At 32.9% G+C, this 141,791-nt stretch overlaps 15 protein-coding genes across 26 annotated transcripts; 10 read left to right on the forward strand and 5 right to left on the reverse strand.

The window, feature by feature from the left end:
* The first annotated feature begins 238 nt into the window (after window positions 1-238).
* On the forward strand, window positions 239-8,848 carry LOC118053857 (CBL-interacting serine/threonine-protein kinase 3). Of its 10 annotated transcripts, none has more exons than XM_035065255.2 (16): window positions 250-440; window positions 894-1,046; window positions 1,849-2,076; window positions 2,348-2,410; window positions 2,925-2,996; window positions 3,310-3,417; window positions 3,559-3,639; window positions 5,427-5,480; window positions 5,581-5,706; window positions 5,788-5,877; window positions 6,613-6,735; window positions 6,862-6,975; window positions 7,716-7,832; window positions 7,923-7,979; window positions 8,080-8,154; window positions 8,413-8,848. In XM_035065255.2, exons 3-16 carry the CDS (start codon window positions 1,906-1,908, stop codon window positions 8,485-8,487), a joined length of 1,326 nt encoding a protein of 441 aa, XP_034921146.1. In that variant the 5' UTR covers window positions 250-440; window positions 894-1,046; window positions 1,849-1,905; the 3' UTR covers window positions 8,488-8,848. The 10 variants fall into 10 exon arrangements, 7 of the variants coding, with proteins under 7 accessions (XP_073267589.1, XP_073267590.1, XP_073267588.1 ...); XM_073411485.1 differs by having other exon boundaries at window positions 894-991; window positions 1,847-2,076; XM_073411487.1 differs by lacking the exon at window positions 894-1,046 and having other exon boundaries at window positions 248-440; window positions 7,719-7,832.
* A 7,398-nt stretch (window positions 8,849-16,246) lies between these two features.
* LOC118053856 (vacuolar protein sorting-associated protein 26A) lies at window positions 16,247-23,770 on the forward strand. Of its 2 annotated transcripts, none has more exons than XM_035065251.2 (12): window positions 16,247-16,386; window positions 16,568-16,621; window positions 16,705-16,779; window positions 17,625-17,699; window positions 17,821-17,893; window positions 18,724-18,768; window positions 18,917-19,028; window positions 19,900-19,966; window positions 21,543-21,587; window positions 22,112-22,167; window positions 22,270-22,445; window positions 23,120-23,770. In XM_035065251.2, the coding sequence occupies exons 2-12, from the start codon at window positions 16,619-16,621 to the stop codon at window positions 23,296-23,298; spliced, it is 906 nt and encodes a 301-aa protein (XP_034921142.1). In that variant the 5' UTR covers window positions 16,247-16,386; window positions 16,568-16,618; the 3' UTR covers window positions 23,299-23,770. The 2 variants fall into 2 exon arrangements, with proteins under 2 accessions (XP_034921142.1, XP_034921143.1); XM_035065252.2 differs by having other exon boundaries at window positions 16,311-16,465.
* A 192-nt stretch (window positions 23,771-23,962) lies between these two features.
* Window positions 23,963-25,015, forward strand: LOC118053795 (probable protein phosphatase 2C 55). The gene has a single exon (XM_035065171.1). It carries the CDS (start codon window positions 23,963-23,965, stop codon window positions 25,013-25,015), a length of 1,053 nt encoding a protein of 350 aa, XP_034921062.1.
* Window positions 25,016-33,479: 8,464 nt separating this feature from the next.
* LOC118053855 (heat shock 22 kDa protein, mitochondrial) lies at window positions 33,480-34,528 on the forward strand. Its single transcript, XM_035065250.2, has 2 exons — window positions 33,480-33,804; window positions 33,897-34,528. The coding sequence occupies exons 1-2, from the start codon at window positions 33,552-33,554 to the stop codon at window positions 34,331-34,333; spliced, it is 690 nt and encodes a 229-aa protein (XP_034921141.1). The 5' UTR covers window positions 33,480-33,551; the 3' UTR covers window positions 34,334-34,528.
* Window positions 34,529-41,125: 6,597 nt separating this feature from the next.
* On the forward strand, window positions 41,126-42,975 carry LOC118053853 (calmodulin-7). The gene is made up of 2 exons (XM_035065249.2): window positions 41,126-41,353; window positions 42,275-42,975. Exons 1-2 carry the CDS (start codon window positions 41,278-41,280, stop codon window positions 42,646-42,648), a joined length of 450 nt encoding a protein of 149 aa, XP_034921140.1. The 5' UTR covers window positions 41,126-41,277; the 3' UTR covers window positions 42,649-42,975.
* A 3,155-nt stretch (window positions 42,976-46,130) lies between these two features.
* Window positions 46,131-48,991, reverse strand: LOC118053852 (SNF1-related protein kinase regulatory subunit beta-1). The gene is made up of 4 exons (XM_035065248.2): window positions 48,436-48,991; window positions 47,410-47,594; window positions 47,148-47,310; window positions 46,131-46,741 (listed from the first exon to the last, which is right to left on the reverse strand). The coding sequence occupies exons 1-4, from the start codon at window positions 48,643-48,645 to the stop codon at window positions 46,439-46,441; spliced, it is 861 nt and encodes a 286-aa protein (XP_034921139.1). The 5' UTR covers window positions 48,646-48,991; the 3' UTR covers window positions 46,131-46,438.
* Window positions 48,992-56,138: 7,147 nt separating this feature from the next.
* Window positions 56,139-63,242, reverse strand: LOC118053851 (probable peptide/nitrate transporter At3g43790). Its single transcript, XM_035065246.2, has 17 exons — window positions 62,869-63,242; window positions 62,024-62,064; window positions 61,737-61,797; window positions 61,522-61,624; window positions 61,298-61,400; window positions 61,092-61,145; window positions 60,946-61,008; window positions 59,986-60,035; window positions 59,799-59,874; window positions 59,047-59,259; window positions 58,385-58,472; window positions 57,942-58,027; window positions 57,751-57,858; window positions 57,496-57,540; window positions 57,284-57,372; window positions 57,064-57,107; window positions 56,139-56,542 (listed from the first exon to the last, which is right to left on the reverse strand). Exons 1-17 carry the CDS (start codon window positions 63,020-63,022, stop codon window positions 56,451-56,453), a joined length of 1,470 nt encoding a protein of 489 aa, XP_034921137.1. The 5' UTR covers window positions 63,023-63,242; the 3' UTR covers window positions 56,139-56,450.
* Window positions 63,243-63,406: 164 nt separating this feature from the next.
* LOC118053794 (uncharacterized) lies at window positions 63,407-64,419 on the forward strand. The gene is made up of 3 exons (XM_035065170.2): window positions 63,407-63,637; window positions 63,777-63,875; window positions 63,993-64,419. Exons 1-3 carry the CDS (start codon window positions 63,464-63,466, stop codon window positions 64,302-64,304), a joined length of 585 nt encoding a protein of 194 aa, XP_034921061.2. The 5' UTR covers window positions 63,407-63,463; the 3' UTR covers window positions 64,305-64,419.
* Window positions 64,420-77,472: 13,053 nt separating this feature from the next.
* On the forward strand, window positions 77,473-83,737 carry LOC118053850 (4-diphosphocytidyl-2-C-methyl-D-erythritol kinase, chloroplastic/chromoplastic). The gene is made up of 11 exons (XM_035065245.2): window positions 77,473-77,899; window positions 78,083-78,178; window positions 78,292-78,360; window positions 78,554-78,658; window positions 78,745-78,801; window positions 78,902-79,102; window positions 79,860-79,952; window positions 80,047-80,146; window positions 81,463-81,562; window positions 82,928-83,013; window positions 83,533-83,737. The coding sequence occupies exons 1-11, from the start codon at window positions 77,732-77,734 to the stop codon at window positions 83,634-83,636; spliced, it is 1,179 nt and encodes a 392-aa protein (XP_034921136.1). The 5' UTR covers window positions 77,473-77,731; the 3' UTR covers window positions 83,637-83,737.
* A 203-nt stretch (window positions 83,738-83,940) lies between these two features.
* On the reverse strand, window positions 83,941-88,740 carry LOC118053849 (uncharacterized). The gene is made up of 2 exons (XM_035065244.2): window positions 88,565-88,740; window positions 83,941-86,073 (listed from the first exon to the last, which is right to left on the reverse strand). Exon 2 carries the CDS (start codon window positions 86,042-86,044, stop codon window positions 84,074-84,076), a length of 1,971 nt encoding a protein of 656 aa, XP_034921135.1. The 5' UTR covers window positions 86,045-86,073; window positions 88,565-88,740; the 3' UTR covers window positions 83,941-84,073.
* Window positions 88,741-92,961: 4,221 nt separating this feature from the next.
* On the forward strand, window positions 92,962-96,624 carry LOC118053848 (uncharacterized). 2 transcript variants are annotated; one of them, XM_035065241.2, is made up of 6 exons: window positions 92,962-93,825; window positions 95,150-95,222; window positions 95,479-95,572; window positions 95,722-95,838; window positions 95,929-95,986; window positions 96,217-96,624. In XM_035065241.2, exons 1-6 carry the CDS (start codon window positions 93,793-93,795, stop codon window positions 96,622-96,624), a joined length of 783 nt encoding a protein of 260 aa, XP_034921132.1. In that variant the 5' UTR covers window positions 92,962-93,792. The 2 variants fall into 2 exon arrangements, with proteins under 2 accessions (XP_034921132.1, XP_034921134.1); XM_035065243.2 differs by lacking the exon at window positions 92,962-93,825 and adding an exon at window positions 94,460-94,952.
* LOC118053847 (protein DGS1, mitochondrial) lies at window positions 96,089-108,401 on the reverse strand. The gene is made up of 14 exons (XM_035065240.2): window positions 108,026-108,401; window positions 107,614-107,728; window positions 107,313-107,516; window positions 106,745-106,882; window positions 106,369-106,530; window positions 106,007-106,201; window positions 101,283-101,383; window positions 100,719-100,808; window positions 99,658-99,730; window positions 99,556-99,584; window positions 99,349-99,472; window positions 98,736-98,846; window positions 97,894-97,994; window positions 96,089-97,768 (listed from the first exon to the last, which is right to left on the reverse strand). The coding sequence occupies exons 1-14, from the start codon at window positions 108,298-108,300 to the stop codon at window positions 97,648-97,650; spliced, it is 1,839 nt and encodes a 612-aa protein (XP_034921131.1). The 5' UTR covers window positions 108,301-108,401; the 3' UTR covers window positions 96,089-97,647.
* Window positions 108,402-110,944: 2,543 nt separating this feature from the next.
* On the forward strand, window positions 110,945-113,393 carry LOC118053846 (cysteine proteinase inhibitor). The gene is made up of 3 exons (XM_035065239.2): window positions 110,945-111,114; window positions 111,208-111,415; window positions 113,203-113,393. The coding sequence occupies exons 1-2, from the start codon at window positions 111,013-111,015 to the stop codon at window positions 111,409-111,411; spliced, it is 306 nt and encodes a 101-aa protein (XP_034921130.1). The 5' UTR covers window positions 110,945-111,012; the 3' UTR covers window positions 111,412-111,415; window positions 113,203-113,393.
* Window positions 113,394-132,885: 19,492 nt separating this feature from the next.
* LOC118053845 (linoleate 13S-lipoxygenase 2-1, chloroplastic) lies at window positions 132,886-137,451 on the forward strand. The gene is made up of 9 exons (XM_035065237.2): window positions 132,886-133,234; window positions 133,344-133,612; window positions 133,846-134,083; window positions 134,177-134,497; window positions 134,575-134,660; window positions 134,749-134,859; window positions 134,956-135,260; window positions 135,412-135,678; window positions 135,790-137,451. Exons 1-9 carry the CDS (start codon window positions 132,886-132,888, stop codon window positions 136,547-136,549), a joined length of 2,706 nt encoding a protein of 901 aa, XP_034921128.1. The 3' UTR covers window positions 136,550-137,451.
* A 116-nt stretch (window positions 137,452-137,567) lies between these two features.
* Window positions 137,568-141,639, reverse strand: LOC118053844 (O-fucosyltransferase 20). The gene is made up of 6 exons (XM_035065236.2): window positions 140,731-141,639; window positions 140,410-140,578; window positions 139,343-139,432; window positions 138,899-139,182; window positions 138,509-138,767; window positions 137,568-138,274 (listed from the first exon to the last, which is right to left on the reverse strand). Exons 1-6 carry the CDS (start codon window positions 141,459-141,461, stop codon window positions 138,041-138,043), a joined length of 1,767 nt encoding a protein of 588 aa, XP_034921127.1. The 5' UTR covers window positions 141,462-141,639; the 3' UTR covers window positions 137,568-138,040.
* Window positions 141,640-141,791: the final 152 nt, after the last annotated feature.

Consider the following 141,791-nt stretch of genomic DNA (forward strand, 5'->3'; position numbering starts at 1 on the left):
GTAATTTAATAGAGTTATCCGTTCTCTCATTTAAAATTCTTCCATTTAAGTTATAAGAAAAATAAAATCCCTTCCATTCCAGAATCCAAGCAAAATTAAATTCTATGTTATTAAATTTATACTGATTTAGTTTTTATTTATTTATTTATTTTAACAGTTAAAATATTTGTACATCCAAGCAAAAATGTAGCTGTAACTTGTAAGAAAAATTATGGTGGTAGTAAAATTAAGACAAGAAACAGAGTAGTAGGCGAATATTTGTCTGTTTGCAGAGCAGGTGATCATAACAAAATTACTGTAATTCATCAAAAAGCTTTCACCCATTGCCATTTCCTTTGCTTTTCTCTGCACTTTTTTTCAGTCATCTCAAGAGAAAGAATTGCCAGCCTTTCTTGCTGATCTCTCTGTCTCTCAACCACCATATACAAAACCCTGCTCAAGTATATCCTCTCTCTGTCAATCCACTTTTAATCCTTGATTATTTTAATAATCATTTTATCCGTTGTGTAAGATATGTTTCCTATGTTGAATTTGCTTTGAACCTAGTCTTTGACTGTTTTGCTGACTCTCTCTCTCTCCCCCCCATCAAACCTAAAGCTTGCTTCTTTTTATTACTGCAAGTGACATTTTCTAGTCTAATTCTTTTTGTAAAAGATCCAATATTCGCTTTTTAATAGGCTGGTTTTTGTAAAATTTGATTTGGGTTTTTGTTTTTAGAGGTGGGATTTTGTGAAGTTGGCAAGAAATTCGAGTTCTATTGAGTTTCTTGAACTTCAGCTATAGTTCTTTTATTTTTTGTTTTCTTTTTTTAATATGGCGTTTGACAAAGATTCTTTTTTGTTTTTAAATTCAGTTTTTATTTGTTAATTATTAACTATAAAGTATGCATACAGGGGCTTATATAAGCAGTCATTGATTGACTACTGAGCTGTTTCTGGTCTAAATTCCACTTCTGTGGGCGTGTTGGTTGCTCTGGGAGCAGTTGGACCTGAGTTTAATTCACTTAAATTTTGATTGGGTTGTCGTTACTGTTTCTTTCGTAATTGGTGAGGACATTTTTATGTTCTTTGTTTTTCCACTTCAAATTTTCAACCGGATTCTTGTTTTTTGTTTCACCTCCTCTTTCTGGGTTTTATTTCTGGTCAGATATTGATTATGTTTTAGCAATCTGATCCATTCCTTGTAGTGGTAAATTGACTATTAGGAAGGGTGTTTTCTAGCTTCTCATTGGTTACTATCACTTTAGATTAGTTTGTTTGCTTTCTTATTAGGTTCTTGTCGTAGATCTTTTCTGCATAGTTTTGTTTTTTTTGTCTATCATGCAGTAAGTTTCTTGTGTTCACATTGCATGCCATTTTTATTTTTTGTTCTTTCTTTGTAACGGTTTTTTCGCTGTATTCAATCTCCCCCTTTTGATGAGGTCAATTTTAATTTGCAATTGAGCTATACTTTATGGAAGGGTTTTTGATTGGGATGGTAAAAAGTTTGCAGTCTTCCTATGCACGAGACTTCCGATGATAAAATAACTGGTCGTGGATTGTTAATCAATTACGAAAGTGCTTGAAGCTTGAAAAATACATAATCAGTTTTTGAAAGCAAGTTGTGGGAGTGATTATGTTATTTGTAATGTGCAGCAGCATAAAGACTAAGAAAAAAAGTTCATTTCAGTTTTTGATTGTTGTAGTTTCCAGAATATGTAATGCAAACCTTAAAATTATCCAGACCCTGCCAAGTGTTGACCAACTCAGATCACAAAGTTTGACCTGGGGATATGCTCAATAAATTCCATATTTGTTGAAATTTATGACTGTTATTGATCTCGCACTTACACTTTCTTGTGCATTTCAGGAAGAGTTAAAAGTTTGCAAATTTCAAGGATAAGAACATTGAACCCATAAACGAAGCATGAGTCAACCTAAAATTAAGCGTAGAGTGGGTAAGTATGAAATGGGAAGAACAATTGGTGAAGGAACATTTGCAAAAGTAAAGTTTGCAAGGAATTCTGAGACAGGGGAACCTGTGGCTCTGAAGATCCTCGATAAAGAGAAGGTTCTCAAACACAAAATGGCTGAACAGGTCTGGTTAGTCGATTCTATTTTTGTAAAATTGTTTGTTTCTCACTGCTTTACACGTCTCAAGAGAAACTGATACAATATGCATTCTCTATGTATGTTTTTCAATTACTTTCTCCTGCACTTCTGAAAGCTTTTGTCCTATTTCCCCCCTTTCGGGCCTAGGAAATTCTTTTATTATATACATGCTACCACCAGTAAAGGTGTTCCAATATTGTCAGAAGAGCTTTCAATGATCCCTTTAGATTTCTAAAATGTTGCTTGTGTTCTTACAGATCAAGCGGGAGGTAGCGACAATGAAGCGTATCAAGCATCCAAATGTTGTTCGATTATATGAGGTTTCTCTTTTAGTTTTCAGCATTACTATACTATGTATGTGTTTTGTAACGTGGTGCACCATGTTACCAAATGTACCCTACAAGCTGTTAGTAATATCTGTAAAATTAGTCCTCCTTTACATCCTTTTCTGCCAAAAGTGAGCAATGTCAGATTTTCTGGTTCTTTTCTTAAATGCTTTTGGCTAAAACTATAGAGTAATCTTTCTCAGTATCCTGTTATCCCTATTTTATCATATAAGTTTTAAGTTCTAGCATCACTATGAAGAATGGAGGAAGGATTGTCTATATAGAAATAGTGACCAAGTAGAGCATGTTTGTAAAAGTTATCTGAAATGACATTTAATTTGTGGAAAAGTAGTTTGGTTTGACCATGGAATCTTTTTGCATATTCTAGCCTCAATCTATTAAACTGTAGTTTAACAGTCAGTAGCAGTCTTAATTCTATGTTATTTTAAATACTATTTGATATAAATATTCGTCTAAGCTTTATAAGAAAAAAATTGCTGATTTTCAGGTGATGGGAAGCAAGACAAAGATATTTATTGTTTTGGAGTTTGTTACCGGGGGAGAGCTTTTTGACAAAATTGTAAGTTGTGTTATTGTTCATCAAACTTATAATGTTCTCTAGTTTATCCTTAGTAGAGTTTGGTAATTACATATTGGATGCTATTACAACTACTAGAAATTTATTACACACTTCCTGCATGTTGTCTCCTTATCATTGACAATTGCAATCTTAGTATAATTGCCAGTGCTTGTTTTGCTTGCAATAATGCAATCCTGTGGTGATTGGAGCTACAATTTGGAAGAACTGGAAGTTTCTTTTGCTTGTGTATGTTCTCATACCAATTATGGAGCATTTTTTTGCATGTAATAATTTCTGCTTTAATTCTACGAAGGTAAACCATGGACGAATGAGAGAAGATGAAGCTCGGGGATATTTCCACCAGCTTATCAATGCAGTCGATTATTGTCACAGTAGGGGGGTTTTTCACAGAGACCTTAAGGTACTACTTTAATCACCCTGTAAATTGTAAATGAGTGTTTTATGTATATATTTTGTTCATGACAGGAACCATAAGGGGATAAAGCTGTTGTTCTCAACTGATAAACTTCATTCTCTTCTTGCTTTTTATTGGGTGTCACAGCCAGAAAATTTGTTGTTGGATGCATACGGGAACCTCAAAGTTTCAGATTTTGGATTGAGTGCATTGTCCCAACAAGTCAGGGTAACTACCATCAAATCTTCATCGCAGTTCAAGTCTTCATAAACATTAAAGCCAGTTAAATCCCATTATGATTAGTGTCAATTTCATGGTTTCAAAATAATGTCCTTAATAAAAGCAGGTCAGGCTATAATAGACTTTTTTTTTTCTTTCAATCATACCCTTTTATAGCCTAGGTAGAAGAAATTAGGCTTGAAATTATGGTCAAAATACAAAATTTAAAGATAGAGAACTAACATGTAAAACACAAAGCAAATGCATGGCTAACCATGCATTAGCCATAATTTTCATTTTGGTCGAAAAGTACATTCTCTTCATTTTTCCTGAGCTAGAGATAGGAGAGAGAAACTCGCATGAAAATGGTGAGGAGAGATAAAGTGGTTGGTTGACACTGATTTTGGCCACTAAAAAGATTGATATTGATGTCAAAGGGTTTCATTTAATGGGATGAGTTCCATTGTGATGTTCTTTGGCCTTTACCTTGACTGAAATAGTAGATCTCGATTCTGAGCTTTGGAAGTTTTATCAATTCAGGTTGATTTTTAATTTTTCAACCCATTTTTAGGTTATTTGATGCATTAAACGAGTTTATTTATGTTTTTAGGGTGTTAGGTGTTTTTATGTAAAAAATAGTTGAAAATGGAATTTTAGGTCAAAAAATCATCTCCCTTGATTTTCCAGCCATATTCGTGATGGCTGGATTCTGGGAAGAAGACGACATATTGTCTATTGTTGCAGATAATCTGTCGTCTGTTTATTTTTATTTTAAAAAAAAAAATTAAGAAATTTTTTTTATTGGCCTAGGCACATGGGCCTGCCTCAAGCCTATGCACCCAGGATTTTTTGCAACAAGCTTAGCCAAGCTGGGCCAATCAGATCCGTGCATCATAGCTCTTTTTTTATTGGCCTTTTGGATTTATTTTTTTTCCCTTTATTTATTTTTCTTTTGATTTTTTTTATTTTTTTTCAATTCCATCTTTTTAATGTTGGGGTTTTTTTATTGATTTTTATCCTTTAGTATTAGATTGATGTTAAATTAGTTTTTGTATTTTTTATTATCTAATAAAATAAAAAATTAATTCAACACAGTGGAAGTCTAGAACTCGGATCGTGGATTTAACGGGTTGGCTAGGGTTAACTTGACCTGTTATTTTTTTTTTTTCATTTGATTTTTTTTTTCTTTGGAACACTCTATCAACAAGGTCATGTTGGGACAACCAGACAATTTAATTTGAAACGTAAATTAAATAAAGAGTCGGGTAGGGAGATTTTAAGTTTGACTCATTGTACTGAGTTTAATGACAATGCTAAAAATTTTCATATGATTTAGATATTATTTTTTTTATGTTTTAAAAAAATTGGTCTAAGCTGCAACGATAGTGCGTGAAATAACCTAGTAAGAACTATTGCCTTACAATTATGAATTTCAAAATGCATTTGTTTTTTCTGTTTATGGGCTTGTATCAACGTGGATTCTTTTTTTTTTTAATGGAAATAATATGTTTTTCATTTTTTTAAGGAACCGTTTGGGAATGCGGTTGAAACCGCGTTCCCAAAAATTCAATTTTTTTTTTTTACTAAAATTTAATATGGTTTGTATGTTTTGGATAGTTTTGATGTGCTGATGTTAAAAATAATTTTTTTAAAAATGAAGAAACATCATTGGCATGTATTTCGGCACGAAAAGTTATTTGAGAAGCAACCGCTACCACACTGTCAAACACACTCAAGTCCCTTTTGTGACTCTTGCGAGGAAAGCTTTGTTTCTTACTAACAAGTTTATTTGGTAGGATGATGGCTTGCTTCATACAACTTGTGGAACTCCAAATTATGTTGCTCCTGAGGTTTGGATGAATATTTATGCCATATTTCCTAATCATATATGTTACCTTTTAAGCCTTTGGCGCTTTTTTACCTCTAATTAATTTTGGTACTGCTCTTTAGGTTCTTAATGATAGAGGTTATGATGGGGCTACTGCAGATTTGTGGTCATGTGGAGTGATACTTTTTGTATTGCTAGCAGGGTACTTGCCTTTTGATGATTCTAATCTTATGAACCTGTATAAAAAAGTGAGCATTTTACAAATTTGATAGAACTGTTCTCTCCTTTCCCCTGTCCTCTGGTTTTCACTTTACTTCTGCCATATGCAGATTTCAGCAGCTGAATTTACTTGCCCCTCTTGGCTCTCTTTTGGTGCCATGAAATTGATAACTCGAATTTTGGATCCCAACCCTATGACTGTAAGTAGTTATGCTTTATTATCATTCCCTGCTTGGTTGCATTTCCTGCATCTTAGAACGGAGTAAAAAGAAAGGATTTCTACATTAACTAGCGGTGGACCACTCTTCTTTTTTAAAAGTAATCGAATCAAAATGAATCTCAGAAAATGATATATGATGAATCACTGCAAACAACGGCAAGTGCATTTTAAGTTATGTTTATTCGTTTTCATCACAGTTGGCACAAGGAATAGCTGCTCTGATGCTTTTGCCTCATTAGATCCCAATTCTGTCATAATATTGTTGTTGGACAATGGAGCCTATCCAGTTATCATGCTAATTTGTCTCATCTAACTTTAAATAGAACATCATGTAAAGGCTCCCCTCTGGGCATGTGAACGTTGTATAACTGAGATTGGATCTTCTAGAGATTTGGTCAGGCAGCAGAATCGGAACACTGAAAGATTGTTACCGCAGTGGATATCATTAGGATGCCTGGACAACTTCTCTAATCTGCAAGTGGTGTGTATAAAGTGCCATGATGTTTACATTACCTAGGTCAAATCTTGCTTCTTATTATATGTGTACTGCTGATGCATTTGAAGCTTATTCTGTTAGACCTGCTCTTATAACTATGCCAAACAAGTCTGGGCTTAAAATACTTATATTGGCAACCATACATCGAAAAATTAACATTAATCAAAACTTTATATTGTTTCATAATTTTCTCAATTTACTATTTGTTTTTAATGTCAGCGTATCACCGTATCTGAAATCCTGGTAGATGAATGGTTCAAGAAAGGTTACAAGACTCCTGTGTTTGAAGAGAAAGAGGACACCAACTTGGATGATGTTGAAGCTGTTTTTAAGGACTCAGAAGTGAGTTTAAGATGATTATTTTGTATTTGTGCCAGAAAAAAGAAGCACAATTTGAATAAACTGTAACAATTTATTGTACTTCTTGACAATATTGCTTCTTAATGCATACTGTTGTCTTTGAAACAGGAAAACCATGTAACAGAGAAAAAGGAAGAAGAGCAACCAACAGCTATGAATGCGTTTGAGTTAATTTCGATGTCTAGAGGGCTAAATCTTGGGAATTTGTTTGATGGAGAACAGGTTTGTTTGCTGAAAAGCCTTTCTTTTATGTTATATCTTTAAAGTCTGAATTGCTGGTATTCCTGTTGGATAATGCATGTCCTAATGATAGTACAAAAAAACATTAGCTTCCTGCTTCTGTGGAAGTAAGAGATGATGGTGACAAATTGTTGCATTCTTATCCTGATATGGTCTGTTAGTCAGGGAGAGTGTGTGTGTGTGTATCTTTGTTGTTGTGTCTGCTTGGTTGTGAAACTGTATGTTTTTCCTTATTTCCCTTGTCATTTGAATATTTCAGAGATTTATCAACTTGTAAAATCAATGAAGGAATCAATGATACATATGATACATGTTATCACCCATGAAGGGCTTATTCAATGTTTTAGAGTATTAAACAATCCAGGATCTCTTACTGCAATAAGACTCTAGTTCAGTCCATATGTTTATTATTCAAGGCGTAAACAAGAAAATGGTTCATTATATTATTCCTCGAAGCTCGTCGTGCACAATTAGAGATATCCAGCTTTGTTAATTACAGTGAGAGATGATATTGGACTATGAAATTAGAAGTCCCTGTTATGAAAACGGTATTTATTATGCATTATCAAAAAAGTCGCCTTGTCTACCTAACTGCATCTGTGGGGTTCAAATGAGGATGTCGTTTGTAGGTGATAGACCCACATGATAGGTTTATAATGTCACATTTGTTGGGATTTCATTAAATACTGAAACTTGTGTGATCGTGATTACGTGACTTGCAGCAGGAATTTAAGAGGGAAACTAGGTTCACGTCTAAATGCCCTGCCAATGAAATAATTCACAAGATCGAAGAAGCTGCAAAGCCCCTTGGTTTTGATGTCCACAAGAAAAACTACAAGGTAACAAATGCATGAAATATTCGTTATTCATTTGGCTAAAGTAAAAGGGCCTGAGGTGGTGATGCTTAAATTTATCCTTGTCTTTCTCAGATGAGGCTTGAGAATGTGAAGGCTGGGAGAAAGGGAAACCTTAATGTCGCTACCGAGGTCTGTGACAAACTTAAAATGAAACTCACTAATACTGCCGAAGTCAAGTTCATAGCCATTTTGTGGTTTTAATTCACTGTTTTGTACATTTTTCTATCAGATATTTCAAATGGCACCCTCGCTTCATATGGTTGAAGTGCGTAAAGCAAAAGGAGACACTTTGGAGTTCCATAAGGCACGGTTTCCTTCTCTTCCTTTTCATTCAATTCATGCATTTACATTTCACTCTTTTTAAATGAAATGCTACTCAACAACCAATTCATACATACATGATTTGTCACTATAATTATATAGATAAGATATTGGCATTGTCCTTAGATGATTCTCCTGCAATGGTAGCTGTTGCTTAACCAGAACAGTTGCTGTTTGTCATCTGATGTTCATGTTACATATGATTATATTTTCGTCTTTCTTGGTTCCTTTTCTTCTGCAGTTCTATAAAAAACTTTCAACCTGCCTTGACGATGTCGTCTGGAAAACTGAGGAGGACATGCAAGAACCGAAGTAAAAAGTTGTTCCAATTTTGACGTTTGGTAGCCATGCAAAAGTGCCATACTTGTTCTGCACCTTCATTCCCCTTGTTCTTTTACCGTTTTCCCGGAAATATTTTCTCAGTCCTTTAGAATTAGGCGGACATGGCTTCTCCAGTTGTTTCCTTGTTATTAATGTTGGGAAACACGGATGATCCTCGTAGTCTTGTTTATTTCTCTTCAATAGGATTTTCATGGGGTGGTTTGTTTTCCTCTTCGATAGGAAGATTTCTAGTAAATGAAAGCACTGTATGTGCTCTCTTTCCATTATTAATTCGCTTCTTTTTTTTTCAAAGATTATTCTCAGAAAAAAGGTTGTGTTTATGATTGTTTCCCTTCGCCATTTTTAGTTTCTTGATTCTCCAGTGCTGTTCCGAAGCTCTAAAGTGCAAGGTTTTACCTTCCAAAATTTCGAGCCATCGAGTTTCTATGTTTCAGAGCTAGCCGAAGGGCAGCATGTAAATTATCATTCATATTGTTGTGATTTTGTTCTCCTTTTATTTTGAGGGAAATGTGCAACTTTAATCAGTATTATCACTGGGATATGATTTTAAGTTAATTTCTAACGTATAAAAAAATGCCTGTGGATGTATTTTTTTAGTATAATGAAAAATTTTAATTGAAATTTAAAAAATTAATACGTGTGTTTAATAAAATAAAATAAAAATTTATATGAGCTAATAAATAATAAAGAGTTTTTAATGCTAAATAATGCATTATCTGTTTGCTATAAAATGCTTTTTTAGAAATTATTTTCTTGTGTTTGGTTACATTGTAAAAAGTTGGGTAACAAAAATTACTTTCTGGAAAAAATAAGTTTTAGATGGAGTAAAGTGTTTTTCAATTTAAAAGAGTGAAATACACTTTTCAAGAAGGATTAAAAAATTAAAGTGGTATTATATTTTATTATTTTTATATAGAAAAAAACAATAATATATATTAACAAAATACTTTAGAATATACTATTAGAAAATAATAAATTACTAATATATTATTATATAGGAAATAATATATTAGGGTATATTAATTTACAATATAAAAACATATTAATTTGTTATATTAGGTTATATTAATATACAATATAAAAAGTATATTAATATATAATATTTTAATTAATATAACACTGTATTATTGACACATGCTTCATTGCGGGTTAAGTTAGATTTTTTTTTGAATGAAAAAAAAAAGTTCAAATATTGCTAATGTTTTTTTTTTAGTAGAAAAAAATAAAATTATGTGGGGGTTCACTCAATGTATTCTAGTTAACTTTGTAGGTTCAAAAATAATATAAATGACTCATAAAAGTAAAGTTTGACTTCAAATTCTTTTCAAGATGATATATTTTTTTAATATTAAAATAATAATATAATGGATTGACTTGGATTAACTCAGGTTAACATGTTAAATATGTGACCCAGGTTATGAGATTATGATAACTGTATAAAAAGTAAATCAAAATAAATTATAAATTAGTCAACATAATATTGAAAGATGAAACTGGAAAAAAAATCAATTAAAGAAAAGGACCTAGAAAAGCAATTTAAGTTAATTAGTCAAATCAACAACCCGGTTTATAAGACTAAGATAATCCTATAGAAAACAAATCGAAAAAAAATACAAAATTTAATCCCCAATTAACCTAATATTGAAGGATGATATTGAAAAAAAAACATAAAAACAACCTGAGTCAATCCGCCAAGCTCATAACCCGAATCATGAGACTGAGATAACCTCATAGAAAAAAATAAAAAAAAAAAACCTGATTTTACTCGGATTAACGTATCAAATTAACGACTTTGATCATGAGATTGAGATCAAAATAAATTATAAAACTTAATTTTCAATCAACCTTGTTGGACCTAATGTTGAACAATGAAATTTATAAAAATTTTGATTAAAAAAATGACACAATAAATGAGCTAAATTAACCTGGATTAACTTATTAAGCATTATTTTTTAGTTATGATGCTGGAATAACATGATAAAAAACAAACTAAAATAAATTATGAAACTTAATTCTCAATCAAACACAATATTAAATGAAGAAATTAAAAAAAAATCAATTGAAAAAAAAAATCTAAGTCAATTGGGTTAACCTCTTAAACCCTCGACCTAAGTTATGAGACGAAGACAACCTAATAAAAAAAAAAATTCAGTGTTGAAGAACCCATAAACCAAATCATGAGACTAAGATAACCTTTTAGAAAGAAAAAATAACTTGATTTAATGAGGTTAAAATGTCAAAACTCGCAACCCTAATCATGAGACTAAAATACCCCCTTATAAAAAAGAATCAAAATAGATTATGAAATTCAATTCTCAACCAACTCAAAGTTGAATGATGAAATAAAAAAAAAATCAATTAAAAAAGAACATAAAAACAACTCAAGTCAACTCTAGTTAATTTGTTAAACACTATTCTTGGCTATTAATAACCTAATAAAAATCAAACAAAACAAATTATAAAGCTTAATTCCTAATCAATCCAATATTAAATGATAAAATTAAATGATGAATTTTTTTTTTAACCTAATAAAAAATAAATCTAATATTAAATGATGATTTTTTTTTAAAAGCATTGATTGAAATAAAAAATGAAAAAAAGAAAAGAAAAGAAAAGAAAAACAAAGGATTATTCCAATGAATAATTATTTGTGAGAAAGGGTACAATAAAAACTCCTCATTCTTTAGTTTTTTTGTTACTTATTAGAAAATATATTCAAATACAAAATATGTTATATCATATAAATTGTGTTGTAAAATTAGGATACTATATAAAAGAAATTTATTTTCAATATTCTCCAAATATCAAAAAATGTTTGATAAAAATAAATATTTTGCTATTTAAAAAATGTTAATAACTCAAAATATATTATTTTCCAACTTATTTTCTTTGGTTTGTCTAAAGACCAAAAAAATAATTTCCGACTAATTTTTCATTAAACATCAGAAAGTAATCTATTTTTTTGATAAAAAAAGTAAATCACTTTCTAGGAATCTACTTATCATGAAAATCACTTTTTAAAAAAAAAACTATTTTTCAGTAAACAAACGAGGTTTAAAGACTAAAATGAGAAGTTGAAAAATAGATATACATGAAAATTCTTGATCTCATGATATATGAATTGTTTTTTTGAATATTTATTTATTTAATTATATATAATTAAATAAAAAAAATAGTAAATGGCTCCCTATATCACAATGTTGGATATTTTATTCTATATTTATTTCTCCACTCCACAACTTAGTCTTTAATCAATATAAAGATATCTTTTTAATATTTATTTGCATATAAAACCCTTAGTCTATTCTATTAAACTTATGCATCAGATTTTAAGTTTATAATTAAAAAGTTCCCTACTATTAGCAATGTCTACACATTTCTTTTTACATTTAAAAAAACTTTCGGTCTCACTCGCAACAAGACATGAGTAAATTATATAGTATAAACTATTTTGTAACGTGGTTGTGCATTAAAAATATAAATTTATTTCAATCTAACAAATATGCTCTTACGCAAGTTTTGCTAATGTTGAACTTCAAAAGTGACATTTTTTTTCGAGTTTAACAAAAGGAAAAAGTAACTGAAAAAAATTGATTTTTTAAAAAAAATTAACATGTTTTTTTTTTTTTTTTAAATCAATTGGCAAAATAACACAATTTTAAAAAATTTGATAAAATAACATAGTTTATACATATTATGATTAAAAAACACAACATTCAAACTTATCTTCAATGTTATTAAAATCACAAATTAACTTGTAAAATTATATAATTTTATGAGTTAATTTATGCTTATAATATACTCTCAGTTTTTACTAGAGAACCATTAAAATCATACTAAAATAGTTTTGACTTGGTAAAATTATTTAAAATCGAGCAAAATCGTGATTTTTCTTCCGTGTTAACGTTTTCAATTGGAAAATGAAATTTGTCAATTTATCACCAATCAACTTTAATCACAGACACAAAGCATCCCTACCCTTTTTTTCTCTCCATTCTTCATCGTTCATCACTATTCATCAAGCCCTAATTTTGAAATGTTGACTTAAAACGTGATTAATTGATATCTAGCCAGTAGATAACATTTATTTTACTATTTTTTAACTTGATTTTGTAATTTTGCATTGTTTATCATTTTTTAATACAAAATATCATTTATTGTTGCTCACTATGACGAAAAGTCATATTTTGAAAAGGGTTACTGTTATGACTATATGACTTGTTCATATGCAAGTAAGTCTTTGAAGTAGAATAAAGGATGGCAAATGGAATAGAATATGTGACGATACATTAACGTTAAAAATATTGAATTTGCACAAAGGCCAAAAAAAGATTTATATATGTTGTTGTTGATCATCCTATTGCTCCTCTAACAATGAAAATGCCAGGGTGTTTCATATGCAAGTTTAATAACAATATGCCAACTATAATAAAATACTTCAAGGATGTTAATGCCAATAATAAAGTTATACTTGAATTTGATATAGATAATTTGAATTTTGATGGTGATTATGTTGCCATTAGCAACAATGTAGATGTTGATAATGTTGGTAGGATTGTAAATTTTAGCAATTTAGGCAATAAAAGGAGTGAAAGAGTTGATGTCAACAATTTAGGTATCGAAAGAAGTGTAGGGGTTGATGCGACTGGTGATGAATATGTAGACTATGAGGAAGAAGAAGAAGATGATGATTATACTTCTTATAATGAGGAATGATTTGAATTTGTTAACAAAACAGAAGGTGAATAGATTGATAGCTTAGAAGGTGATTTATGTTTTGATAAAATTTTGGATGGTTTGGAATCAAAGAATAAGTGGAAGATAAGTTCTGATAAGGATCATTTTGATATTAGAGGTAGTGTAAAATTAGATAGTAGTTGTGAGAAAGATGAAGATAAAAGTGGAAGGTTCGGGAAGAAAAAGAAGAAAAATCAGAAGGTTAATCCCACATTTGTTTTTTAATACAAGATATTTAAAGTGTGAGTTGATAGATCAATAAAGTTTGAGGAATATCAGATCTTTAGGAATGTCAATAAAGATAGATCCCACACTAAGTTGCATTGAATGAAGCATGTATAAGAACAATGTATGGCTATGATGAATTTTGTTTTGGGTTTTATTAGATACTGTGAACAATAATTATGGATCTTCTATTGATGTCATGGTAGGTCTAAACACTGGATTTTATTTTATGTTTAATACAACTCAAATAGGATTTGCTAATTTTATTCTTTTAATTTATTCATGATGAATTATATCGTTGTTAGGAATATTAACATTACACACTAAATTAGTTACCAGTAACAACTTTACACTTGCATAGCTAATCTCAACATTATGATTCATGACTCAAACTTTACATAATTCATTTTTAGTGTTTTCATTTCATCTAGTAATTGATCTATATCACTAGCACCTTCTCTCAACCTTGTAGCTAATTCAATATCTTTAATAAATTTGCATCAATTACTAAATTTATTGTCACATGACATGTCATCACATATGTAAAATAACTAATTTTTACTTGCATCTGATTCTGATATCTTGACAAATGCCCCTTTTTTTTTTTCATATTTTGTACACTTTTTATTCTTGAACTTTAGTCCATCCAAGCTATTACAAGTCATAGGCTACTCTTAGCATTTGATGAATATAAATAAATGTATTCAACTTTGAGTGGTGCAAATTTTGGGATATTATTGAATATGAAAGAGTTTTGGGTTTTGTTAATTGTAAATGAGATGAATTTCATGTTTATAGTGTGTGCAGTGGATTTTATGTGTTAGATTGGACTGATACAATGATGAGTTTTGTGTAATAATAATGTAGGATGACTTGCTTGAAATGGTGAAGATTTTTTAAGAAAATTTTTATTGGTGCTCTTTAATTTGATGTTTGTGTTTACTGAAAATTTTGAAGGATGATTGATATCATTTATTAATGGTTGACAATGATTATGCAATGGTGATTTTATTTAAAACATGGGCTTTTTAGTCATTAAATTGAGAATAATAGCAAACCTATAGATATTGTGACATTTTTCGTTGAATTTTTTTTAACACCAAAGCTGGAGGATGTAAAGTGTTATAAAGTTATTCAAATAAAGGAAGTAAAGTATAGTTTCTTATGATATGAAAGCAAAGCTAAAAAATGATCAAACTAAGGGAGGTTTGACATGATTTTTTTCTCTCTCCTTTTTTTTCATTGTAATTTGTGAAAAGAAAGGAGAGAGTGAAAAAAAGCCTGGAGACACACCGAAACTTAGAATATGACATCACTAGTACAATAAAAAAGATCTAAACAAAACAAATGCAACACATCAAGGAAGGTTATCAACGGTGAATGGAGAGAGCCACACTTGCCCCTGCAGGCAAGTTAGCCACTTGCTATCTTTGGACGACAAACATTACAAACTCAGGTTTTTATTGGTGACCTTTCTTGGTGTCATGGTATTCGTATCGTGGAGATCTTTTTTATAATACTAATATTGTTGTAACTGGAGCTTTGGTGTTCTCCAATATCTTTTTTTCTCTTTCATGTTTCCTCGTTGTAATTTGTGCAACTCATTTTACAATTTATTTAAAAATGACATGTTTCTGAATAATGACAAGTTTGAATGTCATGTTTTTAATTGTGATATATATACAAACTATATTATTTTACAATAAAAAAACTAAAGTTATATTATTTATTATTTCTTAAAAACATGCTAATAAGTAAACATACCCAAAACAAAGCAAAATAATGAATGTATGCTTGTTTAGTATTATAATTAAGGTTGTCAATTCCGTTTCGTTTTGTCTAGAATGATCGAAACATTTCATACCAATTCAAAAAATGAAACAACTTTCATGTCATTTCAAATCTCGTTTCGTTCCAGATTTTTCAGCTAAATTCCATCCGGAATGTTTTGGTTTCATTCCACATATTTCGTTCCGATCTTAAAAAACCATTGAATCAAATTGAACCTAGTTCAATTTAATTAATTAAACCATCCGAGTATAAAAAGCTTTTTTTCATTACTATTTTCAATAACAATGATATTAATAATAATATTGAAAATTATCATTACTATTTTCATTAAAAATGGTATTAATTTTTTAAAATTAGATTTATCACTAATATATATTGTTTATATCATGTTGTTTTTTTTCAAGTTTATAATTTGTAGGAATTTGAGTAAAATAAAGAATAATTTAGATCTCATTAGCCTTGATAACATTGATCTAATTTTATATTTAAATTACTTGTGTTAAAACATTTTAATTTCATAATATTTTGATATTTTGTTTAAGTTGAAATACTTTAAGGTAAAGATCTATTTAATTTTAACTATTTAGAAATATTTTAAATTTTAAAATTATATTTGTTTCATATTGTGTTTATATTGCATAATTTATAATTAATTTATCTTAAATTTAAATTATGTTTGTTGAATATATATATATATATATATATATATATATATATATATATAATTTCAAAACAACACGTTAAAACACTTTAAAAGTAAAATATTCTATTTCAATTGAAAAAATAAAATATTTATTGAAATTGAATTAACATTATAATAAAGTTTATTTTTTAAAATATTTTTTATTTAATATTGTTTTTAGCTCTACTCCACTTCCAAGCGGTACAGTTAGTCCTCCCTTTTTTTTTTTAATAACGCCCTCCTGTTACTGACGTGTAATATTTTGATTGAACAAAGCTAAGAGTGAAAAAAAAAAAAAAAAAAACCATCAGTTTGACATTGAAACAAAAAAACTATAAAAAAGAAAGGAGACAGGTAGCTGAACTGAGCGGAGCTGATTCTGCTGTCTTTATTTACTAATTTAAGATTTGAATATCAACCCATTTCAATATCGTCGAGGTAATATTTCGGTTCGATTTCAATTCCCTTAAAGCTTTCAACTTTAACTGATCACTGCAGTTTTTAAGGAGTTTCAAAGGTGGGTTTTTTTTTTTCAATGTTCTTTCTCTTCTGCTTCGGTAGAGATATATATAGATGTGATTCATTCATGGAATTAATCTATCTTCTCTTTCGTTTTAAGGGCTTTCATGCTTGACAAAGTACCAAACAGTACTAAGTTTGACTAAAGATCATGGTAAAGTATTCTTGATTCTAGTACTTTGTGTGAGTTCCATTGTTTTTTGAAAAAGTGATTACCATGTATTTTTGGTTCTTCAGAATTTCATAGTTGGAGCTTTTAAACCACCATGCAATGTTTCTATCAATCTTGCTGATGGAAGAACACGCAAGCAGGTACCTTGTTAATTTGTTAACATTGCTCAAGAGTTCTGCTTTTGCTGTATTATTATATTTGTCCAATATTTTGTTGTTCACAAAATCGAAGTAACTTTGTATGCAAATCTTTTACTTCAATGGTTATTATAACACATCGACTTCACTAATTGGGTTAATTTCTGGGTTGATATTCTAAGCCTCATTTATGGTCAGATTTCAGTTAAGCAATTGGATAACACCAGTGGGTCTTTGATCTTTGTATATTCTTTTTTATTCAATGTATTTGCATTCTTTTCTCCAGCCTACCAGCTGAACTCCTAGATTCATCCTCACTCGCTGTTCTTTCAATTGAAATTAAATGCCCTTAAGCTGAATTCCAATGTGTTGAAAGTTGAAAATTGCCCATGCAGTACTTTCTTTTGTGCCGTATCAACTTGCAAAGAGACCTATAAATATTTGTCTTTGTATTCACTATCTTCATCTTTCTATTATGCTCGTTTTCCGTTTCTTTTTGCTGTTACCGAGAGTTCTCTGCTTCTTTGCGTTCCTGTTTTCAATTTATTGAGTTGATTGCTTAAGAAAAAGGTTTTGTTCCTACGTTTCAACCTCATCTAAGTTGCTCCATCTTTCTCTCTCGCATCTCATCCTGCCTGTATTAGCAATGGGATGTAATCCACTTGAATAGTACCACTATGTTATCAGGTCTGGTAGATGGAATAAAAACACGGAGTTTGGTCCAATGAACTAATGAGTTTTTCCTAGATATGTTTGCACTGAAGTGATAGATTAAATCTTATTGAGAGACCTTTTAAAAATCATTTTAGTCAGAAGCATATAACTACTGCTTCTATGTGTTTCTATAGGTTCCTTTAAAGAAGGAAAATGGCCAAACAGTCATGGTTCCTCTCTTCCAAAGTCAAGAAAACATTGTTGGGGAGGTAATCACTGATATTGTTTTTGGTTGTTTTCTTAATCTTAAAAGTTACATAGAGATGTTCTTTTGGTAATGTTGTCATCGAGACTGAAATTGAATCTTATTATTTCTGTATTCAATTTCAGGTTGTCATACAACCAGTTCAAGGGAAGAAGGTCGAACACAATGGTGTTAAAATTGAGCTGCTTGGTCAAATAGGTGTGTTGAATTTGCTTCCAGTTCTTATATTTAGATCTTGTATTTTATATCTGGAAGATCATGTTCATGTTGTTATGGTTATTTTTTCATTTTTAAATTAAGTGGAAAATTAATATAAATGAGATAAGTGAAGAATAAGCTCTATAAGCAGGCAATGCTGGAATTCTCATTGCTATTCTATTTGGGAGTTGTGAGGCTTGTGTCTAATCTAGGATTTCAAAGCATTGTCAATGCACTTCATAGTTAGAATAGAAGTGAATAGAAAGCAGTGCTGAGAGCTTCTTCTTCTCGCATAAGTTGTCCAAGCCTATGATTGATCTCTATAGTTTACCATTGGTACTCACCATTTATGTTAACAGAGTCTTTTGGCATTGTACGAGAAATTTTCAGGTTGAATGCTCTCTTCACCAAGGGGTGGGAGCTTCAAGGGAAAAATGGTGGTTGTCTCTTATTGTCAGCTACAACATAGTAATGTTAAAGAAAGATTATTAATTTTTGTTCTGATAAGAATTTTGATTTGGACAAGAATATAAATGGATATATAAGAAAAGACTTGGAAAGAGAAATAGCAGACAAAAATATAGAAATAGAAAATGTCCATTATCCACTTATAATCTCTCTAAAGCAGATTAAAAAATGACATTATTGTTGTAGTAGAATTTTTTTCCCTTGCTTGTTTTCTTTGTAATTGATTGTTCCTCGTTGGAGTAGTTATTGGGTGGATTTTTCTTTCATGTGAGTTACATGAAATTCTAGGACTACATTTCATTGGCTTGTCTCATGAAAGAATCACATTTCAGAGAATGACATATTTCTTCCTCTCTTTGCAGAATTGTATTTTGAAAGAGGCAACTTTTATGACTTTAATTCTCTCGGTAAGCTCATCTAAGACACGGCAATCTATTACTTCAATTTTTTTTTAATCATAGCTTAAGTTTTGTGGGTGGCGTTGTTAATCAATCAGCGAAGGTAATTTTTTTTTTATCTTTTTATCATGATGAACTCTTATCTTGTCATGTGCAGTGCGTGAACTTGATGTACCTGGAGAGTTATATGAAAGAAAGGCATATCCCTTTGAATTTTCTACAGTGGAAATGCCATATGAGTCCTATAATGGAGTGAATGTGAGGCTTCGGTAGGGTATCCTTTTAAATTGCCCAGGTTTTATTATGTAACTGATATTAATTTGTAAGCATTTGGGGGTGGGAGGGGGGGGGGGTTGTTTCTCAACACTTCAATCCAGCCCTAATTTTTCATCAGAAGACAAATTTTCGAATTTGCACCTGCTATATTTTTGCCTGTGATACCAATTTGATAGGCTAGGTATGTAAACCCCTTGTTTCTTCATCTGTTTCCTATTCCTTTCATGTTTTTTCACCTTAACTGTACATAGATTCTGATATTTGCAAAATGTTATTTCTTCCTCTCTCCCTTTATCACTTCCTGTTATATATTCAATGTAAGAATTCTCATAGTTTGGCATTTGCTACTAAATGATTTTCGGTAGTTCTGAAAAAAGGGAACAGTTGCTGATTCTCTAGGCATTAACACACACACACATTAGACAACCATATTCTGGCTGGTTGGTTATACGCATAAAACATTGTTTAGCAAGATCAATCTTGCATGGTAAGTACAATTTAGTATGATTTGACTTCGTTTAATACTAGAGCTGGATCATTTATCTAAAGGTTTCTGTAGCTAGATTTTATTTTTGGAGGGTTTTGGTTAAACTAAAGAGACTGGGTGGAGGTGCTGGGAACCAATTATAATATATTAGGAGAAATTCTGAGCTTAGGGGAGGCATAAGGCCATTTTGATGTTTGTGCTCCTTGTGAGTTCAAAGTGATGTTCATAATTTCATTTTCTGTGCTCCTAGTTTAGACTGCAAACAGTATTAAAAATCATGATGACTTATGTTGTATGATTTTGAAATTTGAAACTAAAATCAGTTCATTTTTGTTTTAAAGCATGACAGCAAACTCAAGCTTTATCATTGTTTACAGGTATATATTGAAAGTGACAATCAGTCGGAACTATGTCAGCAACATTGTCGAGTACCAGGATTTTGTGGTAAATGAATAATTTCTCTATTGTAGTCATGCTTGTCATATTGAGTGGTGATACAACATACCATTCTTTTCCGGTTATTTCCTTTAGTGCTATATCTTGGTTTTGTCAATAAGACACAAAAGTTTGAAAGAAATCTGTGTGCTTTTTGTCTTTGGAGACCTCCCCATTATATAGGACTTCACAAGGCTGATTTACAGCAATTAGTGGGCTGATTTATTGAGCATTAATTTACCTAAACAAGGGCTGAGTTACATCAATTAGGAGGCTGATTTACAAGGCTGATTATTAGGAATTAACATCCCTAACTTTCTGCTATTAACACCCCCCCCCTCAAATTGATGCTTGTAAGTCAACCAACAATATTATGTCAACAAGAAATTGATGTCGTTATCTAGTCATTGATGTAGTTATCTGGTCATAGCTTTGATAAAGACATCAACAACCTGAAGATCAATAGAAGTATATGAAAGGGAGATCACCCAATGGTCAAATGCTTCTTGAATTGAGTGACATTCAACCTTGATGTGCTCAACAAGTTCATGGAAAACTGGATTGGTTTCAATCTGAGTAGTGTTAGTGTTATCAACATGTAGAGGAGTAGGATGGTTATGAGGAAAACCAAGTTCCATAAAAAGATCACACAACAAAACAATTCCAAAACAAGCAGCAGACATGGCACGATATGGAGCTTTGGTGGAAGATTTAGGAACATAATCTTGTTTCTTATATTTCCAAGAAATCAAAGCATCACCGAAGAACATATATCAACCTGCTGTAGACTGGTAAGTGTTAGGACACCCTGCCCAATCTGCATCACTATAAGCCGTAAATTGAAGGGAAGAACCGGCCGAAAAGAATAGCTTATAGGTATGAGAACTATGCTTGTAGTGGATAATGCGATGTACAGCAGCTAGATGATGCCGGGAAGAATTCATGAACTGGCTGACCGTATGAACTGCACACGATATGTTTGACCAAGTAATGGTCAAGTAGATAAGACTCCCAACAAGTTTCCAATAAAGAGTTGGATCAGAGAGGAGGTCCCATTCAGCCTTCCTATACTTGACATTCACCTCCAAAGGAATGTCGACTGAATTAGTCTCCTCCAAGCTAGCCAAGGTGATAAGACCTTGTACATATGATGGTTCATGAAAATCTCATTGAATAGAGAATATAACTCCAAGCTCAAAAATTAAGTGAGATGACCAAGATATTTCATATAAAAAGATTCATGCAACATCTTCTAAAGCTTAGTAATCAAAGAAATGTCAGTTCTAGTACCGATAATATGATCAACATAAACCAAGAGAAGAACCATTCCCATAGCTGTTTTGTGGAAGAAGAGTGAAGTGTCATCATGCTGACTTTGTTCAAAAGAGAAGTTAAGCAGTGTATTATGAAACTTCTCAAACCAGGCTTGGGGTGCCTGCTTCAACCCATATAAAGAAATTTAAGCATCATATAGATTTCTTCTATTGTTTTTTTTTTGGATTATCTAGTCAGTATAACATCCTTGAGAGTGTTGCATAAAATCCTCTTCTTTTTTTTTTTAGTTAACTTTAATACTCCTGTTCAGGTTCGCAACTACACTCCACTTCCATCAATCAATAACAGCATTAAGGTCAGGATTAGTATTATTTCTCTTCTGCGTGTTATTTTTATGTGGATACCTACATGTCAAAGCAGTTGCTCTTTTGCAAATGTTTGATTGCTTTTTATTTGTGCAGATTTCTTTTACTAATTCAATCTGGGAAAGCACATCTGTTCACATTTAAGTTTTTTGAATTGTTCACATGTTTATCTGGTCAATACAACTTTATCTCTTCTTCTGCAGCACATCCTATCCACCACCTTGACTGGCCTTAAGCAGCACGAATCATAGCCATAAGTCATGCATATTTTTTTTTCTAATTGTTGTTAGAGGACAGCCTTTGTCTCATTACATGTTGGACTAGAAAATTACTTGGATGCTTGACATATTGAGTTTACATGTTTGTGAAGGCGAGTCATGACATAAATGAACTATTCTTATGAAACTTAAATGAACTATTCTTATAAAACTTGGTGGTTGACTGTGAATTAGCTTTCAAATTCATTCAAAAAATTGATCCTGCTCCCCATGTGCTGTTTTTGTGGTGCTTGTAGATGGAAGTTGGAATTGAGGACTGTCTTCATATTGAATTTGAATACAGTAAAAGCAAGTAAGTCTAAATGACTGTTATTTTGAATAAAATTTCACATGATGATGTAAGTTGGAAGGGGAAGGGAGCTTTATGTTTTTTTATTGAGTTCAAATGAATCAGGTACCACCTGAAGGATGTCATCATTGGCAAAATATATTTTCTTATGGTGAGAATTAAGATTAAGAATATGGAGCTTGAGATCAGGCGCCGCGAGTCAACGGGATCAGGGCCTAGTACATATGTTGAGACAGAGACCCTATCAAAATTTGAGTTGATGGATGGTGCTCCTGTCAGAGGTACATAATTTCAAGTTATTTTTAGCTTTTATCACCAATAATATGCATGATTGCACTTAACAAATCACTCAGAAAATCTGAGTAGCATCTAACTTTTCAACTCTCTTCGTGATCATTAAATTTATGTCCATCCTACTTGAATTTTAACTTGATCTTGATATGGTTAACTTTTTCCTCGCATTTATTTATCTGTTACAAGGCACTGGTGTTGGATGATTTTAAAAATGTTCTGGCTGTATAGTAAGACCACTGTAGATACCTTTGAGGTTTGCTTGTTTATTTAAAGCTGTGATAGCCTATGTTATCACATCGCAAACTTTCTGTCAGCATGGACATGTGTAGAAACACTAGGAAATAAAGATGTCAGAATGGAAGATGTTGAAAAGCAGGAACTAGACAGAGAAAATTATGGTTTAAAGGTAAGCAAAATTAGAGGATTTGCACCTCTTAATTTGAAGTTTAGCTAAACTGTAAAGTATGGTAACCAATGTATAATTTTTCAGAACTGTATGCGTGAAATCCACTTGATGATGTATTCGCCAGTAATTGATGAGAAAATGTGAAAACTTGATGATTTGTTGCACTTATTCATCTTTGTGTGCGTGCTGGATACTGGTCTCTATTCATATTTCAAAGGATTATCACGCTGATGCAATTACTGATGCCCGTAACAGGTGAATCAATTCCAATTAGATTGTTCCTGAGTCCGTACGAGTTAACACCCACATATCGCAATGTCAACAACAAATTCAGTGTGAAGTACTACTTGAATCTTGTTCTTGTTGACGAAGAAGATAGACGGTATTTTAAGCAGCAAGAAATCACAGTTTATCGGCTTCTTCCAACTCCTTGATTGATTGTCCATCTCAGAGGAGCTCTGTAATTTTAACGTGACAAAAAAGGAAGAAAGGAGCATTATGTTAATAAGACCAATTGGGTAGTTTGCTTCCTTAAAGGACCGAGGATTGGGATTTGTCATGGAGAGAGATTTCCCTATTTTTCGTGTTGACGGTGCCTTTCTTGATTTTAATCAGTGAAACACCTTTCTGATGGCAGAAACCTTTCCATGTTTGGGGTACTTGGGACTATACTGGTTCCATTGTTCTAATTTGGTGGTTGCATTTTAAGGCTGTTCGTTTCGTTGCATTGCAACCTGTACTTTATTCTGTAAATTGAGTTTTTTTTTTTTTTTTTCAACTCCCTTAGAATGTGTTACCAAAATCTTCATTCTAGGTGTAACTTGCATAGTTTTTTCTTTACATCGATGTTATCTTAGGATATTGCAGGTTTTATATATTTATATGGGATCTTCAAACCATTTTATATGGGAAAGTTGTAATAATTCTTGAATGCACTTGGTCTTGGGGCATATTTGGGCCACCATTTTATCTCAGCTCAGAGGCACCGACCTAGTATCCCAAGAAATCCTAATAATCAACGGACTTCCATCTAATCCTTACAATCCACTGAAACGCGATCTCTTATTTATAAGAAAATTTCCCAATAAGAATGCAACTATGACTCTCTGTTCAGATTTGTCTCTCGAAACCAAAGGGCAAAGAAGAGCTGCTACAGTATTTGGCAAACTAAATTTCTGTATACCTAAAAAGAGCTTCCGTCAAAGCAAACAGTCCATTGGGATGGCAGATGGTGTGAGTGGCGAGTCAGAAGAGAGCATTGCAGTCTATTCTGGAATTTACGCAAGAAAACTCATGCCCAATTGTGTTGCAAATCGAATGATCGATGTTAAATATGAAGCAGCAAGGGATGTTAATGAAGAAGCAACTTCTGAATTTGACAACCTAAAACTGGTGTCTGGTTGCTTCTATCTACCAAAGAAGAGCGAGAGCAGGCCGCTCGGACAAGACGCTCACTTCCACTCTCAAACTAAACGGACAATCGGCGTCGCAGATGGTGTTACCGGCAGGTCAGAGAGGAGCGTTGCAATTGATTCTGGGATTTACGCGAGAGAACTCATGACCAATTGTGTTGCCAAACTGGGTCGCAAACCCAACGGCGCCGCCGTTAATCCAAAACGAGTGTTGAGAACAGCTCATTACAAGACTGAATCAAAAGGGTCTTCCACTGCCTGCGTTGTGTCCCTCAACGGAACCCGTTTGTGCTATGTCAACGTTGGCGATAGCGGGTTTCATGTTTTCAGGTCTAACCGCTGTGTGTATACTTCAGCAGTAAAGCAACGTCGCTTCAACCATCCTTATCAGTTATATAACAGTGGTAGAAGAATTATGGAATTCGATGACATAGCTGATGAGGGTGAATTTGAGGTTGAGGCTGGCGATGTTGTGGTGCTCGGAACTGATGGATTGCTTGATAATCTGTTTGCTCATGAGATTGAAGACATTCTTGAAAAACAGATTTCTTGCGAAACGCCCCACATGCATCCTCAACAGATCGCTGTCGCCATTGGAGTTGCTGCCGAGGTTAATTCACGCAACGATTTGTACAAGTCACCATTTTCCATGGCTGCTGGATTGGCTGGATTTGAGTGTGTTGGTGGTAAATATGATGATATTACTGTCATCGTTGCACGGATTGAATCATCTCATTAGCAAGCTAGCTAGCTAGTTACTCAATAGAGATATAATTATTTCTTTGATTCTTGTAAGGTTCCCTTAATATCACTTGTTTTTGGCAGATTGATTAAATTTTAATTCGTTGAAAAATTAATGATCAGCTCTTTGGCTGATGTGTTTTGTGATCTTTCTTCTTATTTCTTGCATGGTCATTTTTCATGTGGAAGTTTAATTATTTTTAAAACAGTTGATAGTGGATTAGATTTCATGAAATTATGTATAGATTGTTAAGTGAGATTACTTACAATGTTTACATTCAGAAATTGTTGTTAGTAATTATTAAAAATTATTAACCTTGGTTTTAGACGCTACCAGAAAATTGATAAATTCAAATAAAAATATCATAGAAATTTTTTTATTCAGATTTGTAGTTATATTTACCGATTAAATTTCTCTATCATTAAATCCATCAGTAAACACCTATAGAAATATTCTCATGGTATGAACTGAGAGAATCATAATGAAAAAAAAAATCAAATAATATATAATGTGTAAATTTTATAAATGACATTACTAACGGAGTAAGCCGGAGAATAAATGTACATTTTAAAAAATAATTGCTCTCATCATATATGGTACTATTCTTTTCTTTTTTTTCTAGAATAGTAAAAAAAAAAAAAACCTTTTGTGGTTAGTAGAAAACTCTTAAAATATTACATATTATATTATATAGGTTTTGTTTATATATATGTTTGTGTGTGTGTTTTAGTTGAAAACTAGATGTCATGCCTGCGTAATGTCACGAGCTTGTGTGTTGTCGTGGGTTTATAAAAACAATAAAAAAAACTTATATGAAGAAAAACTGTTATAATCCACAATGTTTTTAAGAAAAAAACTACAAAGTTAAATTCTTAACCAGCTTAATATTTAAAAAAATAAAATGAAGAAAATTTTGGAAAAAATCATAACAAAAAAAAAATTATGTGGGGAACACTGTAGCAATCCACGGTATTTTAAAGAACACTGTAGCAATCTACAGTGCTTTAAAGAAAAAAAAATTTCAGCGCTAAATTCTTAACTAGCTTCATATTAAAAAAAATAAAATAAAATAAATAATTTTGAAAAAAAAAGAAGAAGAAGTCAATTTTGGAAAAAAAAAAAAAAAAAAAGGGAAAAAAAAACATGTGAGGAAAATTAAAATTGAATTCTCAACAAGCTCAATACTAAAAAACTAATTTGACGAAGTAATTAAAAAAAAAACATGTGGGGAAACTGTAGCAAAACAAAAACCATGGGGGAAACATTGTAACAATTTACAATGTTTTAAAAAAAAAAACTGCGAACCAAAATTCTCAACCAACTTAATATGAAAAAAAATAAAATTAAAAAAGACCATTTTGAAAAAAGAAAAAGAAAAAAAAACTATATAAAGAAACATTGTAGTAATCCATAATATTTTAAAGAAAAAAACTATAGTTTTCAACCAGTTCAATATTAAAAAAAATCAATAAAGATAATTTAAAAAAAAAAAGAAAAAAAAACCAAAAAAAGGGGAAAAACAAAAAAAAATGTGGGAAAAAAGGGAAAAAAACAAAACAAAAAAGACAAAAAAAATAAACTAACATAAAAAAAAAATAAAAAAAAAAAAAAAAAACATGTGACATAGGGAAAGTTAGAGTACTTTCCCCCGTCATTTAGAGTATTAGTTAATGTAACTTTCAAAATAGTATGTAGAAACTTTTGTGAATGACAAAAGAATTATTTGGATATAAATGACTTTGAAACTTTTAAAATTTAAAATTTAAATATCATATAGATAGTGCAAAAATATCCAAAGTCTGCAATCCACAATATTTTCCATATTCCATTTACTTTCTTCACTGTTAGTTTTGTTCTTTACATGCTTCATCCTATTTGCTTTTGATGGTTCTATCGTCAAATAGTTGTTTCGAGAATATTTAACCATTAAAACACTACAACATTAACAATAATAAATTAAGGTTGAAAGATTAATAATACGAAAAGAGTTTCAAAAACTGGGCTTTTTTAGAAAAAAATACATATATATTTTTTATCTTTCTATTCTTTTTTATAATGTTTTTCTATATATATATATATATATATATATATTTGAAGGGAATATTTTTCCTAGTTTATTTTTTTTATTTAGTATTATTAGGATTTTCTATTTTTTTTTCTATATAAAAGATTATAATAGTCTTCTTGTAAGTAGAGACATGGATGAATATGAATTAAATATTTTGATTGTCTCCCTATACTTATAGTGTTTTTGGTTTTTAAAGGTTTTGGCTTGTAACAAACTCCTTACCCTTCACTCTTGTTTGTGTCAATTGATATTAGAATCTAATGATTCTTGATGTTTATTTTATTTTATTTTGTGTTGTAGAATAACTATTGCTAGAAGAGGTTGCAAAACAAGATATGCTTGTGTAAGAGGGGATGAGAAGGTTCTCTAACGAGAAAAAGAAATACAAGAACTAATGTGTTATTATTTTTTTTGCAGCGGTTGTTGTCATTCAAAATTCTCATGTTGGGATCCATGATGAGATGGCCCAAATGTTGTGTTTGGGATCTATGATAGAATAATCCGCATAAAAATATTGTGTTAAGAATCTATGATGGGGTGACCCGCACAAAGATATTAATAACTCATGATGGGATTACCTCATCCATAAAAGGATATTCTTGATGAAGGATAATTTTTAATTGAAAACTAAACTTGAGGATGAGATCCTTCCACTCCAAGAAGATTGATGTATGAGTTTTTTCTTTTAATAAAATAGATATTTTTGTATTATTTATTATGATGCTTTTCTAGTTTTTCATTTTTATTTGAAATGAATATTTTTTCTATTTATTTTTTCATATTCAGTAGCATAGGGTTTTTTAGTTTTTTCTATATAAAGAGGTGCAATAACATTTTGACAAGTGGAGACATACATGAAAAAAAAATATTTTGATTGTCTACCCATACATGGTGTTTTTGGTCTTTAAGAGTTTTAGCTTGTAATAAATCTTTTATTATTTGCTCTGGTCTATTTCATAAACCTTAGTTGTAGTCAATTTTAATAATAGGAGGAAAATATTATGAATTTTATTCTCAATAATCAAAATTAAATATTATAGCTTTCTTAGGATTCTTAAATAATGCAAAAACAATATTCTAAATATAATAGTAAAAGTAATGTAAGAGTTATTAAATAAATAGAAAAAAAATCATAAATTAACTAGAAATATATGATTACACAATAACTTTTACATTTATTTTATGGGCCTTATTGAACTTATATATATATATATATATATATATATATATATATATATATATATATATATATATATATATATGAGAATTTATCTTTATAAGAGACAAAGCTTCTAGAATCTTCTAATAAAATTTTAGCATAATCAAATAATCAAATTGAAAGTTATGTATGTTATCATAAGTTGTATGTTTGACCAAAATCTCTTGCATCAATCTTTTTATAGTGAAAAGAACTTATCTTTCAGTTCAAATTGTTCTTACCTTGATCACTTAAATGTCTAATAAAAGTTAAGCCTACAACCAATCATATTTTAAAAAAAAATAGAGCCTCTAACCTAGCTCTTTTACTTTCCCATCCATCATCAAAAGTTGTTGTTATATTTACATAAAGTGGTTATTGGGTTTGCTAGCTAGCACTTACTCATCAACCATAAGGAAGTTGCTTATCTTTAACTATTGGTATAAAGAAGTTGGGATTTTAGAATCTCCTAGCAAAATCTTAACTTGAGTTAATAGTCAAATTAAAAGTTATGTTCATTACAATAAAGTTATTTGTTTGACCAAAATATCATGCCTTATCATCCTATCAATTATATAACAATGCTAGCATAATTAAAGAATTTGATAACATAGCTGATGAAGGTAAATTTGATGTTAAGGTTGATGATATTGTGGTGCTTGAAAATGATGGGTTGTTTGATAATTTGTTGCTTATAAGATTGAGGACATTGTTGAAAAATAGATTTCTTATGAAATACCCTCAAAAACATCATTAACAAATTGATGTCACCATAAAATTGTTATGAGGACTAACTCACGAAATAGATCATACAAATCTCTATTTTCTTTAGGTGTTGAGTTAGTTGTAATTGAGAGGGTTGGTGATAAATAAATAAGATGATATTATTGTCATCATTGTACGGATTAAGTCAGCCATTTAACAAGCTAGCTATGAGAGAGAGAGAGAGAGAGAGAGAGAGAGAGATTCATAATTGTAATTAGATTATTGTAATATCAATGGTTTTTTGATACTTGGTTAAATTCAATTGTCTTAATTTTAATTCATTGATAATCTTGATGTTTGAAATGTAGTTCATGACAGCTTGTCAATCTTATATTCTAGCGATGATCATTACAAGGATTGGGCAACAAAGCTAATTATAAATAGGATGAGGTTCGTCCATGCTTTCTCCTTTTTTTTTAATTTTAAACATGGTGTGTATGTGTGTCTTCTTTGTTGTTGGTCAAGGATTTACATAGTTTCAATTTTATTTATGTGTTGAGATGAGAAGTATGGGGGGCAAAGCGTAATTTTTTAAGTTAAGGTTTGTGCATTACTTTGTCCTTTTTGTATAGAATGATGAAAATGAAAAAGGCTTATTAAGTGTAGGGTTCATATATTCTTGGTGGAAGAAGATACATATATTTTTAACAAAAATCTTTCCATATTTAATACTTTACAAATCACAATTATTTAGTTACTATCATGAATTACATCATCATCTAACAAATAGATGCCCTCACATTATAAGAGATTATTTGTGATTATAATTAAAATATTAAATGTTAAGTTAATTATATTATGTTGAACTATATATTTATATATATGACTTAAATATTAGTCTTTCAAGTAAAATACTTATTTTGTTGAATTTTCTCCACCTGACAGGTACTTGATCTATGTTTTATTTCTTTTAAAATCAATTTTATAAAAATAAAACATAAGCTTAAAAAAGAAACTACATTCCATTTATGAATCATGAGACCATAAAATATAATCTAAACCTCAAATCCACGTATAATACCATAAAAATCCTCCATGAATCATAAGATAAAGATTCCATGCATTATATTAAAAAATAAAATTAAAAATTCATAAAAAAAAGGTTAAGAAACTGGGTCCAGGCAATTGAGGGTCAAACTAAATTGGATTTTACCCATCTTGAATTTGACCGAGTTAAACCGAATAATAATCCAAACTAACCAGGTTAAATGACATAAGGCACTTAATGCATTAAACAAAATTGGTATTTTTTATTGAAGAGTTTAGTTAATTTTTCCTTTTCATAACATATATATATATATATATATATATATATATATATATATATAAACAAATACATAAGCTTTTACATCATTTAAATCTAGAATAATTATTATAAACCTCCTATAGTTTAATTCTTTTCCACTTTGTCTCCATTCTTTCAAAAATTATATTTTACATCCTTTATCAATTTAAAAATTAAAATAGGATAAAAAAGATAAATTTATCCTCATATATAATATAATACAAACACATAAATGACATGTTGATTCCTTATTTTCCCTCTTTTCATCTTTTCTTTCTCTTTAAACATCAACAATTAAAATTTATGTCAATTAAATTGAAAAGTTAAACAATAAAACATAAAATCCAAATCTAGATTGTTTTTTTTGTTGCGAACAACAAAAACTAATATGTTTTTTCTTTGAATGTTGAGAAGATCAAGTCTTTCATCCATGGCTAGATAAAGAAACCAAGGATTAAAGCCTTAATTATTAACAATCAGGGGTGGGGATGTTCTTGTGCACATGATTTTTTGGATTTTTTTACCCACAAGTTTTTATTTTAATGGGTATTTGATACGAACACAAACAGAGTCAAAATTGGAGTGATTTTTCTTGTGTTATATTATCAAGGAACTTTTTGCTTGTATAGTAATGTGACCACTGGTAAAGTTTGCTAACCCATGATAGACTTATGTTACTTTCTGTTGTCATTTTTAAGGCTAATAAAAGAGTAGTTGCAACATAAAAGACATCTCATAACTATCCTTAATTTCCCAAGTTTTCAAGACGAACATTAACATCCATCTTCAATATGAGCATTCATTCCTCCACAATAAAAATGAACATAAAACAATACACATGTCTAGTTTATCAAAGCACTATTTTTTAAAAAATCAAACTTATGGTGACGACAATTTTCAGTTTTTCTTTCAATTCTTTGTATTCTCCATATGCCATACCAATATGACAAGTTAACAACCATCAATGAAAATAAAGAGAAAGACATAGATAAAATGGCTTCATTCTTATGGGATTTATTTTTTAGAGAGATCTAATTAAAGACATCGTATTTAACTTGGGAGGAGTAATAGTCATGGGAGATTGGTTGAAGTATAAAGTGGGCAGGTTGGTGTTGTAGAGAGATTATTTGATGAAATGCTTGAAAGAGATGTCATGATGGAAAGAATGTTTTTTTTTTTTTTTTAATTTTATGATGATTTTTTAATTTTATGATTTTAACACTACAAGGGTTTTTTTTAATCATTTAATGGAATAGAATGGAAATTCTATTAATAATATAATATTTTTTAATTTTTTTAAATGCGCAAGAGTTAGGATGTAAAATGTTATGAACTTATAAACTTTATTGTATTTTGTCTAACCACCTAGTATAATCTACTAGAGCAATATCTAGCCATAATAGGATATTCTTTTTATAGATGTTTAAATTTATATGATCATATCTTAAAGAGGGAGTCTTTCTGTTTCAATGTCTAAGAAAAAAACAAAAATCTTTCCTATCCTAATTCATATTTTTATAGAATAGCCCAAAACATTCTCTGTTTTTTTTTTTCCCGCTTTGTTTTGAATGGCACTCAGAAAAGACCATTTAACATGAGAAGATAGTTTGTGAAATAATAGTAGTGGACTAAAAAGGCTAATTTTGGAGCAAAACTTGAAGTTACCATTTTATTCTTAGAAAGAAAAGAGATTGTTTAAGATTCCTAATTGAATCTTTGCAGAAAAATCTCTCAGGTTCTTACAGAATGTGGAGATTTTGTATGAAAGATGATGAATTATATGCAATTTAAGAAACCTAAACACCATGCCTAAAAGCTAGAGCACGGATGGTTTTAAATTAAAAGAAATAGCTGAAGTGTTTGAAATGTTAAACATGTTTTAAAACATGATTGACTAATTTTAGACAAACAATATTATTTTCCATGTCATACTTGATTGATTTGATCAATCAATTTTCAGTACAAGTGTGATGAGATTAATATTTGTTAATTTAAGAAATAAAACAATATTTTAAACATGCATGTGTCAAACATAGAGAATTGTGATTAATTACTATAAAGCAAAGGAAGATAGCTGAAATTGATTGTAATTTAGAAGAATTGAGAGCATTGTAAAAGTCATTGGATCAATCAAAAGTGTTGAAAGAGTAAACGATCAGTTGACCAAACGACGAGAAGTCACAATTAACAAAAGAAAACAATTATTCAATAGAGTTTAACTCACACACAATTATAAAGATAAAATCCTATTTGGAGTGGAAGTTCTTAATAAAATAACTAATTAGAAGCCATATATTAAACTATGATTCATCTGTCTATCAATAAAATATGAATTTATCTTGTATTATGATTTGAATTACATATATAAATAAGATTAAAACTCTATCATATAATTAAGACTAAATACTAATGTAAACAATGATTAACCTCGTAGATTCAACTTTTTATAAATTTCAATAATAATTAACCTCACATATTCAACTTTTTGTAAATTTCAATAACAATTAACCTCATGGATTAACTTTTTGCAAATTTCACTGTTTTTCTTTACAACTTTATATTTATTTCCTACACTTTAGTTCCTATAATCTTCTTCTATAATGAGACTCTATGGTCTTTTTAAAACAGTTTGTTCTTATTGACAATTTAAGGTCTAGAATCTTCATTTTATTTTATTATAAATAAATAAATATTATCACCTTATAATCCTAAGTATAATTAATTTCCAACATAAACAATTTTACATTTGGAATTCTTGGAAAGAAAAGGCCATTAGTATAAACATTCACATAATTAATGTTACATGTAATATGACCTTATGATATTATTAGCCAGCAACCAATTAGAAAGAATTTCATTTTTTTTTTATTTAAGAAATAGAGAGAACAGTTAGAACGAATTGAGTGCCATACAGCAATTTGACTGTAAAAACAAATATTCACCCGTGAAATCTCCATGAGAAACAAAAAGGCAGTCACAGTAAATAACTCTGGTTTTTACCATATAATAACTTGGGCAACAAGTCAGAGGCTGTGAAACGAAACCAAAAAAAAACCGTGCACAGTGACGTGTCCTCTGTAATCTGTACTACCTTTCACACCTCAGTACTATTAAACAGACCCACGCCTCTCTCCTCCAACCCACACCCGTTTCTTGCTTGCTTGCTTTCTTTCAATTTGTTGCTCTCTCTAAGTTGAAAGAAAAACTAATATCATCAATGGCGTCTCCTACCCATCTCATGAAACCTGCTCCTTCTCCACTAAAGATCATCCCTGCTCCTGCTACTGGTAATGGTACCGGCTTTACCTTCCGCCCAATTCCTACCAGTACTGCTCCTCCTGCTACTATCCTCCTCAACACTGACTCTCGCCGCGACTTTGACAACCACTATGTCCACAGAGACCCTGCTTTTGGCTTTGACCGCAGCTACTGTGTAGGCTTCCCTCGCAGCAGTGATGACTCTCTCTCTGGTACCTAGTTTTTTTTTTTTTTTTTTTTCACTCTACTCTATCTTCTTTCTTTTTCTGGCTTGATTTGAATATGTGTTCGACCCCATTTTTAGCACCAAGGAGCCACAACCAAGTGCTGAACTTGATGGATCCATTCATGGCCAATCCTTATCCAGCCGGTCCGCTACTCCTTTCCCCAGCCATCCCTGGCCGGAAGCGCGGAAACAGCTGGGACGCGTATGAGACTGATGATGCTCTGAATATCAGCATTGACATGCCTGGACTTGACAAGGAGGATGTAAAGATCACCGTGGAGCAGAATAGCCTGCTTATCAAAGGCGAAGGCAAAAAGGAAAAAGATGATGATGTTAACGATGAAAAGATGGCTGATAAGGGCAGGAAGTTTTGTGGCAAGATGGATTTGCCAGTTGGGAAGAGGTACAAGACTGGCGAGATTAAAGCTGAGATGAAGAATGGAGTTTTGAAGATGGTGGTTCCTAAGGTGAAAGAGGATGACAGGATCGATGTTCTTCTGGTCAAGGTTGAGTAGCTTGCTTGCTTGGTTGCAGACTTGCAGTGCAGGGAATATTGTTTTAGGGTTTGTTGGTAAATGACTAATGAGGGCTTTCGTTGTTAAGGTGAAAAGGGAGTAATTAGCAGTCGTTAAATAACATTAGAGCTGTTTGCGTGAGATGAGGACTAATCTGATGAATTGAGGCTGATGAAGTCTTTTTACCCTTGTTAATTTTTCTGTTAATTACTTTATTAATTTTGGTGATCTTCCCATGTTTTTTTTTTTTTCCCATCATCATAGAATTCAACAATTACATAATTAAAAAACCATAATTAAAAAAAATTGTTATTTTTATCCATCAAGATCTTAGTCAAATATTCATATCCAATATCCAGTCTTGGTAAATAATTTCAAGATTTAGCATGTGAAAAAAAATATATTGGAGAAATATTACATGTTTATTCAACTACTAATAAAAATTGTTATTTTATTAATAAATAATTAATGGAAATAACAGTTATCTTAAATAACAATTATTGTCGTTAGCATCTCTATTACATTATAATTTTAGCCTAAAACCAACCTCAAATTTTGCATAAAACAAAGTCTAAACTATCACAACTAAAATTCAAACAAAACCATAAATTACCAAACCTCAAACCCATAATTGATAGTGATATTTTAATATTATTTTTATTTGTTAAATTATAATTCCAAATTAATTTTTTATTTTTAAACATTTTTTTTATTTATTAATTATAAAGATAATTGATTAGAGCAATAACGAAACAAAACAGTGTGTGCATTTTTTAACTTATAAATAGCTGATTTGAAATTTTAAACAACTTGATCACAATGTTCACCTATTAATTAATGATTTTAAATTATCGATATCTAAAATAAATATAAAAATGTATAATATGTAAGACAACATTAAAAATCAACATAATAGCTAAAACAATATTACAAAACTAATAAAAATAAAAATAACTCTTAACTAAATAAATAGCACAACATAATTATACATACATAATAACTTGTGCTAGGTTTGATGTAATGATTTGATGTATTATAATCATATATCAGCCTATGTATTTCTCCTCAGAAATTACATGATTCACCTCTCTAAAAATAAAATTTCTCCATACATCCCACATCAATATATACTAGAGATGGTGGATCATTCAATTATAATCAATATGCCTACCTGAACGACTAATAGAATGCAACTGATTGCTCGTATCTATACCAGATAGAATGTGTTGCTTAAAGCTAAATTGTCTCATTCACGGTTTGAACAATGCATTTCAACAAACTTAAAAAATATAAGGGGGACAATTGATGTCCATAAGTCAATGACCAATGTACATATAATAGGAGCAGCTATGCATCTCAACAAGCTTAAAAAATATGAGGGGGGCAATTGATGTCAATAAGTCCATGATCAATGTATATATAACAGAAACAGCTGCCATATTATCTTCTGAATAAAAATTCTACACAACCTATTGTAACCTCAACAATTCAATTATTTTTCATCATTTACCAACATCAACCTATACAATTATTTCCCAACATTTATTAATAACAAAACACTTCAACATCAACACATGCAATTATTTCTTATCATTTCCTATAATCAACATAAACAATTATTTCCCAACATTTATCAATATAAAAAAAATTGAACATCAACGTAGACAATTATTTCTTATCATTTACCAACATTAACGCAAATAATTATTTTTCATCATTTACCAACATCAACCTATTTAGTCATTTCTCAACATTTATTCAATATCAAAAAAATTTAATAGCATGACTTCCACCTGACAAATTGATGAGTTGGTTTCATTAATAGCATGACTTCTACATGTCCATATGGTTTCATCCTTTAAGACAACATCATCTAGGATCAATGTCTCTCATAATAGGTCAAGTGTAGTATGATATGTCTTGAACAAAAAATATGCATAGTAACGAGCAAGTTCATCATCATCATTTGAAGATTAGCCATAGCATGTCGATCATCATATAACAACTGTCCAACCTAATATAATGCAAATAGAAATTATTAATTCATAAACAAGATGCAATTGTTTTGTCCAAGCCTATACAAAAGTAACAAATACTTACAATATTTTGAATCCAACATGAATATGTCTCATACTCCATCTCCTCGTGTGGAGGAACTTGCGATGGGTTTGGTGTAATAAATTGACTTATACTTATAGGTGGGTAACTCATTTATTGTTGGTGGCAAGTTGGTCTCACTCGAGTCACCATTGATGACCTTTCTTTTGTCGTTGAATTTATTTCGTTGAGATAGTTTTGATGGTATTGGTAGTGTTGTGATTGGAGCTTCGGTGTGTCTTTAAGGTCTTCTTCTTTTTTTTTCCTTTCTCCTTTCTCTCGCCTATTTAATAAATTTTTATGGATATCATTATTTTGAATAACGACAAGCTATAAATGTCACATTTCTCAATCGCAGCATATATAAATTGTGTTAATTTACCAAAAAAAATTCAATTGTTCTATTCCTTCAATATTTTTAATTTACTATGCTAATTTATTTAAAAAAAAAAACCCTCAAATGGCAATCTAGTTATAAAAAAAATAATTCACATTGCCACCATTTTAAATCATGCCTAGTCCTAGCTCAAATATGAAACAACAAAATGTCAAAGGATTAGTTCGCAAAAAAAAAAATCTAGAGATTGAATTGAAAAGATGGGTTAATTTTTCAAACTCGTAACTTGTGGAATCCTAGACTGGAGTTTAATCAAGAAGCTCAATTTCCAACCTATTTAATATTGAAGGATGAAATCACAAAAAATAATAATTTAAAAAGTTGTCTAAACAAAAATAATTGCAATAAAAAGAATGATGACCAAATCACAAAAACAAAAAGAAAAAATTAGAGGGTGAGATTGTAAAAAAAAACTTCAATTATAAAAAATAATTAAAACAAAACAAATAGCAATCAAAAGAATGTGGATTAAATCTGACATATAAAAAATTAAAGGATGATGGAATTAAAAAACAAATAAATGTTACTAAAAAATCATTATCCTAAAAAAAATGGTAGAAAAAAACAAGTGAGCCCAAGCAAATCCTCTAAAATTATATTAATCTTCCAAACTCATAATCCAAAAAATCCTAGATCCAGGTTCAATCAAGAACCTCAATTCCTAACCAATTTAAAATTAGAGGATGAAATAGCGAAAAAAATTAAAATTAAAAAAAAAGTTGTCAAAACAAAAAGAATTGCAATTAAAAGAATGAGGATTAAATCACATAGGAAAAAAAAATAAAGGGGGATGAAATTATAATGAAAAAAAAAATCAATTATAAAATAATCTAAAACAAGACAAATAACAACTAAAAAAATGATAATCAAATATGTTAGATAAAAAATTAAAGGAGAATGTAATTGAAAAAAAAATACAATTTTAGAAAACATTTCAAATAAAAGAAGTAGTAATAAAAAATACATGGAACGAATCTAAAGGAATAACAAATTAAAGGGTTGCTTTAAAAATTTAGAGTGACACGTGTGGAAATCAAGGTGTACAGAAAAAAACAAAAAAAAAAACAAAAAGAGTAGCCCTTCAATGCCAAATCATAAATCAAAATGCCACACGTATCATCATTAAAGGGAGCCCCCTCAAGATTATTTCAACCGCATCGAAGGAGCTTGTTGTTAATCCCTGGAAGCGCTGCACATGTCATTTAAAGGTTATAGAGCATCCCATGCAATGACATGTATATTGCACATGTTGGCCATGCTTCCTTTCTTAATAATATACTGAATTGCCTTGAATCAATATACTTATATATATATATATATATATATATATATATATATATATATATATATATATATATATATATATATATATATATATATATGTCATTTAAAGGTTATAGAGCACCCCATGCAATGACATGTGTATTGCACATGTTGGCCATGCTTCCTTTCTTAATAATATACTGAATTGCCTTGAATCAATATACTTTTTTATATATATATATATATATATATATATATATATATATATATATATATATATATATACACTTTTTGATGCGAACCTCGTGATCACGTGGTCACGCAACCCACAATCAAGATTGAGATCTGATCCCGGAAAGCCGAAATAGGTCTGATATGAGTACAACACAATGGAAACCTGCCCCAAGGCACCAACACTATTGGAATGAGTAGAATGACGCCACGAAGCCAGTTAATCTTTGATAAGTCAGATTCAGTTCGTTCAAGAACTGAAGAATGCAAGAATCACTCTCACACATTAAAACTGAAAAATTCAGAATAATAATCATCAAAGCTGCCGAAATTGTGGCTTACATGAGTTTAAATAGTTCTTGAAAAATTAACCCTAATGGACCTCTTATGTGGACTTATATGAGGTCCACTCAAAACTGGCCCAAAACCCTAAACTAAAAAGCCCATAACCTGATCCAAACAAGCCTTGGATCCTAGCTGAAAACAAACTACTAATTAAGCCCAAACATGAAGGAAAATAATAAAAATAAGTAACTTGTCAGTAAATACCACCAGCCCTTCTTTCCTTGTGTAGCTAGGATGAATAAGGAATCCTTATAAGAAAATGATTCTGAAACATTAATGAATCCTTGCCACACTAGGAGATTATATTGCAACTCATTAAAGATCCTTGTGGAACTAGGAAATTCCCAAAACCAGCTCCCACATCCTTGGAGGAAAAAAATCCTAATCAAATAGGAAGTCCACAAGTCAAATGGAAGTAAATAACAAAATCCGTACAACCTCTGTTGACCAGTATTGGGGTGCCTTCCCGAACTCCGATTGACCTGCAATTTTAACCCAAGGTAGTAAGATATGTCTGGAGAGTCCACATAAAATATTAGCCCGATCCAACGGTCGGATTGAGAATTATGATTGTTGCCGTAAACCTGGACCAGTGCGCTTTTTACGCCAAAATCCGAATCTGACCTTACTTGGGTCGTATCACGGGGCTGAACCGTATCACTTTTTATATATATATATATATATATATAATATATATATATATATATATTAGCTCTAGATTTTTTTTCTTTTAAAAGGTATTTGTTTTTTTGTAATTGTACTATGCTAACAATAAGGGAAAAGCAAAAATGACCTTACAATATAGCTTATTATTTTTTTTTAAGAGTAATTGTATTATGCTAAAAAAAAAAAAAGAGTAAAAAGATGGTGTTGTCTCTAGTGAATTTTATAACAACTAACAAACCATATAAAATACCGAATTACCCCTAAAAACAAATTCCTTGAGTTTTTTTTAAAATAGAAAAAAAGTTATTACACCATAATAATAAATAATAAACTAAATCTATAACTACATTATTTTTGCTTTCCGTTATAGGGTTTTTTGTTATACAATTTGAATCAAATTATTTTGATGGCAGCCAAAATCCCATTGTGGTACAAGCAGAGTTGAAAGTGAAAAGAAAATAGAATAAAGATTTTGAACCAAGGCAAATTTGAAAATCCAAAATGAGTGTTTTATTTCATAATAATTAGATTGAACTTGCTTCCAAACTTTGTCATTGCCATGCCATGCTTAAAATCATCTTAACTTTGAAAAATGTCATAAATAGATACTAAATTATTTCTTTCGTTCATTGTGAAAACTCAAAGATATTCGATAAAATACCAAGTGAGTATTTGTTTTCGTGGTTATTTCTATTTTTAAAACAAACAACGAGAAATAAAGGTTTGGTAACATTTAAAATGTCATTTACTATTCATGAGTCCCACAATAATTTGTGTTTGAAATGTAGGGGTAAGGAAAGTAGCTCTTTGCTGCTTCTTGCGCAAAGAAATCACATGAACAATATAGCTAAACATATATAAATATCAAATCAATCTTAACTAAAAATACTTTTTATAAAATAAATTTTTTAAAAAAATTATAATTACATAAGCTACCATAATATCAAACATATTAAAAGAGTCTGGTTATTTGCGTAGTTGCTTCTGCATTTGAAGCAACCACAGCAAAACACCTGTTTTGTAAACCCAAAAACTCAATTTATTTCTGATAGGGGCCATTGTGTTTTGCGTTTAAAATGCAATAAAAGTGAAGCAACTCTCGACTATGTGAATAGTGCAAGTGAGTTTTTTTTCACTCGCATTGTTCACTTTAATGAACAGTGCATTTTTTGTTTTTTGAAAAAACAGTGCAGTGAAATGATTTCACTCACACTGTTTAAGTGAATGTGAACAATATTTTTTTTTTTTGAAAAACTAGTTTAGAGTGAATTAAATTTACTCGCATTATAATTTTAATTTTATTCCTGAAATATTTTAACTAATTTTATTGCATGCTCAAAAAATTATAAAAACTGTAGTTCTTATTAGATGAATTTTGTACATTATGGAATTATAGATAGTTTAATGAAACAATTTTTGTTTTATATATATAAAATATAATTTAAAAAAGCATTATTAACCAAACATATTAAACAATTTTTTTATTTAATTTCAACTTCAACCATAGTTTTAACCAAATATATATTTTTTCAAACTACCCCTAACTAAAAATACTATTTTTTAAAAATACAACCACAGCTATCACAGTATCAAAAATAAAAAACGAAAGCTGACAGGGAAGAATAGTAAGGGGTAAAACGGTAAAGGTCTAAGACGGGAGTCGAGAGAAAGGGGCTACACGTGGGGAAGAGAGAGAATCAGATGCGGAACACCACCAATGGGAGCACTTTAACTTTAAATTAAAAAAAAAGGTGCCCACGTAGGCTTACTCCTCTGCCTATTTATTTTTCAAAGCCAGAGTCAGATCAAAGCAAAGACGTTCACGCAGCGTCGGATCAGAGCTAAAAGAGGCAGCGAGCCAGCCATCAGATATAGTCATCCTCTTTGATTTAAAGCATTTCTTACTGTTTTTATTTTCTCTGATATTTTCTCTCTCCAAACAAAGATGGCCGATCAGCTAACCGATGACCAGATCTCCGAGTTCAAGGAAGCTTTCAGCCTCTTCGATAAGGACGGCGATGGTCTCTCTCTTTTCTTTTAATTTTTTCACTTCTTTATTTCTCAGATCTGATTCCGTTTCCGTTGTTATTTTACCGTTTTCGTGCCGCTTTTTCTGTTTCTTAGCTTGATCTGTAGCTGTTCTGCGTTTTATTTATTTCGACTGGTCGTTTGGCAGGTTTTCTGTTTTTTTTTTTTTAATCTTTTATTTCCTCGAGGATCTGTTTTGAAATGTGCTAGGTTTTGATCGCGATCTGTGTTTGTTTAGATTTTGGATCATTTCCGAGGTTATGATTCGGGCCGGGGTGAACGAATTGTTTGTTAATGAGGGAAAGAATAAATTTGGGTGGAATCATGTAGGTTAATAAATGGTGTTAGGAATGATCTGTTAATGTCTAGATTAAGCTGTGGAAAACTTGCATTGGCATCCCAATCGGAATTGTAGGCATTTTTGTGTTTGAGAGCATGGGATAAGCTATTTAGAAGAGCCAAACTGGTAATATGGCTTTTTGAATAGTGTAAATATAGTATTTCAGAAAAGCCAATTGTATTTTAATGTATTTGATATTCTAATGCAACTCCAATCAAAAACTCTCTTTTGCATAAAAATATATTAAATAAACTCTTAGCTCTTTTGACCAACATGTAGGAATAGCTCTTCAACTTAGAAATGCTATTTTGGCTCTTCAATATTGCTCTCACCTCGGAGCTATAAAAATGATGATTAAAGTTGGAACTTGCTCTGCTTTTATCTTGATTCTTTTTTATGAATGATTTGTGTATTTTGTTTCTATAATACTGCCTGCAATTTGTTGAGGGTTGCATATCTTGGTCCGTCCTCTCCTCACACATCCACGCTGGACTTGTTTTGAATCATATTCATTATTTGAACTTGATGAGGTTTAGTGCTAGCAATATGATAATTGTTATTGATTTTATCTCAGGCTGCATTACTACTAAGGAGCTTGGGACTGTGATGCGTTCATTGGGCCAAAACCCAACTGAGGCAGAACTCCAGGACATGATAAACGAGGTCGATGCTGATGGGAATGGTACCATCGACTTCCCTGAGTTCCTCAACCTCATGGCCCGCAAGATGAAGGATACTGATTCTGAGGAGGAGCTCAAGGAAGCTTTCAGAGTTTTTGATAAGGATCAGAATGGCTTCATTTCTGCTGCTGAGCTGCGCCATGTCATGACAAATCTTGGGGAGAAGCTGACAGATGAGGAGGTTGATGAGATGATCCGTGAGGCTGATGTGGATGGTGATGGTCAGATCAACTACGAAGAATTTGTCAAAGTTATGATGGCCAAGTGAGGTTTACTCACCCAAAACCCAAAAACCAATGCATAAAAACAAAAAAGAGAGACAGGGCAAATAAGTTTGATGAGAATTCTATTTCCCAATTAGGACATCTTCATTTGGTGTTATTAGCTTCAGCTGGGTTGTTTGTTCTGTTGTTTGCATTATTTTGTGGCACTTTTTATTAATGTCTACTTGTTTGCTCTGTTTTTTGTCCAGTAGCTTGGCTTGTTAGTATCTTCTCATTGATGTTTGGCATTTTTCTTTCTACCTTTGGTATTATGAACATAGAACTTTTGGGAGAATTGGATGATTTTGGTTATGGATGACTAATTTTGTTAATATTCCAAACTTCAGTGTTGCTTTTTTGTTTGCTTCCATTCGTTGTCTGATTTGTTTGAACGTTTTATGTGCTGCATCTTTGCCATTATTTCATCCAACTTGCCGTAGCAGTAAGACATGCTATTGCTTATCTGTTAAATCTAACAGTAGTAATTAAGATGTCAATGACCCAATTTAGCTGCATGTGGTCTGCTTCTTTAATTGCATTGCCTCTCACCTTGGCATCCCTAGAGATGGAGAAATTATACAGTGCCCGAAGAGCGACTAGTGACGCCCAAATAGTTACTTTTTATGCCCCTTTAAAGGAAACAAAAATATAAATAATCTTGTTATTTTTAGTGGGTCATGAGTTTTATTCTCATAATTTTTTTTTTAAAGGTAAGTTTAGATAGTAAGTAATAGGATATAACTATTGGTTATATTTTGTAATTACCTTAACTTTTTTGAATTATAAAATTTCACGAGCTCAATCAGCCAAGAATAACTGAGCCTAAAGGATGACAGGTTCATCTGCTAGCATCTTGTGGAGGTATTTTTTTTCTATTTAAAACTGATTTTACAGTTTTCTCTAATCTTGTAATGGGTGCCCAGACAAACACAGGCAGCCACTATCCTACTTGTTGCCTGGCCTCCATCCTTGTATCTCTGGAATCTTGGTCTTGCTGATATTAAGCAAGATTTCACACATCTTAAGGGGGCGGGCCATGGAAACTTCTCTACCTCACAATACACTGCCAGCATCCGCACCCAGAAGGATGCGGAATTAGGAATAACTTCACGTAATTCCTGGCCTTACCTTTTACCTTTGTTTGTCCAGTATCTAATTCGTTTTGGAAAGATCCCAACGTTATTGGGTGTAAACACTGGTTGGGGATTTTCTGTTGATTTGGGCAACGTGGTGATGGAAGTGGCTGAGCCCTCCCTCCCCGGGTGGTGCAGGAATATTTGATACACTTTACCAGTCAAAAGAGAATGTTCAAAGTGAGCGTATGGTATGCTCTTTTCATCCAATTTCTTTTACTTTCTAAGGCCAAAACTCTCTAATATGATAGCTTGATGTACAAAAAATAGGAAAAGGAATAGGCTAGCTGTGGATTCTGATGTGATCTGCTTTAGGAATCTGAACTGTAGCGTGCTGTTTGGGCTTACAGCCCAGAGGTTTATTTTAGGGATAGAGAGTCATGGTTTGTATACCTTGCTTGCAACGTGTTCTTCATCAGCTAAATTAACAAAAACATGCGTGAAAATGGTGGACCAGTAAAAGAAAATGGTGTTTTCAAAGGTACATTTACTTGATTATCAGCAACAGAAAGCTAATAACTATGTGCTTTTCTTCACATCTTCCCCCAAAACAGCTGATGATTTGGATTCCTTTTATGTACAGAAAAAGAAAAATGAGGAGTGACTCGAAGGAAGGCAGCAAGATAGGTGGAAAGAATAATCATAAGCCCGAGGAAACATGCTGTAATGTGTTATAAGAGAGAGTTTTACTTCACTTCTTTCCTTATGAATAAGAGAGAGAATGTTCTCAAGAATGCTTGTTTCTGATCCAGTGCCAGTGCTTGGCTCTAAAATAATCTTCCCATTGTTATATTTATCAAAATTGCAGGTTAAAGTGTTTTGCTTATAAATATATTAAAATAATATTTTTTATTTTTAAAATCAACAATCAAAATAATTTAAAAACATAAAAACATATTAGCAAAAAATAAAATTGAAATTTGAGAGAATATTTCAACCACGTTTCCAAGGTGCTTTTCATTCAAACAAATACATAAATAAAAACACAAAGCATATGACGTTCACTATTAAAATAAAATAAAATAAAATAAACGAGAGATGTGAGGTCTGGCCTTCAAGTCATAGATATGCATGGGCTTTTCATTTTTGATCTAGCAGGCAATCCTGGCCTCATACTTTCAATATCACTTGATCCCTTTTTTTATTAATTATTTTTTTATTTAAGTATTAATAATAGAAATAAAATCAAAAATAAAATCCAATTAAAAATAATTAATATAAATAAAATAATTACAAATAAAAGAAGAATGATTGAATCAAAATAAAAAATAATTAAAGGGCTTGAATGATTTTTTGCATGGCAACACAATCCAAGAAAAGGAAGTAAAGGGAAGAAAGAAAGAAAAAAGGATAAGAGAAAGAGAATGTTCAGTCGAATCAAATGAAGTGACGAAATTACAATTACAAAATAATACTAACAAACAAACCATATTAAAATTACAACTAAACCTCTCTAAAATCGAGGCTAAAAATTTCAAATGGTGAGTGTAATGTAGTAATTATATTGTTCTATCAAATATGAAAATACAAACATGTTCTTGAGCAAAAAACATTGAATTATTTTATTCAAGGGTTATATTAGTAATTTTACTATGTATTAAAAAAACAGGACTACCAAAATAACTCTACACAATCTTCAAAAAAACATTTATATCACGATGAAAAGACCACATAATAATTTTACTCAAATGTAAAATAAAAGGAAATTATTATTAGTAAGTTGTTAAAAGGGTAGACACAAAGCACCAATAAATAAAGAAATAAGACATCCATATACAAATAGCACAAGAATTCTCTATCGTTTTCAAGTTTCAAGTTCAAACTACCTGCTGAACAGTTACAATTTGCAGAACCAACATGATCCGTAAATTGCAGAAAAACTATACAAATCACAGCTGAATTAATAATCAGAATCAATTGCTCCTGTTATTTTCGACATCAGACGTTATTTCTAGGATCATGGCTTTTCACTGCAATAAGTATGTGTAGATAAATATGCCATGTTTCCTTGATGATCCTGGGAGGCTGAGATACTATTTTTTAAAAAGAAAAACCATAACTTGAAATGGTGTGAAATAAGTTGAACTGGATTGGATGCAAAGCAGCAAGTTGAACTAGCAGTGAAATAATCCAAGCTCAGGAAAGAACAACTTTTCATGAGCTGGTAGGGCACTTTATTACTTTACACTAGCACAAATTCAATAAGCACCGCACATCAATTGTAACCACAATCAACTAAATGCAGAACTTGCACAGCAGACTGATAGTTTCAGCCTGAGAAAAAGGTCGCTCATACCTTTACCAAGCCAATATAGGTCAACTAGAAGAGTTGGTAGCCATAAGGGGAGAGGGAATTAGGGGGAATTTCAAACTTCACCTACAAGTGGCTTAGGTTGAACTTCGCGTTTGAACCCGAAGGCGACTCTCCACTAAAGGACTACATTCAATGGTTCCAATAACTAATGTATATAACTCGTTTTTAAATTGTGTGGACCTTCCTGATAATAATATTGAAGAAACAGGAATGCTTGAAAGAAAGAAAATTTAACTACAACATAAAACATGTAAAGCTTGAGTAATTCTATAAACAGAGAAAGCCCTAAAGGAACTGCATCATGAAAGCGATTCCTTCACAGAGTCACAGATGGAAAGTGGGAGGGTGCTACCTTCTGAGTGGCTTAAAAAGGCAAACAGTGACATACTTGGATTGGAATCTATGCGTCAGTCCAAGAGCAACTAGAGACTGAGATGCCCAACCTTTCTCAATGTAAAGGTGGTTCAGCACAACATGTCGAGGCTTGGAAGAAGAAGCTTCATCAAGGACTGTTAGATGTAGCTGCGGTGGAACTGCTAAAGGCACCTTTGCAAAATCAACCTCAGCTGGAAATGCTTGACTGTAAGTGGAGTCTGGAGATGGTGGAGCCTCAAAATCAACCACAGTGTCAAGGTTTTCAGGCACAAAATCCTGCAAGAAATTGCAAAAGGAACTTAGAAATTGAGTCGTGCATGCTTTTACAATTTTGCAAGGCATTAAAAAAATGTTTCGTTGGGCCAAGAAAAAACTTTTTTTTTCTTCCTCTTAAATGAATATTAGAAAAGTATATATATCAAGCAAAATCTTGGTTGTATATGCAGGTAGAGGAAACAGGATTCGTGTTCCCATATGGAACATAAAAGACATGTTTCGCATGGCTTCACCCAATCCATGGTTTGCATAAAACTCCCAGTTTTTCAAAAGCATCTTGAGCATATCCCTTCAAAAACCATGATTATGTGCTCATTTAGTTTCAAAAATCATTGTCACTAATGAAAACTTGCACAATCAATTGCTTCTGGATTTGTAAGACCAGGAGCCATGTAAAGATACTTACATGAACATCAAGAAGATTACATACACAGCCCATTTCATCAGTCACAACAGGAAGATCTGGAATATATCTCCACTCTCCATCCACTATGAACTTACAATGGTATATGCCTGGTGGGAGAACCATAAGAATAGAATGATCCTTACCAGATCTTTGTAACTTTTTCCTGCAGCAGAACAATAAATGAGATATCATATAAGTTTCCTCAGAAGCAACAAATACTCCCTTTTCATCTTCTGTGTCTAAGATAGTGGCTTAACCTTACCTTGATGTAAAGTTGTCCCATGATCCTTCAACATCCACATCGTTTCCTCCATAGTTCCATGTGATAATTGTAGGGATTCCTTGCTCAGGGGGTTGGCCTTCATCACCAACCTCAGGAGACTCATTCTGCCACATCTGATCAAAAGAAGGGGGCCCATCAGGCCTCTGCAAGGGAGCAACAGGAACCTGCGAACACACAATACAGAAGCAGTTACATTAGCTACAGCTCTATTACATGCATAGACAGAATCACCATCCTGTCCATAGAGCAAGTTTAGCCCTTAGATTCCCCACCGAGTACAAAAATGGAAAGCAGAAATAAACCTAGACTGCAGCTATCCGCCAGATAAATTAGACACATTCTCACACATAAAACAGTAATTGGGCAGCTAAAATCAACCCAATCCAACACTAAAACAGACTATGTCAGCATCACACTCAGGTTGCATATGCCTCATAGAAAACAAACATATCTAGTACCATAAACTCGTAGATCACCAGCTTACATATCCAGAATTGCATATCTCAGTCACTATTGATTCCCAAAAGTTCAATAACGACGTCTAAAGAACAGAAACAAACGAAGCTCCCAAATCACATAACATTCTTAAGAACTCTAGTCAGGATAGAATCTTCAGTTCACATTCGGCTAAACTCAACCGCACCCCAGCCCCTAATAACCTTCTTTCATAATTACTTGATCACAAATTTCAGTTATTGAAACATACTTTCACAAAGATCAAACATTCTAAAAGAGATGAATCAAAATTTAAATCAAACCCACTTTATAAAAGAACTAAACCACCTTAATGAAAACCTTAAAATTACAAACAAAACGAGAAAATAAAGGAAACTTATTTCTCAAGATGCCTAAAATCCAATCACAAAAGGCAATTCGTCACCAACAAGCTTCCTCTTCCTTCCTTATTACAGATCTTAATGAACCCCGTCATCATCCAATGCTAGTAAAGACATAAAATTTGAATTAAAACTCAGTACCTTTTCAATCAAACTATTATTATTATACCTGTGGAGCGAACAAGAAAGGCGATGTGGATCGAGAAGGAGCATGATCAGGAGGAATATTATTTCTATGGTTATGATCATTAGTAGCCAATATTGAAACCGACGTCCGTGTACTCGACGCCCCGCTTCCAATCACCGACGACGACTCACCGTTTTCTAACCCTTCTCCGTATTCTCTCTCCCCTTCCTCTCTACCGTTTGCATTTCCCATTACTAAGACCTTCTAGCCTTTAATCCACGTACAGTCCAGATCTACCGTTAACCCAAAATCAACAAAAAAAAAAAAAAGGTAGTTGTTGTTGGACGATGGTGAAAATATATTACAAGATGATAATAATACAGTTTTTTTTTCCCCTTTTTTTATATAAAATAACAAGAAACGTGTGTGCGGAGGGGAGATTGGTGTGGTAGAGATACAAAACTGATGTAGTCAAATGGGATCGATAGTTTAATTGTGCAGCAGAGGACGGGGAGCTTAGGGAGAAATAATGATGGATAACGATGGGAGGAGGAAGAGACTTGTGCTAACAGGCCTCGTTTGTTTCTTGGAAACTGGATTCTGGAAACCAGTTTCCAAACTTTTCTTTGTTTCTTTATCATTAGAAAAGTTAGTCAACAAAAAATACTTTCCGGTCAATGAAAAATATTTTTCAATCAACGAAAAATACTTTCTAGTCAATTTTAGTCAATGAAAAATTTAGTTTGGTTTTCAGAAAAGTGTTTTTCCTTTAGCTGTGTTTGTTTTCCGGAAAGTGATTTTCAGGAAATCACTTTCCAAATTTTCTTGTGTTTGTTTACCATTATGAAAGTTGGTTAATGGAAAACACTTTCCAGTAAAAGAAAAATTTGGCTTGGTTTTCAGGAAAGTGTTTTCCTAAAAAATTTGGAGGAAAACACTTTCTAGAAGTTGTGAAAAATTTAGAAATGTCATTATTTGCTGATTATATCAAATTTGTTTCTCAAACTTTTGATCGCTATATATATTTTGTTTTTAATATTCATTTTTAATTTCATCTCTTAAAATTTTATTTTTATATTAATTTTGGTCCTTATTTTTATAATTGTTATTTGCTTTTTTCTTATCATTTTTTTTATTGAAAATTTTTATCTATTAGATTTGGTCCTCATTCTTTTGATTGTTATTTATTTTATTTGAAATAATTTATGAAATGTTGATTATTATTATTTTAATTTCTTCATCTTTTATTTTTTTAAATTTTTTAGATTTGATCTCTATTATGTTGATTATGAAATTATAATTTTTTTTTTCAATTTCATTCTCATTCAACATTTTAATTTGTAAGATTTGTTTCTTATTATTTTAATAAACTTGAGAAAAATAAAATGTTAATAAGTTATTTTCTAGCTCATTTTTCATGACATAACCAAACACTGGAAAATGTTTTCCAGCTTATTTTCCATTACACTACCAAACATCGGAAAATACTTTCTCGGAATTCACGTTCTCGGAATTTACTTTCCAAAAGGAAACTACTTTCCAGCAAACAAACAGGGCCATAGTAGAAGTTTTATTTCGGTCTTTCATGAAAATATTACCAAATACACTTGAAGAATTGAATATGCATTGTTAATATAAGGTCTGGATCAAGAATTGGATGTGGAAAGTGATTTTTTTTTTTAAAAAAAAATTATCATCAAATATTTTTGGTCAAAACTAGTATATTTGTCCATACTTTATTGCAAGTCAAATTATTTTTTTTATACTTAAAAAATATTGAATATAAAAATTATTTTGACAATAGCATTAAATTCAATAAAGTAATTTGATATTGAAACCTACTCATTGTCTAACTCGAATTTTAAATTACATCGCATGGGAGCTGATCCAAAATGAATTATTCAATTTAATAGGTCTAATGACAACTTGAATAACTGGTAAAAACATAGCATAACTTTTAAAAAAAACTTTAAGACGATGATATATATATATATTGAGACAATACTAAATTGGATTGACCTCGGTTACCTTGCGAAAATAGAAAAAAAAAATCATGAATTTCATTTCTCAACTAATCCAATATTGAATAAGAGAGAAATAAAAAAAGAACAATTAGAAAAATTAAAAAATCAGAAACTAAAAAAAACATATTAGGTTTGATGGGTAAATGATTAATACTTAAAAGTGCATGTTTATCAAGGGTTTATATCATCATTTTGCATTTAAAGTATCAATAACTCCTTAACTAAAGCATGTTTTATAATAACAAGTCTAATATTATAAAATGCCTTAATATATGGTAAATATTCATATTAAATGCAGGCTTATCACATAAATTAAAGGATTGATTGATGAGTTCAAGTATGGAAATTGAAAGGACAAAGAGAGGGTCAAATTTAGAAAAGAGATGTTGGTGCAATCCAAACTGGAACACTGTTCGGTAATTGGGTCATATCTCGAGTTCTAGATGTCCAAATGACCTCAAAGTTTTACACAGATTCAGTAAGACATAGGCCTACAACTTTCATCTTTTCATCAAGATCTAAGAAGGCCGTTTTCAAATCCAAATTATAGCAACAACGGAGAAGTCTGAATCTGTCATGCAGCCCGGACACTGTTTAGTGTTTGGCCCATATCTGGAGTTTTAGAAGTCCAAATGACCTCCATTTTTTTCTTCTGGAATGTTGATTCAATTTCCTACAATTTTCATGTTTTCTAGTGGACCTAGTTCTGATGGTAGCATTTTTGTTTTATTCAGACAAGAAGATAAGGATTTTCACCAAGTCAAAAGTTGGCCACCCACTCAACAATTAGTCATCAAATCAATAATTCTGAATTTTGGCCTATAAAAGGAGGCATTTTCCATGTATTTGGGAGCTTGGTTATTTAGATCAAGTTCATGCTCTTTATTTCTCTCTTTATATTTTTTTTTTGTAATTTTTAAGTTTTGCTTTCATTAATATCTTGTTTATGCTTTTCATTTCCTTTCCTTTACTTAGTTAACTTGTATCTTATTTATGTTCTTGTTTTGTTTATTTATGTTTCTCTTCTTCATTATATTTAGCTAAGTTCATTATGTCAATGTAAAAAGGTTACACTAATGGTGTAAGAACAAGTATGGTGTAAACTCAACATGGACCTTAATGTTTAATATTAACATGTCTTATCTTTTTATCTTACTAATTCTTAATACCTTGCTTGTTAAATGGTTAATCTAGATTTGTATTGTATAATACTTGGTACAACAAATGCTTGGCACTCTCATAGTCCAACTGTATAGTATTACCTACACCTGGGCTATGAGAGGAACTTGATTTGTTGTTAACATTAGTTAACATCATGAATTCCTGATAATATTTAAAAGTTTGGTGTATGTAAATAAGATAATTAATATGATCATGTTAATAATTTTTAATGAACTATTAATGACAAATCATCCGATTGAAACCTCCTCCGTGTGTGGTTTTCAAATTGAGTAATAAGAGTTTATATTATACTTGTTTGAAATACCATTGGTGGATCCTCTAACCTTGACATTTGTTTTTATCATTGTTTAATCCTTACATTAATCTTTCATCTCAAAGTTCTCATTAATTTCTTCATCTTTTTCTTCTATTATTATTATTATTATTATTATTACTACTACTACTACTACTACTACTACTATTATATTATTATTTACATTCTGTTTATATTATATAATATACCTCTTTGATGTTTTCATAAACTCGGTATATAGGCTGGAAACCTGTGACTTGATCTTTTAAATCATTCTCATGTATAACAACGCCACGTACTGAGTATTATTATTATTATTATTATTATTATTATTATTATTATTATTATTATTATTATTACTATTACAATTATTGTTATTATTGTTGTTTTGTTGTTGTCTTGTTATTTATAATTTATACAATTAACCTCTTTGTGGTTCGACCCCGGTCTTTCCGGGTTATTTATTACTTCGACACTCCTGCACTTGGGAGAAGACATCAATCTTTTGGTCGTGTCAGTAAACCCACTAAACCCATGAATTGAGTAACCCGAGTCAATATGTCAAACTCGCAAATCAATTAATGGACTTCATTGTGATTAATAACTTGTTTTTTTTTTTTTTTCTAAACTATTGTTTATTTAACTATATGATAACAAAAATAGACAATCGCAAAATCGAGCGTCAAACCAATACTGAGATTTTTTTAAAATTGTGATAACCTCATAGAAATAAAATGAAACATATTATGAAAATTAATTATTAATCAATTTAATATAAAAGAATGAAATTAAAAAAAATGAATTTATAAAAAAAGAAAAAAAAAAAGAGAGAGTTAAACTTGCCATACGCGTCAACGAGCCCAAATTTCTAAACTTTAATAACATATATATTTTTTCAAATTTTTTTTAACTATATAATAAAAAAAATAATCACATAATCGAGTTCAAGTAAAAAAAAAAATTACCCCTTTAAACCCGCAAATAGAGGCAACCAGGGTTATCTTACTAAACTTGCAAACCAGGTTATTGACTCTACAAAGTTTAATAACCTAATTTTTTTTTTATTTAACTATTTTTTTAAAAAATAGATCATACCGTGATGCTGAGATATTTTTCTAATATCAACCTGTTGTTGAGATTTTTTTTTTATACTGCAATAACAATATAAAGACAAAATAAAATAAATTATCTACTCTAAATCCCCGTAAACACATCATATAAGGACTAAGTTAAAAAAAATCAATAATCAAACAAAAAAAGGAGTCAAAATGTAATATATATATATATATATATATATATATATATATATATATATATTATGGATGTTGGGAAATAGTATTTTCCCCACACTTTTTAATTTTATTTATAATATAAAAATAAATTATCTATTCTAAATTTCCATAAACACATCATATAAGGATTAAATTAAAAAAATGAAAAAAAAACCTAACATTATGGATTACTATTATAATTCATAGTGCTAATAATTTTCCTCTGTCCATATAAGTTCAATTGGCTACGAGCAGTGATTTTTTTCTTTTCCATGTAATTTTAATATTAAACTCTATCATTCATTGTACTACTATAACATAATTAGTTATGAAGGGAAAAAATTCTGTGAGTGATAAATAAGTATATAGCTTATAATTGTAGGATATTGTAATTATAATAACTTCCAAATAACCAAGGCAATGAGTTTGTAACACGATTAGTATTTATGCTCTCTTTTCTAAATAAATGTTTAATTCAAATCTCTCCTTTACCAAAAATATATATAGCGTGTGAAATTTATGAGTACTAAAAATAGTTTATTGTGAATTAATAGATTTTATTCTTCATCAAATCAACTAAGAAGACTAAGCTCAAGGGTAAAATGATCTTTTTCATGTGATTTTATTTGTTATTTTTTTTTAATTGGAGGTACAAATATTTTTTTTCTCTTTCTTATAATACATTTATTACCCTAAAAAAAAAAAGATAATTAGTTTCTAAAGGCTTTTTTGAGATTTCACATGAGAACAATAAATTTACTAAATTATTATTGGTGTCATAATTAAAAAATCAAACATGTCATGCGTATAGCCTACACAAGAAAGCACATAAAAGGTTCCACAAAGTTTCAGAAGTGCAAGTAGAGTTATTCAATGGTAAGAAAATTTCTTAGTCATGCTAGTCTATTGCTCATGGCCTCCTCTTTCTCCATGGTTAGTATCAATCCTCATTCTTTTGATTTTTTAATTTGTGTCCTTAGCCCTTTTGTAAGGTTTTTTTTTTTTTCAATTGCATCCTTCAATTTAAATTTATGATTTTTTTAATTTTTAAATTTGGTTCTGATTCTTTTTTTCTTCATTTTTTTTCATACTTATTTTATGAACTTTTAATTATTTTCAATTTCACCCTTTAATAAAAAAAAATTAATATGTTATTTTTTTTTTAGATTTGGTTCTCATTTTCTTTGTGATCTCTTTAATTCTTTTGTGAAATTGGATTATATTTTCAATCTAGTCCTTAAATCTAAAATTATTCATCCTCTAATTTTTTATTTTTTTTTTCAAATTTGATCCTCATTCTTTTAATTATTAATTTTTCTTGTAATTTTTTTTTGTTATTGAATTTTTTTTAGTTTCATCCCTTGACGTTTAATTTATTAATACTCGGGATTTATAGTTTTGGTGCTTCCAATTAAATGACCTGGGTCATGGGTTCATATTTTTTTTTACTTATTTTATTTTTTGATATCATTGCTCAACGTTGAATTTTTTTTTATAAAAAAATAGGCTTCATGGTTTTTTTTATTTTTTTTATAGGGTTATCTCGATCATATGACCTGACCCGTGTATTTGGCAGGTTAACTCATATGAGCTTACACCTTTTTTTTGTCTTTTAATTATTATTTTTTGTGTGATTTTTTTTTTACCCTTCAATAGTTGATCTGTTGAGAATTGACTTTCACGGTTTTTTCACATTTGGTGCTTTATTTTTTAGGCTTTTTTTCTTCTTCTCATAATTCAACACTGTTTTTTTTTTTTTTTTTTAGAATTGAGTTTTGTGATTTATTTTTGTTTTCACTTCTGTAGGATTATTTTGATCTCATAACTTGACTCGTGAGTTTGGTAGGTTAACCTGAGCGGGCTCAAGTCTTTTTTTTTTCTTTCTCCTTTTCTTACAATTGCTATTTTTTATCCTTTTTTATTTTTTTTTGTCTTTCTTCAATATTTGATTTTCTGAAAATTGGGCTTCAAGGTTTTCCCAATTTTATTGCTTCTTATCAAATGACGCAGGTCACGAGTTTAAAGGGTTAAGATAGGTTGACTTTTTTTTTTTTCCTTGTTTTCATCTTTTATTATTAGTTTTTATTATTTAACATTAATTTGTTTTCCTTTCTTTAAAATATGATTGCGCCAAATAATTATTTTTTATATAAAATAATTATCCAACTAGTGGTAGAACACATGTCACAGAAGTAATTTATAATAAAAACAATAACAACTACTACAAGTACCAAAAAAAAAAAAACAAGAAGAAGAAGTTAAAGAAAAGGAACAACCATTTTTTTTTTTCTCTCGGATGCCATGATATCAAGTGATATCTAATTTTTTTAAAGATTAAAAATTAACTATAAACTAAAAGATAAGGGATTTTATTGTAACTTTTATCATAAATTACTATTCATTTGAATAATATTTTTTTATTTTATTTATTTATTTTTTAATCATTTTTTTTTTAATTTTATCTATGAATATTATATTTATATTTTTATTAAGTTATCATACTTTTATGTCACCAATTATAAGTCTGGCAGGTTAACTCGATTTAGTAATTTAACTCGGTTAATTCAGTTTGTTTTTTCATTTTCTTAATTAACATTTTTTAAAAAATATATTTTCAATTTCACCATTTAATATTAAGTTAATTGATAATTAAATTTAATGATTTGTTTTGTTTGCTTTCTATTATGTTATTCCACCATCATGACTTGAGAATAGTGTTCAACGAGTTAACCTGACATAACTCGAGTTGTTTTTTGTATCATTTTTTTAATTGAATTTTTTTTCTAATTTTTAAAAATAAAAAAAATATATTATTTTAATATAATAAATGATGAAATGCAACCACTTGGTTTCTCAACTCTTTCGCAGATGTCGAAACCAGCATTGACAGTGTGAAACTGTCAACAGTTGTGGTTCACTCTCCTAGCTCGTTGCTGGTGATATTTCTAGGGTTTACTCAGAAGATGGAAACAAGAATTAAAACAGGAACTGGACAAATGCACTCTCTACGTCTCCCTCAATTCTGATCCCTAAAATTCACCTGCTCTTCTTGGATTACTTTCTGTTGAAGCATTCCCTGATAATATCTCTACTCTTACATGAAAGGCCACTGCTCTTAGACTTGCATGGTTACAAGCTCAATCCTTGCAATAAAATTACATCAAACAACAATAATTAATCCCTTGCTATGGTTGCAGAGAGTGCAAGTAGATATCTTGTGAATCAATCTTGTGATATTTCACCCAAATCGCACCAGGCATGGAAGGTACAGCAGCGACAAACTGTGCTCTACTCGTGGGGTTGTGCTAGAAATGGCTTGAAAGTCAATAGCAACCCGATGAACTGGACCAAGTTTAGTGCGAAGAAAACCAGTTGATCACCTGCATTTCAACAAACCAAGTATAATTGCTCACCTCTCAAGGAAACAGCAGCCATTTTGTTTTGTTTTTAACAGCTACTCACACCATACAGATCGGTGAATGTCACTGTAGTACCGATCAAGGAGAGTCACATGTTCATAGAAGACTGGCATCATATGTAACCAGGAGGCCCATGAACAGCACCTCACCCCTCATATTGTAAAGCTTAAAAATGCAGAGTTTAGTTTTACTCTGGACCTAGCTCTGAGTTGAATCGGATGCTTAAAACCCACTACAGTAACATACTATGAATATCTCCCTATGCTGGTTAAAAGACTAGGAGATTTGAGTTTTGATGATTTATCAGCTTGGTGCAGAAAGGCTCCCGTTACATGCATGGATTTGATGATATGGTAGTAGCATGCCAGAGGTTAAGAGGTCTTTAGGCAACAGACGGCTAAAGCTTATCCAAAGCATTTCAGAGAAGAAAGGGATGGTTTTTATGGTCGATGAAGTGGAAGATGACAGAGATATGTAAGCACCTGGGAGAAAGGCAGCAACTTGTCGCTTTTGTGCCCAGGAAAAGCTGTCGAATTAATACAAAAAAAGCATACATATGTCATTACCACAGGATATTCAGAAAGCCAAACCCACAACTGTCCCAGTACACACTGGCAATTCTTAAGGTCAAGGAAATGGCCATGCAAGCATATTATTAAATGCAAAACCCAAATCTATAACTAACTGTAACACTACACTTACAGAGCACCACCTCCTGCAGGACCAAATGCTTTGAAAACAGACATTGCAGTCATGGAAATGCCATTAGCTGCCGCTCTCTGACTTTGGGGCTACAGAAACAACATCCAGAGTTTAAGAATGAGCCAGTGAATTATCCAAAAAAAGAAAAAGAACAGAATAATCCAGAGAAAAGGAAGTGAAGCATTGGCCCAAACAAAAGACTTGGAACTTGCCACTGCGTTGTTCTGCAATATGAATAATCCAGTGACAAGAGTCACCTGCACGGTATTGAACAAGTTGGCTTGTAAAATTAGATCAGTTTCACAGTAAAATCAAAACAAACAAGAATATTATTTGTGGGAGAGAAGCAAGAAAGAGAGATAGCTAAAATTTTCCATGCTTGTAATTTTATTGAAACCAAAATTCAGTTGACAATGTTAGGAAAATGCGAAAAATTACACAAGACTTTCCAGGAAAAAGGCACTTACAGATAGAGTATTCCGTAAGATGGATGCAATATTTATTACTAAATGCAGGGTTATTCCTGAGAGCATAGTTATATAAGGATAACTTGCTAGCAGTGGTATTGATACAGCCTGAAAAAGAAAATCATCAATTAATTCTACATTAAAGGGATTAAATAGAATTACCAAAACAAAACAGGCAAATGAAGGTTTACCGCTGAAAGGCGTGTCACCGGAAGAGGTCCAAGTACTCTCTCGATTGGTGGATACAATAGAAGCTGGAACAGTAAGAGACCAAACCCTAAACACACAAGAAAAAATATCAGCAAATGTCTTCAAAGACCCCCTTTGACATAAGAAGCCTATGCAGTATAGCAGCAAGCTGTAAAAATGTGATCAATTAAAGTATCTGTTCCGTCTTTGTTCTATGGTTCTAAGCTACCCTTAAGGAGTGTCCATTACCATTAGCTTAACTCATAAATTTCTAGGAGCTCTATAATTTTGCATCACACTAAGACTAACAGCTATGAGAATAATGCTACTAGCTATGACAGCAGGCTAATCTACAAAATCTTATTATTTATTGCCATTACGAGCTTGAGATGTAGCAGCACATGGTGATAAGACAACCATAAATGATATACATGAGCGTGCTCACCAGAAATTGCTAAAACTTCACCAACATCTTGTGACGAAAAGCTCAGCCCTCCATACTTTTTGTCACTAACTGCCCAAAGTGAGAATATCTGTAGGCAAAATCGAAATGTCAAGTTAAACCACTTGTATAATGATACTATACACAAATAACATATTTTGGAAAAAAGATGTTGATTCCTAGGTTTTCTATGCATAAATCAAAAGAACCATAAAAGCCAGAGAAGTGTTTTAGGAGCCTGTTTAATGGTGTCTAGATGGTAAACTCCTATGTCTCTCCATTGTAGACGATACTTTTCATCTCTTAATCCACGAGGAGCCATAAAGGATGAAGACATAGTTTTGATGGCAAAACTTTAAACTAGTGCTTCAAACCCTTTCTGGTTTTTTCAATGATGTAATAGTAAATATGGTTCAAAATGCAAGGGTGATATGCTTTGTCAATCTATGATAGAGACATGTGAAAGTTAACATGCTTTGTTAAGCTATGATGAAGACACCCAAGCATATGGAGGGACAATAAGTACTTTAAACCAGAGCTTCAAAGCCCTATCAGACTTCCCAGTGATGTCAGGGCTAAAAAGGTTCAAAGAACTAACAACATGTGCATTCATCCAAATTTTCAATATAATAATGCAAAGTTAAACTGAAAGGAAACCAACTTACCTCAACATAAGCTATCTCTTGAAGAGAGAAAACACAATACACAACGATGACAGACATTAAGGGCCAATTCCTCAACAGATTTGCTTTCTGGGATGTTTTTCTTCCCTTGACTGAAACACAATCCTTTTCATCAGATTCCTCTGCAGAAGCTTCCAACACATCACATGAATCGCATCTTTTGTTTACCTTTTTGTCATGCGTGTGCAATGTCTCCTGCATTCACATATATTCTGTTAGGTACTATACCAAGAAACTACACTGCTGCTATCAACATCCATGTGGACATAATGCTTGTACCAAGGTTGTAAAACAGCCAGAAATATAATGCACTGCAGAGAAGATATATATATATATAATTATATATATATATATATATATATATATATATATATAATCAGAGATTGAATGTAAGAGATTATTTTAAAAACATAAACAACCATCTAGATTGAGCAGATAACATCAACAAATACAGCATCATCTTGTTGTTTTTGTCATAAAGATACTACACATTGCAGAACAGGCTTTTTGGCATAAGTGAAGAACAGTGGATATGTCTAGGAAGATTAGAGTATTCGTTTGTAATGATGACAGTGTGGATGAAAACCTTGGTCCTGTATTCGTTTTCTTTCTTTTATTTCAATCAAACAAGACTATTCCAAATGATGTCAAGGGCTGCTACTCGATAGAGCTCGAAAGCACTAAATATCAGTCCAATGATGAAAGATAATGGTCAGGTGCCTATTGAAACTTACAGGAAGCCACCAACAAGCTACCAGAACTCCCACAGCATAAACTGATATTACAAGGCAGGGTAAGAAGTAGGGAAACCTGCAATATGCATGCATACGTCAGAACTAAAAATTAACTTAGCAACAAAGAATAGAATCTTCATGGAATAAAAAAAAAGAAAACAGTAACTGAATAACAAATGTTGATTACCTCCCAAAAATTGAGCTCTCAGCAAATAGATTTGGAAAATTTTCCGCAGGCTGATACCATCAATACATCCCCACAAAATAAGCAAGGAACCTTAAAGAATCTTAAAAGAAAGAAGAAAGAAGGAAGAAGGACACAAGGAAGAAAAATGAATGGTTCCCGGAAACATGATTTCTAACTTTTTTTAGGAATGAAAAAAAAAAAATAGAAATTCAGGAAACAAACTTCTAACATCTAACAAGAAGCATACAGAAAAAAGAATTTGTGATTTTGGGAAGTAACAAACAGGACATGGTCCTTGATAAATTAATGCACTTAACTTATGATAAATCAAACATATGCTGAAGCATTTGATAACACAACTTAGACACACCAAATGATACGACTGTATCTAAATGTTTTTGAAGAAGCAGCATCTGCATCATGTCACTGGCACTGCATCATTAAGATTTAAGAGAGCTCAAAACATTGAGAGACTTTACAGAGTAAGTGTTATTGATGTCTCAATTAATAGCGGAGAGAAGTTCATTATCCACTCATTAAGTAGCCTTCCAGTATATCTTACACCTTCAAATGAGCTAAGTTGAGCTCATAGAGTGGGTATAGAGAATATTATCAACCAAGAAGAGTTCTAATATTTCATGTTTGATGATTTTCCAGTACTTGTGAACTGAAGATAGAACGTTACCACTGCCTGTAGTTAATTTAGAGGCACTGCAAATAATTTGAGAAGAATTACTTAAGCCCTATTTCTCTATCAATCTAAGAATCATTGCAGTGAAACAAATATGCAACTGGTACAATACACAATCACAGAAATTTTCAAACACAACAATAACTTTAGCAGGCACCATTTTAAAATTCTTTTGAATGTGTGTATGATAAAACTATAAAATGTACCCAGGATCCTGCCACTGAAAACCATTCAATTATTCAATATATTTTCACCCAAAATGTCCACACCTGAGCAAGAAAACCTCCAATAGCAGGGCCAATAATCATTCCTATGCCTCGCGATGTACTGACCTGAAATTGGTAGTCCAGTTTAGAATGTTTACTTTAAATGATGCATCCACAACCATAAAATACTGCCAAAGAAATTGTCTTACAACTGATAGAGCCATAGATCGATACTCTTCTCTACAGACTTCGGAAGCATATGCCTAGAGCGCCAATAAGTAAACGTTACAGAGCACAGAAACAGTATAATTAAAACTGTCATAAATCACAAAAACTTTGAGATACATGTTTCTAAGAAATATGTTTTATGTGTCTGAATGTATGTGCAAGAGTTCAGCATTTGCAATGCGAATACCCTAATTGTGCCAAGTAGACTATTGAAACATCCAAGAAGAAATCTAATAGAAACTGCCATCCAGAAGCTTGTACTGAGGCCAAACAGAGCATTGAGCACAACCCTGAGACAAAAATTATTATCAACACAAACACAACAGTTTCAGATGAATAAGATTTGAAAATGCACAAGAGTAGTTTCTTCAATGAGAGAACTCTGAATGGTGAAGTTTTAAAACTGCTTACACTGAAGCGGTCCCTATCAATATAATAGGTTTCCGACCATATCGATCAGCTAACCACCCCCAAAAGAATGATGTTAATGCTCTTCCAATCATAAATGAAGATCCTAGAGGAAAGACGAGTAGGGGAGACCAAACAATTTTTAGCCAGCACTCTCATAATAAACACTAGCTGTACAAAAAAGTATAGTTAAGGCATGAAATAGCAGCAAACATTACCCACAAATCCTGCATAGAAACCAATATCCTCCTCTCTCTCAGCAATATGAAAGTCCCTTATCTGCCAAAAACCCAAAAAAAAAAAAAGGAAGCAAAAAACTGCAGATAATGAAAATGCCTTGAAGCTTTAGGAGGCCACAGCAAAAGGTCCCTTATCATGACATGAATTTGTTTGAAAAGGTGAGTGAGAATTATATTTTGAAAAGGCTAATTCTGTACACCATGAAGATCAATTCAGACGTTACATAAGAGACATAAGCATGAATTTTAACTGATATGTTACATACCATGAAGTAAATGAATGGGAACAGTGAAGATATTGGCAGAGCTGACAAAAAAAGATAGCAGTGTTATAGAGGTTAATTGACAAATATTTGGCCTGGCAACCCCAAGAGATTACCTTAAAAAATAACAAGAACAGAGATTTGGAATAAAGATTTTTAAGAATAGGGATCGCTTAAAAATCCATAATAGACATCGACAGAAGAAATTAATCCCTGTTAACTTCACAGGTCAATATCATCAATCTTAAACTGCATGATAAAGAATTGAGTACACTGCAGAAACAGTAACAGGAAAAGCGAAACCAGTCAAGTCCTAATGGCAATCAACTACAAAAGCAAAAAGCAACCACTATCTCTTGAAAATTTTATTATCAGGAATAGAAAATTGATTAAATTTGCCAATTTGAATTAAGAAATAATCAGAAAGGTATGATCATATACTTGTACAGTTGTACTAGTTCAGGTTCAACTCTTCAAAAGATGAAACCCTGAGAGGCAACATCATGATTCTTTGAGAGTTCATGTTGTTCCCAAGACTTTTTTTTTTTTTTGCTTTTCCTGATTATTTCATTGAATGCATGCCATGTTCCATCTGCCATCTGCCCTCATACCACAAGCCAAGTGATCTAATACTAAATTGTTAAGCACCAATAAACACAAAGCAAAACCCATGTTGATTAAAGATTAAAACGACTAAACTGAGTCCAGAAATGGGAAGAAAACAACTGATTTAAGAGCAACATGGAGCAGAGTGAAGGTGGATATGAAAAACTGAATAAGTAAACAAGAAAGAGTAAAACAATAAACATGTTACAAAGAAATGAAAGAAGGTGCATGGATGGATGCACCTGTGCAGAGAGAGACGATCCAAATATAGGACAAGTTTCTGTAAGGGACACCTCTTTGCTCTTCATTGAGACGATCAATCTCACAACCTGGGCAATTCTCATAGTATTCTCTCGTCGTTTCCAATAAAGCATTTCTATTCTCAGTCCTAGCCATCACTCCAAACTCTATTTCTAGTATTTTAAAGATTTGATGGATGTCTATATATCTTGACCTTTTAAGTCAGATATTATTATCATGGCAGGTTGGGAGTTGGGAGAGAATTTGAAGAGCCATCAGAATTTGCTGACAATTTGAGTTTAAGAAGGGGATGATACACCAAACATCAAGAGCCAAGAGGCTGACTTTTTATTTGGCTACAGTAGATGCTTTTTGTTTGTGTACTTTGTGGAAGTAATCCATGCTCATAGTTTTTAAACCCGGACCGGCCCGGCGGGTCGACCCGGGACCCGGCCGACCCGGGCATGGAACCGGTCCGGGTGGAGGCCAAAACCCGCTTGGGAATTGGCCCGGTCAAACCCGGTCGACCCGGGACCCGGTTGACCCGGCCAAACCCGGGTGAGACCCGGCCACTTTTTTTTTTACTTTCCCTGTCACATGGTGGATGGTCTGGAATCACACGGTGTCTCTGGACACAGTTTACAATTTTGCACCGACGCATGCTTTAGAAGATATCTGGATGCTAGGAACTGGAATGTAGACAAAGCAAAGAAAATGCTGGAAGAAACGATTAAATGGAGATCGACATATAAACCTGAAGAGATTTGCTGGGTAAGTTGGCTTAATTCATGTTAATCTTCATAAAAATCATGGCACCCTACTGGCTCTGTGTGTTTACCCCAGATACCATTGGAACTAGAGCTGAACCATTGAAATTACCCGCGCTTCTGATCGTTGGTTTTATTGTCAGAATGAAGTTGCTGTTGAAGGTGAGACTGGAAAAATATACAGAGCCAATTTTCATGACCGACAAGGAAGGACAGTTCTTATTTTAAGGCCAGGAATGCAGGTATCATGGGCTATTCTTTTTTCTTTTTATTCTCCCTTGGATGGGGGATCTGGATGATTCATACTGCAATTCCTTGTATTTCCAAATCGGAAACTAACACCATAGCAACTGCTGCAGAATACAAAGTCAATAGACAATCAGATGCGGCATCTGACATATCTCATAGAGAATGCTATCCTTAACCTACCAGAGAGTCAAGAACAAATGGCGTGGTTGATAGATTTCACTGGGTTGTCCATAAACAACACTCCACCCATAAAATCAGCTCGTGATACTGTTAATATACTGCAAAACCACTACCCTGAGAGGCTAGCCGTGGCATTTCTTTACAATCCTCCACGAATTTTTGAAGCATTCTGGAAGGTATGTATTCTAACTCCTTTCAACTGTTTTGTTTTCTTGAATGAGTTTTTGAACGCGAACTTATAGAGGGTTAGTTGTTTTTTTTTTATATATATAGATTTTTTTGGGTTGACCCGGGTTAACCCGGGTCAACCCACCTGACCCGTGACCCAGAGGGTTGACTGGGTCAATGACCGGGTTGGGTTTCAAAACTATGGATTAGACGGCTGTCTCTTTTGTCCATTTATTATTATTATTATTATTATTATTATATTAAGATGAATATCCGGAGCAGATTAGATGTACTAGATTAATTTTATAAATTTTAAAATTAATAACAATATAAATTTTTAATTATTTTAAAATTATTAAAATTCAAATTAATAACTTCTAAAAAAAAATAAATAGTACCCTTTTTTTATCCATTTCTTTTCTTCATTGGATGTTGTTTCTCGTGCAACTTATTAATCTCACTCCTCCATGCCCGTTTCACATTGCATTCTCAACAGGGGATCGGATAAATTTTGAAATATTTTTGTTTAAAGTTATTTTTTATATGTTTAAATTGGTTATATTATTTTTATATTAAAAATAATTTTAAAAAAATAAAAAAATATTATTTTAACATATTTTTAAAAAAACTTTCTATTATATTCTCAAATAAACTCTTACTATAAAAATAAAAAAATTATATATTCTTGCTTGACATGATAGTATTTTAGATGCAAGTGGTTTTTGCGGGTTGAATAAAAAAAAATTTAACATAAAAACATGAATGCATGATTATTTTTCATGACAGAAAAAATTATTTGTACCAATAAACACAAAAAAAAAAAATAATCTAACAATAACCAAGAATTAAACTAGAAAGTTGAAAATAGATTTAGATTGGCAGCACAAGCCATGAATCTAGTTATGTTTCATAAATTTTGTTTAGAATTAATTTTTTCATTTAAATAAAAATAAACATTATTGGTGGTTCCATCGCAAAAGTGTATATGGATTGAAAGGTCGAGAGTTGGTCACCTTGCAATGGAGTGGTGTGATTCTATAGAAAAGTAACACAAGCGGAGGAATGGATTGGCACAACAATTTTCTTTCCAGGGATTCCATCGTATTGCAAGAACAACACTGATTTGGTGATAAGAGTTCAGTAAGTCTGCGAGGAAATTGATAGCATATATGTAATACCTGTTAGAGAATAATATAAATTATATATTAAAATATTATCTAATAGCTTAAATCATTAGATTGAAATGATTTTTTAATATGATATCAGACTCTTGATGACCAAGCGATCACGAGTTTGAATCTCACCATCCCCATTTATTTAATAAAAAATAAGCACAAGATAATGTGGGCTTGTGCAAGTTTCAAGCTTGAAGAGCTTTCACTTGAAGAGGTGTTATAGAATAATATAAATTATATTTTGGAATCTTATCTAACAGCTTAAGCTATTAGATTGAGTTGGTTCTTTGACATGATATCAGAGCCTTAATGACCAAGCAGTCACGAGTTCGAATCTCACCATCCCTATTTATTTGATAAAAATTAAGCACGAGGTAATGTGGGTCTATGCAAGTTTCAAGCTTAAAGAGCTTTCACTTGAGGGGGTGTGTAAAGAATAATATAAATTATATCTTCGATCAAATCTTACATAACAGCTTAAATTATTGGGTTGAAATGATTATTTGATACTACCTGGTTTCCTAAGCTTTTCATCAGAATTATAGCTTGAAAAAATCCGAGCTTTGGCAAAACTGTTTTGTGAGGGTTGGGTAAAAAGCATTGCAGACATCCTCCTATCTAGGTTCAAATTACAGGCCTTTGAGGAGACACGATGTATAAGAATGGCAAGAACAGAAGTAGGCTTATATGGGGAGTAAAAAAAATGATTTATCAGTGATTTTTTCATCTACATATCTTTGCAATTCTAAAAGTTTAGTCAAAGTGTGCGAAACAGGAACTCATCTTTGCCAAAATCACAGGAGTGTTATGCAGTAATAGAAAACCAAATAACAGCAGCAGATGGAGTAAAGACCACTGGAAACAAAAACATTATGGAATTGAGGCAAAACCATCAACCATAACTTGTTTAGTTTCATGCATTTGTATTCATAGCCATAGAACAAAATTATCTTTGCGGGCAGCATGGTCAAACAGAAAGCGGAAGAACTGGAAATGGAAAGCGACAAAAGCAGCTAGCACTGTAGGCATAATATGTCTCCAAGGAGCGTGGCGTGACCGCAAAAAGCTTGAGATCTGCATGATAGGACTCGAGTTCGAGCCAGGACTTGTATTTCTTGTAAGAGCAGGATAACCGAGATTTTACTCGCTCACTTAAACCCACAAAGTACGCTTTTTAGAAATGGGGTTTTCTCAAATAAAAAAAACTGTAGGCATAATACGGCATGTGAAGCTCTTAGACATAGAGGAACCAACTCAAGGCAAACAACGTAAGAAAAGAAAAGCAGCAGCTTGAAGACATCTCTTTAAAAATCACAGTAAGCAAGACTAAAATGGTAAATGCTGATATAAACAAAGTTGTCGATGATTAGCATGTGTGTAATGTACATGAGTGAAATGGCCTAAGTCGACAAAGTTATTTTCCCCTTTGACTAAGTTGTCAGGCACCTCCTTATAAGATCTGCTGCCAGAAAAAGGGCAAGTATAAGTTACTGAAGCGTGGACTTAATATTTCCAAGTGAGGGTATACGTGGAGCAGAATAAATCAGCGAACATGGAAGTGAAACATTTTTTAAAGAGAAAGGAAAGGGAGAAACCGACCTAGGGTTTTATCAAACTTGGGTTTTGGCTTTCTGGGTTGTATTTTAAATTTGTTAGAGGCTTTTTTGACCGCTAGATCAAGAGCTAGGCTTTGAAATTACATTATATTCCTATTATTTTCCTGTTTTTGTTTCAGTTCTTTCTAGAATTTGAGTCTTTGTTTTCATCATCAATTTTCTTCGCATCTAGCAATATGGTTTGCAATAATTAGGGTTTCTTGATAAAGAAAAACCTATTGTTCATAAAATTTTTGTTGTTGCATCGGGATATATATATCAGTTTGGGTAAAAAATGGTTCATTTGGTTCGGTTCAACTAAGTTTAAGTAGTTTTAGTTTTTCCTATTTGTTTCTAGCTTCGGTTAGATTATTTCTGTAGCTTAAAGATAATTTTTGTATTAATTTTAGTTTTTCATATCGTTAATTAACTCTAATATTGTGTTTTTGTCTTGTTGTAAAGTATCTTATGAATTGTCATGGATCCTTAAGTGAAACATGAGAGAAATGTAAACATGTGAAGGAATGAGTGAAAAATATATATATTTCTTGTTAACTTACCAATTTCTCATATCTGAAAATATTTGAGTTAAGCAACAACATAACACTATAGAAAAGGGGAAATTACAAATTCTAATTCAATAATAGTTATGATTTGACAATAATATAATCCAACAAATACTAATTCAATAAAATTTATTATTTGATAGTAGTGCAATCCAACAAATTCAAATTTACAAGTTATGATATTTCTATTTCATAATTATTGTTGATAAAATATGAGTTTCAATACTCAAAATCAAGTTGGTGGTGAAGAGAATCCTGACACAAAAGTATTATGCACATAATGGAAACAAAAATCAAGTTATGAATTTTGTTATTCTATTTTATATAGTGATTAAAAATGTAGTAATTGTCCATTGTTCGAATCTAAAATTAATTTTTGAATTTACTTATAATATCCAAGACCTTATTTATTTTTACCTACTATCTAGATCAATTATTTGCAAAACTTTAGAAAATGGATGAATAGATGTTAAAATTGAACAAAAACAAAAGGTTAAATCTATTTGCACACCAAATGGATGATAAGAAATCAAGTTGAAATTATACCAAATCACAATTTTACATTAATTAGCTCTTAAATGCAAACATGTCAAAATAATTTGAGTTTTCTCTAATTTAAGAACTTTAATCACAACATATTTAATATTGCATGTAATTTTTGGACAAAAAAAAAAATCAAGAATTCAAGGTTAAGAAACTTCAAAAGAAGAGAGAGGGTGCACCATAGTTAATAGACCCGATTCGAGGGTTGACCTAGCTAAAAAGCTAGTTTTTGGGTTACATGGGTTGACCTGAATCAACCCGAATCAACCCGAATTTTTTTTTTAAAAAAACTATTTGAAGTTTTAATATTTCAATATGAAAAAATTAAGAAACAATCTATGTAAATATATGCTATACATGTTATAAATAATGAAGTTTAAAAGATTATTTCGAAAGATTTTTTTATCTCATATTGAAAAGATATTATGTTAGTATATTATTCTTTTAAGTTAATGATGTGGAACAATAAATAATAAGAATTAAAGCAAGAAAAGAAAGAAGCTAAAGAAGAGAAGAAAGAGGATTGAAGATTTGCAAAAGTTGCAATATTTTCATTAATCATAAAAAAACCCTAAAACATCCTACTATTGGGCTCGGCCCATCAAATCAAAATAATAAAATAACAATGAGCAGGCCCAAATAGGCTAAATAAATAAAATAACAATGAAATAGGCCCAAATGGGCTTAGTCTCTCAACCAAAGTGTGACAGGCTAGGCCATCCTTCGTCGTCTCCGTTCATATACTCGTGTAATTTGTGGTGTGGACCTGTTGTCCCCACCAACTCTCCCATGGTTAGAGAAACTCGACTCCGTCGAGTGTAGCACTGGCCGACTTTGATAGTATTCCCAAAAATCTAGGTCAAGCTGCTGCAAAGTATCTTCAGTAATCTTAGTGCAGTCTGAGTTAGGTCGACCCAACCAGCGAACTAGAAACCGTTGAACCTCACCATTCCTGTTAAAAACAACTTGTTCATCCAAAATAACATCAATATTATCCTTTTATGCTGATGTCAAGGTGAAAGGGATAAAGGGTTCAATAGGATCATCAGGAGGGGAGTTAAGTGGTATCTCAAATGGGTCATTTGGAATAGGAAGTGGTTTGTGGTATGCAACTAGATCCACATTGTTAAATGTAGAGCTAATGCTAAAATCATGTGGTAAATCAAGAACATAAGCATTTAGACCAACCCGTTGTAGCACTTTGAAAGGCCCAGCACTACGTGCATGCAATTTTCGATTAGCTTCTGAAGGAAACCGTTCAGGTCTAATCTGTATCATAACATAGTCCCCAACATTAAACTCATTATGTCGTCTATGTAAATCAACTTGAAGTTTATATTGCGCATTACTTGCTTGAATTTGTTTAGTGATCTCAATATGCAAATCCTGAATTCTACGTGCAAAAGATTCGGCTGACTTAGACACTCTAGCATGAAGGGACATGGGAAGAAGATCTAAAGGTTTCGTAGGTTTGTAACCATGTACAACTTTAAAGGGAGTTATGCATATTGACCTATTGATAGAGCTATTATAGGCAAACTAGGCTGTAGGAAGAATCAGATCCCAATTTCGATTATGATCACTCACTAGACACCTTAAAAGGTTGCCCAAACTCCTGTTAACCACCTCAGTTTGACCATCAATTTATGGGTGGTAAGCAGTAGAAAACTTTAATTTGGTTCCCACCATATGCCAAAGGGTTTTCCAGAAATAACTTGTAAATCTAACATCCCTATCTGAAACTATGGTTTGGGAAAGGCCATACAACTTGACAATCTCGTCAAAATAGAGTTTTGCAACTCTAGAAGCATCTGTGGTCTTAGTACAAGGAATAAAATTAGCCATCTTAAAAAAAGCGGTCAACAACCACAAAAATAGAATCACGTTTCTTTGTAGTACGTGGAAGCCCAAGCACAAAATTCATACTTACATCTTGCCAAGGGCAAGTAGGAACGGGCAATGGGGTGTAAAAACCAGTATTTTGTTTTCTATGCTTAGCTAGTTGGCAAGTTCGACATTGACCTACCAATTTGGCAACATCTCTTTTCAAACTAGACCAAAAAAATTGGCGTTCCACTTTTTAGATGGTTTTATTCCTCCAAAATGTCCTGAGAGACCTCCAGTATGAATCTCCCATATCAAAAAATCACGCACGGATATTTTCGGGATACAAAGCTTATTATCCCGAAATAAGTATCCATCTTGGAGGTGATAATAACCATTTATAACACGGTGACTCTCATCCTTCAATGTCAAATATATTTCTCCAAATTCTGAGCAAGATTCATACTCCTTTTTAAGCCTTTCAAATCCTGTGACTTCAATACTCATTATAGATAACAACGTTACTCAATGACTCAAAGCATCTGCAGCCGTATTCTCTATTCCAGATTTATGTTTCAAAACAAATGAGTATGCTTGCAAATATTCAACCCAATGACCATGCCTATGATTAAGCTTCTTTTGGGAGTTAAGATAGCGGAGGGCCTCATGATCGGAGTAAAGAACAAACTCTTGTGGTAACAAGTAATGGCGCCAATAGCGCAAGGCCTGAACCATCGCATAAAACTCTTTATCATAAGTTGAATACTTTTGTTTTGCCTCATTAAGTTTCTCACTAAAGTAGGCTACAGGGTGACGTTCCTGACTAAGTACTCCACCTATACCGACTCCTGAAGCATCACATTCAACTTCAAACACTTTAGTAAAATCAGGTAGCCGCATTACTGGAGCCTCTGTCATTTTCTTCTTAACCTCCTCAAATGCCCTATTAGCTCCTTTACTCCACTTAAACTCACCTTGTTTCAAACAATCTGTAATAGGTGACATGATGGTGCTAAATCCCTTAATAAAACGACGATAGAAAGTCGTAAGCCCATGAAAACTACGAACCTCATGAATAGTCTTAGGTTCAGGCCAATCTACTATCGCTTGGATTTTTTAGTGGTTAACAGAGACTCTTTTCCATGACATTATAAACCCTAAAAACACCACTTGATTTGTAAAGAAGGAGCACTTTTTGACATTTGCAATTAAACTTGCCTTTCTTAGGGTGGTACAAACTTGAATAAGATGATTGAAATGTTCTTCCTTGGTTTTGCTATAAATAAGAATATCATCAAAGTATACCACCAATAACTTTCCCATAAATGGCTGAAGCACTTGTGTCATTACTCTCCTAAAAGTGCTTGGTCCATTGGAAAAGCCAAAAGGCATGACTAGCCATTCATATAAATCATCCTTAGTCTTAAATGTTGTTTTCCACTCATCTCCAGGATGGATCCTAATCTGATGATACCCGTTATTCAAGTCAATCTTGAAAAGATTTGGGCTCCTGCCATCATATCTAGCATGTCATCCAATCGAGGAATTGGAAAACGATACTTGATTGTAATCCTATTGATGGCTCGACTGTCGACACACATTCTCCATGACCCATCTTTCTTAGGTGTTAACAGTGCATGTACTGCACAAGGGCTCAAACTCTCTCGTATAAATCCCTTTTGTAACAACTCATATACTTGCCTTTGCAATTTAGCATGTTCACTCAGGTTCATCCTATAGTGAGGCAAGTTTGGTAATATGGCCCCAGGGATAAAATCTATGGCGTGTTGAACATCACGCATAGGGGGCAAAGCATTAAGTAGTTCAGAAGCGAAAACATCTAGAAATTCTTTCAACACCTCTCTTACCTCTTCAGGTGGCTCTTCTAAAAAGTCTTCTACAACCTTCTTAGCTACTACAGCAAACACAACAAACTCCTCATAAATCTCCTTATCAAACTCCCTAGGACTTATTATGTTAAGCCCCCCTTATTTCACTTTATTCTTCTTCGGACTATTATCATTAGGCCTTGGAGGTAATCCAATAAGTTGGATTTTTTTACCATGAAAAGTGAATGAACAAGAATTTGATCGTCCAAAGATTGTAACGTTCAAATCATATAACCAAGGCCTACCTAAAATGACATGCCCTACATCTATGGGAATGACATCACACCAAATTTCATCATGATAGTCAAAAATCTTAATGGGAAAAAGACATCTCTCTTTGACTGCTATAGATGTATCATTAACCCAAGACACACTATAAGGTTTAGGGTGTGGAATAGACTTTAAGCCTCAGCGAGATACACTACCCGATGAAACTGCATTGATACAACTACCACTGTCTATGATGATCTTACACCCTTTATTTCCACATTTAATGTAAGTGTAAAAAATAGCAGTCCTTCTCCAATCCTCAGTTCCTTTAGGTTGTGTTAAAACACATCTAACCACACCTAACCTGGTTGTCTTGATTTGAGTTTATATAGACCTAACACATCCTAGTAAGTTAGACTCATCATCTTCATCATTTAGATCTTGAAAATCATCGGGATTGGGTTCATATACCTTATCATCACAATTATCTTTTTCACCTATATCCTCTTGCCCCATTGATGAACAAAGCCTTATTAGGGCAGCTAGAGGAAATATGACTAAAACCCTGACACTTAAAACACTGAATTCTTGAAGTTCTAAGTGCTTCATGAAAAATACCATTACCCTTGTCTTCTCCAAGTATCTGAGAAATCAAAGGATTGGGTTTATGGGGGTGGGCCACCTAATATGGAATTATTACTACCAGGTTGAGATCTAAAAGGGGTATTATGAGTGTCCTGACGTCTTGTCCACTGGCTTTTTATGATCAAGTCATAATTTTGTACTAGGGTATAAGCTTTATTAAGGGTGGAAACACCCCTAAGCACAACCTCTCTTCTAACTTCATCGTTTAAGCCTTTTCGAAATCTACTTAGGGTCACCACTTTATCCTCCCTAACTGCACACCTCATCCTATACTCGTTAAATTATACCACATATTCATTGGCAGACTTGCCTCCTTGTCTCAAGTTATTCCACTGGTCTAAAAGATTTCCTCTATAAGAACGAGGCAAGTACTTTTCTTCTAACTTAGTCTTCATTTCAACCCAGTCAGTAATAAGGGGTTGACCTCTCCTAATCAAAGACTTTTCTATACTTTCCCAATAGAGCTGAGCGGTTCCACTAAGTTTCATCTTTGCAAATCTTACCTTTTTATTCTCAGATAGATTATATCAGCCAAAGAATTGATCCATATCACGGATCTATCTATCAAAAATTCACAAGTCAAGTTGACCCTTAAAAGTTGGGGCTTCTACCTTGATATGCCTCATGACTTGCTCGTCAGGGTTATCATATTCGTGATGGCCCTGATTGCGGTTGTATTGATGGTTCCTAGGATGAATTGGTCTTTGGCGGTAGTCATTAGAACGCTCATTATCATTAGGGTCATCAAAGTCATTGTGACCTTGGTGTTGGTTATGGCGGCGGTTCCTACGAGGAACTGGTCTTTGAGGATTTTTATGGTTGTCATTTGAATGCTCTCTCTCACTAGATTGTCTTATTTGCAAAGTTTTTATGGACTCCATCCTTCTAGAAAGATTGTTCATTTGATTGGACATGTTGCTCATTTCCGTTCGCATAAGTTGTAATTGTTCTTGAATATCTCTAAGAACATTACTAGAGTTTGGGTCCATGGTAGCTATGACTTTTAGATTGTGTACTAGACGACCACTATGTAAATGCATGCAAAACTAATCTTGAGACTAAGATCACAAAATAACACTTGCAAGTAAAACGCAAAATAAAATTATAGCTAATAATAATAAAAATAAATAAATAAAGAAAGAAAATAATAATTTTTTTTTTATTATCTTGGAAACTAAGTAATGATAGATTAAACTAAGAAAATGCGTATGCAAGCAATGTAAGTCCTCTAAATGCACACAAGTAATCCAAACACAATGTTTCAATTTTCCCACTAATTTAACCAATCTCCACAATTAACTAAGAGGATCAGATCTTCAATGACTCAAAATTAAGGCAATTCAATTTAAAAGTGGGATATGTAATTTAGCTATGGGCTAGCACAAAGAATAATATTAATGCTAAATATTGGTTAACAAGTGTAAAAACATACTAGAATAATGATTTTCAATGGGTAAAAATTCTGACCGTATGATGTGGTAGTGAAGGATTACGTGGCAGCTGACATGGCAGGATATGCTGATGAGGCAGATGATATGGGGGGCACACTGATGTGGCAAGAACTGATGTCGTGGCAGACGACGTGGCAAGAACAACTGACGTGGAAGATGCCACTAATGCTCTGACATGGCGATGATGTGTCTGTGTTAATTATTTACCAGCTTCTGTTTTCTTGCTTCCCTGGCTTTTGTGACCTGTTGCCGCTGCTGTCGTTGATGGCGCATGAAGCGGGGCTTCGTGATTTTGCTTGGGTCTGGCGGTGCAAGGGAAACAGTGGCAGTATTTGTGGTGTCGCTGCTGGACAGGGCTTGTTGATCCATTGTCGCTGATGAACAGTGAGGGCACTGTGGACGGTGGCGTTGCGGCTAGTGCGACTAGTGCTGTTATTGGGGGGTGCTGATGGCATTGATGGTCTGTAACACTAATTTGGAACCGAAGACAAAGAGCTGTTGTAGCTGCGGCGCTGCGAGTTGTTGAAGGAAGTAAATCGACGTGGACTAGTGATCGTTGGCTGTGATCGGCGTTGATGTAGAATGGCCGATCGTTCTGTGGGACTGATGCGCAAGTCTTCTCGGTGGTGTCTGCCGCTATGATTGCCTGAGGCGCTGCTGATTGTGGGACGCCGCTACTGAGGATCGATGATGAACAGTGTCGATGAACAGTTTTTTTTTTAATCAGAACAATACGTTTTTCCCCTTTTCTTTTTTTTCTTTTTTTGTTCTTTTTTTTCCAAATTAATCTAGGGTTAAACATAAACACATAGATCGTTTAATTGGAAAAACAATTAAAAGTCATGCTCTAATACCAAATTTGATGCGAAACAATAAATAATAAGAATTAAAGTAAGAAAGGAAAGAAGTTTTAGAGAAAGAAAGGAGCTAAAGAATAGAAGAAAGGGGATTGGAGATTTGCAAAAGTTGCAATATTTTCATTAATCATCAAAAACCCTAAAACATCCTGCTATTGGGCTCGGCCCATCAAATCAAAATAATAAAATAACAATGAGCAGGCTCAAATGGGCTAAATAAATAAAATAACAATGAAATAGGCCCAAATAGGCTTAGTCTCCCAAACAAAGCGTGACAAGCTGGGCCATCCTACGTCGTCTCCGTCCATATACTCATGTAATCTGTGGTGTTGGCCTGGTGTCCCCACCAGTTAAAGTATTTAAATCACAAAGGTTTTTTTTATTCCACATTGAAAAAACATAAATTTTTTTCTTGTGAACATAAAGTATATATACTAAAGGACTTCAAACCTCACATTGAAAAAATAAAATATTCTTCTAGTATTTATATAGTAAACTTTGAAAATGGTTAATAACCAACTAAAAATATATTATAAAAAGGGGTCTCTGGTTAGAAGAAAAAACTAGATCTCAATTGGGTTTTGCCAAGATGCCTTAGTCACGGGTCAACCTGACAAGTCAATCGGTTTTTATTCATCCTAGTCTTTTGCCTTATCTAGACTGGTCCAACCACCGGGTTGATTGGGTTCTGGATCGACCCACCAAGTCAATCCAGGTTTAATAACTATGGGGTATACCGACTTTGAGAGACCCAAAAAAAAAAAAGATAAAAGAAAAGGATGGAGAGGGAGGTTGCAACTTGCATGAGAGAAGAGGGAAGACTGAAGGTGAGGAGGAATTAGGGGGTTTTTTTATAAAAAAAAGACCTTTCATATTATTTGCATGTCTAATTTAAAAATTAGGAGCTCAAGTTGAACTGGTTTAGTTTGAATAATTTTAAAGTTCTTAAACCAAACCTAATCTAAACAAATATTTTTTTGTTATTCAATTTTTTTTTATCACTCTTGTAGAATAGGATTGAGGGAGAGATAGGTTTACGCAATATACAACGCAACATCAAATTTATGGTAGAAATGCTCAATGGAAATACATGAATATTTTGAAGGTTTTTGAAAATATAGTAATGTTTACTTTTTAAATATTTTTATTTAAAAATACATCAAAATAATATATATTATTTTTTAAAAAAATTATTTTTGATATCAACAACATCAAAATGATAAAAAAAAAAACATAAAAAAATCATTTTAAATAAAAATCATTTTTTTTCTAATTTTGTCTAGTCCCTATTTGAAATGCAATACCAATTAGGGCTTAATGGAAAGATTTTAAAACATGCACTTAAAATAGAAACAATAATAATAATAAAAAAAGACAGGTACTTATTTTGCACTAGGAGGTAAAGATAATTCCTAGTTTTTGTTTCAATCATTTCTTGGTTTGCTTTCAGTGTGTTTGAATTTAAAGCAAGTCCTTAAAATATCTATTTATTTATATATTTTTGTAACATGCTGATTTGATAGTAAATTATTATTCAATCACTGGATTTTTAGGGAAGTTAATTCTTTTGATTTAAAAAAAACTAATATTAAATTCCTATAATTTTCATATTTGTTTGTCACTTAATTATTATGTTGCTTTTTCACGATCTTAAAATTATAGTTTTCAAACGCGACCAGATCCAAGGCTCGGGTTCCGAATTTTGACCGAGTTATCAGATTTTTATTGGGTTACTTGGGTTATTTTTTTTTTAAAATCAAAATGACATTTTAGTAAAAAAAAAAAAAAAAACAACGAGTTACAACTAGGTTTTTGACCGGATCTTGCCGGGTCAACCCGATCAATCGAGTCACACCGAGTTTTTTCTTCAACTCGATCTAGTTCCTATTTCGGGTTGGCCGGGTCCTAGATCGACTAGTTAGGCCAAGCCGGGTTTCAAAACTATGCTTAAAACGTTATTCATTTCAAATCAAAATTTATAATCTCACTCACTTCAAACAAAATGAATCAAAAAGGATAATTCATGTATTTTTTTAAAAAAATTAACTATCGTCAACTTTTATGGAGGAAGTAACTTTTGATTATTAAAACCAAAAGTACACAAAATAAAAGGTAAAAAAAAATATAGAGATTAAATTATAATATATTCCTAATTGAAATATGGAATAACCTATCTAAAAGACTAAAAATCCATGAAAAAGAAACGAAGTTAATTATAATTTGTATTTTATTTGAATCAAATAATTAATTTCTCAAGCAAATAATCTCTTAACTGGTCTTGACCATCATGAATTGTTAGTTTTTTCTTTCAAAAATACTTTTTTTTCACTACCAAATTTCCTCATCTTACCCATGTGAGATAGAAGTCTAGTTTTCTTAATTTTATTTTTAGAAATATTAAATTAAAAAATTTAAGATAAAAAACTAAATTATAAACAAATTTAGTTTTAAAGGAATTAAACACATAGTTTTTGCGTTAATCAATCATCGTCATCCAACGAACAGAGCCATAACTCCACTCATGTTTCACGACTGATGTCTCCCACCCTCCTTGTCCCAACAATAGAAAAATTCCACACAAGACGCCAACCAAAGTATAAACATTTTATGCAAGAAACACACCTCGGTATTATGCTCAGCAGTCATACCAAACACTATTAACACTGAATTGGAGCTTGAATTTCACTGTTTTAACACTGAATCCATGCACCTGTGATAGCAGCAGCTAGAGCAAACACAAGCATCCATGGCTTCTTCTCATCTTCTTAGCAATACTTTTCATTTCCAACCGTCTTGCAATCTATCAAGTAAAAGCAATATCTCTTCGTTTAAGCCCCGTGGGCCTTTTTCTTTTTGTCAACAACTTCAATTTCCAAAGACCCCAGTTGTTAAAGCCACAGGAAAGAAAGTAGAGGTGTGTGCTTTTGGCTTAAAATTCTTTGTTGTTTGAGTTTTGAACTTTTTTTTGGGTTTTTTGAGGTTGTTTTATTTGTTTTTGTTTTCATTTTACCATAGTTTGTTGTTTATGCTTTGAGTTCAAGTTTTGAACTTTTTGGGTTTTTTATTTTGATTTTCTTGGTTGGTGGGGGTAATTTAGCTAGTGTATGATCCTGATGGAAGGACAAACAACTTGGCTGATGAGGTGGATAAACAGGCTCCTCTCTCAAGGCTCACTCTTTTCTCACCTTGCAAGGTTTGTTTTTTTAGTATTCTCATGCTTTGCTTGTGCTTGACTTTTATGATAATTGGGTTTGTTTTGTTTTCTTAATTTATTTATGTGCATTGTGGTATTGCTATTTGGTGTAGGTTAATGTTTTCTTGAGAATAACCAGTAAGAGAGAAGATGGGTATCATGATTTGGCTTCTCTATTTCATGTAAGTTTGTCCAAATTTAAGCATTGTTTGCCTTTAGCCTTCTTTTTAGAGCTATGGACACCAGTGTATACAAGTTAATCGTAAAAAGGATCCATATTGATTTGCCAATTTTTTATTGCTAACTTTAGTTTTAGTTTTGATATATCATTTGAATCTTCAAAAATTCATAATTTGGCCCCTTTTGCTCCTTCAGGTGATTAGTCTAGGAGATGTGATCAAATTCTCTCTGTCGCCATCAAAAAGTATTGATCGATTATCAACCAATGTGTCTGGTGTGCCCCTTACTGAAGATAATTTGGTAAGGCATAAATAATAGTGTTTTTGTTGTTTTATTGATTTCTGATATGCTTGTGAACTTATTTTCTCATGTTTTTCTTCATACAGATCATTAAAGCCCTTAATCTTTACAGGAAAAAGACCAGCACTGACAACTTCTTTTGGGTAAGAAGTGCTATTGGTTAGTGTTGAAGATCTGTTTCTTGATAAAACTTAGTAATTGAATAGTAATAGTAAATTTTCTTATTTTGAATTTTGTTGGAAGATTCATTTAGACAAAAAAGTGCCCACTGGGGCAGGGCTTGGTGGTGGGAGCAGCAATGCTGCAACTGCTCTGTGGGCCGCAAATCAATTTTGTGGCTGTCTTGCTACTGAGAAGGAACTCCAAGAATGGTCAAGTGAGATTGGTTCAGATATCCCCTTCTTTTTTTCTCATGGAGCAGCCTACTGCACTGGTCGTGGTGAGGTATGTATGAATTTTGCTTTGTCAAGTCAAAATATTCCTTATTCCGCTTCATGTTTCTATCATGCTCTCAATTCCAGATGTAGGGCAGTAATTCAATTATGGACGTGATTGAGACTTCCCTCACTCTTTTGAGAGAGCTAAATTCCTCTTTTTATATATTGCTTTCGCTATGATTCATGAGTATGGTTGCAAACTCTCCCCTCCCTGGAGGACTGAGGGCTGGTTTGGTTTAGTCTGGAAGACCTGGGGAGGCATTTATGCTGTTTAGGTGGCATTTTCTGATTGGTATCCTTTTGTTGTGATGTTATATCATGCATAGGTGCTATGGCAATAACATCTTTGAAGTTATGGCCCTAGTTAGGTACCAACTACCAACAAAACTAGTTTTAGGCTTCTTGAATGTCTCATGGAAGATTTTCTCCTACACAAGGCAGAATGATGGGGAAAAAATTCATGTAGCCAACCTCACCTATTGAGAAGTTAAAGCTTAGTTGAGGTGAGTATCATGCATACAGGATTACACAAATGTTTGGATTAGTAATAAAGATCTTGCCTAGAGGAAATTATTTCAAAGTCGGTTTGCCATTGGGGGAACTTGCTAGCCTTTTCCTGACAAAACAATATGAATCGCTGAAAATAATTTCTCTTAGTTACAGTTAGAAGGATGTATGCATACTCCTAATGTGCTTGCACATCTAGAAATGCAATTCTTCTGTGTAGTTTCTGATCTTGCTGAAGTTTTGCTCTTGTTGTCCAGATTGTTCAAGATATTCCTTCACTAGTACCTTTGGATAAGCCAATGGTTCTCATAAAGCCCCCACAGGCATGTTCAACTGCAGAAGTTTACAAGGTATTTCAGTTTTGATATTATGGATTAGAACACTGTCTGCACTTCTTTAACATCAGCTCATTTACTTGACAAGAGAAGTCTTTTGATTTTTCAGTGCTTTCAATTGGATAAAACCAGTCAAGCTGATCCTTTAACATTGCTAGAGAAGATCTCAAGGAATGGAATATCTCAGGATGTTTGTATCAATGATTTAGGTATGAATCTACATAGATACATGAGCTTGCTTTCTTTTCCTCCTTTTCAAAATACCTTTTTTTTCTTCTGTTCTTTCTACAGTTTCCTGCTTTCAGATTAGTTAATCCTGCATGAAAGCCTTTGGTTGTTTTTGATTTCTGGATAACCAATTTGGTTTTCGTTCTTAACCTAATAAATTATTTATGAAGTAACTGGAAAACACAAGTTTTGTTGTAGAATAATTGAAACACACTATCACAGCTGCACGTTGCTGTCCCATGCATCATGCATCAAAAAGATCTTTCTGTTAGATCCCAATTTATTGGATATTACACAAGCTGGTTCTAATTGTCATAGTATCATAATCTATTGATGAAAGTATTGTAAATCATTTGGGATTGGTGAATTATGAATGGCAGCAGGGTGGGTTGGGGATGGATGTCTCCTCCCTGATGAGGCACTGCTGCAAGAAAATCTTCCCCTATTCCTGCCCTGCCTCACAAGTCAGGGAAAAGATTTCACTTCCATCACTTCTGTGCCTATGAGATAGAACTCCATACCTGTCTCCCCACCCAACACACACACACTAGAAAGACAGAGAAAGATCTCCTAAAGCCAATTCTCAAATTAAAACTGAAGCATATATTCATTAGAGCTTGAAATCCCACTCCATACTGTAAAAAACCTCCAATTTTCTCAATCAAATGCTTTCAAAGTCAAAGCAATAACAGTCTCTCCAGTTCAATATGGAGAAGAAGCACTGGGGCCTAATCTGGACCACTGCCTCTCTCTTTGTGCCGCCACCATCACCACCACTCTTTGCCTGTCCTATGCACAAAGTCTTGACCAGCAGCTTTTGAGATTAAATATTGATGCTGATAGTAAGCACTCCTAGCACTTTTCCTACCATACTGACAATGCTCCTCAAGGTAAAAGTGTGACACAGATTGGAACATGCTATTTATGAATGGGATAAGAATAAGGTAAATTGCAGAACAAAAGACAGAAATAATGGTTGATGCTTTCATGCATGCACAATTGGGTTGGGTTGGGTGGCCCTAAATCTACCCCTAACGCAAGCTTGTCTCAGGTTCTCACAGCAATAACAAAACCCATCCTTTTCACCCATTTAACCATTCTTTTTTGGAACATATAGAGTGGTGTTGCAGGTTAGAGACTCCCTTGTCATTCAAAGTCACAACTCCCTCTAGGCTCATGACAGTTCTTGGATAGCTAGGGTGCATTCCTGGTCCAATCATACATTTTGTTTTCTGCTTGCTTTACAGTGAAAGAATATTCATTTTTTATATATATTCTTGGATGAGTTCTTTTGTAGAGTCCCCTGCTTTTGAAGTTCTCCCCTCACTCAAAAGATTGAAACAGCGTATAGCTGCAGCTGGCCGTGGACAATATGATGCTGTTTTTATGTCTGGGAGGTATGATGCTGGATTACTATTGGAATCTTCATATTGAATCCACATTTATCATAAGTCAGCAAAATGGTTATATTTGATAGTATAATATTTCCAATGAATCTTAATGAGATTTGGACTTCTGCAGTTGAGTGCATGAGATACTGTATTCTGTGGTATTGATAAGTGACAGGGTCTTTAACTTGTCATTATAAGTTTCTTAGCTCATAATTGTGTGTGTAAACACCCCATGTTCATAACAATAGTTTAGGTTTATGTTACATATAGAGTCTTTTTAGTAAGCATTCAAATCCTTTCTACAAATTGAATAATTTTTGGCAAGGTGTGTTATCTTTATGGTCCTTAAAGGCACACTTACTATAGAGCAGATATATAATCAAGTCAAAACTATTTATCCACTAGGCATCTCTCATATCTAATGCAGCCCAACTGGAGTATGCTAGAATGCCTTTTCTCAGTGAGAGAGATAGAGGGCGGTTGAAATTGCTATTTTAAAAGTATATTGTTGTTAAAAAGAGAGAAGAAAATGCTGTATTTCTGTTTGGAGCATGGGTGACCTTTTGTAACCTTGTTTATATCTTCTTGGTTCCTTTTTCTCTTTCTTTTAACTTCTCTAGTTACTGCCACTATCCATTAAGAATTCATCTATAATTTCGAAAAATACCATCCTCTCTTGACCCTTGACCCTTGACCCTTGACCCGTAAACCTTAATCTTCCAGTAACTGCTCAAATTGCATGATATAATTGCCTTAAATTTTCATATATGCAGCCCATTTAGCAACACTAAAGCCTTTGAAGCTCATTTCTGAACATGCTTATCATCAAATGCATGGACCCTTTCTAACCAATGTTGAAGTTAGGATGGAATGAGGTCTTTTTGGTTGCAGAAGTGTCTTGTAAGTTGAAACTGTCAAATTCATTTCTCCTGCACCAGTAAGGTGGTGCAAATCCTTGATATTTTTTATTTCTTCATGTATTTTGAATTTTAAGTTCTATTTATATTTTTTTAGTGTCTTATTTTGTTGTGTTTGCTGGGTTCTCTCTGTGTGTATTTGCATTCAAAGTTTTACAAGATGAGCTTATTTACCGCATGCATCTCTTAATAAGTGAGCAGTTGTAGTTGATAACATGATATACGGTGCAAGGAGAGTAGGAATAAAGCAAACAGTCTGCATGAAGTATGTAAATAATCAGCTGTAGCTTTTAAATTTTGCTTGCATAGTTATATATTTTAATCCTGACTTGCCAAAGAAGAGTTGAAGCCATGTTTTTAATTTTAGAACATTGATGATAGCTGCTAAAATTTACATAAAAGTTGATCCATTTAGCCATAATCTTATTTTTATTTTCCCATATACTTCATGCAGTGGAAGCACAATAGTTGGGATTGGCTCGCCAGATCCTCCACAATTCATATATGACGAGGACGAGTACCGGGATGTTTTCGTGTCAGGTAAAGCTCTAGTAGTTCTACCCTGTAGCTTACTATTTCATTTGTGACTGCCTAACTAGAGTTCCCGAGGACTTGAAAGAGCAAATCCCCAATACTTTTGAAGTTGGTACGCATTTGCTTAGAAATGCATGACAGGACTGTTTGTTTTTACATTTTAAAAATGTTTATGAAAATTTTAAAATTTGTTTTTTATATCAAATTAATATTTTTAATATTTTCAAATTATTTTAACATGTACTGATGTTAAAAATAATTTTTTAAAAATTTTAAAAATATTATTTTAAGTATTTTCAAGTAAAAAATATTTTGAAAAATAATCGTTATTACACTAAAAAAAATATATATAGCTGGGATTAAGGTTTATATAATCAGAGGCAAGCCAAAAAAATACAGTTTTTTCTTAAAAAACAAAGGCTTCTGTGGGCGACTTTTAAGACAAACTTTGGGGGGGCCTAGTCGATGAAAGAAGAAATCTCCTCTTTTCTTTCACATAATTTGTGAATTCAACTCTGATTGCAGAGGCCAATTTCATTAATCGTGAAGCAAATCAATGGTATGAACAACCTGGTTCAAGTTCAACAATATGTGAGTCTCCACCTGAATTTACCCGCTCAATCGAGTGAATTATTATTCTCTTGTTGTATAAAAACAGTGATCACATCTGTATGATTATATCACTCATTGAGGTGCATAGAACACTAGCAAATGCAATTACCTTTGTGAAGCTAATGGAAAGTTAGGAGTAAAGAAATCTTTAGACAGTTGAAGCTGCGATGGGAGAGAGGGTGCCATCAGGATAAATGAATATTCTTCAATGAGCATTATGCTCAAGTGAGTGGAAACCATTTGTCATCGCCTCTGCAATTATGATAACAAGTTAAATGTAAGTGAAGGGAAGGGGGGGGAAGAGATCAAAAGCAAAGGACCTTTGAGAAACTAGAATCATATTCACCAACAATCAACACGGAACCAACACAACCATCAAATTCAAACACGTTTTGAGGTTTTTTCTTTTTTCCTTTTCTTTTTCATTTTATTCATTGAAATCATTTCCTCCACCCTACAGTGAAGGAGATGAAACAAACTGTCTTGACAAGCCAAAGAGATCGTTCCCTTCAAATGGCGAAGTCCATTCAAGGGAACCAGGGGTGGACGTTTCTGAATTAGCCACACCACCATCCTGCAATCCTGGAACGGGTATGCCATTGCCACTGGGAGCTGATCTCATTGCCAGCCTGGCACCAAAGCCAGAAGCGCTGCTAGAATCATACATTTGTGCGCTGCTAGAATCGTACGTTTGTGCGCTGCTCTTTAAATTTGTTGGCCCTAACCATAATCCACCAGGCCTCGGGGAAGATAAACCTCGGTCCAAACTCCAGTCTATGCTGTTGTAGTCTAACTGCGCCATTGACCCAGAGGTGCTCCAATCAACAGGAGAGGATGCCCCTGATGAACCCGTGGAACCCAATCCAGAGAAAAGTCCAAGGGAAGAAGCAGCAGCGAGTGACGGTGATGCACCAGCTCTACTCCACAACCCATTTACTTTGCTGGTTCCAGGAGAATCCCCTGGACCATTGCTGGGAACAAAATGCTGTGGTTGTTGATAATGAAATTGGTGGAACATCTGATTGTTTGGGCTCGGGCTTCTTGTGCTAGGAATGGGAGGCATCAAGCCATTTGGCTTCTTGATATCAACTCTATTGGTGGGATACCAACCGGCAGCTGTCCCGGGAGGAGATGAGCTTATGCTTGTAATTGGAACCTGTTTTGAATTTATTGATTGAGGCCGCTGCATCATTATCACTGGTTCTCTAACTGTTCCAGGCTGAAGGCTTTTATATTCACTTCCAACAGCAACATAACGGGTTTCTGTCTTGGCAGGTGGAGGTGGCGCTTGCAAAGGAGATGCCAAAGAATAAGAAACAGAAGGATTTGATCCCGCACTTAGCCATCTTTTGTCAGTTGTAGTCGGAGTTGGCTGAGGTTTTGGCCAATCCAACTTCGGTTGTATTCTCTTCAAAGGCTGCTCATTTTTACTCCCAGATTCCAAAGAACCTCCCACTGGAACACCTGCTTTTGTATAGTTAAAATCTTTATCTCTTCTTTGCTGTATCAAAGAAGTTGGGTTGAGCTTTGTTTGTGGTCTCACCATATTCTGGCTACCTGCTACAGAAAGCTTATCACTGCTTGAGGTCGAGGGATCACCAGTTTCCTCAGGTTTTGGTGGAGCAGATGGTGGATCTAGCTTCAGTTGTCTTAAACTTTCTGTGGCCTTCTCGAGATCACCCTCAGAGGCAACCACAGCTCTTTCAACCTCCTGCTTTGTGCACTTATATCTGATTTCCATTTCTGCAATCCGAGCAAGCTCTTCTGATATATCAATTTTCAAAGTACCCCCACCAAGGTTTTGATCCCTGTGCTTATCTGCATGTTCACCCACTTCAAACAGCCATGTCACAGATTCTTCTAACTTTCCTTCATTCAATATAAGAGCCATTGTTGCCCGTTCATGCAAAAATCCCATTGAAACAAGCTGTTGAGCTAGAGCTTCCAGCTTTCTTGACATGAGATAGCCGGTGCACCGCTCACGCAATTCTTGTGCTCGCCTCTCCTTTTGACGCTGATGCTTTTTCTCATTCTTCTGGCGGATTTTTTCCCGTTTGTCATTGTCAGCACCTGGTATTGTTTCTTGCCGGACTGGATGATTAGAAGTCTTCTCTTTTTGATCTTCTGACTCACCAGACCAGCTACCATTATTTGAAACAGAATCATAATCAACCCCAGCTCCTAACAAGCCACCAGGATGATCATCTGTCTCATCTATGTTTCGGAAACGACCATTACTGTGTAGAGGTGAAGCAGAGGATGTCGAAACTGTTTCAATGGTATGAAATGTTCCAGACAGTGGATTGTATGCACTAGCTGAGATACCACTCCCTGCATTAGCATTTCCCGAAGGCTTTGATGAAGCCTTCTGGGGTTCCTTGCCAGCCTTTTTGTCCTTTGACTTAGATTTTGATGCTGGAGACATCTCAAAAAGCAAATATGTTCCTGTGATGTCTACAATAATGATCGAGACATTTAGAATGTTGTGAAAAAAGACAAATAACTTGGTCATGCGAGATCACCATTACATCAGACACTATAATAACCAGCGATCATCCACTCAATATCTTCACACAAGTTTATTTGGAAGCATTAAAGGAAGTTATTTTGTGATATAATATACAGATAGCCACACATATGCTATTTATTCAAGGATCAGAACCTCAAAAACTGCTGCATGAAAAGATGCAGAATGAAAATACAAGGCTTAAACACAGGCATAACCACCTACAGACCATCTCATTTAACTAATGTTTTAATGATGCCTGTGGCAGAACTTTAAAGTGAGAAAAGAAACTACCAATATGCATTGAAAAAATAAAGTTCAAACAACTGCTCATTACAAATCCTGATACCCTGCAGCTAAAAGAATACCATAAGCACTATCAGACCAGTCAACTCATTAAATGCACATTCCGGCATGTCCATGTTGAACATGCTTTTTAGAGAACCACACCAAAAAAAGAAATAATCATATAATTAAACAATATTTTATTTTGCAAAAATACAATCACTCACTTAACAACCATCCATATTAAGTTGCCAGAAAAATTTGTTCCAAATCATAATACAGGATAATGCTGAGACTATATACATCAGAGACATGGAGTTTGAGAGTTAAATTTGATTTCATGATAACACATAAATGTCATCTTCAGAAAACTCCAGGAAATTACCAAAAAAAAAAAAAAAAAACTGTTGTAATAAAGTTAAGCATCACTACAAAATCACAAGTTTCCCCATGATAGATTAATCTCCAATTTGACAAAGCATCATAAAGTTTTTCACATTTCACAGTATTCATACACCTAAAACTGTCGAAACTGATTTGTTTAGCAAAGTTTCTAAGTTCTAAAATGCGTACTCCAAAAATCATAAGGAAGCCATTCTTAACCAGGGAATCTCAACACTGCCAAATCCTTGCCTACCCACTTCGTCACCTTTGTTACAAGCAAAACCACTCTTGAAGCATTTGAACAGCCAAGTTATCAACTATTTTGTGCCTTTAGCTGATGTTCCAATTCTTCAGATCTATTGTGTCCCCATTGGCTAAAGCAAGGTTTTAAAATTTTTACAAAGACACCAACAGTTGCGAGTCACTTGAAAGGCCCAAATATCATCCAATGATGTAATTTCCAGTGTGAAGAGTTAACAAAAGAGCTAGGGTTTTCCTTAGCACAAACGAGGAAGTGAAAAAACTCCACAAATAAGGCCTCTTCTTCCGGAGCATAAATATTCTGAACCTTTAGGATCTGAATAGTTCAAAAATAAGAGAAATCTGAAGGCACTTTAGCAGTTAAAGAAATGAAACAAAATTTAATTCCAAATGTTTGAATGGAGTTTACAAAAGTAACAACACCATTGCAATCTTCACAACATTGCTTTCAACAGTTACTGGTCTTGCTGCATCTCAATGAAGATATCCAAATGTTCAAACATAATTGTTTCATTTCTGTTTCTCCATCGCCAAAAAGAGTCTTTGAGCATTGAAGTATTGGTGAATTTGAGATCCCATCACTCTTTAAGAACTTAATTTCTTAGAGCAATCCCCCACAGAATTATCGAGAAGAGCAGCCACAAGGAACCACATGAACTCAAGTGCTCAACCTAATTGTCAACTAACACCCTGACTTCTCCCAAAATAAAGAACATTTTTTTAAAACCCAAACTATCACTATCAAACTATGTAACATGTTTAACAAAGCACAACACAAATGCATGAGCATACAAATATAAGCTATATATTTGATTGGAATTAATTTTTCATATATTCCAGCGGAATCTTTCTCCACTGGAGCAATTTTCCCAAATAACATGCCACCAATCAAAGTCAGTGCTTTTCAGCTACCAAATAACAACGCTAGCAGCAACAAAACAGCAAACACAAGAAAAGCAACCTAACACCATATAAAATGACCTGCCAAATTGAAATTAATCAAAACTTGGAAGTAAACAAGATAAAATCAACGAATTCACACCCCAAACAAGTCTCAATTCTTAAAACTTAATGAGAAAAACCCTAATTTCAACTTCATCTTAAGCAGACCAAACCCTAGATACACTAAAAAAAGATTCCTTCGAAATTAAAGGGAAAAAAAGAAAAAAAAAAAACTGCCGCAAAAAAAAAAAAAAAAAATATCATTTTCCTTCTCCTTTGACGGTTAATTCCACCGCACCGACATTTCCAATCTTTTAACATTGCTCCATTGATTACGATCATATATGCCAAAATTATCGTCAATTGATTAAAATAGTCAAATTGATAGATCCATAAAAAAAAATTCTTAACCATCAAGATTCTCAATCTTAAGCAGAGCGATAAAATCGAATTCAAATCCATAATTCGATAAAGATTCTGTCAATTAATCAAAATCAAGATTGAATGGTAAGACTTAGAGAGAGAGGGAGGGAGGGAGGGAGGGAGGAGGGAGGAGGGAGGGCAGACCTGCGGAGAGAGCGAGACGGCAGTGTGATCGGTCGGACGGTGGAGATTGAATAGGGAAGGAGAAAGGGATTGGTAGAGGTTGAAACCGAAGGGTCCGAATAGAATTAGGGTTTTTGGAGAGAGAGGGGGGCGAGAAAACAGGGATTTTGATTTTTGTTTTTATTGGTTTCTTTGTTTTTTGTAAAAATAAAATCTAAAAAGATGAGACCTTATATATTTTTAGACAAGAGGGATGTGGATGGATGGATGAGAGCCATGTGGCCCTTGCGTTCTATTGTCTTCTTTCCTTTTTAGGCTAAGTTATACAAAGGCCCTTTACGGTAATGATTAATACGGTGCAAGTGGTTGATTTTTTAATTATTTTTTTATTTAAAAATATATTAAAATAATATTTTTTATTTTTAAAATTTTATTTTTAATATTAATACATTATAAAATCATAGAAAAAATAAAGATTTTTAAAAGCTTTTTCTAAATGAAAAACAAACACATTCTAACAACAGATTGATAATCTAAAATTTATTGAGCTCAAAATCTATGGCTTTCGAGCAACGCGTCTAGGCTCCCCATACAAGTTTAGTCAACTTTGACTCGCTTGAGCTCAATACTCTGCTCCCTCTGTAATTTTTCTAAATCTCTATATGGTCTTTTAATATTTTATACTGATTTAATATATATTATTTTGAATGGAATATAACTCAAAATATCACATTAAAAAAAAATGACTCTTTAACCTTTTCTCTTAACAAAAGAACAAGACTCATAAGTTATAAATTCCCCATGAATCCTTCAAGTTCCAAACTTATAATTTCTTCATTTTTAATATTTTTAACATAAAAATTTTAAGAGTATCTCTTTAAAATATCATTGCACTTTCTTTTTAAAAAAATATACTTACCTGAGTATTTAAGAGTCCTAAAATCTATAAAATGAATCTTTTACAGGTATTGGCTACTTTGACCTATCAAACACTAGGCAATCACTTTGGTTAAAGAAAAAGTATTAAATTACTAGAATCAAGAAATTAACCAATTATCCAGCATATAAACTATGCAACTGAGTTACATTGATTTTTTAAGACCTCATCACACCCCTAAAATATTTGTTCTTTAGGATATAATATATGAATTATTAGGTGTTTGAAGTGAGACATCTCTACATATTTGAAATGATATGTAAAACAATTCTTTTTATCTTGTGAATTATAAAATTAACAATCATTTCCAAACTCAAATCAATCATAACAAATTGAGTTTTAGTTTCTAAATTTGAAATTTTCAAAGAACTATTTGATTTTGGATATGGTTAATCGGGGTGAGTAAAAAAAATCAAAAACCGATTAAACCAAGAAAATCAGAAAAAAAAAAAAAACCAAAAAAACCTAACCGTGAAAAAACCAATTAAACTGATTAAAATTTTAAAAAAACCGATCAGTTTAGTTCGATTTTGGTTTTATAAGCTTGAAACTGAAAAAATTGAATCGAATTAAAACTAAAAAAAACAAAAAAAAATAAAAATTAAGCCACAACCTAGCCAAACCAGAAAAAACAGAGCCAAACCAAAAAAACCGAGCAAAACCGGTTTGAATCTGTTTTTGTCCTAAAAAAATCAAACCGAATCAAAACCAATTGGTTCAAACCGGTTTCGGTTTTTTTTAAAATATTTTGATTTGGTTGTTTTTTTTTTATATATAAAAACCGAACCAAACAAAATATGATCACCCCTAATGATTAGGTCTAAGATTGGTGTGAATAAACTTGTAAAAACAATACCCTTTATTTAATGATAGTCTCACTAACAATTATGGCTTAAAACGCAATAGAAAGAGTTCTAATTCAAATTCTTCATAGTTTATACGTTAAAATATAAATTTATTTGACAACATGACCTTCTCAAAATTTTCATGTTATTATTTATGTATTTGTTTCAAACCATATAATGACTTAACAAATTCATAGATTTTTTTCTTGTCCAATAACCAAAAACAAAAAAAAAAACCTTTTGGATTGTTCCATGTAAATCTCTTCATTAACATCACCATTTAAAAAAGTTATTTTTTCATCATTTGAGGTATTTCAAGTTTGTTAATAGTTATAATGGCTATTAATATTCTGATATAATTTATTCTTGATATAGGTGAACATGTGTCAAAATAATACATGTCTTCTTGTTGTTTGAAACATTTTAGCAATAATTTTTGCTTTATATTTGTGAATAGTTTCATCAGCTTTTATCTTTGATTTAAACATTCATTTATATCCAAATAGTTTACTTCCATATGGAATATCCATGAGTTTCCATGCATGATTATTCATAATGAATTTAATATCATTAGTGACCATCTTTTTTCAATAGGAAACTTCATAATAGGAATTTGCTTTAGAGTACATTCGAGATTCATTTTCTAACATATTAGAAAATCAAAACCAAATATTCTAGTTATTTTTTCTCTTTTACTTATTTTAGGCTCAACTTTATTATTTTTTGATTGATGATGAATACTTGAGCCAGCTTCAATAATTCTCCATGAATGATTTTCTTATGCCTCTTTAAATGAAACACATCTTTAAAGATGTATCATTTCTTGATTTCATTATAGTAGTAGGATGAATTCTCTTAATATTTGATTTGTGTACAAAAAATTGATATGTGTTGCTATTATAAGAATATATGATAAAAACACAATTTATAATTTCAGTTTTTGTATTGATCTTTTCGGAAGTACTGTCACTTTTGCAAAATACTCCCACACTTTAAGATGTTTATAAAAAGGTTTTTTATATTTTCATAATTTATATGGTGTATTTTTTAATTTTGTATGAGATACTTTATTAAGTATATAATTAACAATAAACCCAAACTACTATGTATAAAATTATTTGTAACTCTTTAATTTTTTGCTATATAAACTAAAAGACAATCTTGTGTTTTTTCTACGTGGGAAAGAGAGTTTTGGGTTTTACAAAAACATATTAACCATGATTTTTTTTAGATTTTAATGTTTCATGTTAAAGAATTTTTGTTGGAAAATAATTCTCAATAAAATTTTAGCACTAAAAGTAAGTGAAATCCATTTTTAATTTAGCATAAAATATACATATTAACCATGGTTTAAAACAAATTCTTTAATAATAATTATCTTTCAATTTATGCTCGTGTTTACTAATATGATGTCTACCAGTATTGAATCTTGTTAGGTAAGTAAGTGTTTTGCTTTTGTTCCTATAAAAGACCAATCTCTTATAGTTAATTACATGCAAATATGGATCACATATTAAGGTGTATCCATATAAAATGAACTTAAGAAATCCTCTAAAAAAGAAAAAGCAAAAAAAAAAAAAAGCACAAGAAACATGGGCTCCGGCAAGTAGCTCAAGCCCATGCTCCCTGCATGGGTATATGGATGCCTAGTGTGCAGGTAAGATTTATGAGCCCATTAGAGGTGAACGTGAGTTTAAGCCCGCTGTCTGAACTCAAATACGTTGGGCTCGGGCGCTGGGCGTCCGCCCATGCAAGGTGTACGGCCACCACCCTTGTGGGCTCGGGCTGTCACACTCGAGTTTAACGTGTTTGGGTCTAGGCAGCATATCCGGACCCAATTTCACCTCTAATAGGCTTGGGAACCTTACCCGAGCCCAATACTTGCCATATAATTTATTCTGGACCCTATGTGGGTTCCTCAAAATTTTATATTGATCCAATATGTATTTTGAGTAGAATATAACTCAAAATATCATAAGGATGAAATTACACTTCAGGCTTTTCTCTTTGTAAAATAACAAGATTTATGAGCTATAAATATACCATGAATACTTCACGTCAAATATTCATAATTTTTTCATTCTTAATATTTTTAACATATATATTTTTGAAGTCTATATTTTTAAAGTATCATTACACTTTCTCTCTCTACAAAGTTAGAGAGTCTCCACGTCCATCAAAGGGAACCTTTTATAGGTACCAACTACAGGTCATTTGGCTTATCATGCATCACCTACTATTACCACAGTTACTGGTCACCTGTCTTATTAGACATTGTCTACTGCCACTTACCAATTCTTAGGCTTTTCATATCAATTCATTGAATACCTAATTATGAAGAATCGATCATATTGCTTGAATTAAAAAATAAATTCATTATCAAAAATATATTATGATGTAATTTGTAAATTATGAATTCAACAATTGATACTTGAAAAAAGAAAACATTATTAACGAACCTTTTGTTTGGAATAAGACAAATTTGATTTGTCAAGATATCCTTGTTTTATAACCGAATCATTGAATAAGATTCAAAAAGCAAAGATTGAAATTACAAGGACATAAAGCAAAAGAGTAATAACAACAATAATAAAAGTAAAATATATGTAACTCATCCCTATAAAAATTCATAATGTTCCATGTATGCAAATTATTTAAAATTTTCCAACATTATCCTTATAGTATTGGAAAAGTTTCAATTTTATGTCTAATAAATTTTTTGTTGATTTTAATTGGAAGGGCATATTCAGAATGGTTTTTGTGAATCAAGGCTAAGTTCATCTCCTATTGTATTTGAGCATTTATTATAAATCACTTTCTTACAACCTCTCATATAATCTTGAAATTTGGATAACAATGTGAAAGCATTCTCCATACTAATTATATTAAATCCTTAAGAATATTTAATTTTTAAGAATCAAATAACCTAAAAATTTAGTAAAAAACTCGCTTCTTAAATTTTATTTCATGAAAAAAATATAATATGCACACAAAGAATCTGAAACAAGAGAAAAATAAGAAGAAAAAAAATGTACTACCAGGCATTACATAGGAACTTGTGGAAAACTAAAAGGGCAACATTAAAAAAAATGGCAAACTATAAGGATATAGGTGAAACATTAGAATAAACGGAGGGGTGAAGTTGACCAAAATAAAACACAAAGAAAACCAAAGAGGTAGCAGAGTTGCAACGTGGCACGTTAGGGTTTTTTCTGAGGACCTAAAAATCAGCGGTTGGCAGTCAAAGCCCATAAATGTAATTAAATTAAAGAAATCACCCTAAACTTTCAAAAAATATAAATAAATTCCCCTAAACTTCTCTTCCTTATTCCCGGCTAAACTCTGTCCGTCTCTGTTTCTGTCCATCGTCTCCCTTTGTTTTTCTTTTTCTAATAATAAACTTTTTTCCTTAACAACGTTGTCTGTTCCTCATTTGTCCTCAAGAGAAAGAGAGAGGTTCTGGTAGCATGAGGAAGAAACTCGACACTCGGTTCCCTGCCGTAAGCTATTCCTTTCTCTCTCTGTTTTTTTTTTTTTTTTGAACAAAAAATCGCGGGTGTCTTTTTTCCTCTCCCTATTGTTCTATCGATTTATAGCAATATTTTTTCACGGTAATGATTCTGCTACTGGGATTAGTTTTTCGTTAATACTAACATGGGATTAGTGAATTATTGAAATTTAAGGCACTGTCTAATCCGTATTGAGTCTCAGAATCTGTTTTTGTCCTTGATATTGCATGCCCATATTTCTTATTTATGTACCTTTGCTTGCTACTGAATTTGGAGGCCCATCTGTGGCAGTTTGTTGGATTGGTTATGTTTTTATGTATTAACGTGGCAGAAATGGCGAAACATAAGCTGACCAACTCTTGTTTCTCGTACCAATTTGATTATGTTTAAAGAATTGCTGGTATGTAGGGCACGATGTAATGCGTATTGACTCTTTATAGCTTGCCCTTTACCTCTGTTCTACATGTCCTTTGCGTGCTGCTGAATTTGTTTGGTGGCTAATTTGTTTCATTACTTTCTTGTTCCCATCCGGGGCACTTTGCTGGGTTGGTTTTGTTTTCGTGACGTTTTCGGGCTCTATTTTATTTATTTACTATTGAGTTTTTTCTTTTCACGTGCTACCCTGTTTTCTAGGGTTTCTAAATTGTGAGACAGATAGAAAATCTTGTTTCCGTCGGTGAGACTTTGCGGTGATAGGAATCAGATCATCTTTTCTTACAAGTGGTCTTTACCTTGTGTATTACTACCTCTTAAGTTGGTTTTGTTCCATGCACGTAATGTATGATAGAAGCATGGCAGTTTCATTCTGTGAAACAAAAAAATGTTTCTTACAAGCGCATGTAAGCACACACAGACACAAAAATTAACGAGTTTTTAGTCTTACACTGATATTCGACATTCGATTTGTTTTTTACTGAATGGTTGACATGAAGTTATCTTCTGCTTCCCTCGTTTTCTCACCTTTCCTTGGTTGTTCGATCCCAAAAGAGCAGAGAACTGTTCTCAACCATAAATCCCCTTCTCTCTCCCCCCTTAAGGCCCTGCTTCCAATGCCACCAGTTTCTCGTTTCTAAAAAACATGTTTCAAAGGCTCCGGCCTCTGAACATTGTAAGAAGAGGTATTGCCACTTTTAAAGCACTTGTACCATGTAGAAGACTCTTAACTTTTGGTTTGCATCCATTTTCAATTTGAGGGTAATATAGTGGTTCAACCTTTTAATGGGCCTATTAAAACATATCACTTGAATTCTTGCATATATTTATGTTTATTTTTCTACCATCTGATTAGTTACTTTATCTTGGTATTATATGACAGGCTCGGATCAAGAAGATTATGCAAACCGATGAGGATGTCGGGAAGATTGCCATGGCTGTGCCCCTTCTTGTTTGTAAGTAAATAAATATGGAGTCATGTTTATGAAATGGTGGAGATATGGTCCCTTTCTATTTTCTCTCACAATACATTTCTTACTTGCTCTTCGTAAAGGCATGCCATGCCAATACCATGAATGGAAATCCCCCTTCCCCTGCCCCTCCCCACGTTTTCTATTTTCGTGTTCTACATTTATTTTCTTCAACTTTTTCTTCTTTATGTCAGTTCTGTTTCATTCATCTTACTAATTAGATTTGTAATGAAATGTGCAGCCAAAGCTTTGGAACTATTTTTGCAAGATCTATGTGACCGAACTTACGAGATAACTCTGGAAAGGGGAGCCAAGACCTTGAATTCATTGCATTTGTAAGTTAGATCTTTCTGGCGACCGTAGCTTATTTTGAGTGGGTGAGAGATAGAGAGAGAGAGAGAGAAGAGAGAGTGAAGTTTGTGTTTTCTTCACCTTCCAGCTTCAGGGAATGAAGGTGGTCTGACTTTATCTATGAAATTTGCAGGAAACAGTGTGTACAGACATTCAATGTATTTGATTTCCTGAGGGAAATTGTGAGCAAGGTTCCAGACTTAGGTGGTCCTGATGCTGCCTCTGATGAACATGGCATTGCGAAAAGAAGGTTTGGGATGTCTAGTCTTGTATCTTATTTGTAGTTTTGGACATTTAGAGTGTTTGGTGACTCGTGGCATTCTTAATGCTTCGACTTCAGGAAAGTTGCTGATGATGAAGACAATGACAGTGACGAGGAGTGCACTCGAAGCAGAACAGTAAGTTTTTGTGCCCTTCACCTTGATTATATAATTCCATCTATCATTGGATGTCATGTTATCTTGTAGATTGTGTAGAAACAATCTATGATCAATGTCTACTACAAAAATGCTCTTAATTTAAATGGTGTTATTTTTCCTGTAACAAGTTAATTGTATCACCAGTTGCAGATTGTTTTTATGTTTTCGAACAATATGACCTAGAACTCAACCGACAATTCCTTTGACAGCACGAGACTACCCAGACAAGTAGCAGTGGCAGAGGGAGAGGTAGGGGCAGAGGCCGAGGCCGTGGCCGGGGGACGAGAGCCATGGATTATGAGCCTGAAGATTTTAAGGATAATATTCCAGCAGGAAGAAATTTACGAACACCGGTCCATGACTTTGACCTGAATCTGGACTTGGATGAGAATGGAGAAACAAAACCAGTGCTAGCTTGTGTCCCTGCTAGTTCCTCAACAAAACCTGACACTGTTGTCCCAGCAAGCTCCTCAACAAAGCCAATTCCTGAATTGAAGCACGAGGAAGTACCTGGATGGTCTCTAGCAGACATTGAAGGGATGGATATCGATCCCATTCAACTTGCGAACTTCAATACAAGAGTAGACGAGGAAGATTATGATGAAGAAGAAGACTGAAGTTACTAGCAAGTGTTTGTGTGGTGCTGTATATGCTTTTTAACATCCTATAAGCAATGGTAGACAACAGCTAGAATTTAGATTACACAGTAGCTTCCCTAGGCATACATAGAGATCAGTTTGTTTAACCATTTCCCATGTTTGAGATGGAGCTCACTAGTCATTACTTATAAACGTTTCTGCACTTTGGTCCCTGTATAGTTTATGGGATAATTTTTGTGGCACTTTCCAGGCAAGGGAATGAGCCGGTGGTTCCCGTACGAGTAGTATTTGATGTTAAAAATTCTTTTTATTTAAAAATTGTATTTAAATAATATATATTTTTTATTTTTTTAAAATTATTTTTGATATTAACAAATATAAAAATACCTAAAAAATATTAAATAAAAATAAAAAAATTAAATTTTTTTTAAAAAAGTATTTTTAAAACGAAAAAAATTAAGCTTCCACATCGGATTCTGATTGGCTTTTCCTCGAGCTATTTTGTAACTTGTACGTTGTAACAAAGATTGGCAGTTCTGGTTTTTATCAAGTATTTATTTTGGCATTTCCGAGACTCAATTCCTTCATTGCTATGAACTCCAGGAATTGAATTCTAAATGTAATTCAACAAATACAAATTAATAAAGAACAAATAAGAGGGAGACCTTAACTCTGATTTGCTAAGGAGATTATTTTTTAAAAATGTCTCCTCTTAATTTCCTTTTAAAAACCTTAGAACAGATCTGTCAAACTCAATGGGCTATGGTTTCAATCCAATTGTTGAACTTCCCGACACAGATCCTATATTTGATAATGTGTTTGGACAGTATTTTTCAATGTACATTTGATTGAATTGATGATTTTTTTTTCTTTTTATGATTTCGATAGGAAGATATAAAAACAGTAAAAAACACCTCAACCCAGATGATTTTTTGGATGGTTTCAACAAAATGTGCTCTTATTTTCTTTTCTTTTAATCCTTTTTTTGGTGGGGAGGAAGGAATTAAATTGAGGGGGGGGGGGGGGGAACAAAGTATGGACCTATTGTCGTCTCAATGAAGGAAGCAGGCACTCGTAAACCCGCTCCATGCGAGATAACACCATGAGCTTATAGTCAGTTTGAAGGCGAGGCTTCCCCAGATCAATAATATCCTGTCTCAACCTGTTCAAAACATATTTCCAATTAGCTTCAGAACAAACTCATTCTTGCCTTGTACTAGAGAGAAGGACGGGAACACCTCAGCAAGAGATTTTGGATAAAAAGCAAAACTCGGAGATGACACTAACCATTGCCATTCACCAGTGGCTTTTGCATGCCCCTCTACAGCATGGAACAGGCGATCCAGACAATGTAACACTAATCCAAACATGCATTGTGACTCCTTTTCCTGTAAAACACAAGAAACGAGGGTTGATAGATTTATATTCATTATGCACGGGCAACAATCGAACGTGTTTGAATCATTTAAAAATGGCAGCAGGAGAAAAGAGACTTTAAAACTTTTGGTCCTTTGACAAGAGCTGAGAGAGTGACCAGCAAGTGACTCCCAAATTCAAATCTCGTATCAAGACTCAGAGAGGAGATAACATCGTGAAAGTTGGACAACAACTCCAGAACTTTCAAAGAAAACACTGGCCATGGCGCATCTTAATTTTTTTTAAAAAAATTTCTCATATCAAGCAGTTCTTTAAAAAATAGGTCGGGATAAGCACAGTGAGATGCCACAATAAAGATAAGGCAGCCAAATTTCCAAGGACATTTACAGGAAGATTTATAGCAGGGCATAAAAAATAAACATATTGACATCTCCTATGCAACCAAGATTTTTGTATAAATCAGAGTCCATCCAAGGTTTTCCCAATCATTCATTTACTCAGAAAAGCATAACACACAAGACCATAAACCTTCTTATGCCTTCTGTCAAGTAGAAAAGATAATGGCCGATAACTAATGCATGAGCACGAGAGAAATGCCCTGTCATTCTAGGATTAAAAAAGATAGATCATTCATATAATGCAATAAATTTCATTTACAGTACAAAACTAACAAAAATATCAATAGATACTAAATAATTGAGGTAACAAGGAGAACTAGGAAAAATAGTCCTAAAAGAAATCCAGATTCATACCAGTCCTTGGTTAACGTAAGTTTGATATTGAGCAATTCCTTTCTCGACCTCCACTAAAAGCAGTCTCCTTTGGCGCCGAGCAATTCTGCCCCTTCCTTCTGCTCTAGTATCCTGATACAAATAAGCAGAATCAGCAGCCACGGAATAACAACAGGGAAGAAACATGAACAGTGAAAGGACTGAAGCATTTACAGAATTTGATTGTTAATCTCATTAGATACTGCATGTTTATTCAATATGCCAATTGTTTTAAATGGACCACGAATCCTAACCTAAGGCTCGGGTGTATGCTCTATAGAAGTATAGAAGAAAGTGTTATGCTCAATAGAAGTATAGAGAATGTCATGCTAGCTGAAAAGAGTCAAAGCTTTTTTATGCCAAATGAAAAGCAACAAATATCCTCTCTCTCACAACAATAATTAAATTCTTCCCTGGATTAAAGAATAAATCACCACAGCAACAGTAAGCATGGAAATTTACTCAAGCTGAACTTGTCTGAACTAATGATACGCATGTGTATTATCAAATATCTTCTAATTCCTATACCTGGTAACAGATTAATTCTCTTCACGAAGTTACCCTGAGAAAGGTAAAATGATAAATAAACTCTTACCCGTTTAAACCATGCACGCAATAACATTAGCAGCAAGAGAGAGAGAAAGAAAGCCGGTAAGGCTGCAAGAATAGCAAAATTGATCTCATTTGCCTTGAGAATCTGATCCAGTTCAAGCATCGCCCTGATTAAAGATAAAGACAATTGAGATAAACATGGTCAAGGAACATTAATCATCTATCCACAATACAAGGTCAGTGAACTCACGTCTCAATATCCAATTTTAGCTTCTGAACCTGAAATAGCAAGAACCCATTATACATGGCCAAAAGTATAAGAAAATAACATAATAAAAATAGTCTGCAGTACCTGGATCAGCAAAGCATGAGCAAGCTCTCCCTTTAAGAGATTCTGAATAGGATGCGTAAGTTCCTGTTCATACCTGCATTAAAATTAAAAAGCTGATTATTTTACTTTTCAGTAAAAAAAAAAATCTGCCAGAAAACATAATCAGAACAGTAATTTTGTAGAAGTAGCAATTCAAAATAATGACATGAAGTTAACAATTCTCTTTCCAAAGGAAAAAAGAAGTTCATAATTCAGAGAGATTTTAAGAGTACTAGCCCCTCCCCAAAATAAAAAAAAAACTACCACCTTCCTAGATAAATTTATCAAGGATATGATTTGAGTTTCTTTGACTTCGAGTAAAATTTCTATTGACTGAAAGCAGATTTAATAAATGTCCATGGGGATTATGTCCATTAAGACATTCTTTGTGCACACAAATGTGTCCAAACAAAAACACACTAGGATCAAATTTGTCTTGTCAATGCCTTCAGCAGATAAACGACTCAATCAACTTCTACATTTGACAAACACATATGATGCACATAAGGACATGGTGAAAATAGTTTAGTAATAAGCCATTCTTATTGCCATTGGCAATCATCAAAGTAGGATCTTTAAACAAAGCAATAGGATTAGGAACAGTGGCTGAGGGTGGACAAATTATAGAATGAGGAGGATTTGAATAGAATACACATAATTTTGAGGGGCCATATAAGATTTTATTAAAACTAAACTAAAATCTAAGGGCTATATTGTGAAATGGAAAAATCTTTCACTAGGAAACTAAGTGTATAAGAACAGAAAACCAATACAAAAATAGATAAATATTGTTTGGTTCCCCTTATTTTTCAATATTCTGGTGCCTCACATGCATGTTTTTCAACTTTCCGGTTACCCTTTATTGTTCCTTGGATGCATCAATTTACTATACAAAACAATGAGTCAGGCATGGCAGCAAACTAGTAATTGAGTTAACCATTCCCTTCTTCTGTTCTATACTTGAAGTGTCTTATGGTATTTGTTGAAATATAATATCAAGGGTAACGAAAAAGACCCAGAATAAGTTCGGCAAAGAAGTCAACCTGTCCATAACTATTTCAAGCATTTCCTGATCTGATGCATGTTCAGGGAACTTTTGACCTTTTGTCTGCTCGCTGAAAGCCAATAACATTCTGCATCTCAAGCAAATAATTAAGTAAAGGTCAAGTGAAGATCAACCTAAAAGAAGAAAACACTTTTAAAAGAAAATGATATGGCAGCATCTTCTGTGCAAGGTGATAGCGAGACCCCCTTTTTGATTTGTTCCATACACTAACAATGATATTCTCTTCCATTATTTTTCAATGTCAACTTGCCCTTTTTTTTTATCTTTTTACATGTTATGTATTCTTCACTGTTCTTGACCCTCTCTTGTCATAATTAAACTTGCAGGTAATTTAGAAACTATATAAGCATTATCTTCAGAGTCAAGGTGGAATACATGAAATACATGATTGTAAATAAGGTCCACGGCATCATTGCAGCTAAGTCCAAAACATACACAGTATAGTTTTATGAGTGAAGTACAATACTCTTTTTGTATAACAAGTAAATCAACATCCAATATAATAGGTAATGAGTCCACAAGAAATGGAAGAAAGTTTAACCTATGCAGCGAACTGGCAGTCAACTGCACTTCTTCTACCTCCATCACACCTTTGTGTCTCTTCCTGAATGTATCAAAAAGTTCATCTCTAATGGACAGAAGCTGTTCATAAATCAAGTTCCACACCATTAAATTTGAGCAAATAATCCCTAAATAACAAGGAATATATAAATAATTTGGAGACAAAGAAAGTGCGAGTCCAATGCTTATTATGAAATGACTTCCTCTGAATATTCAAAGGGATCCAGAACAAATGGAAGGATACCAAAAGCACACTTGAGGGCCAAAATGTCTCCTGGAATAACCAGCTTATTTTGAGAATTTAACATGAAGAAGGCCATATAATTACACCACATTGGCCAAGTATTGGGTTAATGAGGTATTTTGAAATGATTACAAAAATCAAACATTGGTTCTTAAAAAACTCAAGACATAATTGTTTTTATTATTATTATTATCTTTGTCTGGTCGACTTTGATGAGATTTGCGCTTGTGATTTATAATAGGTATGGAATCCTATACTTGATTATCTAGAATAAACTAAAGGATTGGTTAGTCAATTAAGGGAATTGATCGACTCTCGCATAGGTAAATAAAGACTTATGTACACAACAAACAACAACTTGGCCAAAAGGAAATCCTTTCTTTTCTTTCAAATTATCTTGGTATCAAAGCTTTGTTGACTAAATGATCATGAGTTCAAATCTCATCACCATTATTTTTTCTTCAAATTAAAATTAATTTTATAACATAAGGTAGTTTGACTTTATGCAAGTTTCAAGTTTAAAAAGTTCACTTGAAGAGATGTGTTAAAGAAGAATATAAATCACATTTTTGAACCTCATTTAAAAATTTTAAACTTTTGGGTTGAGATGAATATTGGACAGCATGAGAGCTTAGGAGGATTTTAAAAAAAAAAATCCAATGTCTTTAGAGTACTAGTTATTGCTCGTGTCTGGTTGTCTCTTTGCCAAAATTGCTCTTCTTTACTCGTGTTGAGGCCTGCAGATTGTTCAGAGAATTCTTCTACAAAATCCTCTTTATGTTTGTGATTGATTGTCTCTTGGCCATAATTGATTTTTCTCTATGTTATTTGGCATCATTTCTCCTCTTTGAAATTTTTTTTTGGAAATATGTTGAGCAATAAAGAAATTATAACGAATTGATTTTATGGGAAAAATTACTTCCTTTAGGAATTTCATTAATAAAATTGTATTCAAGGAAAAGAGTTGTGGGGTTATATTGATAGAGCTGAAACAAAACCAGTTGACCTCAAAGATCAAGCTCAATGGATTTCAAATAATGCTCGAGTTATTAGTTGGATTTTGGGATTAGTTGAATCAGATATAACATTGAATTTGTTACTTATCAAACTACTTCTGTCATGTGGAACTATCTAAAACAAGTATATCATTAAAAAGATGATGCGAGGGAATTTCAACTTGAACATGATCTTCAAAAATGCACGTAGGGTTGTAAGCCTATTTAGGATTATTATGATTTTATATCTCTTTCGATTGAATATGCATATATTGTCTATGTTGGAAGCTCCAGGACTAAAAGTAGAAGGATTGATTCTCATAATAATAAATAAAAATAAAAAAATGGGTCAAAAGAATTTTTCCCGAAAATTTTTGAGTTCAAAATAAATGTTCAATTAATTAATTCAATAAAAAATGGGAGTTAGCACTCAATTTTGCACTTCCCATAATACAAAAGATTTATGAAAAGTTTAATCGGCATCAATTTCTCAAGAAACTTAGAAAGGAGTTTGAGCCTCTTCATGCCATATTGATGAACAAACAACCACCATTTAGACATACATCTCCATCATTTATTGAGGGAAGAACAATGACTCTGGTCATCAAGCACAACGGTTGTGCAACAACAGAACATTAGGCCATCTAAGGTGGCCTTTAAAACACATGACAAATACAAGTATCATGAAATGGGCAAGATTCAATGTTTCTCATTAAATAACTATGTAAAAGAACAAAAAAATTGGCATTATTATAAGGAGTCTAGAGATGTTATCGGGCATTGTATACATTGGCCACAAAGTCATAAAATTCGAGCATACAATGTGGATTATTCAGCACTAGGGTCATTTGTTTCTTCAACCGTTTCTTCTAATGCCAAGAGTTTTGTCCCTATCACTCATGTTATCTAGACTCTCTATTTTGAATCATATGACTTGGTCCCCACATAATCTTACCATAATTTCCCCAACTGTGATCCTAATCAAATTCATATTGCAATAGAACCTATTTCTAATTTTGGAATTGTGACTGTTCATATTGACTCCTTTTAAATTCTTATAGTGTTTTTCTTATCCCAAAGTTAACTCAGTTGTTCAGGATTTGGGCACAAAGACGGTAATCATACTTGGGATCTTGTGTCATGTCCTTTTGAAGTTAAACCAATTAGGTGCAAGTGAGTGTATAGTGTTACACCTAATGGTTCTTTGGACATGTATAAAGCTTGTTTAATGGCTCTAGGAAATCATCAAGAATATGGAGTAAACTATGACGAGACATTTGCTCCAGTTACCAAATCGACTACCGTGCATACAATCTTAGATATTGATGCTTCTCATCATTGAAGCTTAACCCAAATGGATGTTTAGAATGTTTTTCTCCATGGTGATCTAGATGAAGTTATTTTTATGACTCCACCTCTATGATATCCTTTAGCTAGCTTCGAACATGTTTGTCAAGTAGGGAAATCTTTCTATGGTCTCAAACAAGCTCCACGTGTATAGTTTGCCAAATTTAAAAGTACACTCTGTGCAACAAACTTTAAACAAAGCGCTTATGATCCATTTATGTTTTCTCGTCAAACCGCTCAAGGTATAACCATTCTTTTGATCTATGTGGATGAAATTTTGATTACAAGTGATGATGTCTCTAAAACTCACTATTTGAAGACAACCTTACAATAGCCTTTCCACACCAAGGATCTTGGTCCATTGACAAATTTTCTAGGGCTTGAGATCTCTCCCTTAATATGGTATTTTTGTCAATCAACATAAATATGCTTAAGATAGTGTTGATCTTGCCCAAGTTCAAGGTCCTAGCACATATAATACTCCTACAGAGCTCAATGTTAAACTCCATTCTAATGATGGGGATGTTCTTGATGACCCAACTCATTTTCAAAGAATCGATGGGAGACTCAACTACTTGACGATTACTCAACATGATATAGCACATGCAATTTGGTTAGTTTATGACCAAATCATCTTCAGTTGTTTAGCATATTTTGGGGTCAATTCTAAGAGGAGTTTTCTTTCCTTATTAAGTGATCTTAAAATGACTACTTATGCTAATGAAGATTGGGGTGGTTGCCCTAGCTCTTGTCGTTCTGCTACTAGATGATGTTTATTTTTGGGCAAAGCCTAATTTCTTGAAAATCTAAAAGACAAGATTTAGTCTCAAAATCTTCAACTAGAGTTGAATATCAAGCTATGTCCCATCCATGTTTGAATATTACATGGCTTCTAGGTCTACTTACTGAACTTGGATTTTCTTCACTCGATCCAACTTCTCTTCGTGCCGACAATACTAGTGCTATCCAGTTTATTATGAATGCACAAAGCATATTGAGATTGACCGTCATTAGATCCAAGAAGTTTTTGAACAAAAACTGATTATTCTTTCACATGTTTCTTCTCATAACCAAATTGCCAATATTTTCACCATAGGATGACTAAAGAACATCAATACTTAATTGGCATGTTGTTGTTGTTTGATCTGTCAACATCAATTTGAGGGGGAGTGTCAACACATTTGATGAGATTTATGCTATAAATTAAGGATTGTGATTTGATGAGATTTGTGCTGTAAATTAGAGATTGTGATGGGCTGTAACTTAGGGATTGTGATTTATAACAGGCATGCAATCCTTGATATAATTAGCTAGCATAAACTAAGGAATTGGTTAGTGAATTAAGGGATTTGATTTACTCTTGTATAACTATAAATAAGGACCTATGTACACGTCAAACAACTAGGCAGAAAGAAAATCCATTCTTTTCTTTCAAATTATCAAGCATCTAGATGGGCTAAAATAATGGTGATTTCATCAGTATTTGGATTGGCTCAATGTTTTTACAAAAATAATGTATGGGCTTAGAAGTTTAGAATTGATTTATCCAAGTCAATCACTAAAACCTAAAAGTTTCAATACATCCTAATCCAATCAAGAGTTAGGACTGCTAATGCGCCCATACATACTAAAGTAAGTTGGACAACCTCCATCTAGTCTTTGACTAATGGTAAGATTTGTTAGCCATTAAATACATTTTACCTTGAGTCTTAAAACCTAATTTAAAATCTTGTTATGGTATAAGCACTCTTTGATTTAAGCTTCACTTCCAATTAGTTCTCATACCATTGGTTTTTTATAGCTATCGCAATTCAATCAACTAGAGGTACGGAACCCTTGAGGTAAAATGCTTATTACTTTTCATTGCTATGAACAAAATAGTTTTATAAAATTTTCACTTTAATTAATTTGTTGATAATAAGCTCATCTTTCATTGATATCATCATCTACAATGCTTTATGTTATTGATATCCAATCAATTGAGCACTCAATCTCTTCATCAAAATTTATTTTATGGTCTACATGTTTATACTTGTTAAATATCCAAAAGTTGAAAGCATTTAGGGCCAGTCATCCTAACAGTAAGAAGAGTAATGAGAAGGGCAAGTTAGGGCATACCGGTTGCTCCACGTGATCATTAAAGAAGCTAATAGTTGAGTCCTTGGCTTCACAAATCCAGTTGTCAATATCAGGGCTTCCCATCAAACGACTATGTTGAAGGAGCCACAAGGAACAAAATGACAAGCCAACTACACCACATGTGTGGCGGATCCAGTGCTGGGATAATTTACTAGGCTTTTGGTGTTTGGAAACCTTAGAAAGGAGAAGGAACAAATATATCTCAAAAACGTTGACCAACCATTAGGCAATAATTATCTCTAAAAAACAATAAAGATATACAAGAGTAAGTAAGAAGAAGCAATCAACCAATAAAGATAATCAATCAATTATAAAATGTAGCCTTTAGGAAGCACTGTTACCATAACAGATATATAGGAGTCCAATTTGTCAAGATTTTTATAAACCACATTGATGGCATCACTGATTTCACAATCTGTCCACTGAGACCCTTCTTGACTAACTTTTGGTGATTTCTCAAATACAAGTGGAAATGAATAGCTTCCTTCAACAGAAGAATCAGTCTGCACATCATTGAAGTGAAAAGTAAATAATAGCAACTTTTATTAAAATGAGAAAAAAACAAGAATCAGTCTGCACATCATTGAAGTGAAAAGTAGATAATAGCAACTTTTATTACAATGAACAATGAGAAAAAACCACTAAAAAGTCATAAGCAAATTGTCATTGCCACAAGGATGGTGAAAAACTGCAATCATCATATGTTAGTTTCTCTACCTGACGTATTGCATGTAAATGGCCAATTGATGCCTCCAAATTTGAAAATAAACGATTAATAACTGCTAGTAATGGCGGAAATGACTTTTCTGGATCTTCCACTAACTGCTCTCCATGTCTATCAACTTCCATGTAAACCTACAAGTGAAGTGAAGTGAAGTGAAGCGAAGCAATTGATTGGTAATTAGTCCTTACAATGTATTTTTTGCTCATTGATGTACCCATTAACATCCACAAAGAACAAACATAAAAATTTGACACCGAGAATTTTTTTTTTTACACTTCAAGCCCATGTCTCAAAGAAAGTTTACTCATTTCCGAGTTTTCTAATTATCAATGAAGAGCAAGTTCATATATAATGTTTCAAAATAATATGAATCATACATTAAGACCTCAACTAAACAACTTAAACTTTTGGGATGAGATAGTTCAAGGTTTTAACGACCAATGATCATGAGTTCGAATCTTGCTATCTACATTGAGATAATTATTTGACATTCAGGTCAGATAATTAGTAAGAATTATCTATGAAATACGAAACCAAAACCAAAAGAAGCATCACACGAACCTCAGCCAAGAATGTGGAAATGGCACATCTTAAGTTGCTTAAGACAACTATCCTCTCAGAAAGATAAGCAGAAGCAAATTGACTTAGATGCTGCATAGACCAACCGTCAATAATGCTTTGACGCAACACCTGAGCTGTTCCACCAAGGAAAGCATGTGGCCCTCTCTCGAAAATCATAAAGTACAATTTCCGAGCATTAGATGCCTGCAGTTACAAGCAATTCAAAGCAAAACGATCACAACAGAGAGAACTTACCAGACACAACGGTTAACAACAAACACACTGGGTGTAGTATCAGTACCTCTATTAAAGGTTGCCAAAATTGCAAATTATCTTGAATGTTGTGCAAATGTATAAAAATATGCCCCATAATATCCTCCAAAACATCATACACCCTCGAAGACTCTATCCTAACCCTGCACGTTTAGAAAACACGACATCATCTCTAATAAATTCTAGATTTAAGAAAATACATATAACAAATTTAAATAATTATACTTATTTATCCATCATTATTTACAAAAACAAGAATATTTCGTTTTTTTTATAATAAATTTGTGCACTAATTTCTAATCAGCGTTCAATTACCAGTAGCGATTTTATCATAAGAAAACTGAAATAATGCCTAAATATCAACAAAAAAAAACTAGCAATTAATTAACAATTAAACAGGAAAATCAAAATGTGAAGAGAGTGAGAGAAAGAGTAAATACACAGAAGAATCGAGAGTGTTAGAAGGGAGGGGGAGGGGGAGGGGGAGGCAAGCCTTGCGTCGTCTACGAGGAAAAAAGACGCGTCGTCCGGTTTGAACGCAGAGATTGGAGATTCTGGAGAGAAAATCGGAGGAATCATGGAAAGAGAGGGGAAAGAGAGCTGCAAGTCGGTTGCGGAGATAGTGAGAGTAGACAGAGAGAATAAATCCTTTCTGCTTATTGGCTTCGGTTTCGTCTTCTTCTTCGCTTTTACGTCGATGCTCTTCCAAATCCATTGATGGATGCTCTCTCTAAGCTACTGATATCTGTTCGTTAGTTTCAAAATGTAACGGCGCTCCTGGCTGCCGAGGAAGCAACATTTTGTACCTGAAAAATACGGGATCCATCTCTCTGTTCGCGGTAAATACCAAATACCCCTTCCAACAATCAAAATTAATTTACAGCCTATGGTTTAAACTCATGAAGTAAAAAAGAAAAACAAAAGGACCAATCTAAAAAAATCTTTAAACACACAACACTACAATGGCACTAAAATGCTAATGATATTTAATATATTTTTATTTTCATTCCCCAATCTATCCAAACAATGAAAATTAAATTATCCTCAATTCTTTTTTATTTATTTATCCAAATAAAGAAGGGTAAAGAAATATCAATCTCTTCCTTTTATATGGGTGTGTTTATTCAACTCATGAAAATGCATATATTACATGTTTTCTATAAGATACACCACACAATCCACCTCATGAACAAACATTTTTTTTGTAGATATGTAACAAGAAGCCTTCTTGATTTAACTTACGATACCAAATCTCATCAATTTTATCTAAGAAAATTGGTTTATTTATTTATTCTTAATTAGATCTCATATCTACCAATTACTTAACACTTAGATGCCATAGAAAACTTTCACAAAAAATAACAAAAACAATTAGTCCAGAGTTCTTAAAAATTAATTTAGAAGAAAGAAATTGAAATTTAATTAAGGAGTTCGGTTGAAATCCTAATACCAAAAATTATTGTGTCGTGGAATTTAAATTTCTTACTACTGAAAACGTAAGCACCAAATTAAGGTTATGAAATCAGGCCTCAGAATTTAAAGAGAATAAAAGGGAAGAAATAAGCAATTATGATGATGTTTGGTTGGCTATATATATATATAGGGGTGTTCACGGTCCGGTTCGGTCTGGTTTTAACCCAAAAATTCAACCAAACCAAAAAATAATAGTCCTAGTTAATATAACCCGAACCAAACCGCAAACCAGTTCAAACCGAACCGGTTTTGTTCGGGTCGGGTTTTAGCATCCAAAACTAGAAAAACCAAAGCATTTTTGTTGCTGCCGTTATATACTCTAATCTGGGCTTTGTGCTAATGGAGGAACAAGATGTTGTACTACATCTTGGATAGATTGTCATTTAGGATGAATCTAAGAATTTCAAAAGGCAAAAAAATCTTAAAAATATTTACAAGAAGACAATGAAACAATCTTAGTCCCTCATCTATATCCCAAGAAAAGTTTGTAGTTGTCAAAACCATTACTATTTTCTTATAGCCATCTTCATAAGTGGGACTATTGTTTATACTATCTACTTGAACCAGAAGTTCAAATTTGACCTTTACAGATGATTCATGTTCCCTTGAAGCCTTGAAGATTGAGATCATGAAGGGTTAGGGGAAAAGGGGAAAGAGAGTGGGGCGGCTATAAGGGTGTGTTAGGGTATTTAAGGTTAGCATTTTCTTTTTATACCTTTTTTTAGATTTAATTAAATCAGTTTGGTTAGGTTTTATCCGGTTCAATTGGTTTAAGCTTTTTTTAACCGAAACCAAAACAGACCGATCAGTTTTTTTTTAATTGGTTTATTTGATTTTTTTTATCGGTTCGATTTTTTCGATTAATTTTTTCTTTGTTTTTTCGATTTAATTGGTTGGTCTATTTTTTTGAACACCTATATATATATATATATATAGACACTCCAACAAAAATAAAGTTTTTCATGGGCTCATCTTTTGTGTGCTTGGATATAAGCCTTGTATTTTGACTTGATTTTTTAAATTCTATCCTGTCTAAATTATTAAATATATAAGAAAAAAAAATTGCATGCAATAATGAATTATAATGAATTATTATGTCTGGAGTATTTTTTTTTTTTGGTGAGGTAAGGTATTGTAGATATTAATCATGTTAATTTAAAGGATATTTAATAGTGTAGTAGTAGTTGTTTTTTTAAGTATTTTTTCACTTAAAAATATATTCTTTTATTTTTAAAAAAATTATTTTTAATATCAGCATATCAAAATAATTTAAATATATCAAAAAAATTAATTTTAAATCAAAGATAAAAATTAAAAAATTAATTTTTGTAAATATATTTTAAAAATACAAAAATAAACAAATCTTTACAGTTTGTACTGGAGCTACGATTAATTGGTGAAGAGGTTAATGTCTTCCATTAATTATAATATCTTATATTAATCTTATATTAAGATCTAAATCTATATTAATATACTAATATATTGCTAGGAAACACTCGAGAAAGAGTCACCTGCTTTGCACAGAACGTGGAGCTTATTATCAGGAGACAAGTTCGTTAGCGTGTTTTTTTTTTTTGTAACCCTTACGCATCCTAAGATCCATTTTACTTAATTAACAAGTATCCTAATATCTATTTTACTTAATTAACAAGTATTTAATGGAGGGTCTGGCAAACGTAAAAAAATATTGGTAGTGGAGTCGTGCATGGAAATCCACGTCGTGATTTCACCTTCTGATGCCTACGTACCCATTCAAAAGCCAAACTATTCGTCGCTGCATACGGCGCCAAGTTTGACCAGCTCGAATAAAGTCCAACAAGATTACGATCTTTTTTACTTTATTATAAAAAACTCTCTTATTTAATTTATAGCCTTCCATTTCTTCTTTTATCTGTGGTAACGAAGCAGGGCAGAAAGAGAGATAACAAAAAAAAAGGAAAGCAGAAAGAGAGAAATGGCGAAAACAGGTGGTATCAAAGAGGTGGGAGGATCAGCTAACAGTCTTGAAATCGAGAGTCTTGCTCGTTTTGCTGTTGATGATTACAACAAGAAACAGGTTCGTTCTTTTGTTTTCTTTAAAGTCAAATTTAGCCAGAAGAACTTTGTAAAATATTGTTTTAATTCAATTTGATCCCGGCTTTTTGTGCAGAATTCGCTGCTCGAGTTCAAGAGAGTGGTGAACACAAAGCAGCAGGTGGTATCTGGGACGGTGTACTACATAACCTTTGAGGTAACTGACGGGGGTCACAGGAAAGTGTATGAAGCCAAGGTGTGGGAGAAGCCATGGATGAATTTTAAGGAGGTTCAGGAATTCAAGCTTGTCGGGGATGCTCCTGCTGACTCTAGCGCTTAGCTAGGTACGTATATATAATTAACCATCTTTTATTTCTTGAAACAGAATTAGTATGCTGTCAAAAATGAACATTTTAACTAATCTAGACAACGTTTCGCATGGCTTGATTCACATATGCTTGCAACATTGACATGGCCCTAAAACTCTTATGATACCTGGAGAATGCATCTAGATGATAGGAAATGGGAGGGGTTATGTGGACCTCAAAGCTTTATACCAAGCTAGTGATGGGCAACCTGTTAGTGGAGTTAGAGCATGTTAGGGTTGAATTTTTAGTTGGATTTTTTTTGCAAAATCCACCCAGATCCCATTTTGTTCATCTAGCTTTCTTGAGATCCTTAACTTCTATTTAAAACCACAGCCCACAAAGAAGAAAATTTAGTCAAGAAACTTTGTTTGTGTTTTCCCCATTTCCTTGAATGACAAGAGTAGAGCTTGAACCCAATATGCCACTCCATTTCCTTTGGGAGAGAACCACTAGGCTAAACACCCATTTGTTTGCAAATTAGTACAACAGATGATTCTCTGTATAATGGATGCATTTTATTTCTTTTCTAATCTTTTTGTGCTGATCCATTTTTCGTTAGTAAGATTTTGAAGCAGTGCCTGAAAAATCAATTAGAACATTGTAGAGGCAGATAGAAACACTACTACTTGTACCAGTTATGTTTTGTATGAATGAGGCTTGGAACATGTGTATATACAGCTAGGTTTGCAAGTTGATATGAATTTGCAATTTGCTGGACCAAGTATTAGGTTACTTGCCTTGAAGTTCTGTTGTAAGGCATTTGCAGGCCTTCCCTCGGGGAGTTCGCATTGAGCCTTAACATAATCACAATACCCGCGTCTCCAACCCGGTGACCTGAATTATATTGGTTTTGAATTAGGCAAAAACTAGGTTATGTAGTGTCACGAGTCTATTATGCTGCAAAATAAATCGATTTCCAGCATAATCTAAAACCAGAAAAGTATACTTGTTATGCTGGACATGGAGAAGGAAACAGAGCTCTTTGGTTCAGGTGAAAAAGACAACGTGAGTTTAGCATGGTTTACCCATCTTCTCAGAAATTCCAAATTTGGCTGCCTTACTTTGTTCTGTGTGGCTGTGGCAGCTGACCTATGCATTTGATTAGTAAAATTGTTATAGCTGTGCATTAATTAAGCTGCAAACACGAGTCCAACAATCTGGGATGTGTTTGTTGGATTCATTAATAGCAACGGTAAGGCCATAGCGGTTCTATGTAGTATTCACCTTACAAATCGTACAGTATGGAATTCTAGAGGAAAGTGCCTTTGATGTTAGAATATAGAAACATTTTGTCTATTATTAAAATGAACAAACTAGTCGAAGGTGATGTTTTGTATCAGAGCAACATGCTTTCGGGTGGATTTTGAGTCTATGTAAGTCTACTTGCTTCCCTTTCAAGTGCAACTCTTGGAGTGCTTAAGTGCATCTTGTGTAATTGGGATCTATACCAAAAAATAAAGTGTTTCACTCACCCAATCCTTCTCTAGAGAGGTACAAGACCATTAAGTTGAACATGTTTTACATATATTACTATTGATCTTTTCTTGTTCTAGTTTATATCAGTTTTCTTATACTGGCATCTTGTGGCCTACAGATTACCTTTTGAGTTAGGTGATTGATTTTGAAAACCAACGATGTACAAGTTAGCTAAAATGATTTTGCTGGTTCAATGGCATTGACATGGATGCATTGTACAGCTAATTGATGATGCTGATGGCCTGCTTTTATACGAGTATGAATCTGATGAAGCCTTTTTGATTCAGGTGGCTGAAGACTGTCTAGCATGCTATACTTGGAGTTGATGTTCAAAATAAAAGAAGATAATAATGCGAATGGATTTCCTTTTGATGTAATGGGAATTACTACTTTCTGAATATTGCGCTTCTCTCGTATTCGTATGAATATTGCAGATTTGTGAGTGGATTTATGTATCTATGCTGGCTACGTTCTTGTATGTCCCTTGGTTACTCCTGCTCATCATCCCTATCCCTCCGTATGGATCAGGACTTCATCTTTGCTCCCGAGTGCACATCATCTGGTTTCCCAGTTTTATGCTGGAGTGCATGTTAACATGGGAGGTCTAGATTTCGTTAGTTTCAATAACTTGGTCGAGACTTCAGAAGTAAAAAATAGTATGAAGGAAATGAAAGTCAAGCAATTTTGTTTTTTTGGTTGGGGGGGATCAGATTACACAAATATATACACACAGAGAGAGAGAGAGAGAGAGAGTACACACACACACACACACACACAGAGATAGACCCACGTAGTTTGTGCCCTGGCCCAAACGACCAACACGTCGTGTTCCTCCTCCACATCGTATGTTCTGCCAGCAAGAAGATGTTGAACATATTCTTATGACTTGCTTGAGCTGACGATGAAGTATTTGAATTGCAGAGAAATTGTATTGTTAGCATTGGGTTTATGGTTTGGCTCGTAGTCAAAGCAACCACACCAAAAAACTCGAGTTTCCTTGTGCAAGCAGATTATCAAAGGAACTTCCAAATATTTGTTCACTAGCTATAAAGAGACAGGCTTCCCTTGAAGATCATCAAGAAACTCCCACTTCAAATTCTTCAGCTAAAGAAAGATAACTAGTTAGCCTAAGTGCCTCCGATTATTAATGAAGAACAATTGTTTTAGATAACAAGATAGAAAGCAAGAAAATGGTTCATTGCTCAGCCATTTTTAGTTGCTTTGTCCCACCAGATTCTTCAAGAGTTTCTGATGATGCTGTAGCCTGAAGCAAGGAAGTCAGTAACAAGTCAGAGAAACCCAAAAGCAAATCAAAATCATCAGGTGCTCCAGTTGTAGTTTCTTACTTCCTCATGAATTCATCTCTCTCTCGTTTGTAGAAAATTCCTGCCCAGATACATGAAGAGAGTCTATGCTGGTTCTTTCCATAACTCTGAAGCCAGCTCAGCTGTGGTGAAAGCAATGGATCTGTATTCAGCTTCAACAGTTGGTCTTGATATTGTAGCTTGTTTCTTTGCCCCTCAAGATATGAGATTAGGACCAATAAAAATTCCAAAACCAGTAATGGATCTACGATCATCTCTTGAACCTGCTCAATCTGCATCGCAATATCCTATGATAGCTGTAAGTGGACTTTGAACATTAGTGCAGACCAATACTGAGAGTTCCTTTTAAGTAGCGAAAAAAGTCTTTTGGCCGCGATAAGATGAGGTTCACAAGGAGCTTGCATAAACTAGCATACACAATGGACGGCAAATTAAGGCGATGTCTGGCCGTGTGAGAGTGAGATATTGTAGAGAGCCAGCCATTTATTGATCATAAATAGTAGGGTCTGCAAGAGGAATGCCATCACTTGTAGAGGGTTGCATGCCAGAAGCAAAAGGTGTTGAAACTGGTTTAGCACCATCAAAGCTGAATTTATGCAATAAAGAGAGTAGATACTGTGTTTGACTGATGGTGATGTTAGTTCTATCCAGTGTGACCTGAAGTCTAAGAAAAGACTACAAGTCCCCAATTGTCTTCATGTGAAACACTCTAGACATGAGATAAAATGTACTGATAGAAGAAATGGAAGAGTCATTTATAACAATATCATCAATAAATAAGGAGATGAATGTTATCCTTAGCTTGACTACAGAAAAATAGTGAATCATCACACGGACATCGTTGAAAACTCATTTGCTGGATATAGGAGCTGGATTTCATATAACATGCTCGAGAAGCTTGCTCAAGGCCCATAAAGTGCTTTGCACAGAGGACAGACATAGTCTAGATATGCAAGATCCTGAAATCCAAGAGGTTAAGTAAGATATATCCTTTATTGTAATGCATTACTCGTATCAAGTTGCTTTGAAGTCCAATCCTGAGAAAGTGCCATGTTCAAAATCAAGCGAATTGTCGCAGGTTTTTCAACGGGACTGAAGGTCTCATCATAATCAAGGCTCGATTGTGGAGTAAAGCCTCGTCTTGTAAGACGAACTTTATAAACAATAGACTCATCTGCTTTAGTCTTGATTTTAAATACCCACTTATTACTCACCAAGTTTATATCATCTATTTTGGAAACTAAATTCAGACTGCATGGCTGAATTCTGTGCAACCACTAGATGAGTATAAATTGATATTACAGGCATGTGACTTGTGGTGAAGCATGAAAGGAATCTAAAGCATGTGAACAGGAGATTCTGGAGCAATTGGCTGTGGAACATCTTCTGGGTTGGTATAATTGATGGAGGGTCCCTTTTGAAGCAAAATAATCTCTTAAAGCAGTATTTACAAATTCTCCTTCCCTGTTGCTTTGAACAATTTCCACTTGAGTTTGAAATTGGTTACTAGCTTTTTGAAAAATGCAAGAGGAATATGAATGACATCTGATGCACGAGCTATTGGAAAATGCTATATGTAAGGAGAAAATTCATCCACCACAACCAAATAAAATAAAAATAAAATAAAAATAAAAAAACCATTACAAGAAACTATAGAATTCGTTCCCCAAACATTCATACAAAAAGTATAACTCTAAAAAAATATAACTTAACTAATCAGATTTTGAATTCTTTAGAGATAAACAAAAAAAATAAAAACTTAATGATTATTGAATTGAGAAGGCCTATTCAAATTTTTATATAGTAAAAAATATATTTTTAGCCCTGAAATCAATATAATTTAAAACTATTAACTAAGGGTTTTTTTTGTCTTTTCATAAACTTTAAAACAATTATAATACTTCTTTGCCCCTTAGGTAAAAAAAAAATAGAGACGTTGACCAAGGGTTTATTTGGTTTTTTCCTTTTTAGGCTACAATTAAAATACATATTAGTCTTTATAAAAGAAAAAAAAAAATTAAGTTATGTATTTAATGGTATTTTTGTCTTTTCACATGAAATTATTTGTGATTTCTAGAGGAATGAGGGGTGTTTTGGTATTTTTATGTTGAGTTTTTAATTATTATTATTGTTTGAAAAGATGTTGGCGCGTGCTCATTATGTATCAGCAAGTAAGTGGTGTTTGCGCTCTATAAGCGTCGCGTGAGACACCATCCATGTGCCAAACCTGCACTTTTACTGTGTTGTTGGGCGCTCTTCCTCTTGGTGGGGCGCGTGATAGTGGATGATGAGTGGTTTGTTGATAATGATTATTTTTTCTCATCTTTTCTCTCTCATGCTAAGAAAAATGCATGGTTATTTTTTTTGTTTTTGGTATTTTAATTTCAGTGATCATTCTTTTGATTTCTTATTTTATTCTTATCATTTTAATAAAAATTTTATATGTTTATATTTAATCCTTCAATTACAATTTCTCATATGTTATTTTTTCATTTTGATATTTATTCTTTTGATTTTTTTTTCTTGGCTCTTTTGTTAAAGTTTTGTTAGCTTTCAATTTCATCATTCAATCAAAGTTTATGCTGTTTTTTTTTCCTTTCTCAATTTGATCCTCATTCTTTTAATTTTTTTTCATTTTGTTAAAGTTATTTTTCATTTCAAATTAGTTCAAATTAGCCCTCCAATTAAAATTTTTTGCTTGTCCTCTAATTCATTTTTTATTTCGATTTTCACCCTCTTTCTTTTAATTACAATTTCTTATATTTTTTTGTGTAATTAATTTTTTTATTAATTTTTTTTTCCGGTTTCATCCTTCAATATTTGATTTGATAGGGGGTTAGGCTTTGTATTTTTTTTTCTTCTATTTATAGTGCTTCCAATCTAATGATCTGGATCACGAGTTTGAAAAGTTAATTTCATTTATATTTTTTTTCATTGTTTGCTCATTTTATTTTATGATCTTATCATTCTATATTATTTTTTTAAAAAAAAATTGGTTTTGTGATTATTTTTAATTTTTTTTCTATGAGTTTATTTCGGTCTCATGACCTAAGTCATGAGTTTTGCAATCCTTTTTTTAATAGAAGTTTTTTTAAAATTGCTTTGTTTGTATTTGATTTATAAAGATATTATTCTAATTCATCTATAATTTTTTTTATACAAATGAATTTATTTTTCAAACATTTCTTCTAGGCTGTGGGTTTATTAAATCAATTTCATTTGTGTTTCTATTTTTATTATATTTTATTAATTTAAATAAATGAGTTTAGTAAATACAGCCAAGTAAATATCATATTTTATATGATTAAATATCCTGATCTAGCTACATTTATTTCTTAACCTTTTTAATTTTTTCTTTTAATTATTGTTAATGATTTATTTTTGTTTGTTTAAACAGAAAATTATCAGTTTATTTAATTACATGTTTATATATGTTTGTCATTTTACATTTTAAGTAAACACATTAAAATATTCTACTTACCTGATATTTTTTTTGGGGAAAAAAAAAACTTACAACTTATAGCAAAACACAAGTTAAATAATAAACTAATTATAATTTATAACATAACAAAAATTAAATCTTGTTCCTTTTTTACTGCTAGAGATCCACTGGGACCTCTGCTCTACAATTAGGGCATGTTTGATTGCAGGAAAGTGAATTCCTGGAATTCACTTTCCTTGTTTTTCTATATTTGACAACAATATAAAAAAGTAGTCAAAGAAAAATGAATTTCAGTCAAATTGAAAAAAGTAACGTTACCAAAGGAAAGTGTTTTCCTTCTATTAAAGAAAGGAAAACACTTTCCTTTTTTTTTAGCTCCGTTCATTTTTTTATATACAGCTCTGAGAATTTTTTCTTTAAAATCACATAGTCTCTTTTTTTTTTTAAAATCAATTGGAAGCTGAGCAGGAATAAGAGTATTTTTCTGGACAAATTAATTTCAGATATTTTTTTTCTGCTATTGTTTTCTTCTTTATGAATCACAATCGACAGCTCACTGAACAAACAGAGAGACAAAACCGAGGGGGGGGTAACTGTGTTCTATGAGAGCAAAACGGTTAGGTGGGGGGGGTGATTTCTGTAAACAGTGAGGCAAAAGGGAGGGGAGATTGACGCTGATCTTAAAGGCTGCTGATCAAGGTGCGGATGCAGAGAGGTTTGCCACTGCTGCTGGAATGGTAGAAGATGAGATAAAGGCTGACGGTGCTGCTGTTGAAGCTGCTGGTCTAGCTGATTCCCCCGCCGCTGTTCACAATGTTGCTGCTGTGACCGAAGTCTCTCGATTGAAACAAGAAAAACGAAGCTGCTGTGAACAAAGAAGGAAAGGGAGTGGACGTTGCTTGGATATTGGACATGACTGATGCTGAAAAACCTCTGCTGCTTCTCACGGCTAGTAGAGGAGAAGCTAGCATTAAGAAGACTTTTGCTCACGGTCTAGAAGACTGGCAGCTGTGAAGGAGAGAAGGCTTATTGTTTTTATTGGAGAGAGGAAAGTCTTGTTTATGTGGTGGGTGATTTATGAGAGAAAGGGGTAATTGAGTGTGGCTTTTTCTGGGTTTGAACAGAAAAGGGTAAAGGGGTATGTCGATTCACCCATAAAAATATTTTTGTATGTATTTATTTTTTTAAAAAATTTTCATACCAAAAAAAAAAAACCCAAATATATAATTCTTACCATAAACTAATTTGGCTTTCTTCATATGAAAAAAAAAACTTATTTTAAGCTTTTAAAATTGAAAAAAATATATTAATAGGTTTAACGTAAAAAATATTTCACAAGCTTATTTTTCTATAATATGATATGACATATATAGTTATATTTTATAAAATAAGCTATGTATAAATATAGGATATAATAAAAAAAATTCATCATTATACTTTTTAGATTTCATTTTTTTTTATTGCAAGTAATTAAATATTTTATATATATTAGATAAACTTGAAAAAAAATTAATTCATTAATAAATTATTTTCCAGTTCATTTTCCATAACACAACCAAACACTGGAAAGTGTTTTCCAGTTTATTTTCCATAACACTAACAAATATCGGAAAATACTTTTTCGGAATTCACTTTTTAGAAATTCACTTTCCCTGAAATTCACTTTAAAAAAAAAAAAAAATTTCCTGCAAACAAACGGAGCCTTAATGAAAGATAGTATCTGCGTGTCCCAAAGATACATTTGGACTTCGTCGAGAAAAGAAGCCACAACAGCTGAAGCCTATATATATATATATATATATATATATATATATATAGAGAGAGAGAGAGAGAGAGAGAGAGAGAGAGAGCATTGGTTCAAAAGCTACCCTTTGATTTCTAGGTAATGAAACAAATAAAATAAAATAAACTTTACTATTTGCTTGATATTTGCCTTTAATAATATAATAAGAAGGATTTTTTTAATTATTTTCACTAATCAGTTTCTTAATTTCTTCTTTTTATTAATTAGAAAATAATTAAGAATGTTTATTTTGATTACTTTTTTTTTTATTATTATCAACGTAAGTGTCCGGACCAGCTTGCGAGTACCTTGATTAATCTCACAGACCCTGAAGTTAACGACCATGTAAACCTCCAATGACTATCATATGAGTAATCACAGGGCTCAAACTTGAGACTACAGAGGGTGCAAAACTCTTAGTTCCAAGCTCTTACCACTAGGTCACCTCCTAGATGATTTTTTGATTATTTCCTTAATAATATAAATTTCTTTCATTATTCTTGGGGATATCATGTAGCTGTTGCGAGTACAATAGTAATTACTATTTAAAATATTTTTTTGTTTAGAAATACATAAAAATAATTTATTTATTTTTAATTTTATAAGAATTATTTTTAACATTAACACATCAAAATAATTAAAAAATATAAAAAAAATAATTTTAAACAAAAAAATAATTTTAAAAATCATGAAACGTGGTTTCAAATGCAAAAACAATCAATCCATTGAAATCATTCAAAGAGAGATTTATTCTTGATTCAGTGTAAATTGGCTTGAAGATACCTTTACCGCACACAAAAAAATAATAATAATATTCCAGCTAGGGATTTAACAAAACCTCGGGAACTCATATGCAAACCTCAAAATTTGAGTCCATGTCAATGAATCGTGTGGAGAATTTTATATTTTTTGAGAAGTAGGTTATGGCCTTCAAATAAAAGAAAAAAAATAAAAAAAAAATATTAGGATTATACCATGAATCATGAGAGGTTTTACTGTAGAGTCACACAGTGACTTCAATTTCTCATCTTTTACTCTCTTTTTTCTTTTTATGAATGTGGCTATCTCCTCTACCAAACAGTAAAATATAACAAACAAATAGTAGTGAAACAGCTACAGCAGCAGCAATAAAGGGAAAGAAAAAGAGCCAAAGATCACAGACCATAGAAGCCGAAATGAAAAATTAAGTAATACTCCATAGATGTGGAGAAATTACTGTGCCTTTCACTTATTAATATATTATATTATTATAATTATTATATTATAGAACTTTTTTTTTTCATTTTTTTTTTGTTTTTTTGATGAATTTTTTTTTGTTTGATTTAGTTTATTAATGTTAAAAAAATTTTGTTTAGTTATCAAATTTTCGGATTCCAAGTTTGATAGGTTAACCTGATTTAACGAGTTAATCCGGATTTTTTTTTAATTATTTTTTTCATTTAATTAGTTTAGTTTATTAATGTTAAATTTATTTCTATTTAGTTATCAGACTTTCATGACACGTATCCTGGGCTTGACGAGTTAACTTGGTTTGATGGGTTAACCCAGTTAATTCTGGGTAAACCGGTCAATTTATTTTTTTTCTATTTAGTTATCAAACTTTCATGACGCGAATCTCAGGTTTTATAGGTTAACCTGATTTAAAGGGTTAACCCAATTAATTCAATTTTTTTTTCTTTTTCTTTATTAGTTTTTTTTCTTTCTGTTGGTTTTTTTTTCTTTGTTTTTTTTAATTAATCTATTTAATTATCACATTTTTATGACACGATTTTATAGCTAGACCCACATCCAATATTCTTAGGTCCGGTGTTGCAGCCAGGCTCATTTAAATTTGGATCATGCAAGTTTAATGTTATTATTACTATTATAAATATTATTCTTAGATCAGGCGTTCCAGCTAAATCCAAAACTGTTGAATATAGCTTTGTAAAAAACACTAATATTTTTAAATTTTAATTTTTTTTATATAAAAATAAATAACCCAAGACATTGCACAGATCATGAAATTAGTACGAAGGAAACAGCGAGGAAAGCCTTCAATATCTCCCCCACGTAACCCAAACCAAAGAAGAAGAGACAACATGTGTCAAACCCACGAAGCGGTGCCAAGAACTTGGAAAGGTAAAGACAATGAAAAGACATTAACCAGAAAAAAGTGACTGCGTCGAAACTAAAAGAAGACAGTGAACAGAACTAGAAGAGTTCCCGTCACTCATCTAGTTGCATGCAGACAGCTTCAGAGGAGAATCCAACCTAGAAGGAGAAACCAGCACCGTCCAAGACCTATCCCAGCAACAAAAATACCAAACCCAACTAAACCTAGCTACAACTCTCTCAATGCGGTGTACGAAGCCACATGATTGTTTCCCATCCATGCAGAAAGGAAGCTAGAGAGACCAGCAAAATGACTTTGCTTACCTTGACGACAAGTACAAACGGAAACAGGCAAACAGCCCCCCAGGTTTTGAATTGACTTGCAGTTGTTAAATAAAATTGCTTTGAGAAAAATCAAGTTACAGAGGAGGGAAATATCATGGTATCTAGGGATTACAACAGATTTGAGCTCGAAACTGATACCGATTTCTTGCATGGATTCAATATATAGAAGACGCTAAACCTTCCCCAATGAAAATGCTTTCTTTTTTGATCAATTTTAATCTGGCGAAACTATTTTGGGGTGTTTCCCATTATTTTTTTTAAAAAAAAATATTTTTGATTTGAAAAAAATTTCAAATTCATTTTAATATATTTTTAAACAAAAAATTATTTTCATAAATACCTTGAAACTCAGCCTTATCAATATTACAATTTATTTATATTGAATGTGCTTTTGTCAGAAATCGTGGCCAGCATGATTCATGCATGTAAAATATACTCCTATATTTTGCATTTAATATTATAGTCCGTATTTTTGCATTTATTAGCATACAAGTGGTCCAAACGATTCTCATCGAAAATATGTTTTCTGACTTGTCTTGAGAAAATAAACGAAGCAATGTATGGGCAATTGAAAAACAGCTCATTTGGCAGATTGAATAATTGAGGAAATTAATCATGCATCTCATCCGCAAACCCTTTAAATCATTCTTCAAAAAAGAAAAGAAAAAAAAAACAAAAAAAAAAACCTTGTAGATGTTAAAAATAATGTTGGGATTAAATGTTATCTTGGATGCTAAAGCAACCATTACAAAGGGTGTCTTCTTAGTTCAAATCTAGTTTAACTCTTTCTTTTCTTTTCTTTTAAGTGTTTGTTTGTTTTTATGTTTAGTTACGGTAGGAAATGTTTTTACTCTGACCACACATCTTCAAAATTGTTTGATTATGGAAAGAGATTATGGAATTTATTATGGGAAGAACTTGAATTGGAAAGAAATATAAATTTATAATTTTTTAAAATTTATTTATTTTCAAATTGCAATCGCAAAACATAACACAATACCAAGCAATAATATACTACATGTTCCAAGTCTAATATAAAGCACTTGTATTAAAAAAAAAAAACACAAAATAATATCATTGTATCAATTGGTAAATACTATATAAACGGAACATGTTTTATTTATTAAGGGTAGGATAAATTATCCATTAGTAAACACCAATACACTATATAAACGGAATAGGTTTTATTCTTTTTAGTTTAGCTTATATATAATTTTACATCGATAATAATATCAATGAGTTATCCGATGTAAATTATGCACGGCCCGCCACAATCTGATGGTGGAACAGGTTTTTTAGGTATAGACTTATGAACATCGACCCAAACTCATGCAATAAAATATTTTACAACTGAAAGATAACTATTATAAAGTTTCTGAAATCAATCCAAAGACAGACATAATTAAGTGTAGATTTTAATCCATAAATTGATCGATCCATTCTTGATCAACGTGAAAACAGATTTGAAAACATCTCCTTGACTATATAATATATATAGTTTCGACCGTGGGCGTAGATTTACTCATGTTTTGTCTTTCTTATTATTTTCTGTGCTACTTCCCCTCTGCAACCGTTTTCGACCTTCTATATATACCATGCTTCGTCAATCCTACAGTTTATTGAATGTGTTTTTGTCAGAAATCGTGCCCAACATGATTTATATATATGTGTGTAAGATATAGCCCTACGTATGTATTGTGTCACGTTGCAATTATAAACTTAAAAATTATTTGGTTTTTATTATTTAAACTTGTTTTTCATTTTAAATAGTGTTAAAAACTTGGGTTAAGAAAAATATAGCTTATAATTTTTTAAAAAGATTTTTTTTTTAAATTGTAAAAGTTACCATAATTAATATCAATCGTGTTTATGCACACCATTTAAATCATTCTTCAGATAAAAAATTAGAATCCATAGGTGCGAAAAATAATGTCGCGGTTAACAAGATTTAATGTCCTCTTAATGCCAAAGCAACCATTAAAAGGGTCTCTTTTCAATTCAAACTTATAGTTCAACTCTTTTTTTTCTCTTGATATAGAAAACACTAAAATATGTGGGTGAGTTATTATAAACATTTGCATTATGGAGCATCTCACATTTCACTATAACTAAATGTTCGAAGTTTTTCTTTTTTTTTTGCCCCAAACTTTGTTTTAGGCAATTGCATCTTTTCAGGGCCAAAGTAAAAGGATGATTGATTAAATTTTGCCGACCAATGACATATTGAAAGCTCGAAAGCAAGAGGGTTAATATGGAAAAGACATAAAAAACAGATGGTAGGTTCAAAGAAATCAAGAAAAGTCAAATGATTGTTCTTATCATCCACGAGTTTTATGAAACGAAAGGAACCTAACGGTGATTGTTTAGAGTTACAAAGTTGCCTAAAAAACACACCTAAATCAAAGATGACATGTCTAACCCAGTTTGATTTTAGATTTTTAGATTGTTTTATGGTTTTTTTAATTGATGAATTGGTGTCTAGTTATCTAAGGGTGTTGGTAATGTGTTTTAGGTTGAAACATCTTAAAAATAAGGTTTCTAGAGTAAACAACTCACTACTCTAATTTTCTAGTCACTATAATAGTGGCTAGAATTTAAGTTGGCACATGACATGTTGTGTAAACCATAAAAAAAAAAAAAAAATAGTGAGTTTTAAGCTTGTGAGTGAATTTCTTTATTTTTCTTGTAATTATGAAAGGACCAAGCTTGTGAGTGGTTTTAAGATGGTTTTAAAAAAGGAAAGGAAATGCTTAAACACAAGAGTACAAAGAGATTAAATGGAAAGAAAGGGAGAGATAGAGGGGGGGAACTAGAGAAATCAAGGAAATAAGAAGAAGGGTGGTGACAATTTCGATTGGTTGCATTTCAAAGCTCTCATAATTACTTGGTAAGGTGATAATAACCTAATCATATAGGTTTGAGTAGAATTGAAATGATTTAGGAGAAAATTAAGAAAACTTCAGTTGGGGTTCTTGGTAAAAAAAAAAAAAGAGTAAAAATGTAAAATTGATGGAAATTGAAGAGTTTTGAAAAATTAAGAGTTATATAGCCAAGCAATAAAGAAAAAAAGCAGAGGAAATTAATTTGTTAGTTTAAATGCGTAATTATTATGATCATGTCTAGAGATGAAAACATTGCTTTATTAAATTTAATTGAGATCTTAGGATGTGTTTGAATTTAGATTTTCTTGAGAAAGTTGAGGGTTAAATGCATGGTTGTAACTGTAAATAAAATTGTATTAGTATTAAGTGAAAAGTGGATTGATTGAGTATAAATAATTCATTATGGGCGATGCATTGATGAATGTTGAATCTCCTTATTGAAATTAGGAGCTGTATTATGAGTGGGTCAATCAGTGAAGGGAGCGAGGGCTTTTGAATGAGCAAATAGGTGACTGCCACCTCGTTCCATTTAAAATTTCAGTATTGTTTTTAGTTTTATCTTATTCCTTAATGGATAATAGTGAAAATGGTGTTGGAAATAGAAATGTCGTGAAGCAACTTGCAAAAAAAAAAATTATGTATGATCCAATTTAAATAGAAGTTGATGATCTAGTGGAAAAGAGGGGGGGATTTAATTCAAATCAAATAGAATTATTCAGTTTTTTAAATTTTAAAAACATTGACGGACTCGAAGAATGTCCGATACTTAATATATCGTGACAATAATAGCTAAGAAAATTATCATTGATGTTGATAGATAATGTTAACTGATTCAAAGGATGTTCGATCCTTAGTATGTTGTGATGATGGTATCTAAGGAGATGATTATTGATGTTGGTTGATAATGTTGAAGGACTCGAAGGATGTTTGATGCTTAGTATGACATTATAACAGTAGCTAAGGTAATGATTCATGATGTTGATCAATAATATTGACGAACTCAAATGATATCTAATACTTAATATATCGTAATGGCAGTAGCTAAGGAGATTGTTATCGATATAAATTGATGAATATGACGAAGAAAATGAAAGGAATGTGTTATGATATTTAATGATCATGTTGATTGTGTCTAATAAAACAGGTAGAAGGCTTGAGTAAACTAGATGATGATTGTCATGAAGAATAAATGACTTAGTTATTTATACTGACTACAACTAAGGGGTTGGGTGTAAATTAAATTGCTCTTACCAAAGATTACTTTTGGATATGTTTTTAAAAATTATGCATATTGTGAGATTAAATTTTTTTAATTTATATTTATCTCTTGATTTTTCCAGTTTAGTATTTGCATATCATTAATGATTTTTTTTTTTAATATTTATTGGCACGAATAATTCTTGATTTATTTAAGTAGAACTGTAGAAGTATGCATAAGTCTTTTATATTTTATTAAGAATTTTTTTAATTATGGGAAAATTCACATTAGAAAAGCCTGCATATTTTTTAATGAAAATTAAAATTATCCGACCTCACTTCTAAAAAATACAATAGATTGTACTCTCCAAGACCAGTACAAAACACATGTATTAAAAAAACACAAAACGGTATCACAAACGGGGTAAATATTAGATGAGTCTGAGTCGTCACGAGGTCTCACGATCACGAATATAAATCATATACGACCACAGTGCGATGGTGGGAGAAATTTATAGACTCAAGACATGAACACTGATCGCTCGCTCATGCAATAAAATCCATTTCTTTTTACGAGAAATTTATATGGTCTCGACGGTGGATGCAGATGAATTTTGTTTATAAAAACGTTCGTCCTCCTGCTTTCTTCTTCTTGATATTAATTTATTATGCTGCTACCTACAACCAACAAGTAGATACATACAACCTAATTCTTGCCTCAAGGATGGTCATGGGAGCTCTGATCTTATATAATATTAATAAGGATAATGTTTTTGAGAGTTTCAATGACAATATATATCTCCAGTCTGTTTAGATCTTCAAAATTAATAATATTTATATCTCTCGTATATTACCGATGAATATTTGTCACTTTAACAGGTGTGATGTGTGCAGTGTAATAGTTGGCTGGAAATTAATGAACGGAAGAACATGGGCTGTCATAATTTCTGAAGCATATCCGGCTATCAAGATATGGCCTCTGCGAGATACTGGAACAGCAACTAATGTTGCAATTTCAATAAGTTGAGTCTCCATTGTAGATCTGGATCAAGAAATACGTAAGCACTTGTGGCCTTCTACGGTGGTGTTCTAGCACTCCCCCTGCTGCATCTAGGGTTCTTGACGCGCCTTTGAGATAAAAATGATATGGGATAGGTCGTCTCTAGCCATCTTGCTTCGAAAACTCAACTGTATAATTTGATGATTTTCGGAGATGAAAAACTTAACTTAATTCTTCCTTTTCTTATTTTAGTTTCCTCTCAGGCACGAAGAACATTCAGTATTTCAAAACTCGAATTTTTTTTAGTTGTTTTGTGCTTCATTTTTAATTATTAGTAAATTCATTATCATCATTTTTCATATGAAATTCATAACAAAATACTTATCAATTCATCAAAAATCATTTCAATTCATATCCATTAGCATATAATATTACCTATACACATATTAATTCAACAAACCCATAAATTATTATAAACCCTAACATTTTCAATAACTAATTTTTAGAGATGTAGACCTAGTATTTTTGGAATTTCCATATCTTGCTGACCTATCAGAGAGAGATGAAGTCTATAACAACACAAGTATAAAAAAATTAATTGCTAGGCAAGCCAACTCTTTTCTCAAACCCATCAGCTGCCTCTTTCTATACCTATATATATATATATATATCTTAGACCATACATAGAAATTTTGTCCCAAAATCCTCTTTTAAAAACGGAAAAGAGAAGGAATTTCCTTCCTGAATCTGATTTTGAAAGGTGGGGGCTGGGGAGAGGGGGGCAATTGCCCCCTCTTGCCCCTACGTGGCTCCGCCACTGGTCATGATACTGTTCAGGAATGGAGCATTCTCTCTTAATGCGACAAGAAAATACATGCTTGTAAAGGTTTGAGCTTCTAAATAATAAGAGATCTATGATTTTTTCTGGTTTTTAAGTGATAAAATTCTTAAAAGTAATTTCATCTCATCGATCTAGTTAACACCGAGTCATCCATGCTAGCTAGAACTAGAGATTTTAATTTCGGAGGGAGAAAGGAGATCGTAAATTTAAAGTTGACATTTTTCGTACTGTTAAAACTATTGATAAATTCATTACCAGTTGTTAATTAAAAGCTCGTTTATCTACACAGTGAACCGTATTTCAAACCGTGATTTTCCTCATAGAAAGCATCACAAGAGTGTTTAGAACGTGGTGCAAACCGTGTTTCCTCATATTTAAAATTTTGTTTACTTAAAATAAAAAAAATTTATGCGTTTAGATTGTTTTGATGTGCTGCTATCAAAAATAATTTTTAAAAGATAAAAAAAAACTTTATTTTGATATATTTCTAGGTGAAAAGCATGTTGAACCGTCACCACTACCACAATTCCAAACATAAAGTTTCAAATGGTTTTTACACAATCGATCATAGTTTCAAACGAAACACGATTGGCACCGTAGATAATAACTAGAATAAAATCTCATAATTGATGCACAACAATGAATATTGTTATAATCTAATTTTGTACCTTTTATTTTAAAAATATTTTTGTAATACAAAAAGAATTAAAAAAATGTTTTTAATGTATTTTTACATTTTCAACATTTTCTCAAAAGAAATCAAAATTCAAATTAACTTTTCAACGCGTTGAGTTTTTAACACGTCATCCTTAAAATCATTGAACAATTTTATTGAGTTGTCGTTGAAGTTGTCTTTTTAAAAAAAATATCAAATTACAAAAATATAAGAAAAACAAAAAATGTTTGGGCAAAGGGACCAAAAATGCAAAAATAAAATAAAATAAGGGATCAAAGTTTTTTTAGTTGCTTGGGGACCAAGCAATTAGGAGGAAAATAAAATAGGTGGTTGTAGCACATAAAAAAAAAAAAAAGACCAGAAAGAAAAGGAAAGAAAGAAAAACAAAAGGTTGTTCCCACATTCTCTCCCTACACACACAAAAAAAAAACCCTAGCCCCATCTTTACAAACACAACCGCCAACCATACAAGAAAAAAGAGCCCCCAGCTTTAACCTTCATCTTCCACTTATTACAATTCCTCTAACAAAACCTCCTGTCTGCATCTTCTTTCCTAAGAGAACTATTCCAAACGCCCCACCATCATTTTTTGATCTAGACACTTCATTTCTTACTAAGCCGACAACATCAATAACACAAAAGAATCAACACCTTATCACCAGTAAAGGCCTCATCTTTGGTCGGTCTCTTCTCCTCTAACCATATATATAGTAGCAACAATTTCTTCAACTCGCCATCAACACCATTGAACTAGAATAACTCCACCAACCTCTAAATAGTAACTAAACACCCAAACCAACCTTTTTTTACCCTTAATGCCACTCATTATTTGACCACCATCAACCACAAATCATCCCCTCTAACTAACACCTCAACATTGTTTCTACACCTCAAATCTCCTCTCATCACAACCATCTATGTACTAGCCTCGCACATGATAGCTCTTTCACATCTCAACCCACAACCCCAACTCCTCTCAAGAGACTCAATGGTTTAATCAACTCTAAAAATCAAACTCTTTCACAATCAAACACCCTAGCATCGGGCCTAAAATAAACTCAACCCTTAGGCGACCCACTAGTAGCATTGTTGTCATTATCAAAAGTACCTTTTATCGCCAGCAGAAGCGGTTGACATCCTTTCAACCATAACAACAATCGCATGAGGATAAAGAAAAGATAAGAGGACCAAAGCTTTGGAAGGCTAGATCTCCTTCCTTAAAGAGGGTGAAGGAGCACTATTGATGTAGGAGAAAAAAGGAGGCAGGTAAGCACCCGATCCACCAATAATGCTTGTTCAGTAATGGCAACGCATGAATCCACGCACTAGTAGTGGCAGTGGCACTTGGTACATAACATGACCAAAAGATTGATGTTTTATTCCAAATGCAAGAGTGTCAAAGTAATAAATAACCCGACAAGACCAAGGTCGAACTATAGGGAGATTAACTATATAAATTACAAATAACAACAACAACAAGAAGAAGTTAAAGAGGACTTTGAGATGTAAGATTAATGTGATGATTAATCAAAGAAAAAAGCAATTGTCAATGTTAGAAGATCCACTAATAGTATTATAAATAAGTATAGTATAAACTCTTTTTATTAATTAACTGAAAACCACAAACAAAGAAGGTTCCAATCGAATGATTTATCCTTAATAAGTCATTATAAATTTTTAACATAATCATATTAATTATCTTATTTTAGTAACAACATACTTTTAAATATTGTTAGGAATTCATAATGTTAATTTATGTTAACAACAAATCAAGTTCCTTTCATAGCACAGGTGTAGGTTATACCATACGGTTGGCTATGAAAGTGTCAAGCAATTGTTGTACCAAGTGTTATATAACACAAATCTAGATTAACCATTTAACAAGTAAGGTATTAAGAATTAATAAGATAAAAAGATAAGACATGTTAATAACAAACTTTCTTGGATATAAACATTGAAGTCCATGTTGAGTTTATATAATACATATTCTAACACCATTGGCGAAACCTTTTCACATTGACATAATAAACTTAGCTAAACATAATAAATAAGAGAAACATAAATAAACAGCATAAGAACATAGGTAAAGTAAAGGAAATGAAAAGCATAAACAAGAGATTAATGAAAGCAAAACTTAAAAATTACAAAAATACAAAGAAAGAAAGCAAAAATATGATCTTGATCTGAAAACCAAGATGCCTAAAAGCATGGAAAATGCCTCCTTTTATAGCCAAAATTCAGAACTATTGATTTGATAACTAATTATTGAGTGGGTAGCCATCTCTTGACTTGATAACAATCCTTATCTTCTTGTCTGCAGAAAATGGCATTGCTATAAAATTTGAACAGATAGTCTTCATAAAAGTTCTGGAAAATTGTCTCAACTTTCCAACAAAACAAGAATGAGATCATTTGGACTTTTAGAACTTGAGATATGGGTTGAACACTGAACAATGTCTAGGCTGCAGGGCAGATTCTGACTTCTCTTTTGATGCTAAGATTTGGACTTCCAAATGACATAATTGAGTCTTGAACTCTTATGAATGTTTTAGGCCTATGTCTTAGCTTTCTAGCCATATAAACCAAACTGAAATCCAAGATCTACAGCTCCAGATATGACTCAATGACTAAAAAATGTTCGAGTTTGAATTGAATTAGCATCTCTTTTCTAAGCTTAGCCCTCTCTTTGTCTTCTCAATTTATGTAGTTAAACTCATCAATCAAATCTTTGATTTATATGATAGGCCTCCATTTAAAATAAACATTTACCATAAATTAAAGGTATCTTATATTATCATACTTGTTATTATAAAGCATGCTCTGGTTAAGGAGTTATTAATACTTCAAGTGCAAAATGATGATTTAAAACCTTGATAAAAATGCACTTTTAAGTACTTATCAGTACACGCACCATCACTATTCCAACAGTCTTTCAGTGTTTAATTTAGTATACCTTGGACATTTCAAACGCCTTAGAAGATCAATTTATAAACTCAAACCATTTTTTCATAAATTGCTATAACATTGGGAAATTTAGGATAAATTGTTTATTGTTGTGTATATTTTTGTATTGTTTAGACATTATTTGATTTGAATTCATGTGTTTTTTTGGTTTGATAATTTGCATTGAATTGCGAGTTTATTTTTGACGTTGTGATTGCTAATTAAATGTTGGTTCATGATTTAAGGTTGAGTTTATGTTGATTTGAGCATTAAATCTTTATGTTTTGATTTATTTGGATTGACGTGAAATTTGTATGAAGTATAGGAAATTAATAAAATTTGTGTGGATGTTTGGCATTGTTTGGTTTTGTGTTGATGAACAATAATTTGTTTTGAATTGATATAGTGATTCAAATAGCTTTGATAAAAACATTTTATTTGCGTCTTGCCAAGCACAGTCTTTGCCCAATTTTTAATAAATTTTAAATTTTTGAAAGATCATTTTGCAATAAATTTGAATTTCCTATTTTTTTTCTACCCTCATATATATAATATTTGGAATTGTGACCTATACGCTATGTGTTTTTTCAGTATTATACGAATTAGTTCCTTTTCATAAAAACAACAACAACAACAACATCAACAACAAAAAATCTTTGTTTTAAAAATATAATTTTAATTTTAATTTGCATATGGTCAAGTCTCTCAAAAATAAATTATATTTGTATATTTTAGCATATTAAAAAAAGTAGGCTTTTCATTTTTACATGCATTTTTGGTTTAGTAGTTTATTAAAGCCGTGAAAATTTGGCTTACATTTTAAAAATACCAAAACTTTATTTCCTTTTTTCTAATATCAAGGATCATGAACTTCTACATAAAATGTATTACCGATATTCAAAGAAAAAAATACAAAAACAAAATGTTTTGACTTTAGAATCGGCTTTAACCTGATAATATAAAGATTTCATTATCGATGATGACTTTTATTAAATTTTAGATAGACCAACGGCTAATAAAAACAATAATACTTTAGTTTATATCAGACAAATAAACAATACAACTTACTTTAAGTAAGGTACACTAAGGATGATACATGCATCCTCCTTAAACACAACCGTTCTTTTATTCAGACTCTAAAAACAATTAGAGTTTTAATTATGATTAAAATATCATATGATAATTTATGATTTTTTTACCAATAAAAAAATAAGATTTTTTTTTTCTGACTAAAGCGATCCCAACTTAAGAGAATAATTACCATGAAATTACATGCATGCAACAAATATCATGATTGCATGCAACTTCATAAGATGGATCCCTTGTGGGGCTCCCCTCCCCCCACCCCAGCATTATAAATGCAACCAATCTTACAATTCTCATTGCACCAAACCAAGTACACTACTTCTCCTTCCCACACTTCACCACCGCTGCCTCTTAAGATGATAAGCTCTCAGATTCAAAAGCTCAACTCCACCAAACCCTCGTCATCACTTTTACCAAAACCCTCAATCCTGAGCCATGGAAACCCCAGCCTTCCGATTTATAAGCAGCAACATTTACCTAAAAGGCAAGCTAACTTTAGAATCCGTGCAGTTCTTGGCAATGCCAAGGTTTTATCAAAACCATCAACAACAGAAACTGCTGTGAAAGTTAAGGCAACTGTTACGGTTAAAGTAACAGTTGGTGGAATTTTCTCCAATATTGGTTTAACAATACCTCTTGATGAGTTAACTGAGGTATTTGGTAAATCTTTTCTTTTGGAGCTTGTTAGCTCACAGCTTGATCCCAGTAAGTAGTGCTTCTGATTTCTATTTCTATTTACTGATATTTTGGTGGTGTTGCATGTAACTATAGATTTTTTCATGAACTTATACGTGTCTGGTATATTTTTGGGCAGAAACTGGATTAGAGAAGGAAACAATCAAGGCTTATGCTCACAAAGCAAGCCAAAAAGATGATGAGGTGAAATATGAGACTAAATTCACGGTACCGGCGGGATTTGGAGCGGTTGGAGCAGTTTTGGTAGAGAACCAACATCACAAGGAAATCTTTCTTCAGGACATAGTTCTTGAAGGATTCCCTAATGGTCCCGTCAATGTTGAATGTGATTCATGGGCTCATTCCAAATATGATGATTCTAAGAAGAGAATTTTCTTTGCCAACAAGGTCCTATTCTTTTCCAACAAATTTAAAGATTTTCCATTATCGGCAAAATAAACTTACTAATCTCTCTGTAGAAAATTTTCATGAATTCACGATAGAGAAGAAGGGATAAACAACGTAATTAAACTAAACTAGAAATAAAAGAAAACGACGTGTTCAAGGTTCAAATAGGATTCTCATAGCTTTGATTGTTGATTTTTAGTTGTTTTTTATCTGGTTATGTGCTTATGAACCAGTCCTACATAACCTCCGAGACCCCTGATGGACTGAAGAGGCTAAGGGAGCAAGAGTTGGAAGATATACGAGGAAATGGAGAAGGGGAGAGGAAGTCACATGAGAGGATCTATGACTACGATACATATAATGATCTTGGTTTTCCAGATATAACCAGTAAACTAGCAAGGCCTGTGCTAGGGGGCAAAGAGCGCCCGTACCCAAGGCGTTGCAGAACCGGACGCCCGCGCTCTAGAAAGGGTCAGCAAAATTCCTGATGACAAGAAAAAGAAATATTTCACAATTTATGATTCTATTTAGAATATCTGGTAATTATTTTGGTTATGAATGCAGACCCATCGTCAGAATCAAAAAGCCTCATTAACTATGTACCAAGGGATGAGGTGTTCTCGGAGGTGAAACAATTCACATTCTCAGCAAAGACATTGAAGTCTGTGTTGAACGCGCTCCTGCCATCGATTGAGTCTGTTTTTGAAGATCCAAAACTTGGATTCTCTTACTTCAATTCCATAGATTCTCTTTTCGACGAAGGAGTTACATTGCCAAAGCCGAAAAATCCAGGGTTTCTCCGCACGGTTTTGCCAAGGCTTGTGAAAACTTTTAGAGAGGGAGGAGATGAATTGTTGCTCTTCGACACTCCTGACATGATTGATAGTATGATTCTCCTTCTACCTCTTCTCGTACATTTATATTTATAGAATAAATTTCTTACAAATAAGTTTCTTCTGCAGGAGATAAATTTTCTTGGTTCAAGGATGAAGAATTCTCTCGGCAAACACTGGCTGGTCTAAATCCTTTCAGCATACAATTAGTTACGGTAAGAAAATCCGTATTGAGTCACTTTTGCATTAGTGGTAGAAGGGTGACAGAAAAGTAAGAAGATTATTGTAACTTCTGTCGAGCAGGAATGGCCCCTAACAAGTAAGCTTGACCCTGAAATCTATGGCCCTCCTGAATCAATGATCACAACAGAACTCTTGGAAAAAGAGATTGGAGGAATTATGACTGTTGAAGAGGTAAGGGTGTGGACTCTGGTAAACAAGTAAATTTTCTATTTTGTATTGTTTCACAACATTTTCCAAATTAAGTTCTTGGATTTTGGTGGTTTGTAGGCTATGAAACAAAAGAGGATTTTTATGTTGGATTATCATGATTTATACTTGCCTTATGTGAACAAAGTGAGAGAGCTTGAAGGAACTACTCTATATGGATCTCGGACGCTGTTCTTCCTCATGGAAAATGGCACCTTGAGGCCTCTGGCCATTGAGCTCACTAGGCCACCATCCGGTGACAAGCCACAATGGAAACAAGTGTTTACACCCAGCTGTTCCGATGCCACTGGTTGCTGGCTGTGGAGGCTGGCTAAAGCTCATGTTTGTGCTCATGACTCCGGCTACCACCAGCTCGTCATTCACTGGTAGGTCCAAGTTGAGATTAATAGTATGTCGATTGTAAGATTTGATAAGTTCAAGAAATTATGCTTTTTTATGAACCTACTTGTCATTCATTGGTACAAACTCGAAGCCATGATCATGGAACTTAAACTTTGGGACCTTTTTTCTTTGCAGGCTAAGGACACACTGCTGTGCAGAGCCGTACATAATTGCTGCTAACAGGCAACTAAGTGCAATGCATCCAATCAATAGACTTCTACGTCCGCATTTCCGATACACAATGGAAATCAACGCTCTTGCTCGAGAAAGCCTCATCAATGCAGCAGGAATAATTGAAACCACTTTCTCTCCTGGAAAATACTGCATGGAGCTCAGCTCAGTTGCTTATGACAAGCTATGGAGATTCGATACGGAAGCACTGCCAGCTGACCTCATTAGAAGGTAACGCACGTACATAGGTCTAGAGTTTGTCTAACCTTATCCCACAGTTCTTGGACGGCCCTGTTATTTAGCTGCTCAACACATCAATTCTCTGCCTTCGTCAATTTTCAGGGGAATGGCAGTAGAGGATCCAACAGCAAGACATGGCCTGAAGCTGGCAATCGAAGACTATCCATTTGCCAATGACGGTCTTGTTCTTTGGGATGCAATTAAGGAATGGGTTGGTGACTACGTGAACCACTACTACCCAGAAGCAATCAAGGTGGAGTCCGACAAAGAACTTCAAGCATGGTGGACAGAAGTGCGAGCTAAAGGCCACGAAGACAAGAAGGATGAACCATGGTGGCCTGTCCTGAAAACACAAGAAAACTTGGTTCATGTTTTAACTACAATAATTTGGGTGACTTCGGGTCATCATGCAGCTGTGAACTTTGGCCAGTACATGTATGGTGGGTACTTCCCCAACAGGCCAACAATAGCTCGAACCAACATGCCAACTGAGTCACCATCAGATGAGGAGTGGAAGCTCTTCTTGAAGAAACCAGAACTTTCACTGTTAAAATGCTTCCCTACACAGCTTCAAGCAACAAAAGTGATGGCTGTTCTGAATGTTTTATCTAGCCATTCGCCTGACGAGGAGTATATCGGCGAGAAAACAGAACCATCTTGGGAAGAAAATCCTGTCATTAAGGCTGCATTTGAAAAGTTCGCTGGAAAACTGAAGGAGCTCGAAGGGATTATTGATGAAAGGAACACTGATTTGAACCTGAAAAATAGGACTGGAGCTGGAGTTGTTCCATATGAGCTCCTGAAGCCATTTTCTGCTCATGGTGTCACAGGGAAGGGAGTTCCTAATAGCATCTCCATTTAATATGCTTGAAAATTGCAACAAATAATCTTAAGAGTATGTCCACATAACTTCCATATCAGAAGTCATCTAAATAAGCTCCATGAATAAAGATTTATCAGCAATCTATTCACTTTATGCTATATAGTTTGCTTAAATTATTATCTTGTCTATTATCATTATAAAACCCTTACAAATTAACATAAATTATACTAACAAAGGGGGTGTTGATGAATCGTGAGCGTAATAAATGGAGTTACCTTGATCTAGCTGATCATTTATTCTACATATATTTAAACTGAAACTCAATCTGAAATCTCTAAATTATGAAACTTACATAACTGAACCAATAAAATTCTTCATTTTGGATACTCTGTTAAATCCAGAAATCATATTTAATCCACACATTTAATGACATTGCCTCATTGCACCTAGCTTTGCTGTCCAAAAATGAAAAATCTGTATTGCAGCCAACGCTGAATGCATGTAGCCAACGCTGAAATCTGATTATCTGCATGAATATCAGCAACCAAAGTCCGATAAACTGGCTACTATGTTGGGAGAGAGCACAACCAACGTATGTAGCAAGGGCAGACTATATTTAAATCTTGCTAGCATGCAGCTCCTAGAGGGCAAATATGATACAGTATCTGGGTGGCAGCACACTGGGATTAAGCTCAAACAACGTAGACAACAAATTGCCAAAAGACAAATCTCAATCTGAAAACTGGCTGTCGTTCGCGTAGCAAACTCCCCAAAAGAGTAAGCATCTCCGTGTATGGCCAAAAGCTGGAAGAGCCTAAAGCCTCATGTGGAACAATACCTCAGTAATAATTTAGAGTCCAGACACCATCATGCAGAGCATTATAAGGTAGTGTTTTGCATTTTAATATGGTTGCTTTTTATTAAAAAAAAATTACTCAGAAATACATAAAATAATATTTAATTTTATTTTAAAATTCATTTTTAACATCATCACTCCAAAACTACTCAAAAAAATCAAAATTTCATAAAACACGATTTCTACAACAAAAACAAACAGTTGTAAGACCAAGTTCATTATTTTTCTCATAAATAAAGGATACAAGATTGAGAAACAGATGAACACTTGCCATCTATAATAATATTTCTCTGGAAATGAGTTATTGTACAGCGTATGAACCTATGCTACATAAATTTAGAAGAAAGAATGAATTGATGTATCCTATATGCTATAAAGAATCAAACGAAGCACTGTATAGTTTACTATTTTTGTCGTAACGTACCTATCTTGCTTACACGCATGTATAAGAGCATATGAATAAATAAATGAGATTACTCGCAAACGCATGCCCCTTCTGCAGCTGCACTTCAAAGATGGAGCTCAATAGAACCATCATTGCCTAGAACAGTATTACATGGCTCTTAATGAGTTCTATCGTCATGCTGGCACTGATTTAACCATGAGTATGCGAGTCACTGCACTCTGCACATTTTGCATTCTAATTGCATCATGTTGGCAGTCTTTGGTGTCAATCACAAAACGTGAGTATGCGAGTCTTTGCACATACACTCAGGAACTGGATGCTTTGTAACATCTCTTCCAGCTTTGCTAGTCCTGAGTTCTGGTTGCCCTAAGGAGTCATGATGCAATTCTTTTATGACTCTGTTGAACTCTGCTTCGGGGAGAGAAGAATTTAGAAAATAAGGGAGCATGTGTCTTTTGTTTGGGGTTATATACTTCTTGTGTCCTGCATATGCCCTGTGTCCCTGTAACAAAAACAAAAGTTCAGTTTCAAAGATAGCAGGATAAACACATTTGAGATTCTAAATCCATGAATTGAAGATCATTAAAGATCCATTGGACAAATGAATCATTCGCTAAAGTCAGTGCTTTAGCTAGAGAAGAACATATGTATATGCATATATTTAGTCTACTTGCTTCTACAATTAGAAAGAGTAAAAATTACAAGATGCAAACAAAGAAGTGATGGCAGACTGTACCTGGATTGCATGGCCCATGTTTCCACCATGAGATGGCATAAAAACATCACTGTTCTCTGAAACTAAATAATCAATGGCGGCCATTAAGGAAGCTTTGTTTGCAAATGGTTTTAGTTCACCAGGTAAGGCAAGATCTTCCTTGTTGTAGAAATTAGGAAATTCTCTGGTTAATGGTAGCAAAGCTTCTTTCCCTCCAAGTGGTTGCCCTCCTGCCCAGTATATACTTGCACTTTTTGGAGCTCCAAGAGCTTTAAGAAGCCTAATACATTAAAATAAAATAAAAAATCGACTTTAGAAATTGTTCAAATATAAAAAATAGGTAAACTATGCAAATTGAAGTCACATTGCCTTAATCCTGACACAACAGCTTGCATAGCATTAAATTCTAACCTAGCAACCTCCAAGGCATTCAAAGGGCAGAGACCAGCAAGCTTTCTTTCATGACAAGTCATGTTTGACTTTGCAGTGAGTAGTTCAGGTCGTTGTTTCCTCTCCTTATTGATTATCTCGTCATAGTCATGGCTCAAACCATGGTGGCATCCAGTCCTCACCCACACATCCAACTCCATCCGCAGATGAAGAGCAAGATAAGGTCCTTTGCTCTGCATCCTCTCTGCGAGCTTGTTACCAAGCTCCAAAACTGGTGGTGCAAACCTCAATGCATGAAATGCCACCTGGAAAAAAAAAATGAGATCAGAACATCTACATTGAGAATATGAATGGAGAACAGCACTCGACTGAGTTTAAATTCACAAATGACCGAATTTTAGCACAATTGTGAAAAGCCGTCAATCTAATGGAAAAAACTAAAAAGCAAGAAAAATCTTAAAATACCTTGCATCGAAGTTTCTGAAGATCAGAAGGAAGATCTTTAGAGAGCCTTGAATCCAAACCACGTAGAAGCAAAACACCTTCTCGGTTAAGCTGCAGAACCAAAATAACCACAAGTAAGACCCACTATGCCAATTGGTATCAGCTGGCGCACATTGATACTGGTCAAATGTGAAATGACAACTCTCATGAGAGATAATACACTGGACATGCTAAACGTGGACAAAACTCGAGCTGGGTTTGATATTAAGGCTGTGTTTGTTTTTGCAGTCCAACCGCACCTTTGAAAAAATTTGATTGTTTTTCTTCAAATTGGTTTTTTTTTTTGTGTGCGCTTTTTAACCGTTTTAATGTGATGATATCAAAATAATTTAAAAAATATATATTTTGATGCATTTCCAAGCAAAAATACACTTTGAAAAGCAACCTCTACCACAATTTCAAGCACGCTCTAAAATCAGCTATACATTGAATCAATCTTTCTCTGAAGCTAGTGAATCAAATGTACAGGCAAAGAATCTTTCATCTAAAATGCCATCCAGCAAAAAAACAGAACCGTTCAATCAGTATGAGACCAGAGCCAAATAATATAACTGGAGTGCCAGACTGCAATTTGTGCCCTCAAAATTATGAAATTTTCCAACAGTTCTTTCTTTCTTTTTAAGCCTAGTCGTAGAACAGCAGCTATTTTGGTAAGTCATTATTGTAATCCTGATTATCGATTAATAGCATCCTACCCCAACAACCAGAACATAATACTCTAAATCCAAACAGTTAAAGCAAAGCAAAAACCGAAGAACAGACATACATGCTCAATAATACCTTAACAATTTGTGGGCCATTAAGCCTAGTTACAAACTATCAGCTGCCAAGCTTAGCTTATCTTACATGCCTACATTCTAAATTTCCCTCCTTTTTTTTATTTTTCATTTGCTAAATCAACTTTCCAAAGTGAACAAGGAACAAGTGGCAAAAGCATCTACTTCAAACAACAAACTGGTCAGCAACAATCAATACAAAGAAGATAAGCAATTACTCTGCGGTGAAAAAAACTGAGAAACAATTCTCACCCTTTTGAGATAACGTGCGCGGATCCATTGAGGGGAGACATGGAGAGGAGTTCGGCTCTCCACCACCGGCCTTCTGGTTAGATGATATGATGGCAATGATGAAACTATTCTCACATCATTTGCTAGAACTCTCTTGAAATTCTCCAAATCAAATATATCAGAAAATTCACTGCATTCACCATATAAAACCACAATCACAAAGGTTAATTAAATAAACACACACATGTAGCATTTATGGACAACAAAGGAAACAAATTTAGTTTGCATAGCCTATGATACAAAATGTTTTAATAGTTTTTTTTTTTTTTTTTTTTTTTTAACCTTTCATCTCTCCAAATGACATTAACTTGCAAAATAGGAACGACCAAAGCAGCTCCAAGAATCCTTGCAATCACCACAGCATCCACAATCTGATTCCTCTGCTGATTCAGTCCGCCAGAAACCACAACTAGTAAATACTTCCTCCTGTCCTCAAAAATCAGCTCACTCCCTCTCCTATAGTCACTACTAAACTTTAAACAAGGCTTATAACCCAACCCATCAGGTTGTTTCCAAAACTCACTCTCCTCTTCAATCCCACCAGATATTCCATCCTGAAAATCAACCACACCTTTCAAAGACTCATGTTTTACTTCGTTTGACTTAATACCCGCCTCAAATTTTAGCTCCCGAGCATTCATAGATCCTACTTCTTGATCTTTTTTATCATTTATTTCATCATTTGAAACAAAACCAACCTGCTGTCTTGTATGCCCATTAGAAAAGGAATCTTGCAGCTCTGACTGACTAGTCACACAAGAGTAAGGAGAAAGTGGTATTAAAGGGTCAAGAGTGTACCATAACTTTAACATACCAAGAAAACCACAAAGAAACAGAGCCAAAAACCAAAATCTTGGACTTCTAAACCATTTCAACCAAAAGAACCTGTTTGCTGATGGTTTCTTTGGAGGAATAAGCAGAGATTGTAAAGAAGAAGAAGATAAAGAATTTATTATTTGTGATGGAACTGATATGTAAGAAACTTTCTTTGCATTATTCTTTGATTTTGCCATTAAAGAAAGAACTAGAAAAAACACTCCTTTTGAAACCCCTCTTTTTTCTTGAAGAAATGTGGTGTCTTTGAGAGAGAAAGAAGTGGTGGGAACGCGAGGACTGAGCGAAAAGGGCTGTCTGTCTACGCGTTGGAGCTGGCAGAATAGGGAGGAGAAGAAGAGAAAGGTGTCTCGGACGGTTTCGTGGAGGTTTATTTTTAAACTACTTCAATTATTATTTATTATAATGGTATTGTTTAGCATGGTAGTTGAATTATATTTTTTTAAAAAAAATAAATTTTTTAGTTTTAATTTAATTTTTTTAATAATTTTTTATTATTTTGATATATT

This window comes from Populus alba, chromosome 9 (genome assembly GCF_005239225.2).
Source record: "Populus alba chromosome 9, ASM523922v2, whole genome shotgun sequence".
In the NCBI taxonomy this organism is placed as follows: Eukaryota; Viridiplantae; Streptophyta; class Magnoliopsida; order Malpighiales; family Salicaceae; genus Populus; species Populus alba.

Excerpts from the sequence above, each read along its gene's own strand:
- LOC118053857 (XM_073411486.1), top strand. The coding sequence starts at position 1,906 with ATGAGTCAACCTAAAATTAAGCGTAGAGTGGGTAAGTATGAAATGGGA. Across the intron at positions 3,418-3,558 it reads TTTTTCACAGAGACCTTAAG|CCAGAAAATTTGTTGTTGGA; the intron begins GTACTACTTTAA and ends TGGGTGTCACAG. Across the intron at positions 8,155-8,412 it reads ACACTTTGGAGTTCCATAAG|TTCTATAAAAAACTTTCAAC; the intron begins GCACGGTTTCCT and ends TTTCTTCTGCAG.
- LOC118053856 (XM_035065251.2), top strand. Across the intron at positions 17,700-17,820 it reads AAGAAAACATTGTTGGGGAG|GTTGTCATACAACCAGTTCA; the intron begins GTAATCACTGAT and ends ATTCAATTTCAG. Across the intron at positions 19,029-19,899 it reads GGAGTGAATGTGAGGCTTCG|GTATATATTGAAAGTGACAA; the intron begins GTAGGGTATCCT and ends CATTGTTTACAG.
- LOC118053795 (XM_035065171.1), top strand. The coding sequence starts at position 23,963 with ATGACTCTCTGTTCAGATTTGTCTCTCGAAACCAAAGGGCAAAGAAGA.
- LOC118053855 (XM_035065250.2), top strand. The coding sequence starts at position 33,552 with ATGGCGTCTCCTACCCATCTCATGAAACCTGCTCCTTCTCCACTAAAG. Across the intron at positions 33,805-33,896 it reads CAGTGATGACTCTCTCTCTG|CACCAAGGAGCCACAACCAA; the intron begins GTACCTAGTTTT and ends CCCCATTTTTAG.
- LOC118053853 (XM_035065249.2), top strand. The coding sequence starts at position 41,278 with ATGGCCGATCAGCTAACCGATGACCAGATCTCCGAGTTCAAGGAAGCT. Across the intron at positions 41,354-42,274 it reads CTTCGATAAGGACGGCGATG|GCTGCATTACTACTAAGGAG; the intron begins GTCTCTCTCTTT and ends ATTTTATCTCAG.
- LOC118053852 (XM_035065248.2), bottom strand. The coding sequence starts at position 48,645 with ATGGGAAATGCAAACGGTAGAGAGGAAGGGGAGAGAGAATACGGAGAA. Across the intron at positions 47,595-48,435 it reads CTTTCTTGTTCGCTCCACAG|GTTCCTGTTGCTCCCTTGCA; the intron begins GTATAATAATAA and ends GTGTGTTCGCAG. Across the intron at positions 47,311-47,409 it reads TGGGACAACTTTACATCAAG|GAAAAAGTTACAAAGATCTG; the intron begins GTAAGGTTAAGC and ends GTTCTGCTGCAG.
- LOC118053851 (XM_035065246.2), bottom strand. The coding sequence starts at position 63,022 with ATGGCTAGGACTGAGAATAGAAATGCTTTATTGGAAACGACGAGAGAA. Across the intron at positions 61,625-61,736 it reads TTTCTATGCAGGATTTGTGG|GATCTTCATTTATGATTGGA; the intron begins GTAATGTTTGCT and ends TCTTTCCTCTAG. Across the intron at positions 58,028-58,384 it reads TGAAGTTTTAGCAATTTCTG|GGTTTGGTCTCTTACTGTTC; the intron begins GTGAGCACGCTC and ends TTGTGTGTTTAG.
- LOC118053794 (XM_035065170.2), top strand. The coding sequence starts at position 63,464 with ATGGTGGATGGTCTGGAATCACACGGTGTCTCTGGACACAGTTTACAA. Across the intron at positions 63,638-63,776 it reads AACCTGAAGAGATTTGCTGG|AATGAAGTTGCTGTTGAAGG; the intron begins GTAAGTTGGCTT and ends TTTTATTGTCAG. Across the intron at positions 63,876-63,992 it reads TTTTAAGGCCAGGAATGCAG|AATACAAAGTCAATAGACAA; the intron begins GTATCATGGGCT and ends CAACTGCTGCAG.
- LOC118053850 (XM_035065245.2), top strand. The coding sequence starts at position 77,732 with ATGGCTTCTTCTCATCTTCTTAGCAATACTTTTCATTTCCAACCGTCT. Across the intron at positions 80,147-81,462 it reads TGTTTGTATCAATGATTTAG|AGTCCCCTGCTTTTGAAGTT; the intron begins GTATGAATCTAC and ends GTTCTTTTGTAG. Across the intron at positions 81,563-82,927 it reads GCTGTTTTTATGTCTGGGAG|TGGAAGCACAATAGTTGGGA; the intron begins GTATGATGCTGG and ends TACTTCATGCAG.
- LOC118053849 (XM_035065244.2), bottom strand. The coding sequence starts at position 86,044 with ATGTCTCCAGCATCAAAATCTAAGTCAAAGGACAAAAAGGCTGGCAAG.
- LOC118053848 (XM_035065241.2), top strand. The coding sequence starts at position 93,793 with ATGAGGAAGAAACTCGACACTCGGTTCCCTGCC. Across the intron at positions 95,223-95,478 it reads GGCTGTGCCCCTTCTTGTTT|CCAAAGCTTTGGAACTATTT; the intron begins GTAAGTAAATAA and ends TGAAATGTGCAG. Across the intron at positions 95,573-95,721 it reads ACCTTGAATTCATTGCATTT|GAAACAGTGTGTACAGACAT; the intron begins GTAAGTTAGATC and ends TGAAATTTGCAG.
- LOC118053847 (XM_035065240.2), bottom strand. The coding sequence starts at position 108,300 with ATGGATTTGGAAGAGCATCGACGTAAAAGCGAAGAAGAAGACGAAACC. Across the intron at positions 101,384-106,006 it reads ATGATCACGTGGAGCAACCG|CTTCTGTCCATTAGAGATGA; the intron begins GTATGCCCTAAC and ends ATTTATGAACAG. Across the intron at positions 99,585-99,657 it reads CTCATGCTTTGCTGATCCAG|GTTCAGAAGCTAAAATTGGA; the intron begins GTACTGCAGACT and ends TTGCTATTTCAG.
- LOC118053846 (XM_035065239.2), top strand. The coding sequence starts at position 111,013 with ATGGCGAAAACAGGTGGTATCAAAGAGGTGGGAGGATCAGCTAACAGT. Across the intron at positions 111,115-111,207 it reads ATGATTACAACAAGAAACAG|AATTCGCTGCTCGAGTTCAA; the intron begins GTTCGTTCTTTT and ends CTTTTTGTGCAG.
- LOC118053845 (XM_035065237.2), top strand. The coding sequence starts at position 132,886 with ATGATAAGCTCTCAGATTCAAAAGCTCAACTCCACCAAACCCTCGTCA. Across the intron at positions 134,084-134,176 it reads ACGCCCGCGCTCTAGAAAGG|ACCCATCGTCAGAATCAAAA; the intron begins GTCAGCAAAATT and ends TTATGAATGCAG. Across the intron at positions 134,498-134,574 it reads CACTCCTGACATGATTGATA|GAGATAAATTTTCTTGGTTC; the intron begins GTATGATTCTCC and ends TTTCTTCTGCAG.
- LOC118053844 (XM_035065236.2), bottom strand. The coding sequence starts at position 141,461 with ATGGCAAAATCAAAGAATAATGCAAAGAAAGTTTCTTACATATCAGTT. Across the intron at positions 140,579-140,730 it reads GTCATTTGGAGAGATGAAAG|TGAATTTTCTGATATATTTG; the intron begins GTTAAAAAAAAA and ends TGGTGAATGCAG. Across the intron at positions 138,275-138,508 it reads ACATGGGCCATGCAATCCAG|GGACACAGGGCATATGCAGG; the intron begins GTACAGTCTGCC and ends TTTTTGTTACAG.